At 41.5% G+C, this 144,179-nt stretch overlaps 3 protein-coding genes across 11 annotated transcripts in view; 1 reads left to right on the forward strand and 2 right to left on the reverse strand.

Moving 5' to 3' along the window:
* Window positions 1–2,354: 2,354 nt before the first annotated feature.
* On the forward strand, window positions 2,355–84,634 carry Clock (clock circadian regulator). 9 transcript variants are annotated; one of them, XM_075942961.1, is made up of 25 exons: window positions 2,355–2,493; window positions 3,622–3,700; window positions 24,523–24,629; window positions 27,490–27,574; window positions 32,100–32,203; window positions 35,423–35,512; window positions 38,106–38,165; window positions 38,406–38,554; window positions 41,247–41,338; window positions 46,938–47,027; window positions 51,770–51,890; window positions 54,695–54,808; window positions 54,940–55,058; window positions 57,411–57,493; window positions 57,892–57,998; window positions 58,704–58,851; window positions 59,738–59,813; window positions 64,635–64,776; window positions 65,647–65,747; window positions 66,250–66,339; window positions 70,235–70,387; window positions 71,770–71,973; window positions 72,605–72,807; window positions 77,050–77,305; window positions 79,963–84,634. In XM_075942961.1, the coding sequence occupies exons 6-25, from the start codon at window positions 35,466–35,468 to the stop codon at window positions 80,143–80,145; spliced, it is 2,538 nt and encodes an 845-aa protein (XP_075799076.1). In that variant the 5' UTR covers window positions 2,355–2,493; window positions 3,622–3,700; window positions 24,523–24,629; window positions 27,490–27,574; window positions 32,100–32,203; window positions 35,423–35,465; the 3' UTR covers window positions 80,146–84,634. The 9 variants fall into 9 exon arrangements, with proteins under 9 accessions (XP_075799076.1, XP_075799077.1, XP_075799084.1 ...); XM_075942962.1 differs by lacking the exon at window positions 32,100–32,203; XM_075942969.1 differs by lacking the exon at window positions 32,100–32,203 and having other exon boundaries at window positions 46,960–47,027.
* A 3,249-nt stretch (window positions 84,635–87,883) lies between these two features.
* On the reverse strand, window positions 87,884–116,235 carry Tmem165 (transmembrane protein 165). Its single transcript, XM_075942971.1, has 6 exons — window positions 115,804–116,235; window positions 103,002–103,227; window positions 93,573–93,748; window positions 93,000–93,179; window positions 89,438–89,543; window positions 87,884–88,678 (listed from the first exon to the last, which is right to left on the reverse strand). The coding sequence occupies exons 1-6, from the start codon at window positions 116,002–116,004 to the stop codon at window positions 88,602–88,604; spliced, it is 966 nt and encodes a 321-aa protein (XP_075799086.1). The 5' UTR covers window positions 116,005–116,235; the 3' UTR covers window positions 87,884–88,601.
* A 20,390-nt stretch (window positions 116,236–136,625) lies between these two features.
* The window catches only part of Srd5a3 (steroid 5 alpha-reductase 3), a 13,094-nt gene continuing 5,540 nt past the window's right edge, over window positions 136,626–144,179 (reverse strand). The window contains exons 2-6 of the mRNA XM_075943081.1: window positions 143,013–143,155; window positions 141,835–141,870; window positions 141,127–141,324; window positions 138,480–138,614; window positions 136,626–137,498 (exon numbers count right to left, since the gene is read on the reverse strand). Coding sequence (XP_075799196.1) covers window positions 137,239–137,498; window positions 138,480–138,614; window positions 141,127–141,324; window positions 141,835–141,870; window positions 143,013–143,155 — 772 coding nt within the window. The 3' untranslated portion in view covers window positions 136,626–137,238. The remainder of the gene's footprint in view (window positions 137,499–138,479; window positions 138,615–141,126; window positions 141,325–141,834; window positions 141,871–143,012; window positions 143,156–144,179) is intronic.

The raw sequence follows: 144,179 nt of genomic DNA on the forward strand, positions 1-144,179 counted from the left end.
GGGGTAAATCTCATGGGGCCTCAACCCTTGTGTACGCCACTAAGGAATGCTGAAATCGGGGAAACACAGTTCTCCCCAGAGATGAGCCCCTACACTGGTTATTCAATATCAAGTGCCCAGCCCTGAAATCATAGCCGTACAGGTAGCATCATACAAGCTAAGCAGGCTGTATTTATATATTTAGGAACACACACACACACACACACACACACACACACACACACACACACACAATTAGAGAAACAGAGGCCATGAGTTTGAGAGAGAGCAAGGTGGCGTACATGGGAAGGACTGGAGGGAGGAAAGGGAAGCGGGGAGATGGTGCAATTAAATTTCAATTTCAAAAACATTTAAACTGGCCAATACTTGACATGGAATTTACTAGCAGGTAGTGTTAATGCACAGCTGTCTCAACTGTCCTATGCGCTGAGACTATTATCCTCATTTTACAGATGAAGAAGAGCTTTATATGGAAACATTTTAAATGGCAGCAAGGCACAGGGGAGTTTACAGAACACCTAACACATGTGGTTAAAATTGGGAGCCTTGATTTAGTATTTATGAAAACTATGAGGCCAAAATTTTTGTTTGACGGAAACATAGAATGTTCAAGTTGGGGAGAAAAAGCTTTTCTCCCTCCCTTGGAGAGAATATGGAAGGAAAGTTGTAAAGTGAACCGTGGAAATATTCAAACAGTGGCAGAGGACTGAGGGGAAAATCAAGGGATTATCAACAGGTCTTGGTAAATAATTAAACCCAAAATGTGAGAGGGAGGAGCCAGAGGTGACTAGGAGGACAATGAAACCATTTCAAGGGCAAAGGTCATGTGAAGATATATGTACTAGAGAATATGGAATATAAAATGGGACTGTCTCTAGACTAAAAGGGAAGCATTGAGCCTAGGGAAAGCCCTCGGACTCTGGTCTGGCTGCAGCCTACTTCAACAGCACTCTGACCTTACTTCCTTTCACTACCGACGAGTAGTCAAGACACTAACTTGGACATGGCAGAAAATCTCATTGGTTTCAGCAATAAAACACACGCATTCGGGAATTTATTACTTCACTGAAATTTCCTGAGGAATCTAGCCCCCACTGATGGGCATCAAGCATCTAGGCTACATCTCCATCTTTGACTCTGCCTTTTTGTTTGTTTTTTCCTTCCCTTTTCATTAGTGACACAGGAAAAGGCTTCATTCTTCCAGATCCAAATCCACTGGAAACCAATCTTCTGGGTAATAACTGTCAGGCTGAAAGAGAACTCAGACAAGGTTTTCTCCTCTGCAGCGTGCTGCCTGGCCCGCAGGGACCGAGTGGAGAATGGGTAAGTTGTTTAGAGGAAACGAACCAGAGCAGCACATGGCCTTCAGAACAGCAGAAATGTGCAGGAAGGGTTTTTTCGATGGCGAAAGGAACAAAGCACCCATCAAGGGAAAATTCTCCGGACAGGCTCTGGCTATGCAGCCCAGATTTGCCAGAAATTTGAGGATTCTCCTACCTCAGCGTTCACACTGCTGGGAGAATTGGCAGCTAAATTCTCCCGGTTTGAAGTTCTTTTATTCTGAGCATACACCAAGAATTTAATTCTTACTGAGGTGGACATACCTTGAAGAGAGATTTGGAAACTAAAGAGTACAGATTTATTTATTGCCTTCTGTTTCATGCCCAAAATGATTTTTAAAAAAGAAATTAGTAAGAATTAGGGCTCGAAAGGCTTCTTTTCCAATAATTCGGGTGCAGTGGCCAAGAAATAAGTGTAATCTGGGGTCCTGGTTCATCTCTGGAGCCATCCTCAGATTTTATAGTGTTCTCTTGCCATTTTATAAAATGAGCAAACACATTCCGACCTTTTGCAGCCGAGGTCAATTGTGTCGCCCAAGTCCACGTCCGGGGAGCAGCTGGAAACCGAGTCCCCGCAGCCCACGCACCTCCAGGAGAGGAAGCCGACCTCTTACAAGTCGGGCTGGAGAATTTTCACTTGGCATCAGCTAAGCTCTTTGCTTTTCCAGGGACAGAGGTCCCTGTTGGGCCAGCGGCTCCCAGAGGCAGGGAGAGCCGCTCCCGGGGAACCGAGAGCCACCCAAACCGCTGCCGGCGGCCGCACCCTCCGTCAGGCCCCGCCTCCCGGCCCGCGCGGGACAAGGGACCCCGGGGCATCCCCGCTTCCCTCTGCGGCCGCAGAGCGAGCAGACGCCGGCCCGCAGGAGTCGGAGTTTCCTCGGACGCCCGGGATCCTCGGGAGCAGCGCGACGCCGCGCGGCTCGGGGCTGCCTAACGGGGAAAGTCGCATGCGCGCCCGGGCGCGCTGGGGTAGGCGGCCGCGAGGGGAGGGGCGAGTGCTGAGCCCGGCCGGCCGCGGAGCCCCGCGTCCACGACGCATGCGCCGGGAGGGAGCGCAATCACGGACTCGGCTGGCGGCTACCGGCTGGGGAGAGGAAAGCCCGGACGGTGAGAGCGCGAAGGAAATCTGGCCGCCGCCGCGCGCGCGCTCCCGGTAGGTGCGCCCCACAGGGTGGGCCCCGGGTCGCACGCGCGGCGGGCGGGCGGCCGGCCTCGGCGGCGCATGCGTGCTTCCGGAGCCGGTGGAGGAGGGGAAGGCCGGGAGGGGGAGGAGCGCGGCAGTAGCGGTGAATTTGGAGGGGTGGGCTGGGGGCGCGCACCGGCCGCCCCAGGTGCTGCTGGCTGCCGGGGCCGCGGCGGCTCCCGGTCGTTGCGGCCTGGCAGACGCCAGTCCCCACGGTCCGAGTCCGGGTTCGGGGGGGAGGAAGCCGGAGCCTCAGGCGGCCGCACGGTGAGGACGCGGGCGGGCGCGGGGGGCAGCGTGTGGGGCCGGGGGCGAGGGGGGCGGCGGCGGCAACCAGGCCGGGAGGCGGGAGCTGCGGCCGGGATCTGGGTGCTAGCCGAGCGCGGAGCTCCTCGGAGTCGCGCTCAGCTGGGCCGGCGGGAAGTGTCCGCGGGCTGCCGGGGTTACCTGCGGGGCAGGGGGGCGCGGCGGGTCCTGCGACCCGGGAGTGGGGGGGTGGGAGACGCCGGGGCGGCCGCGCGCTGGAGGCTGGGCGCGGTGACAGGCCGACTCGGCCGCCCAGAGGGCTCGCGCCCGGGACCCGCTAGGCCTTGTGACCCACTTTATTCCTGTCACCACTCGGGCACGTTTGGAGCGGCGCCCAATGGGGCGATGGGGCGGCCAGCTCCTCCGCCGAGCCCCCGCCCTCGCGGCGGACGGCGAGCGCCGCGTTCCGCGGTCCGAGCGGCCGCCGCTGCCGCCCGGGGCTGGTTCCGTTAGTGGTCGTGGTTCCGGGGCTTGGTCGGCGGGCTGCGCGGGGCCCCGGGCGCCCGACCCGCCGCTCTCCGCTGGCGGAGCTGACCATCCCTGCCGTGGTCCTGGCTCGAATCCTACGGAGCGCCACGAAGTTTATATTCCCGTGGGTGTTCTCAGCCGCCGTCCAAGTCCCGGGTAGTCAGTAGAATCTTGAAAGATGAAGAGCTTTGGCCTCCGACCTGGCAGATGACAGTCGATCGGGTGGTGGATTTTTGCTATTAGAATGCCGTACCCCCACCACCTGAAAGGCTTTCTTGACGCTTTTAAGAAGACGACAACAAACCCCGGTGTTTTCTTTTCCAGTGAAAGAACAGCACAAGAAGAAACTTTTAAAGGCATTGTTGATTTGACTACGGCACCGATCCCCGAAATCACAGGAAAGGTAATTTCGCTCGATTGCGTTGTTACAGCTTTAAGAGAGATGAGGGAAGAAAAGTTGTAGAACATCCATTTTCATAGCTGATCGAAAAGAAATTCTTAAGAGGCTATAACTTAATGAGTTGCTGTCTCTAAGTCATGTGCCCCGGAACAGTTCAAATCTGGTTTGTTTTAAAATCTTAGGGGAAAGAAACCTTATGTGCCAAGAGTTTACTGCCTAGAGTGACATTGGCTAGTTTGCAGGACTAGCCATGATCACCTATGAAAAAAGAACGAAGCAAAACTTAGGCATAAAGTTAAAAAAGCAAGAATTATAATGGTATGAACTGTGTGTTGTTTTCTGTGTTAAGGGAGCATGTAATAACTATAAGGTTTGTATTGCTCTTCTGTATAAGGAAATCCTAAAATAATACTAGAAAACCAATAATTTTGGGAAAGGGAGAAGTGGTCTAAAGAGGAAAGGGTGGAAGATGAAATGTTTTATGTGTTGTCTATATTTTTTGTTTTATGGATTCATAAACAAAAATTACTTAAAATACTTTATATGCTGTTGGCTTCCTATTTTGTAGGGAATTTTGATTATTTTCAATATTTTTCTTAATATTTGAAAGAATAACCTGAAGAAAAGATTAGGATGAATTTGCCGGCTCTTTCCACTTTAAGAAGGTGAAGTCACACGACTTAAACCACAAAGGTTGTTCTTTTTCCTTGCTGTCACTTAGTGGTAACTGCATCTGGCGTCACAGTTGGATCATGCTCCTTTGATAGGGTAGTGGCTCCCTTTCAGTTTTTCAGGAACTGTAGTTCATATATTTTTTTTCCTTTTGTCGATCCCTACCTCGGAAGTTTGAACACTGTATTTTCAATGCTAATAGACTAGATTGTTTAGCTTAATGTGCTGTTCTGATGGGCAGCCATTATTTCCTTTAAGGAGGTCAGACATGAAACCCAGTGAAGTGGGGGGGGGGATTATTTCGTATGGAAAATAAAATTCAGAAGCATACATAAGAAAGTAAGCATTTTTATGATTACAGGTTGTCTAAATATACATTGTACCCTTTTCAACAGGGTTAAGGTGGAAAGGGTCTTGTGAGAGTGGGTACAGTTTTAGGAGGGGAATACTCAGATGAAATGTTTTATGTGTTGTCTATAGTACAATAGTACTGGGTAGAAGCTAGTTGCTATAGAGATTTTCGTTTATAGTAGTAGTATTTTTATTTTGTAGGCTAGGATATCTGTGTTGCTTCTGTTTGTTGCTGGTCGTCACTCTAGTGCACATGATATTTGTCTTTCATTTGCACTTCACGGGTGTCCCCCTTTCCAGTCTTGTAAGCCAGTGAATCATGGAAGTGAGGCTGTCTGCCCTGGTTGTTGTTGTTGAGACAGGCTCTCAAGCCGTCCTGGAACTTACCCTGTGCTCTCAACTGGCCTTGAACTCATGATAATCCTCCTGCTTCAGCTTCTGAGAACTAGGATTACAGGTGTGTGCCGCCACACTGGGTATACCTTTGTACTTTTACCTCCTAACTTTCTCCAGAATTAACAATTGGATGTGTAGCTTTCTCCATCTTCTTCTGTGAATTATAAGTATGTTCATTTTATCCTTAAAAGCTGAATTATTGAGTTTTAGGTAGCTTTTTGTGGGGATGTTGGGGAGTCTTAGTATGAAGTCCAGATTTGTCTGGAGGTACAGAATCTCCTGCCTTATTGAGCCTTAACGTTGGGGTTATGCTTGGCCAGTTATTGAGTTCTTGAATGATTGTTCTGCCAATTTGTCTCAACTGTACCCCACTCCCCAGGATAGAAATGATTAGAATATGTCATAGAGTTTCAACATCTGATATAAACCTTAGGATATAACCCCTTACACTCCCCACTCCCCAATGTTTGAAGGGAGTTCAGACTGGTGTGAATTTGGCACAGAGACTTAAGTTTTAACATTTGCTATAGCACTCTTAGGGGCCCAATTATAGGATCTCAAGTTTGGGTCCTCGAGGGTGAATAGGTATCTCAGCCTCTATCTAGTTAAGAAAGGAGAGAAAAGCAAACCAGAAAGCTCAGACTCTTCACGCGAAGGAGTCAGCTGCAACCATACAGCAGGTGTCTCTGCGGTGGTGCTGTTTATCTGTGTACATGACTTAGTTTAGCTTTCCCTCTGGAGAGAGCCTTTTGCTGTTTTATTTGATCATTATAAACTAATTATATATTGATTTCAAGGTTGTTAGAAATATGAAACTAAGAACTATACTTGTCAGTGAACTGCTGTCCAGTATCGAACACGTCGGGCAGGTTTTGCTAATAATAAAAGAAAGTTTTTTCCTCTCTTACCCTTTCCCCAGAGCACAGCATTAAATGCTTCCTCTCCTAATTTTTACTTATGCTTCTATATCAGGTAAAGGATTTATTTGTTCTTAATTTTTTAATAAGACATTGTAGGGAACACATTATCTTTAAGTTTCACATTTCATAGCACAACCATCTTTGTGACTATTCCTTTAGAATATCTGCAGACGTTGCAGCATCTTTTTTGACGTAGATCCCTTGTAGACAGTACATCAACTGTATTTTCTCCCTTTCTGACCATTAAATTGTTGGTAGAGTTGAACGAATTATCAACTCAACACCGTTAAGTGTAAGAACAATTTAATCCTTACTAATTGGCTTAATTACATAATGGCATTTATAGATTTCTTTAAAACCATTTTTAATATCCCTGATATATGTAATTCCCATAAATTAAGTGGATAAAGAAGTTCTGTTTTCTCCATGCTTTACTCTGCAAATATTAAATTACCTAAACAATTTATCCTCACAGTTTTAATTCTGAGTTATCATGCTAGTTGTATAATTCACGAAGAAATACTTTGTTTTATTATTTTAAGTCTGTCCTGTCACTCTACAAAAAGAAATCATTTATAGAGTGTACATTTTATTGTTTTGATTTTTTAAAAAGTACTATTTTAAAATTTTATTTTATGTGTTTGGATGTTTTGTCTACATGTATGTCTGTGCACCATGTCAGTGTGGGCTCTCTTGGGAGCTAGAAGAGTGTCGGGTCCCCTGAGAACTGGAGTTAGAGATGCTTGTGAGCTGCCATGTGGGTGCTGGGAATTGACCCCCGCTCCTCTGGAAGAGCAGCCAGTGCTCTTAACCTGTGACCCATCTTTCCATACCCTCATGGATTTAAATTTTTTTAAATGCTCTGTATTTTAAATATTTAATTTTTTTGGTAAAATCTCTTTTATTTATATGGTGAGTGCTAGAATCAAAAGTGGACCCCTGTGTTCAGCAAATACTCTGCTTCTTAAAAGAGCTCATGTTTAATTGAATATCTTTTAATTTTTAATTTTCATTATAAGTAGTAGAAAATAAGACCTCAAATTGATTCCCTTTTTGTTTTTGTTGGTGTTCGGATTTGAGACAGAGTCTTGCTGTGTAGTCCAGGCTTGTCTTGTCCTCTGAATCAATCCTTCTGCTCTGACTTCTTTAGTACTGGGATATGCCATACTTAACTTGAAAGGTTTTTGTATTTAGGAAACGAGGCACAAATAAAGTTGTAATTGTAACCTAAGCCACGTGCCTAGCTAAGAGTTTATTATTTGTATTGAAATAGAACTTATGTTCAGTAGTTGACTTACTTTCTTAATTTTCAGCCTTTGGTTATAAATGCAGCACATCCCTGTATGGAAATTTGGAAAACATAGAAACCACAACAAAAAGCATAGTTTTAAGAATTTAAAATACTACTGAAAATCCTATCACCCAGAGGAGCCATTGTTATTTTTCTGTTACCTTTTCCTCCACTGTGCTTAAGCCTTGTGTGAGTTTATTATTCACACTCACAGACCCATGGCTGTATAGAGGGCACCGCCTACTCCAGTGTAAACGGCTGTGCGTCTTTAACAGCAGCTCGTCAGCGTGCTTTCGTGCCATTGTTTTCTGCAGTGTTACTGGTTTAATATGTTGATTCTCATCCATGTTTTCCATATAATTTACTTAACTACTTTTACTATTGGATATGCAAGTTTTTAATTTTTAAGTTAATAAGGAGAATTACACCTTGGAAATTTTCATAGGCTTCAGAATTAGAATACAAGTAAAATGATACTGAACTTGTGTTGATAACCAAATTCAACAGATTTTGTTGGAAAAATATGTCAGTCTATATAGTCGATTAATAATCATGATCAATAGTGAAGTGAATCAAAGATTTTTGTAGTATTTTCTTTCTAAATTTATGTTTTACTTTGAAATGTATTTTACGAGCAAAAATCAGTTGGGGATTTGGTTTTCTTTTTATTACTGAGGATGAATCTCATTGGCAGCCTCTAGTTTAACTGATTTCCTGTGCGTTTTCTGCTTTTAAAGGCCTTGTTTTTTCTCTGCTGCTCATTGTTTTCTTTGGGTGTACTTTGTTTTCTCTAATCTCTGAAGCTAGAAGCTGAGATCATTGGATTTTTCATTATAATCTTACTAGAAATTCTGACTGCTTAAATTGGTTACTTCCACATTTTTCTATTTTGGGGACCTTGGGATTCTTTTGTTTCCCAGGTTAGCCTCTAACCTCTGGGCTGAGGAGATCCTTTTAGTCACTCTTAGGAGTATCTGGGGCTGAAGGCAAACACAGCTGTGTGTGGCTTCTGGTATCTCTTTGATCTGGGATTATTGAGAAGTTTGTTTACAAGTATTAGGATCTTACAGAGATATTTCTGTTAATTTCAGTGAGATGTGATTGTTTTAAATTCATTGAAATTTGTTTTATAGCTCCAAATGTGAGCTTGGTAAATGTCTTACAGGTATTTGAAAAGAAGGTTGTTGGGTACAGTGTTCTATAAATACCAGTTATGTCATGTTGGTTTATTGTTTTATGTATACCTTACTACTTTTGAATGAATGTCCAGACCTGCTCTTTTCTGCCAGAGCACACATGCACATTACTTTTTTCATTGCTGTGATAAAATATCTCAATGAAACGACTTAAGGAAGGGCGTTTTCTTCAGTTCCACAGGCTGACTGGCCCCATGATTGAGGTTCTGAGGTGAGACAGAGCTTGATAGGAGAGGGTGTGATAGCACGGGTTCCTCAGCCAGGCCAGCAGAGGCATAGAGCTCTGAATGGAGCTCTAGGGACTTGGAAGTTTCTCATTTTCAGTAATGCCATCAAATTAGGAATCTGTCAGTGGGTTGATCCATTGATTAGGCCAGATCTCTACTGACCTGTTCTCTGTAGGGTTTTTTTGGGGGGGGGGTTGTTTGTTTTGTTTTGTTTTTTACTCTTTCGGGGCCCATCACCCAGCTTCTACTTAAATACATGGAGACTTATTCTTAGTTATGAATGTCTGGCCTTAGCTTGGCTTGTTTCTAGCCAGCTTCTGTAACTTAAATTAGCCTGTTTCTCTTCTTCTTTGTTTTGCTTCTGGGCTTTTTACCTTTCTTATATGACTTTCTTCCCTTCTTACTCCATGGCTGGTGTGTGATTGGGTGGCTGGCCTTTGGCATCCCCCTCTCCTTTTCTTGCTGCTCCTCTTCTCTCAAGCCTAGATTTCTCCTATTTGTTCTCTCTGCCTGGCAGTTCTGCTTGTTTCTTTCTCCTGCCTAGTTATTGGCCATTCAGCTCTTTATTAGACCAATCAGGTGTTTTAGACAGGCAGAGTAACACAACTTTACAGAGTTAAACAAATGCAACGAACTCAGGACCGCAAGGGGTGCACCCACACACTGAGACAATGGAGATGTTCTACTAGGAACTCACCAAGGCCAGCTGGCCTGGGTCTGGAAAAGCCTGGGATAAATCCGGACTTTCTGAACATAGCGGACAATGAGGACTACTGAGAACTCAAGAACAATGGCAATGGGTTTCTGATCCTACTGCACGTACTGGCTTTGTGGGAGCCTAGGCAGTTTGGATGCTCAACTTGCTAGACCTGGATGGAGGTGGGGGTTCCTTGGACTTCCCACAGGACAGGGAACCCTGATTGCTTTTCGGGCTGAGGGGGGGGACTTAGTTGGGGGAGGGGGAGGGAAATGGGAGGTGGTGGCGGGGAAGAGACAGAAATCTTTAATAAATAAAAAAAAAAGAATGCAACACATCTTTGCATCATTAAGCAAGCATTTCACAGCATAAACGAATGCAACGCATCTTATCACTAATATTCCACAACAGTTCTCCTCTTTGTAGTCAGATTCACCAACTTGGGACCATGCCTTCACCTTCCTGCCTTTTGGTAGGCGCATCTTATCTGGACCATAACAGAATGCTAACTTTTTCATCTAGGCCGGAAGGAAAGCACCTTAAACTAAGAGGAAGCTAAGAGACAAGATTTTGTTAAGTTGCCCTTGGATTCATGATTCTTCCACCTTGCTTCCTGAGAAGATGGATTGCAGGCCCAACATTTGTGCCCTGTGTAGTTTCATAATTCAGTTGAGTATCCTAGAGGAGATAGAAGCTAAGAACTCTGAATTCCCGCGTGCTGGCTGTTCTGTTACTCTAGCCCTTCACGAGCATCCAAGTGCTATCCTAGCTTCTCTGTTCTTCATCAACAGTATTCTGCACAGACCAAGTTGAAACTTAGTCTCTTCTCTGAGTCCAAATTAGAAAATGCTCTAGATCAGTGTAAGTCAGATAGAACGGAAACCTTTAAAAGCCTCCACCCGCCTCTTGTCCTCAAGCTGCTTTTGAATATGGTCTTTGTAATTCCATTGTTTTTTCTAGTTCTCAAAAAGAACGGTGGTCTATTGCAAGTTCTCTTTTGTACCTAGACACAAACATTTTCCTGTTAGTTTAAAAAATGCCTAGAAAGCTTGATTTGGGGAAATCATTTTATCTTACTGTTTATATATTAATGTTACTAGATTTTAATTTTAATACTTTTAAAAATCATTGTTTTAGAAGTGTAATTTATGTCTTAAAGTTCACTGATTTAAAACCTGTATATGTAAGTATGCAGGTTGAGTTGTAATAAATGTACACAAATAAATGTAGCCACTACCAGTACCAAGAAACAAAATTCTTTTCACCCTCGAAAGTTCCCTTTTCTCTGGCAGCCCCTGGTCTGTTTTCTGTTTGCATGTTTCCCTTTCCTGTGATATAGAAGTGGAGCTATGCAGTCTGTCTTCTGGGCCTACCTTTCATAGCACGCTCGCATGTCAACTAGTTTGCCTCTTTTTGTGCTGGGTATTGTCTTTCATGTAGGGTATGCATATAAATTGTTTTTCCAGTTATGAGTTGATAGACATATGGGGCTACTACTGTAAGAACTGGCAAACATTGGAGCACATATATTCTCATTTCACTTGGGTAAACACCTGAGAATGGTATTACCAGGATTCCTAATAATTATATGCCTCACTTTCTAAGATACTGAATTGTTTCCTAAAGTGGGTGTGCAGCTTTACTATCCTTGAACCAATCATTGGCAGGTTTTTTTTGGCAACCTACTCTCAGTAATGTCAGTCGGTTTGCATTTTGGCCATTTTAATATGTGTATATGATTAGGTATCTTGCATTTTTACAATAAATGATATTAAATACTTTCAGCTGTATATCATTGGTGTATTTTCTTTTGTGGAGTGTACGCCCAAATCTTTGTCTACTTAGACATTTGGGTTATTTGCTTGTTATTGAGATAGAAAGATCTACTTTGCCTTAATATAGTCTATTAGAGTATATTTTGTTTTGTCAGATATTAGATAGTCAAATTGTAGAAATTATCTCCCGACCTGTGACTTACTCCCCTTTTTATGTTATTGGCATTTCTGAAGAGAGTTCTGTGATGATACCTGATCATTCATTTTGTCTCTCTTTCACTTCCCCTCTTTCCCTTCTTTTTTTGTAGATCTTTCTGAGACAGGGTGTGCCTGTGTAGCCCTACCTGGCCTAGAACTTGCTAGGTAGGCCAGGCTGGCATCAAACTCACTGACATCTGCTTCCCTCTTTCTGCCCCGTGCTAGTATTGAAAGTGCACTACAATGCCTGGCAATTTCTTTTATTGTATGCTTTATGGTTTTTGGCGTCTTAGCTTAGAACTAGTATTTTTTTTTGTCTCATGTTTTATCACAGAAGTTTTAAAGGTTTGCTTTTATATTTAAGTCTGTCTGATTCAAATTGATTTTTATATATATTATGAGGAAAAGATTGATATTAAAAATAACTTTCCACGTAAATACACAGTTGTTACTTCAGAATTATAGTTAATAAATAGTATAGTTAATAAATAGTATTTCTCTGAAAATAATAAAGCATTAATGCTCAAAAAGCAAAGGGGAGTTTTTTGTTTTTGTTTTAATGGAATTGACCTTTTGTTTTTGTTTTGTTTTGTTTGTTTTTTTGTTTGTTTGTTTTTCAAGACAAGCTTTCTCTGTGTAACAGCCCTGGCTGTCCTGGAGCTCACTATGTAGACCAGGCTAGCCTCGAACTCACAGACATCTGCTTTGCCTCTATAAACGTGTGCACTACCACTGCCCAACTAAAGGAGAGTTTTTTAGGAATCTTAGTAGAGGATTTCATGGACTTCTATCAGATAATACTGTATCAGATGAACAAAAACCAAGTCTGTATATAGTAGCTGAATATATCAATTGTAATTGGATGGGTAATCTTAATTCTGCTTTAAAAAAAGAGATTGTTTTCCCACAAATGTTCTAAAAATAAGTATTATATTTGTGGGAAAATATAAAAATAGGCCATCATATTAGATAATAAAACTTGAGTGTATTCTAAAAGTAGTAGTAACTTGCAGCTGTCCATGTTAATGGAGTAGTTATTAGTCATGTGTGCTTAAATTTAAAGTAAAATTTAGCACTCAGTTTTTCTCTCTCATTAGCCACATTCATATTTTAACTGAACTTGGTTGCCTTTAAAAGATATGGAGAAAAAAATATATGTATACCTCCTCCTTTTAAAAATCTGTGTGTCTGTTGGTGGACACAGTCATATATCTAGTGAGCATAGAAACATAGGTTTCTCTTCAACATATTGCTGCAGTTCTTTTTGTTTTGTTTTGTTTTTGAGGCAGGGTTTCTCTGTGTAGCCCTGGCTGTCCTGGAACTCACCCTGTAGACCAGGCAGGCCTCACACTCAGAGAGATCTCTCTGCCTCTGCCTCTCAAATGCTGGGATTAAAGGCATGCGCCACCATCACCCGGCCTGACTGCAATCCTTTTATATACAGCTGTGGAATTGGTGGATTGTTGTTAATGTACTTGAGGAGTGTCCATACTGTTTTCTATACCAGGTCGCACTCATTTACATTCCTACCAGGAGTATGTAAGAGTTCATTTTTCCTCTTTGCCCCTGTCAGCACTTGTTGTCTTTAGTCCTTTTTTGGTATTAGTCATTCTTAATAGAATGAGGAAATACTTCATTGTGGTTTTGTTTTACATTTCCTAATGAGCAGTGATGCTAAGCATTTTTTTCCTATACCAGTTGGCCTTTTGTATGGTTTTGTTAGTTTTTTCTTCTCTCCCTCTCCTCGTGTGTGTGTGTTGAAGGTGCACGTGCTCATGTGTGCCCATGCTGAAACCAAAGGCTGGCACTGGGTGTCTTCCTTGGCTCTAACTCTCTGCCGTGCTTCTTTTTTCTGTTTTTATTGCCTTTTTTGGTCATATACTTAATTTTGATCATGTTTTCCCCTCCCCCAGTTTCTTCCAGATCCTCCTGAACTCTACCCACCCAACTTTGTTTATTTTTCCTCTTTCAAAAATAAAAACAAAATGAGAAATACAACAATCCCCCACAAAATAAACAAGCAAAAGACCAATAAGGAAAAAAAAAGGTCAAAACAAAGCAAAAATGAAACAAAAGGTCCACAATCAAGTTCCTTTTGTTTTGGCCAACTACTCCTGGTGGAGCCTTGCCCTGAAGTGTGATCGATAGACTCATTGTAGAAAACTGGTTTTCCCACCATAGGTGGATATCGATTGCAGATAGCTTCTTGGTTAGGGGAGGACCCTGTGTTGCCATTGCCCTCAGTGCTGGGCTCCATCTGTCTTGGCCCTGCTGCAGGTCCTGTGCGTGCTGCCACATCTCTAAGTTCATGGATCAGCTCTGCTGTGTCTGGAACACACTTCCCTTGGAGTCATCATCATCTCTGGCTCTTACTGTCTTACTGCCTTTTCTTTCCCTTAGATCACTGAGCCTTGAGGGGAGGTGCTTGATGAAGACCTTCCATTTAGGACTGCTCTCTCCAAAGTCTCTCACTCCACTCATAATTCATCATGGGTTTCTGTGTTAATTTCCAACTACAACAAGACACGTGTCTAATGTGAGTTGTTACTATCTTGCTATTCGAGGCACTTAGAACTCAGTAATTTGGTTAGTCTGGCAGCAGACCCCAGGTATCCTCTTGTTTCTGCCTCCCCAGCTTTGAAATTAGAATTATGTGCTACCATGCAATCCCTTCAGCTCAGTTTTTTTGTTTGTTTTGTTGTTTTATTTATTTATTTTTGGGTTTTGAGACTGCATTTCTTTGTGTATCTTTGGAGCCTGCCCTGAGACTTGCTTTGTGGATCAGGCTGGACACAAACTTACAGAGATCTTCCTGTCTCTCTGTTTTCTTAGTGCTGGAATTAAAAGGTATGGTCATCACTGCCCGGCCAATTTTGTCAGTGTTTGAGGCAAAGATTTACTGAGTTTCCCAAGCTGGTCTGGAATTCCTGATCTCCTATTTGGAATTTGAGGATGTCCTGCCTCGAAAAGTAGTCATTGTACAGATGGAAGATCTCTGTGGTTATCTTACATGGAGCACTGAATGGAGGAACAGAAGTTAAATCCTCGTCTACTGACCTTAGGATGGAGCACTGAATGGAGGAACAGAAGTTAAATCCTTGTCTACTGACCTTAGGATGCATCGCACTCTTGCTTTTTCAGCAAACACCTGATGCTTTGTGGTTGCTTGTGTCTCTCAGGATTAGTAGTACATGGTCTAAAAGTCTAGTAATAATTATTTGACATTTAGCCCAAATTATATCTACACTATGATTACCAGCATCGAAACAGTCACTTTAATGATTATGGTATAATATTTGATGAGCCCAGTGAAGTATGATTGGAACAGCCCTGCACTGAGGGCTTCCTTCGCCTGACTCTTACCACCCACCTGCTTGTGTGCTATAGGAGGGAGGCCGTTGTTTTTCTTTAGATCCTCTCTGCTCCTTACCATTTGTTAAAAGCTTTGAGATTCCTTTCTAAAGATGTTACTAAAATGCTTTTTGTAGTTATAAAAATAATTTAGAGTATTGTGCCAATCATAAGGGGCTTGGTTTTATTTACTGATCAGCTCAGTTCCTAAAATAGTACCTAGTCATAGGATATATTCAGTAATTATTTTTTGTATTTAAGTAATTATTTATATTATTTTTTCACTGATATTAATGAATTTAATTCCTTGTGGTTTTCTTATATCTTTGTCTGGTTTTGATAAGTAGTTTTGATTTTCTAGGATGAATTTTTAAATGTCTTTTCCTTTTCAGGGCTTTGAAGGAGGACTGGTAGATAATTCTTAGAAGTGATCTGACCCTGGGTCTTCTTTGTGTTGTAACCCACTTTTATTTCTTGATTTAGTAATTTCAAATTGTATCTGTTCATCTCCTACTAAAAAAAATCTAAGAGTTCAAGCTGGGTGGTGGTGGTGCACGCTTTTAATCCCAGCACTTGGGAGGCAGAGGCAAGCCAATCTCTGAGAGTCTGAGGTGAGCCTGATCTACAAGAGCTAGTTCCAGGACAGCCAGGGCTACACAGAGAAACCCTGTCTCAAAACAAACAACAACAAAGAAAGCTAAGGCTTCATCTCATACTGTCATTCTCTACTCTTATCATCACCATCTGCCATGGAACAATCTACTTGAATGATGCCTATGCAATAATAATGGAACAATTGCATTTCTTAGACAGTGTGTTTTAAGTTCTCTGTTTCATAGCAGGAGGATAGTGGATTTCTCTGCATTTTTCCATCTTGCCCCCTTTCCTTTTCCATCTCAGTTTTCTACCTTTTGTTTTTGACCACATTGATACTCTAAAAGCTGAATGCAGTATCCCTCACTTAACTTCCATTTCCATCCTCCAGCTCCTCCCCATCCTCTCCCATGTCCCTCTCCCAATATCATCTCCTTGTTTCATTAGAATTTCTAGTGCCTATAAAGGCTTTGTAAGAGAAAAAACTGTGTGCGAGTGTGTGTATACACATATACATTCATACATATACATTTATTTAAAATTTATATTGGTTGCTTTTGATAACTTTGTGACTTTAGAAAATAGACAAGTTAGTCAGTGACCAGTTTAAGAAGTCAGAGGTCTCCATGACAGTTTTACAGAAGACATTGTCTAGTTGGCTTCAGAAAGCTTGTGCTAGGAAGCGGGCCCCAGTCTGTTTATTGTTGTAACAGAATTGGAAAGGAGAGTAAATGTGTGTCTTTCTGTGTCTGTTAGGGCCCTAATGAGGAAAGAGTATGACCTAAGAATTTGGAGCCCTGCAGTTCCTGATGAAGTCTTTGTCCAACCCTAGAGAAGCATTTCCTTTGCTTTAACAGAATATAACATCCTCCCCCCACACCACAGGCCATCGCCTAAATACTGCCATGGTCCCAGGCAAAGACGAGATCTGTTTAATGACGTCCCTTCTCAAGATCAGTTTCCATTTGCTTCTTGTTGCCTTCTGCCCGACAACTATCATCAGCAACTTTGCACAGCCTGAGAGATTTGCAATTTCTCTTCTGGCAAGACCTATTGTACATGCAAAATGGTTTATAAGGCTTAAATAATAAATATAAGGAGAAACCAGAGAAACAGGTGTGGGAATGTTTTGAAAAATGTTGACCTGAACAAAAACTTGGGAAGAAGGAAAGTTACTGATATGAGAGGTTACTATTGATAATCGGTGATTTGCAAATATTTTTCACAGTATGTAAACTTTTTCTGCATAGTCTTAATAGAGTCTTTTGTGGAACAAAACTTTACATATTGATGAAGTCTAATTTATCAGTTTTTTTTTGTTTGTTTGTGGATCATGTATTTGAAGTTAAGCTGAAAAATTGCACCAAGTTCTAGGTCCCTATGATTTTTCCCTTTTATTTAGTTCAGTTGTCTGCATTTGAATGCATGATATACCTGGGGGCTGGTGAGATGGTTTAGTGGCTAAGAGCTCTTCCAGAGGACTAGAGTTCAATTCCTAGTACTTCTTTGAGTGACTTGTAACCATCTCCAGCTTAGCGTGCTTTTCCTGGTGCATGGACATGACTTACCACCCCCCCCCACATAAATAAATATAACTTTAAATGTATATAAAGTTTGAAGATCAGGTCAGGGGTTTCTTGATGAGGTTTCCTTGATTTGCCTATGGTTTTATGGTTTCTATACTGTGATGGTCCTTCAAGTTTTTAATCCATTTGAAGCTGCCCTACACTGAAATCTAGATATTGATGAGGTCTGGCATGTTCATTGTCATATTTCCAATTTCTGAAAAATAGGAGTGCCCCTACAGTTGTTCAGTATTTTAAAAATAGTAATATTGGAGTCAGTGTTATATTTGGAATTTGGTTAGCAGCTGCCTTGTTTGTAGAGTTATTTTTTGTGTCGGTGTAAAACTCAGAAGCTGATTCTGTCAGTTGTTAGGAGAGAGGCCTTTGGAAACTTCTGCAGTCCTTCTAGATCAGTCTTTGAACTCGATGGATTTCACTCAGTAACCTCCAGCCTTTTCTTTGAGCTCAGAGGTGTGGCTCTGTGGGTTTTGTTGTTGTTCTGTTTTTGTCATGTGGTGGATTTCATTATCCGGGTAAACATAGACCAAGGAAGTAGAAATGTAATTGGAGCATAGTCTGCTTCTTTTCTTTGTAGTTTTTATTTAAAAATAGTGAGGTTTTCATTTTTTATAAGGAATATGTATTAGTTAGCTTCCAATTGCCATAACAAAAGAACTGAAAACAAATTTTAAATGAGGAAAGTTATTTTGGTTCCATTTCAGAGGTTTTAGTTCATCATCTGCTTGTTCTGTTGCTGCGGGTCTGTGGGGAGGCAGAGCTTCATGGCAGCAGCAGCGTGTGGAGAGGTTGCTTACCTCATATAGATATGAAAACTGGGAAGAAAGCCTGCTTTTCCAAGGCACACTCCTAGTAACCCGTTTCTTCTAAGCAGCTGCCATCTCCTTATAGCTCATTCAGCTGTGGATTAATTCATTGGTAAGGTTAGCATCCTTATGGCGCAGTTCCTGGGAGTAGCACCACTCCCTGGGACTAAGCCTCTAACACATGAGCCCCAGGAACCATTTTATATCCATGTGATAACAGAATGAAAAATAACTGAAATCCAAATGTGCTCTTTTTTAAAATCAATCTCTGAGATTTTCCCAATTCCCTCTGAAAAATAAGAGCTGTAATTTTCCATTTCCTGTGATGGAGGTTATCTGCAAAAGTCTGAATAGTAGAATAAGAATTATTTGTTAGGTTTTAGACGGAGTAATGATTACCATGTTTTAGTGTTGCCTTAATATTTTACATGTAAATGCAATATCATTTGTCCACTTTCTGTTTCTCTGTTATGCGATAAGCTCCCTGCTACAGCTCTGGTTCACATCAGAGGTCTACCTACTGCCACATTCAGTGTGCTAGCTGCTTACTTCTCTGTGACTCATAAGCTAAGACTGTTTGCTTTTAAAAAAATCTCTTAAGTATAATGTGTGACATATAAAAAGGTGAAATTCAGATTTCAGTGTTGATTTTACTCAGATGGAGCCTCTCTTGTTTTCTGTGGACTGTGTAACTACTTTTAAACTATAGTGACTGTACAGTGGTGGCAACAGGGACTTTAGGACCCTTCTTCAAGACCGTCCTTTGCAGAATACGTTAGCTGACCCCTTACTTCTCTGACAAAACACTTAATAAAAGCAACTCAAGGAAGGAAGGGAGACTTTATTGTGCTTCATAGTTTGAGGGGTACAACGGGGAAGGCAAGGCAGTGGGTCTCTGAGGAAGCTGTCACATTGTGTCTGCAGTCAAGAATCAGAGAGACCAGCATGAATGCTGATGCTCAGCTCACTTTCCCGTTGTCTCTTTTATTCAGTCTAGGACTCACCCCGTGGGACAGCAACATCTACCTTTAGTGTGAGTCTTTGCTTTAGGTGAACCTCTGTGGAAACACCCTTATAGGCACACTCCCAGCTGTGTCTCCTCGTCTCTTCTAAATCCAGTCAAGTTAACAGTGAGGATTAATTACACCCTTGCTCTGTGTTGTAGGAGTATTTGTAGGTCAATTGCTAAGGTTTATAAAGTATAGGAGTAGGGTAAGGTTGACAACTGGAGGTAAGAGTCGGTACCAGCTCTTAGTGACTGACTTAGGCTCTTTTCTATCCTGGGGAGAGTAACCATATTAGGTAGACTAACTTGTGTTTCTTTTTTAAAGTAGGGAATAAATTAAGAGAATATATTCATTAATGAGTGGATATATATATATATATATATATAAAATTAATATAGAAATTTTAAGTTTTTACCATGTTTTAAAGTCGTCTCTATTTTACATGTAAATGCCTGTATGTGTCGTTTACACATTTTCTATTTTTCCATAATGTGTGGTGATAGCTTGTTCATTTTACTTATTAAGTAAAAGAATTGATATCATTTGAAAACCACATAATGACAGTTATTAAAACTAGTACATTAAAGATGAAGGTGCACTGCCCCCTGGATGACTTAAGAGAATGATTTTGAGGAACTAACTGAAGTTAGATACAGGCAGTCCTATACTACTAGAAGAAAGACCAGGATTTTAGTATTTACCTCTGTTGTTCCTCTGGAACACTTGATAGCATCTGGGCATATCCATCTTTCTGAATCCAGTTCCCTTTTTTTTTCAATCTCCAATCGTAACTTTTATTAAATGAAATTAACTCATCACAGAATTGTAAAGCCAGTCATTTTACTACACACCCTTGGGGCATTTAGAAAAAAAATTTCTGGCTGTAGGTGTTTGGGGGTTTGCTACAATTATTCATTGTGCGAGTTTTGCCCTCCATTGATTGATCTCCCACAGCTAGCAATAACTTGGCACATGGTTGACTATTTAAGTATTAGTTGAGTGGAAGAAAAAAGACTGGTTGAGGTTCCATGTCTCTCAGATAGGCACTATCACAGTAATGCCAGCTTCTTCAAAGGTTTGCTTTTGGGGATTTGACGAGTTTTTGTTAACTAGAGTAGCATTTTGATGGAAATAGAAATTTTCTTCAGATCTGTTATTTATAGAATGCTATCAATTCATTGACTAGATTTATTGGTATACTTAATTACATAATATTTTATGAATGCTTTAAATGGCAAGGTGAACTGCTATTTTAAGAATTAATAGCCTCTAAGAAACAGAGGAACTAATTCATTGTAAAGCCTTAGTGCGCGTGCATGTGTGTGTGCACACAAACACAAACACACTCATTTGGAAAATTCATGTAAGTTTTCTGAACTTCCCCTAACTCTGCAACAAATCTCATTTTATAATGGAACTTGTCTACACAGTTTCTTCAACAGTTCAACTTACAGAGTCTTAGTTCACAACATGTAAAGATAGTGTACAGGAGTATTAATGAAGGAGAATTGTTCCAGATTTTGAAAATGATTGGTAAGTGAAAGTAAAAAAAGAGAGCAAACATTTATCCGTCTCCTTCTATACAGATTATGTCCCAGGATTATACAGTTGTAAGATATCTTTAGAGGAATCGCAGCTATCAGAAATGCTACAAAATGACAGGCCTCGTGGATTAATCATCAGTGACTCTGAAGATACTATGGAAAGACTGGTTGTGAAACGTGGGAAATGCATTGGCTAAAGCAGAATCCATAAACCTTTTTAACTGGTGAGAGTCAGGCACTCTGGCTAGGAGACAAAAGTCAACCCTGACAAGTAGGAGTTGGGCTGGGAAGGAAGTCGGCACTGAACAGCTGTGTACGGATGAGTGGAGGGGATACACTACAAATCGGTAGTGAGGACTGTGGGAAAGGCGCTCTCCTCATTTTCTTTCCCCTCCTACCCTGAAACAGGGTTATGGTTTCATTGCCATGGTAGCATATACATTCATCATAAAGGTGAAGGAAAGTGTCTCTGGCCTGAAGAAGTGGGAAAGCTCCTTGGAAGCTGGACCATGATTTGGAAATCCTAAGAAAAGACAACTCTGTGTGTGTGTGTCCAAATCCACAAGGGCCCCAACCACATTCAAGCTACTTGAGTTCAGAACAGAATCCAAAAATCAGAGCCCAGAGAAATGCCCCATAAGATAAACCACAGCTCAGGTTCTGCATACAGATAGTAACCCCTTGCAGTTAAGCCAAAAGCTTTGAGGATTGAACTTTCATGGGGACCGCTGCCCCCGTGTAATGCTACTTAGAACCTGTGGTCTAAACTTAAAGTCATGTTCCCAAGAGAGCCTTACTAGAGCCTACAGTCCCGTGGCCAATATTTGGAGTATCTAGAATGCACTGCAAATTCTTGCCTTAAAAAAGGAAATTTTTAGTCTTTTTAATGGCAAGTAATGGCTTCCTCTGAACCTGTGGAGTGACAAGGCTCAAACTGCACAAAGATCTCTGCAGCCGCTAAGGAGCAATTACGTGAGGAGCACGCAGATGTGTCCACACACACTACTCCAGGAGCAGAGAGCAGCGAGCACAACATGAACCTACATTTCTTAAGGAAACCATGAGAGGAGCCAGAAAATAGAATTATAAGAAAGTCCTTAAACAAGCATTGAGTTAAAACTAAGCACTTGATGTGAATGAAAAAATAGGGTATAGGATTTGCTTCTAATATTGAAAATTTTTCCTGAAAATCAGAACATGAATCAAGTCAAATTTCAGAATTGAAAAATTAATATGTGAAGTATAAATTCACTGTGTGGGCTCAGCTCAATGGAGAGTGACTGGAAAGCGAGAACTTGAGATGCATAGTAGAGATCTGCAGGCTGTATCTTCTCCATGTAGGTTCATGTTGTGCTCGCTGCTCTCTGCTCCTGGAGTAGTGTGTGTGGACACATCTGCGTGCTCCTCACGTAATTGCTCCTTAGCGGCTGCAGAGATCTTTGTGCAGTTTGAGCCTTGTCACTCCACAGGTTCAGAGGAAGCCATTACTTGCCATTAAAAAGACTAAAGACAAATATGTAGAGTAATTATTGGAGTGAAGAGAAAATATTATGGCTCTTATTTTCTAAATAATCTGCAGTTTGGATGCTCACCTTACTAAACCTGGATGGAGGTGGGCGGTCCTTGGACTTCCCACAGGTCAGGGAACCCTGATTGTTCTTCCAGAGGATGAGGGAGAGGGACTTGATCGGGGAGGGAAATGGGAGGCGGTGGCGGGGAGGATGCAGAAATCCTTAATAAATAAATAAATTTAAAAAAATAAACTGCTTATCTGCTTAACTGAAAAAAAAGACTAAAGACAAATATGTAGAGTAATTATTGGAGTGAAGAGAAAATATTATGGCTCTTATTTTCTAAATAATCTGTGGTTCAGAATGTTTACTTAAACTAGTCAGATGGCTGTGAATTTGCTTGGCCTACTTGGTTGTACAAAAGTGATTTGGCACTTAACACAAGTTTTAATAAATCAGGGTAACTGTCATTTTAGTGAAGTGATTATGCTGAAAAATATTCAGAGGACTTTTCAAGCCTTGAAAAAGGGTTTATTTACTGTGGGTGATGTTTTAAGTATAGCCTCGTTGATGGGATGGATATAAACATGGATATGTTGGAGTTAACTGCTGTGGCAGAAGGATAGATGGTGTGTTGTTTTCACTGGCGACATGGAGTTGTATATGTGTGTGTTTCTTATCAGAGTTCCATAAGAGCATGTTCATGCAAGGGTGTAATGTACCTTGAACAAGCATGTGTGTGCCTGTGTGTCTAAGCCTTGTGCTTTAGTAGTAGTGCTGCACAGATCGGATTTCCTAGCAGACCTCCTGAAGATTTGTGCACTGATGAAAGACTGGCCTTCTTTTAGGTTGGTACAGTTTTTTCTCTTTCATCTTTGGTGACCCATTTAAGAAGTCCACAAACATTTGGCTTTTTAAGTTAATGGACTCTTACAAAATTTGTGGATTAGTTAAATTTGGGTATCTGTTTCACACTTAAATCACATCATATCTTTTTAATGTGCATTTAGAAATTAATGTCATTTTTAAAAAAAATATGACATAACAGTGAAGTAGTTTTTTTAGAAGAGAAAAATAGGTTCTCCTATTTATTTGGACACTATACAAACAGGAGACTTAGGTAAAATTTGTAGAGATGTATTTGTTGAATTGTTGAAATGGCCATATGTTTTATTAAGCGAACTTACTACAGGAAGTATCTGTGGTACCGCCACAAGGCTTGATTCATAAACCTGGTTTGGGGTGTGGTTTTAAAGAATATTGCTTGAGTTTTGTATCATACCAGCTAAACTTTAGCTCTACTTTTGATTAATGTTTGTATCAGGAAACAAAATTTGTGGTATCAACAAAATTCTAAGGTAGGTCATGAATCAACACGTTATTAGATTATAAACAAGTTATAGTTTTAATTTATAAATTATAGAAAATTTATAATTTTAGTTTTTACCTTAAGGTTTTGAGTTGTCCTTTGATAATGATAATTAGCAATAATTAAATCAAGCTAAAAGAATTTCCCTCCTTTGAGTGATGTAAATACATAGGAAAATAATTTTTTGCTCATGTGTTTGTTTTTTGGAATAAATAACATGTATTTTATCTTCCTTCTTACATGTAGGTCGAGCTATAGTATTAGACACCAAATTCATAAAAAGATAAAAAGAATACTTCAGCTTTCTAATTAGAAAAAGAATGTGTTTTCATGAAGGGTATTTTAGAATATACAAAAGAAAATGTGAAGACCATTGTCCATAAAGCATCTCAGAAGCCTTCATGTGCTGTAGCTTTGATTTTGTTTTGGTCCCACTCTAAGTACAATTGGACATACAATTTTTTCTAGCTTTACTGTTGTATGAAGGCCGCTTGTTTGTTCTTGGCTGACCAGAACCAAAATAATCGCACAGAACTATATTAATTAAATCACTGCTTGGCCTATTAGCTTATGCATATTTCTAGCTCACTCTTACTTCTTAAATTAACCCATTTCTATTATTTTATATTTTACCCAGAGGTTCATGGCTAACAGCAAGGTTCCACCTTACAGCTTGCGTCTTTCTCCTCTGGTGGTTTCATGGCATCTCCCGACTCAGCCTTCTTCCTCCCAGCATTCAGTTTTCCTCACCTACCTCTGTTCTGCCCCGCTATAGGCCCAAAGCAGCTTCTTTATTCATTAACCAATAAAAACAACACATAGAAAGACCTCCCGCAGCACTTTAGTTTAAGTAATATTTTGGTGATTATAAAACTTATGGTGCTTCTGGTTGTCTGTTTCCCAAAGTGAAATTATCGGGTCAAAGGATCTGTATATTCTCAGATTTTTTATGTACCTGGGTCCCTCCTCCCCCTTTAAAAGTCAGGGTCTGGTGTAACCCAGGCTAGCCTTGAACTTAGTATGTAGCTGAGGGAGGATGCCTTTTATTACTTTTAACCCTCCTGCCTTCACTTCCTGAGTGAGTGTTAGAGTTACAAACATGCACTATCATGCTTGGCTTATTTGGTGTGTTATCAAACTAGGGCTCCATGCTTCATAGGCAAGTGCTAGCAACTGAGCCACGGGTTTTCTTTTAAGAAGAGCAAATTCCTGGCTGAGGCTGTAACTCAGTTACTAGAGTGCTTAGTGAGTAAGCAAGTAAGCATGGCAGCCAGAACTTGAGGCAGCCGGTCCCATTGAAAGCTCTTTGCTCAACTACCTGTTTCTTTTGCATGCAGTCCAGGACCCCAGCCCAGGGGATGCTGCTGCTCACATCATAGTGGGTCTTGGCACCTCAGTCACCCAAATCTCGAGAATCCCTCACAGGAACATCCGGACTTCCTGGGTGAGTCTATATCCTGTGAAAAAAATAATTCGCGCTATCCATCATGGACATAGGACTTTCTCTGTACTTCTGTTTCTCCTTTGGATTTTTGTTAAGAAGGTCGTGCTGTCTTTGTGGAATCACTTTGTAATATCACTGAAGTTCTTTGGGAGAGTTTGAGGAGAAAAGGTGTTAACTCAGTCATGGTTTGATAGAACCAGTGAAGCCAGTTTGGTTTTTCTTTGTGAGTAGTTTTTGGTTATCGGGTCAGTATGTTTATCTGTTTAGATTCCTTTCATCTTTAAACCTTGATAGGTAGTATGTGTGTAGGAGTTTATCCAGTTTTTTGTCTGGTTTGTACTGGTTGTGGTAATGTCTTACAGTACTGTGTCTGTGGCTTCAGTTCAATTGTCTCCTATTTCTGATTTGCTCTATCTGAATCTACTTCATAGAATGGACATAAATTCATTTGATTTTTTTTTAAGGCTTAGCTTTGTTGATTTTGGAGGTGGGTCTTATTTCTGGTTGATGTTTATTTCCTTCCTTCAGCAGACTTGGTTATTTTTCTTTCTGGTTCTTTGAGGTTTCTTAATTTTCCTTTTTCAGAGCTTGATGTTGGACCCAAGACTGTGAGTGCATCAGGCAAGTGCCCTTCAGAGAGCTGCACTCTGGGTGTGGTAGTTTTTATTGTGGGTATTTAAGTACTGCTCTAAAATGTAAAAATTCCTTTACGTTTTGATGTGCTTTTGTTTCTCTCAAAGTACTTGATCACTTCCTTCTTGATTTGGTCTTCAGCTCTTTGGTTATCTAGTAATGTATTGTTAAATTTGCACATTAGCAAAATTCTGTTTTTATTCTATTGTGGTTGGAAAGCATACTTTAGACTTAAACTTGTTAAAGCTTGTTTTATGATCTATCATGTGACTTGTTCTATAGACTTTTCAGTGTATTTGAGAAGAGTGTACATTCTGTGACTGTGAATTTGAAATATTTTTTGTGTGTTCGGTCTGTAATGTAAGTTTGCTTTTATTTTTCATATCAGGATGAACTGTCCATCATTAAAACCTTTAGTTTTGTTTCTCTTCACCCTGCTTTTTTTATTTGGATGCTTTCTTGGTGGGAGTGTACGTCGTAATTGCTGTAGCTTTTGAGTGAAGTGATACTTTCCTGTCATATATAGTATTTATCTTTGTAAGTATGCCCCTGTGTGCCTGTTTTTGTTTGTCACTTCCCTATGTGGAATATTTCTCTCTGTCCTTTCAGTTCTAGCCCATATATACTTTTAAATCTAAAGTGAGGCTTAAGATATTACATGGTTGGATCTTGGCTATTTTGAATTCATTCAGCTATTCTCTGTGTCTCACTTTAGGACAGTTACTCTTACACTCTTAGGTTAGTGTAATCCCTTGTTTTACAGTTCGCTAGTGCTCTTCTTGCTGGTTTCATCTGCATTTATTTTGTTCTCTTTATGTTATTGTGCTTGCACTGTTTTCACATTTCTTTCTGTGTATCCATAGAAATATCTGTTATTGTCATGGATAGTAAATAAAATGTGACAGTCTCTTTAAGCTGAAAACTTGAGTTAGGCGCAGAAATTCAAGTCATTTACTCTTCCTCCTGTTTTACGTTACTGATATCACATCTTACATTTATTTATTTATATTATATGCCCATTAGGATTTTTGTGTAGTTTTTAAAAATATCTATAGTTCAATTTCTGTAGAGAATTAAAAGTGATTTATCTTACTTATAGATTTTTTTCTGTCTTCTCTTCTTTTATTTTATTAAAAAGAGATTTATTTCATATAATATATTTTGAATCTGATTTTCCTCCTCTTAGATTCCCCATACCTTCCTATTGGAATCCACACCCTTTCTGCTCACAGGCATCTAAATAATAATAATAATAACAACAACAACAACAACAACAATAATAGCAAAAACAAACAGAAGAAATTAATAGCCCAAGGGAAAAAAGTACAGCATACACATGAAGATGCAGAGACACATTTTTGTTCACACAAGAATTCCCTAAAAACACAAAACCAGAAGCCAGAACACACACACACATAAAACCTTGTCAAAACCTTATGGGACAGAGACCCTTCAAAATGCTATTGAATTCCTTCTGTATTGGCCATCTCCTGCTAGGCATGGGACTTGGCTTTATGTCCCCAGACTCGGTTGGAGAGAACTGTCATTTTCGAATGGTTATCAACTGAACCATAGCTTCTGGGTTTGGGGTGGGGGCTTCTGTACACTTCTCCTCTCCGCTCTGGCACCCCATCTGTTGAAGACTTGTGCAGACCCTGTGCCTGTTGCCGTGGCCTCCGTGAGGTTATATGTCCATCAGCCACTGTGTTTAAAAGGCCTTGTTTCCTTGGTGTTATTCATCTACTCTGCCTCGGACACTCTTTCCACCTCTTCCTCAGGGTTCCGTGAGCCCTGAGGGGAGGGGTTTCATGGAGACATTTCGTTTAGGACTGAGAATTCCAAAGTCTTTCGTTTTCTCTTCACATTGTCTGCCTATGGGTCTCTGTATTTCTTTTCATCTGCTGCAGCAGGAAACTTCTCTGATGATGGCTAAGCAAGACACTGATCTCTGAGTATATGAGTGTATATGAGTAGAACATTGATAAAAGTCATTTTGTGGATATATTCCTTTAGAAAAAGAGTAGTATTTGGTTTTCCCCTAGGCTCCTGGCCTTATTTGTAGTTTTAAAACTATTTTTTATGGAATCAGTTTATAGAATTTCAATTTTATTGTTCATTTTTATAACGAAGTTCTAAATCTTCTATGTTTAAGAATTAGTTAAAATGTTTTTGTGTTAAAACTGTATATAAGTTGAATAGAGTTAACGTTTCTTTCTTGTTTAAATAGGGTTCTGATTGTCAGTCATACAGAGGAAGGCCTTGAGCACGTGGATTTTGGAGAATCCGTTCTAAAAGTGTAAAAAGTGCAAAAGGTAAAGGCATCTTATAGTGTTCTATTGTATTGATTTTTCCCTGAAAAAAATGTGTAAAAGGACTTAGAAATTACTTGGCATGCTCATTTGAGGAAAGCATTATTTAAAAAATTTTGCTTTTGTGCTAAGTCCAACTCATTTGGCAGACAGTAGTTACTGTTTATGTATTACTTTAATTAATGATTATGTGATGGTTAATAAGACTGCAGCTATCTCTGTCTCATGAAGATTGCATTTTAAAGGAAGACAAGCAGTACACAAACCATTAGTGGTACCAAAAGAATTAAAATGGACAGTAGATTGGGGTGGCTTTAGTAGAGTTAGCCAGAGACAGCTGTGTTGAAAATGTGTTGTGAGTGAAATGGCGGGTGCTGAGCCATGTGTTGCTCTGAAAGAAAAAAGAAATTACATTGGCAGGAGGAAAAGAATGACCGGGTGTTTAAAGAACAGAGTGTAAATGTGGCTGGTGTGTGCCCTAGGTACTGCAGAGCAGACATGAAGATCAGCCTGCAAAAAAGGAAATGAGGAGTAAAGCAGATGGCGAGAAAGCAGTCAGGTGTTCCGAGAACTCTGTTCTATTCTGGACACCCCGGAAACCTATAGAAGAGTGTGGTGCTGGGGAGATGGCTCACTGGGCAGAGTGCTGGCTGTGCAAGCATGAGGGCTAGCCTGAGCTCACAACCCTAGCTCTCACATAAAAACAGACAAACAAACAAACAAACAAAAAACTGTTGTGGCATTGTATACCTGTAAGCCCAGCACTTGTAGGTGGAAACAGGTGATTCTCCAGAACTCCCTGGCCAGATTAGCTAAATTGGTGAACTTCAGGTTCAGTCAGTCTCTGTTTCAAAATGTTAGCTAGAGAACAATAGAAGAAAACATGGTGTCAAACTCTGGTTTACACATGTACATGCCTTGCACTTACATGTGCATATACATAACATAACTACATAGTATACACCCACACAAACTACAGCTATGTCAAAAAGACATTGTGATACCAGATGTGGTAGCACATGCCTATTTTGGAGACAGGGAAAGGATCCAAAATTTGAGGCCAGCCTGGGTCCTGTGATAATTTGCCATTGGGCAGCGGGACGGGGGGTGGGGGTGGGGGTGGGGGGAGCGTCTATATTTAAGGCTTCGAAGTTGAAAATAATAGAGTAAGAAAATGTATTTAGGAATTATTGCCATAAAGAAGTGCTTGAGTGTTTTGCATTCAGTTACCTATGAAATGTATTCAGCCATGGTACGCACTGATAGTTATCATAGGAAGTGTATTCAGCTCTAGTTCACACTGATAGTTATCATAGGAAGTGTATTCAGCCCTAGTTCACACTGATAGTTATCATAGGAAGTGTATTCAGCTCTAGTTCACACTGATAGTTATCATAGGAAGTGTATTCAGCCCTAGTTCACACTGATAGTTATCATGGGAAGTGTATTCAGCCCTGGTTCACACTGATAGTTATCATAGGAAGTGTATTCAGCCCCAGTTCACACTGATAGTTATCATAGGAAATGTATTCAGCCCTAGTACATGCTGATAGTTACCATAGGAGAAGCGATGTCATTAAAATGAATACAAAAGCTGAAAATGTTCTGCAGTAGAGAAGAAGAAATGATTAAGTCAGTATAGAAATGATGGCTACATCACATCCACCAAGGGATTGTCTAGAGAATCAAGGAAGCAGCCTCTGCATTTAGCAATACAGTGTTTGTAAATACAGATAAGCGATCCAGTGGATGCTCCAGGAGTCCAACAGTAAGAGTGACAAGAAAGAGTGAGGACATCAAGACTGCAATGGCAAACAGCTCAGCTGAATTTCACGCCTTGAAATCTCCTTAAAGCCAGTGTGTTAGCTCTCTTGTCCCTGTGGTGCACTGCCCAGCGTAAGCTACTGTAAGACAGACTTCTTGATTATTATTTTGGATTCTGGGTTCAGTAAACCATGGTTATTTGCTTTTGGGTTTCTGGGCTCATTGTGAAGTTGACAATTGAGAGTAATTAATTGCACATTGCAGGAACATGAAACAGAAGAGAAGGCAGGACACAGGAAGAGGTCAGAGCAAGACAGCCTAGGATCTGGCTGCCATTGACCTACTTCTGCTCACAAAGCCTCACCTCCTGCCTTTTATGACCTGTCAATAATACCTTTGTATCATGAGTCAGTCAGAGCATCAATCTGCTCATTATGTTAGAACCCTTAGGATATATTTGACTCTAGATACCCTGGAGACACACCCAGAGATTTACTTCATTAATCCCTTAGATTAGTGGCTCTAAACCTGTGATCACAACCCTTTTGGTGGTCTAATGACTCTTTGACAGGGTACCTAAGACCATCGAAAAATGCCGATATTTACATTATGTTTTATAACTATCAAAATTACAGTTACAAAGTAGCAAAAAAAAAATTATTGTTGAGGGTCACTATGAGGAACTATACTACAAGTTGCAGAATCAGGAAGGTTGAGATCCACTGTCTTAGATGTTTCTTAATCCAGTAAAGTTGACCAAGATTAACCAGTCACAGCTAAATACAGAAAAATAGTTTTGCAATTGATAGACATTCACAAGGACAGAGAGAATGGGAGAGAAAAAAAAATGGACCTCGAGAAGCTAAAGGAAGTGTGGTAAGTTTCTTAAACTAGAAATGGAGATCTGAGGAACTTCTTGTCACCAGAGAGCCTCTGAAATCGCCATGAATTTCAAAGCTCTCTTTTATTTCTGGAAATAAAAGTGATGGTGGTATTAAACAGTAATTAATTGCACATATACTGGAGAGATTTCTTTCTTCTGACTCTGAAATGTGTGTAGTTGCTCCTGATATTCCCAGAAGTCTGATTATTCTTTAGTAAGTGTAAAATAAGTAAGAGCTAAATAAAATAAAATAAATAAAAGCAATGTGTGAAGAGTAAAGAGAAAAGTTAAAAATTGAATAAACTGATCAAGCTGTCTTTTATCCTTCATATTCAAATAATATTTCAAAAAAATCAAGGAATCAGAAAAAGTAAATAGGGAATGATGTAAGAAACCTGGCTTGAATGACATAAATTATAGCCTACCGAATGACTGTTACAGCTAGAAAAATAAGTAGAAAATGGGGTACATTACCATTAACTTTTAGAACAGAGGGTTGTTTTCAGGGTGAAAGAAGTCAGTCACATAAGAAAGGATTAATAATCAGAGCAGCATTGGACTTGTGATATCATTTCTCTTTTAACAAGCAAAAATTAAATTAAGTAAATAAAAAATGGTGACATCATGTGTTGGTCAGCGTTCGGTCACCTTGACAAAACACCCAAAATAAACACATTTTTAAAAGGAGGAAGGGTTAGCTTGGCTCATTGTTTCAGGGGGTTCAGTCTCCAGCCACTTGATGTCATTGCTTGTGGTGAGCCTGGACATCATGTGGTAAAGCTGCTCACTTTGTGGTACCCAGAAAAGATACTAGGGTACTGATAACTTCATTCCTTCAACATTTTACCTTCTGACATAGCTAGGAACTAAACGTTCATCATGTGTCATTTGAGATCAAACCATGTCACCTAGGGTGAGAAAAGAGCTTCACTAGAGACCTAGGGAATCATCAGGATGATACTGAATACTGATCCCAAGATGACAGACATTGTAAGAATAGATTAGCAAGTTCTGGGGGAAACAGTTGGGAAATGGCGAGAAGTATATTTAGATAGTCATGAGTTTGTAGTAAATCAGCAACAAGTATGTGTAAAACCAGATAAGCGGTAAAGGGAAAAAGCCATTACACACTTTTCCTCCTGCTGTGATAAAACACTGTGACCAAGGCAACTTGTGAAAGAAAGCATTTTATTGGGTTTACAGTTCATGGTGGCTGCAGGAATAGCTTAGAACTCACATCTCAAACCACAAACGGGAGTAGGGAATGGCAGGAAGCTTTTAAGACACAAAGCCTGACCCTATGATAACCCCCAAGGCCACATCCTTCCCAAATAGTTGTACCAACTAGGGACCAAGTACTCAAATACATGAGCCAGTGGTAAACAATCTCTTTCAGACCTCTGGAGCAACTAACTACAGGGAAAACTACTCAGAGAGGAACTTAATGTGTACTGAAAGGCCGAGGCTTAGCTGTGAACCGCATTTACAGTTGTAAAAATGTGAACTTAGCAGTTGGGAGGGGTGTATGTTTTTAATGTCAAAAAGAAAAAAAAGTGAAAAAGATTGCTCAACAATTGTCTCAGTTGGGTTATCCATTGATAGGATTAAAATCGTGACCTACAGAAACTTGGAGAGGAAAGGATTTATTTCAGTATCACACTCCGTTACTGAGGGAAGTCAAGGTAGGAACCTGGAGTTAACTTTGAAGCAGAGGCGGTAGAGGAGTGCTGTTTCCTGGCTTGTTCCTTGTGACTTGCTCAGACTGCTTTCTTACACCTGTATCTAGCTATCCCACATCAGTCTCTAATTAAGAAAAACCCCCATAGGCTTATAAGGCCAGTCTTATAGTATCATTTTCTCAATTATAGTTCCTTTCTGTAGCTTCTGTGTAGTTGACAAAAAAAAAAAAAGAAGAAGAAGAAGAAAAAGCTAAAACCAGCCAAAAAAGTGATTAAGATCTTTACCTGCTCTTCCAGAGGATTCAGGTTTGTTCAATACCTAACTTTGATGGGTGGCTTACAACCACCTGCAACTATAGACCCAGGGGAGTTTATGCCCTGTTTTAGCCTCTGAGGGCACTTCACTAGTGTGGTGCACTTATGTCCATATATACAAGCAGGCAAAACACCCATACATAGAAAAGTAAATGAATTAAAATTTTAAAAAATACTCCTGCTCCCTAAAAACAATGCTTTTCAGTAGAATTAAGTAGAAGATGTCTAAAAATCTAGACACTTTTGAGAGCCAAAGAAGCTAATTTAAATACATTGGGACAATTATGACTATCTAGGCACTCTATCTGAAAATGAAAGAATCAAAATTAACCAAAGATGTTCGCAGTAGTAGGTTTATTACTGAAAGAAAGTGGAAACTGGGTCAGAACAAAGGGCTTCTGATTTTATAGTAAGTTTCTTACAACCACTCAACTGTATAAAGTTCATCCCCATGTGTGCATGTGGGGAAAAAACTAAATTGTAAAATAAAAGAATGACCCGGACATTGAGATCACAGTTGTTTTCCTGGGGGAAAAATAAGTGGCAAAAGCTGAAGAAGGTCAGTGCATCAAGAGGAGTGAGGTTTTATCTTATTGTCTCCTAAAGCTCAGAAGTACGGTGCTAATATTGATCAATGGCAGCAGTTGGAAAGGAAAGCCTGTGGTGGGGACAGCAGATGGGATTCAGAAAGACAGTAGTGTAATGCCAGTAATAATACACTGCACAGTTTATTTTTAAAACAGAATCCTTTTTATGTGAAGGATTCTATTCCAAAGATGGACTGCCAGACACTGAGATCGTCTCTAATTCTGTGCACTGCTCTCTGCTGAAGTAGGAGTTGCTTCTGTGTTTACCCCATTTAAATTGTTCATAGTTTTTTTCGTTTAATGCTGCCTGCCCGTTCCCTGGTAGGCTTGCATTTAAAGCTGGTTTTAAAGTAGCATTTACACACCGGTACTTGTGCTCTCAGTACCCTGTCATCACGAAATAGTAACATGATACATGTTCACCTGCTAAATCTGTGATTTAGAGTTCAAGGAGCTTATGGAAAGGAACATTTAATTCCTAACTTAACTTGATCTTTTTGCATTTTGGTGAACTGTGCATTTAAGTAATTGCAACTGATCCTTTTAAAGACACATTGCCTATCATTCTGGACTATTAATGTCAATACTTTATAAAAATAAATAAATGTTATTTTATATGAGTAGACTGTGTACTTGGAATTTCTCTTGAACTTGTGTAGGGAAATGATATGATGTCTAAAATGCAACCTTTCTGATGAGCAAGTATGACTCTAGCTTGTCATTAAAAGCCTGGGTTATTGGGTGGGTTTTGTATTTGTGTGTGTGTTTCTTTGTTACCACAGTATTCTGTTGCTTTGACACTCTTCAAAAAGATGTGTTCTGGAGGTAATTTAGTCCTACTTATTTTATTCCCTTCATTTTTCTCATAAATAAAATATATCTGTCAGTTGGCTGGAAAAGTAGATAAAGATGTGAGCTGCCCTGAGAGTGAGTATAGTCTTGAGTGCGTAGCTGTGAGTAAGCATAAGCTGAGCAAATCTTTTGAAAATTATTGTTGAGGGTAACAGAGAATAGCTTAATAGTAGGTTGGTCTTCTAAGCCATTTTGCTTCATTCATTTTGTACATAGTCAGCAGTGTTCTTCCTGATAGGTTTGTCATAAACCCCCACCCTGTTGTTTGTCCCGTATTCTCCTTTTTAACAGTTAAGCATGCTAATGGCTTACTAAATGAATGACATATAAGACAGAGATTTGGCCCCTTAGTTTTGAAACTATATTTTATATGTGTTTTCCGCTGTCCTTTTTATTTTAGTAATAGAACCAGCATGTGTTATTACCTTTGCCCTTTCTTGGGATCTAGAAGGTGGACATGGGTAACCCTGAATATTGTGTAGCTGTGTTCCCTCCTTGTGTGTTAGGAACTTGGAGTCACAGTTGATCACCTCTGGTTATTATCCTGTAAGAATTCAGTCCTCTCAGTCTCATTTTGTTACCTGACCACAGAGACAGTGCAGTGTCATTTTCAAGGGCTGTCTCCTCTTTCGGAGCGACATCAGAAAATAGTGATAGAATGTTTTAGACTCTCCTGTTAACTAACATACCTTTAAATACCTCTGGTTTAGATAGAATTACATGTTAATTTATATTATTTTATAAATTCTAAATAAAGGAAACAACAATATAAATTTCTTAAACCTCAAAACTTAGGATGTTAATAAATCAGATCATTTGTTAATCAATATTTAACTCATGGCTTGAGATAAAACTGCTTTATAAAGGAATTTTAGGCTGTGACTCAGTTTGGAAGCAGTGCATTTTAAGATTTAATTACTTAAAGGTATGAAACACTTTAAGATACTTATTTTCTCTGCTGGATTTGCCTTCTCAACTTTTTTGCAGCCCCTTTAGGTGCTAGTGATTAAGACTCTAAACTGTACATGCTTGTGAAGAAAATAAGCTCTAGATTTTTCCTGTTCGGTGTTGTAGCTCATGCCTGTGCGGTGTCAGACCATCACTGCTCTTTAGAGCCCTCTCAGCCGTCACATCTTTGTGTCCTGTGGTCACAGCAGTCAGTGAGGATCCTGGTGGAAATGTGGGTTCTCAAATGATGAGGATGCTTCCTGCCTCGGCACCATATTTTCAGTAACAAGTCTTGACACATGACAAGACTTGTTATCTCGGGCTTCCCTCTGTAATTCTCACAGATACTCTTGATTGGTTCTTGTCTGGGTGATTCCACTGGACAATAAAGGCTTCACAGTGCATTTTATCATAGTTGCTTAGATATCTGTCTTCTTGCTCATTATAGATTTTTGCCTGTAGAGCTTAGCCTCTCATCCTTATAGGTACAAGGCCTATCATGCTGTTTAACAGAAAATAGAATCTCAACAAATATTTATTAGATAGTATTATTGCAGCCAGTTTATAATTATACAAAGTATACATTGAATATTAAAATGACATTTCTATTATTTTAGAGAAATACATTAAATATGAGTTTGGATCTTTTCCATATTCCTTTTAGAAGAAAAAAAGTCTAACATATTCTCCATCCAAAGATAATTTGCTCAAAAATAATGCACTAGCTTCATTTTGAAGTCTGCACAGTAACTTACAGTAGTCTCGAGATTTCTTTGTAGAAGTGCTTTAGAAAATTCATAACCATTTCTTTTTTTCTCCCAAGGAGAAATACAAATGTCTACCACAAGACGAAAACGCAATGTGTTATGTTGTTTACCGTAAGCTGTAGTAAGATGAGCTCAATTGTTGACAGGTATGTTTTTAAAATTCACTACTAGAGTAATGTTCTTAAGTGTTAGTGCTTAAACATAATTGCCATTATATTCAATTTCTACATAGAACAAATAAGAAATAGTGAGAAAGGTATGTTAGTAGTTTTAAAAGCCAAAGTGGATTGCTTAGGACTTAAGTTACAAATGAGTCCTTATTCTTAATTTTGGGAATTTTGGTCAACTGAAAGAAACAATAATGCTTGTAGATGATTCCCTGGCCCCTTTTAGACTCTAGGATTGAGTCTATCCCTGCAAGCATCTTAGCACTTGTGACTAGGATTATTAGTTTATTAGTTTGTTTTTAATCTTTATATATAAGTCTTTGGGAAAAGATAAACTTGTTTATTTCTTTAACTGTAAAACTGCTGGTTAGTTTTTTTGATTGTTTTTGTTTATTTGTTTGTTTGTGTTTTTTGTTTTTGGTGCTGGAAATGTCAGCCAAGGCCTGCTGTGTACTAGTCAAGGAGCTTTACCACTGAGCTACCTCTCCAGCCTTGTTTCTAAGACTCTTTGTTATGTTGTTGTTTTCATTCTAACACCTCTTAACATTTGATGCGTCTTAAAATTCACTTCTCAGACTTATTTTCTTTCTTCTTTCTTTCCTTTCCCCTACATCCCCTTCTTTCTCCTTCCCCCTTTTTCATTTCCTTCTTTCCCTCCCACCGTCCCTCCCTCACTTCTTCCCTTCTTTCCACATAAAGATGAATCTTAAAAATGTCTAGAATCTTTTATATTATTTCATTGAATTGCTTAGATCCTCAAGGTTCTGAAGATATAGGTCAGGGATTAGCTAGCTTTTTAAATTATGGTTACATAATTCACTGTATGACGATTCCAGTTCTTTAAGGATTTTGCAGATAGATTTGTACGTAGAGTAGTTGTTGATATCTGAAGGCAGCTTTTCTTTTTTTCTGACTAAACAAAGATATATCTTGTATTAGAGCATAAGACTTAAAGGCAAGGAATGTCCTTAAGAGGTTTGCCTTCACTGTGGCCCTAGTTTTGGATTAAGGCCTTGTCTCCTTCTTGAAAAGACACACCAGTCATCTAAAAGGACTGGAAATGACTGGGTGATCAATTCCTTTTCTATACTTTATGATGTTTGGGATGACACTTCTGTGTTCAGAGATAATGCAGTGATTATTAATATGGATTCCTTATATCTGAATATTATAATATTTATAGACTCTCTCGTCAGAAAAAGTATATCCATGTAGGGTTCTTAAAATAAGTTCCCAAGCATAAATGGACTACTTCAGGTCTATTCATGAGCCACCATAAAACACAATTTACAACTAATCTCAAAATGAGGCTAATAGACGCCTCAAAGGCGTCTTCAGAAGTCACAGCTGGATTTGACTGAATGGTGTGACTGGTGAGTTCATGTAGAAGCTCACAGTCATCAGAAACTTGGATATCACTCCTTAGTTTTAAGAGTCAGCTTCTAGTGCTCTTGATGTAATTTGTTAGACTTTCCCCCAGGTCTCAGCTGTCCTCATCTTGTCACTTAATTCTTCACTTAATGTTCCCAATTTTACAAGTTCTTCCTAACCACTCAGACTAAAGCAACCACCCAGGGTTGCTTAGTTGTTTTTCTATTGCCACAACAAAACACTGTGACAAAAGCAGCTTATAAACATTTAATTTGGGACTGCAGAGAGTTGTCTAGACCATGACTGTCGTAGTAGGGAACATGACAGTGGGTGAGCATGCATATCACTGGAGCAGTAGCTGAGGCTTGCCAGTTGAAATAATGTCCATGGGAGGGGGGGGAGCAAAAGGAAGACAGAAAGAATGAAAGTGAGCTAAGGAGGAATAGCATGGGCTTTTGAAACTCCAGAGCCCACCTTGCCAGGGACATACATCCTCCAAAAAGGCCACACGTCCTAATCTTTACCAAATGAGGACCAAGCATTCAAGTACATGAGCTTTTGGGGATCAGTCTCATTCAAAACCACCCTCCTTTAGAAATAAGGCCTGTTGTTTCCATGTGTTTCTTTGTAGCAGAAGATGAAAAAGAGGAGAGCAACTGTTAGTTCTGTTTGCTGTTCCGTTACAGTTTACTATTTACTATTCTGTGTACTGTTTACTATTCTAGTACACAACCTGGTACCTGCGTGCTAATCAGTATCTGTTCAGTGGGTCAAATATGCTAAGTTCATGAGCTAATAGTTATTAGGATGTTTATGAGTAGTGGTGTTTTTAAAAGTAACTATCTGAAAAGGTTTTTAAGTTATGGTATTATAGTTAATATATTCCAGATGGGTTTAATACAAGGACATTTCATACTGGCATTTGATAGGTTTCCAGTAGATATTAAAATTTTGAAATATGATATTTAAACTAGCTAAGTTCTTATTTAGCCTGATATATACACATAGCTGAGTATAACTTTTTAAAATTCACATGCAGAAAACTAAAAGTATAATTAAATGTAATTAAACTTTTATTAAAAAATAATTTCGTGGTTCCTGAGCTTGTATTTATTTGATCTCTTCACCTAGGAATCAGGTCAGTCTGAGTGGATTCACCTCTCCCTCTTACTAAGTCTTTTCATTTTGTTTTCTCTTGTAGAGATGACAGTAGTATTTTTGATGGATTGGTGGAAGAAGATGACAAGGACAAAGCAAAAAGGTAGTTAGCTGTGAAATAGAAAATAGTAAATAATATATAATACTTACATGTGTTAGATATATTAGCAAAGTAAAAAAGCTTAAACTATCAGTATGCAGTTTAGAAATTGAACTATTTCCTGACTTTTTGAAAAGTAAGTTTGAATATATTATGTCATGTCCAAATTGGACACTGCATTAAACTATTTGTGTAATTAAATAGATTATTTAAAAACTACATATTTAATTTCTTTTTTCATAGAGTATCTAGAAACAAATCTGAAAAGAAACGTAGAGATCAATTCAATGTTCTCATTAAAGAGCTTGGATCTATGCTTCCTGGTAATGCTAGAAAGATGGACAAGTCCACTGTTTTGCAGAAGAGCATTGACTTTTTACGCAAACATAAAGGTAAAATACTGTAAATTGGATATGGTTTCTATAGCAGACTCTCTTAGAAAATATGAGTTATATGATGCTTAAGGTAAAGAAGAAAAGATTCCTAGTATGTTCTTTAATTCAGCAAGCATTTAGTTGTTTTTGTATTCTAGGTCCTTATGAAGTTAGGATGACTTTCTTGGCTCTCAACTTAAGCAAGGGGAGACAAATGTGTAAACACTAACTAAAATACAGATGAGTAATTATTATGAACTATAAGCTTGAGAAGCACATGATTGTCATGATTTTTTTAAATAAAGAATGTTTTAAGGTATACAAATAAGTATTTTTTGTTTTTTAGCTAAATCTTTTAGGTTAGGCAAGTGAATGCTTTACACAAAGGGAGTACTGTGTACAAAAGTGGAAGAGCAGAGAGGTTTGATTGTAACTGAGCGTGTTTGTGTTGGAAGGCTGGAGATGTGTCAGAGTCAGGTCACGTCAGGTCATTGCAGGCCATTTTTAAAGGTCATTTCAGTGTATGTCTAGAAAGCAAACATTACACCTAAAAATATTTGTTACTAGAAGAAAATCATCCTCACTAAATCAGTCATGGAAAAAGAAACTTTAAAGTATTTGATATTTAGGTAGTGGAGATATGAAACTGAAGCTAGAGAGGATATTTGAGAGACGCTAACTGCTGCCTTTTTCATTTTCTTTACCACCTCTGTAACTCATGGCTAGGCTCGTTTGTGCGCCACTACTCTCTGGAATATTTTCATTTACTGACATTGCCCACCCATCCCCAGTACAGCAGAAGTTTTTTCTTCTTTACTCTCCATAAAGTTAGAACTGGTGATCTTGATCTGCCCGCTACTGACTTCATGGCTTCCATACTCTGATGCTGCTTCCCCTTCCTGTCTGGCCCTCTTTCCTCTTCCCTTTTCTGCTCTCTAAATGGGATGTTTCTCAAGGCTTATCCTTGTGATCTTATTTTCTCAACCCTCTTTCCTGGGATGACTCATTGTATAACTGTAGCTGCTGTGCATCTGTAAGCACTAACGAATCTTTGTTTTCAGATGCAGAATTTTCATCCTTGTATTTCTAGTTAACTTATAGATGCCACTTTCCATGTGTCTAAACTCAGTTCCTCTAAAATGGAATTCGTTTTCATTTTGTCAAGTCAGTTTCTCCTAAATTGGCTTTTTCCATTTTTATACCATTTGATTAGGTTCCCAGGGCTCAAACATGAAAATACTTTGGGAATGTTTTCATTTGTCTTAGCATCATATCACATGTGCCATATTCTCTCCTGATCTTTGTAAATGTGTCAGTCACTTAGATTGAACCTTTGTAAATGGTGTCCTTGCTGACTTCATCTCCCTTTGTATAATGGCACACTCAGAAACCAGTGCCTTAAACATTGTAGAGCTCAGTAAATGATTGTTGAATGAAATAAACTGAAATGCGTACATTTCCACCCTCTGAAAATAGAACATTAATTTTGGCATTATCTAGGTTTTGCCCCCAAAATTGAATGTATAATTCTCACAAAAATGAAATTTTGGTAAATTTCAGGGACATTTTCAAAGTATTTATCTAACATAGACCTGTATTAACTAACCCTTAATAAATTAGTGTATATCGTTATGTATATAATTGACAACAATTTAAAGTGCTTGACTGTATTTCACAGAATTAGTAGCTGTACTTTTAGTTCCCTGTCATAGTTCAGTATAGTCATTTGTAATCACCAAATTTGTTATATAAGTATGATATATTTAAATACCCGGTAACAAAATATTAAAATAATATAATCCATACTTTTCACTATAAAGTAAGGTAGAGTACAGCCTACCACATTGATCTTTAATTTGTGTGATTATTGTAGTATATCTATATCTAAAATGGAAAAAAAAATGTTGAGGCATGGAGGTGTTTGCCTATAATCCTAGCATTTGGAAGCCAAGACAGGAGGGTCGTAAGTTTGAAGCCAGCCTGAAATATATAGTAAGACTGTGTTTTAAAAAGAAAAGAAAACATACTTGTTAACAGCAAATAGTTCAGACTTCACTATTTATGATAACATTTTTATGACCGAATCTGTTTGTGAAATGAAGGAATCACGTGGTAAATATGTGTGCTGTGCCAGAGGCCCCAGTGACTTGGGCAAACTCCACATAGTTAGGAGCATTAAAATGACACTGAGCAAGTCACTCTGCAAGTGTTGTTACTTTCTGTGAAATTCTGGCCTCAAATCCTCATTTAGTCTCCTAAGATTAAAAAAAGATTAGAAAAAAATCTTTTTGCCTGGGAAAACAGACTGGCTGACCCCATTGGCAACTTTGCTTTGAGCTGACTTCTTATCTCTACTTGAGATATTACCGTTTGAATGGCAAGGAAGCCAAGGTAAAAAATTTCCTCAAATGTTTGGAATAATCTTGTTGTAATCTGCTTGTTTCTATTTGCTAATTATGTCAAGTCAGAAACAGATTTAGGCCTGTCACCCACAGAGCATATCAAAACTATACCCTCACCCGCCCAATAAAATCTCCAAAGAAATTGATACTAAATGGTCCATCCAGACCAAGTTCTAGAAGATAACATTTCACATTTTGAAACCCTAGCCTCCTGTGCTTATCGTTGAGTAGGAAGAGAAGGCGACTTGTAGGTTTTTGTGCTCTCCCAGTGGTTAGAGTTTGCTGCTAATGTGTCGATCTGTTTACAGAAATCACTGCACAGTCAGATGCTAGTGAAATTCGACAGGACTGGAAACCTACATTCCTTAGTAATGAAGAGTTTACACAATTAATGTTAGAGGTATGTCCAGATTTAATTTTTGAAAGTTTTATTTCTCTAAATTTTTAACAGTGATTAATTTTAGTATAGTTTTAGCAGTATGAATATTGAAAAGTTTTAATTCAGTGTAAATGTAATAAGCTCTGTTTGTGTATAATTACAGTTGATCAGTGTATTGACCAAGTATTTTAAGTAGATAATGCCATGTGGGAGAATAATACCAAATTTTCTTATTTTCATTATTTGAAATTTTGAGGTGCTTTCATACAGTTCAGAAATCTGTAGCTACTGAGTCTTCAGCCTGAGATGCCCACCCCATCCTAACAGCATAGCGTGTGTTATCACATCAAACACTGTTGCCAGTTGTGTATATTTTACTCCAGCTGTGCTGTCACAGCTTGGACTCTGTAGTCCTGGAGGCAGGCAGTCCAGTGAGAAGACCCAGTGGGCTTGGTGTATGTGAGAGCACTTGAGTCTAGTTTGTGGGTGGTCTTCTTGCTGTGCCATGGCATGAAGATATGCTGTATAGGAACTCTCAAGGACTCTCTTATGGGGACACTAACTTTATTTTGGAGGCTTTATCTTTATCACCTCCTAGCTGCCTCCTCCCAATGAAACATAATGGGAAATTAGGTTTCAACATAAATTTTGTAGGACACAGCATTTAGTCCTACTAGACATCTGTGTAAAATGACCACAAATTGTAATAAAAATGATGTATTTTTCAAATGAAAATATGTTAAAAGGTAATCATTCTGTAAATAGAAATGTTTAAAAGGAAGTGAGAAGATGTTCTTCTGTTATAGAATTGCTTTTAAAAATAATTTAAAACAACAGCTTTTGCTTGTATATAGACCATAACACCTCCTGTCAGAATGTAATGCACATGAATTTTATAATATTCATACCCAAAAGCTTTACTCTTCTACTCTTTTATCTTTTCCTACATAGAGTAATGAAATTATCATTTATACAATAAGCTGGTCAGAATTTAATACCAAGTTTCATGAAAGCTTAAAATAGCAAATAGGTGGTTTGCTTTGTAGTTAACAGTGATAAGAAAACTCAAGAGGGTATGGTAGAGTAATTGGGGTGGTCAGGGGTATTGTGGCTAGCCTGGGCAGCATGTACAGAAATCATAGATGTACAAAATGAAATTATTAGGTAATTTCATGTATCATGTGTATGTTTATAATGCTTATGTTGCAAATGGTTTTCTGTACTACTAGAGTCTGAAGTAAGGCAGAACATTTTTAGTAAGGGGCTTTGTGTTTCTTTGATTATACTTCAGGGTGTAACAATTAGTGAACTCTATTTGTGTGCTTACCAGAAATTATTAAAATTTGTTAAAGTATAAGTATAGCATAAGCATTTAAACTTATACTTTAAAACTGAGGAGTACTTTCCTCCTGTTAACTCCACCAGTTCCCAGACCCGCTTTAAGAAGGTGTTTGAAGCGGGAACAGGGCCTCTCCAACTCTTTTACTAGCTCCTAAGACACTACTTCTCATTCTGAGTCGCCTTGTCCAGCCTTAATACATAGGAAGGTGCTCAGTCTTCCTGCAACTTGCTATGCCATGTTTTATTGATACTCAGAGGAGACCTGCCTGTTCCTGAATGGAGATGGAAGAGGAGAAGATTGGGGGAAGGGGGGAGAAGGGTGGGGGAGGCTATGGCTGGAAAAGTGAATATTAAAAAAAAGTGTTTGAGATAAGGAAATTCAGAAGCAAAGTTGTCAGGAAATGTGCTCATGTCACATAGGTAGTCAAATGCTTCTGGGATGTGTAAGGATGCTGTGCCTTCAGCCACAATTATGCGCAGTAGTTTTAAAACTCATTAATTAGTGTTGAGGTACAGCTCAAGGAACAGTCTTACTTTTACTTGTTTTTTCCTCTTAAAAGAAGTTTGACATTGTACAAAAGTGTCTGTCTGTCTATCTATCTATGTTTGTGGAAGGATCCACACAAGCTAGTCTATAACAAGAAAGAAAATGACTTATTTTATAATCCTAGTGCAATTTGTCATTCAATAAGATTTTCTGTGTTTGTTATAAACTGCTTACTTTTATTGGCATAAAAGTTTTCTATAACTCAAAAATTATTTATTTTGTTAATCTTAATGCACCTGCTTTACTAACAGGCTAAATACATTCAGAGTTTTTTTTTCTTTATAATAGGAAGCTTTTATATTAGTTACTAAGGTGCATGTACTACATACCAGATAACTATCAAAGGAAATAATAAGCCAAAAATTCTAGTGATGATATGACATTATAAAAACAGAGAAAATATATTAAGAACTTGAAAATGTAAGTTAATTCTTTATATCCTCAGAGTTTAGATTCACATAACTGAACAACGTTGTATTTACTTTGAATATGTAAAAAAAATACTTGTAATTTTTTATTATATCTATCCCTATCCATCTGTCTGTCTATCTGTCTGTCTGTGGTTCCAGTCTTGCCCCAGCACACATGTGGAGGACAGAGGACAACTTGTGGGGGTTGGTTCTCTCTTTTCACCGGGTGGATTATGGAGATCAAACTCAAGTTGCCAGACCTAGTAGCAAGCACTTTTACCCACTTAACTATTTTAGTAGCCCAAATATTTTCAAGTTTTTTTATGTATTAAGTGTATGTTTAAAAAGTAAAAGACTAAGGTGAAGGGTGTGTATATAGGTGTGTATCTTATATCCTTAATCCAGGTGTTTGCACATATGTGATTTTGCATGCTTCAAGTCGGCAGTTTTCTGATTGAATATGAAAATTTTAATCATAACTTAGAATTGGATTTGTTGATAGAATAGTCTGGTTTGGATAAAGTTTATCTGACTGGCAAGACTGTGATGTAGTTGTGTTACATTTAAGTAATCATGTTGATTACATTAGAGCTGAGTAGGCCCTTTCTGTTTTCAGCTGAATTTCAGATTTATGCTTTATCTTAAAATGTTAGCATTGTGGTTCAGAAGCTTATTTAGTCTATCTACTTAACATGTTGGCGCTGCTGGTACAGGAGTTTAGACCATCTACTTAACATATTAGTGTTGCGGGTATAGGAGTTTTAGATAATTTAGCTGAGCTTGTTCATTATTGACCATGCCCAGAGAAGTTGAAGCTTGCTTACCTTCCAAAAGCTAATTCGTGTCATAACTAGAACCTAGGTCTTAATACTTACTTATGTTGCCTCTCTTAATTCTTTGAATACAACTGTGCCTCCCTAAGCACCCCCCCCCCCATCTATTGCCTGAGGAGTAATTTACTGAAAGACCTCGGAGTAGGCATCTTAGGACAAAGTCATCTTGTTAAAGTCATCTCTGATTGTATACTGTTTTCCCCTTGGCAGCTCATAGTCTTCCTTGTAGTTTACAAAACAAGGGCTCACAATATGTGTCAGCCTTGTCTTTGCTGAAGATCTATAGGGAACTTCTGTACCCTTCCCTAGGACTGACATTCTTATCTTCCACAAACTAAATAATCACTGTTAGCAAGAAGATATCTTGATGAAAGTAATGTTCTAAATAATGAATAGTTCTCCTTTGTTCATACAGTAAGAGGACAGGGATAAATCACAGCTTCCCGTCATGATGTGGGGATGCTCTTTGCCTTATTCTTCCACATTTCTCCAATTACCCTTCTCAAGGAAATTTTATCCTCTACTCAGAAGATTTTCATGACTTGGCACTGTTGAAACTTTTCTTTGCAAGTGGAAAGAGCAGGTTTCAGCTCTCGGAGTGGGAATAAATGATTGAGCATTTTCATTTCAGTTCATTGTCTTCAGAGAGAAGCCCTGAAATTCCTAGCAGTCAGTGTCTTCCCAGCGTGAACAGATCATCACAGTGAAAGATAACTTCCTTTCAACACGGACAGTCTTTTCACATGAGAAAGCATAGGTTTTTTTTCTTTACACCAATTTGACTCTATTCACAGTAGCAATCAAATAATTACTGATAAATCGTAATGGGGTAACACTTCAAGACTTGCTTTTTAATTTCAAGATTTCAAACCCCTCATTATCTAAAAATATATTTGTTTGAGTTATTCTGGAAAGTAAGAAACGATTCAAAGTGCCTTTTTCTGGACCATATCTCTCCTCTAGTAGGAGAGAGGGGAAGGATACCTTTTTTTGTATCTTCAACAGTTAGAGACTGGGAATATAGCTTCATGGTAGGGCATATGCCTAGCATTCATGAGGCCCTGCACCCATTTGCTAGCACTGCAAACAGCAATAATAATTGGGCGTGTGGCTTACTTGAGTTCAAGGCCAGTATGAGTATTGGAAGCTGTCTCAAGACACCCTGCTCCCAACCCCCAGCGCACACACACCAAAATAAAAATTAAAGCCCAACTCGTACTGATTTCCTTTGCTCCTAGTCCCATCCTTTATGGCTATTCTACTTTTCACTGTACCAAGTGTGTTCATCTGTGCCCAGACATAAGGATGACTGAAACACAGTTTTTACCAGAGTTGCTGACCCTTTGAGGGAGCTATTTAACTAAATAACTTGCAACTTCTCCACTAGTGATCTTTCTCTCCTTTAACTTAACAAATGTACTGGTTACTCTTTGCTTTATTCTTTTGGTACATGAGCCCTTTAAAATAATTGTTCTTCCTCCCTTATTTTCTTGCCAGTTTTATGAGTGAGTTATAATAGCTCTTGTCGGCTTGTTCTAAGTTTGTTTTAAGTGACTTGCCTTCCTGTTGATGTTGCTCTTTGAAAATAACTAAACTTGTTCCTTGGCCTATCTGCTATCACTGCACCATCCCTCTTTCTTCCCAAGCTCTTTCCACACTGTATTCTGTCTTTACTGTTTGTCTGGCTCTTTGCTCTCCATATTCATATTTCAGTGATTCTTCCAAGCTTTGTCTTTGGCCCATTTCTTTATTGAAGGTCTCACCACTTCATTTAGCACTACTGTTCCTGTGGTTGTCAAATGAAAGCACACTGAGTCTCGTATTTTCTCTGACATCTCTGGTGAAGATGTTTGTATTTCTTAGCCCTTGGTTAATCTTTCTCTTTTCATATTGCTCCTGATTTCATTCAGTGTCGTTAATTTCTTGATTATCCCAAGGCATCTTTTCTTGACTCAGACTACTAGAATTGAAACACAGCTACCGCCTTCCCCATACAAAACCTTCTGTTGGCTTCCTTTATGTATAGAGTAAAGATACCTTTACCAAGAATTTGGGCTTTAGATGATTGTGCCTCAGATTAGTTTGGGGAGGCTTAATTTCTTTTCCCTTCATTCTGTTCCTTCTGTTCTAGTCCTTCACTTAAGTGCACACCTGTCTGTGTGTACTTTATGAGATGTGACCATCTCCAGATAAGCTGTACTGTACTAAACAGTGTATCATACAGTGTATGTCTGCAGCTGGAAAGGCAGAACATGGGTTATCTCATCTTTAGAAACCGACTTTCAATAGATAGCCAAAATGATATTTTTCCCTCAGAAAGATCTAAAGATGACCAAAAATTAATATCCTAAAGTACTGAAAGCAAATTAGCTGTCATTTTGACTGTATGCTAAACATTTCTACAATAACTCCTTTGTCATTTTTCTTGTTTCTATTCAGTAAAATGTTTTTTTTCTTTTCCCTTAACTGACCATTATGTTTAATTTCAGGCTCTTGATGGTTTTTTTTTAGCGATCATGACAGATGGAAGTATAATATATGTATCTGAGAGTGTAACTTCATTACTTGAACATTTACCAGTAAGTATAAAAACCCTATAATCTCTTTATTATTTAGTGTCTACATAAAATATTAGAATGCTCTAGGAAGTAGACCTTGAGAGTGATATTTGAACAGTGGTTTCTCTGCTACTTAATACCTTGTAAAGAGAAGGGACTCTACCCATAAAAATGTCAGATTGTATAAGGGCAACTTTCTACTGAAAGGCAGTAAGCATTGTACTCATTTTTTAAAGTTCTTATTGCAGCATATGTATGTCTGTGTCTGTGTGTGTGTATGTCATTTGCATACCCCGCGAGGCAAAAGGTGCAGAGTGAAGGTAGTTGTGAGCTGCCTGGTGTGGGTGATGGGAATTGAACTCAGGTCGGGATTATGGGTGAGCAGTAAGTGCTCTCAACTGCTGAGCCCTCTGTCCCTGTTGCTAGTTTCTATATTTGGCTTGACTTCACTGGTCTTCTTCTGCAAATAAAGCCCAAATCTAAAACGTGATTGGACAGTAAACATATAAGTCAACTGGCACGGACAGAACGAAGATCAGATCAAGTGGATATTCTTAATGACCCCTTTAAAAAAGTGATTTGCTCTTAAATGCTGAGCCAAAATGTTTAGAATTTGCTAGCTTAACAAAACATTACTCTCCACCGGCAGATGGGCTAAGGATGTTGTCAGATAATACCTGAAGTCCATAATTGAGATTTCTCTGGCTAGCCCATGTCTGATGTTTCATCCAAGTTTTTAAAATTAAAATACATACTGATGTATTTTTTTTAATGTCTTGGTTTACAAATTTCTTTGTTCTGTTACCATAAAGCTCCATGAAATGATTCCATGTTGGAACAACAGAACTTGGGATAAACTAAATCTACATTCCAGGGCCATGGTCACTTAAATTTGGCTTCAGAATAAGTTACCATTTTTCTTTTTTGATGGGGGTGGAGATTTATTTGCACAGTAAGAAAGCTTGGCAGGCTGGGGAAAGAGTGCTGGGAGCCTGGGATGTGGTTCAGTGGTAGATCACTTGCCTAGCGTGCACATAGCCCTGTGTTTCCCTCCCTGGCTCTTCAAAAACAGCAGCCAGTAGAACAGACGACCACAAAGCACAAGGAATGAATGAATCCTTTGTAGGATTAAGATAGGATTAATTGAAAATGAGAATAGTTACGTGCTTTTAACCATATATAATTGTATTATTTTTTTTCAGTTTTGCATTTACAGGAAAAATGTTTTTTCTTAGTTATAATCAAAGCATTATTTGCATTTGTTCACACTTTTTCATATCTGCTTTTTGGCATTATCTTTGGGTTTCATGCAGAATTAAAGGCCTTCTCTTTTTGTTAACTGTGCAACCTACCACTTAAAATTAGCTGTTATGCTGTTATTTATAAAATAAATAAAAATGGTTTATTTATTTTACAATTAGGGTAGTTGTATGATGCTAAAGCCAGCAATTTTTATCTCTTTATTCCTAAGAATACTGGCTGGTTTTTCAGAGCCACTCAGCAATTACTTATTGAGTAAATAAAAATGAATTAAGTAGTTGGCCATCTAAATGATTCCTTCTAAAATGTTTCCTAGGGCCCTGAGAAATGGCCAATTAGTTAAGAGCGCTTGCTGTACTTCCAGAGGCCCCGGGGTTTAGTTCCAAAAACTCATATCAGGCAGTTCACAGTTCTAGTAGATCTGGCAGAGCACACACGTGGTGCTCATACGTATACTTAAACATCACATATATCCATTAAATAAAACTTTAAAAAATACTTTCCTAATGGAGAAGAGGATATCAGATTCCATGAAATAGGATTATAGACAGTTGTGAGCTATCATGTGGGTCCTGGGAATTGAACCTGGGTTCTCTGAAAGAATAACCAGGGCTCTTAACCCCTGAGGTGTTTGATCCACTGCTGGTGGGTCTTTGGTGTGGGATAGTTTAATTACACTTTAAATGGACAGCCTGACAGATCTGGCTGATACAAAGTATTTAATCTTTATAATAACCCCTCAATACAAACCTCGCTTTGCCACTCTCTCCTGTATTTTTTCTTAAAAGTTACATATTTTAGAACTATTTTTAGATTTACAGAGAAAGACAGCAGGAATTTCTTTCTCTTGAAAATAGTTGAGGGGATGAAAGAATCCAGAGAACTAGCATTTTCTTTTCTTCATATGAGTTGTACTTGGTAACCAAGTGGATATAACGTATATATCCACTGAGTGGATACATTGTGGGTCGCTTTTTTTTAATATCAAAATGTGGCAACTGTAAGTGTTGTATTTGAAACCTGAATAGTGGTTAATGGAGAGTTTGGCACTGTGTAGGAAGAGGGAGGAGAAGCAGCAGGGAAGCATGCTGTGTCCTTGGCTTTTCCTTTGTAGGCTTGTAGATAGAAAATAAGGGATGCAATGAAATGGTGTCAGGAGAGTTGCTGGTTAAGAAAAAACAGAAAATGTTATTCTTAAAATTAACATTTTAGTTCTTATTTCAAATTTATTTTTTATCAAGACTACTTTGTGCATTCTGATCAGTGCTTAAATTTCTACTTTGTCAGTGAAAGATTGTTTCCTAGCGTTTGTTATTCATGCCTGAAGTTTCCATCATTCTTTTAGCATTAATGGCTTTTTAGTCTTCTAAAAGAATTCCTCATTAAAATGCAAGTGCGTTTTTGGTGTGGTTATCCCTTAAGCTATTATCAAATGGCTCAGTGATGCCAAATTATTGTTTTGTACTAATAACTAGTATGTAAGGCACATATACCTTTATTGGCAAAGGAAAAGATAAAGGTGTAAAAGATAAGACCTTTTTGTTCATCATGGGGCAACAAGACATAGACATTAAGAGAACTACCTACCCCCTTTGGGGTATAATATGAGCCATAAGTTCTAATGGAATTTGTTTGCTGTTGAGGTTTCGGGTATGCTGTTTTGAAGGAAGTGACTTTTAAAATTTTTTAAATTTTTATTTAAAATACAGATACATCATTTCTGCCTTCCTTTTCCTCCCTTTAACCCCTTCCATGTCCCCACTTACTCCATTTCAACTTGATGACTTATTTTTCTTTATTATTGTTACACACATGCACATATACATACATATAAACATGGATGAATCTTGGTGTTGCTTATGTATATATGATTTTGGGTTGACTGTTCGGTATTGAATACCAATTATTAGGGTCATTCCTGTGAAGGACTAATTTTCACTCTCTCAGTAGTCATTAGTCACGTAGAGTTCTTTATGTAGAGACTCTATGAGATTCTCCCATCCGTATTAGCATATCTGCTGGTGTTGTCATTGTACGTATCTTGTTTAGGCAGCCATAGTTGTTGAGGTGTCATAGATACAGCTTTCTTGTCATTTCTAGGAGACAGGGTCTCACAGCAGATTTCCTAGTCTCCTGGCTCTTAACTTTTCCTGTTCCTTCTTCTGAGGTGTTCTCTGATAGGTGCAGGGGTTGTGTCGTAGATGTGTCCGTTGAGATTAGGCACACCACAATGAGTTGATCTCAGCATGTGGCCAGTTTTTTTCTTCAATGGTCTCTGTCTTCTGCTGCAAAGAGACACTTTTTTGATGAAGGCTGAGAGCTATACTTAATCTGTGTGTATAAGGATAAGTTTAAGAACGCAGTTAATAATTACGGTAAGTCTAGTAGTAGCTTCTCCTGTAAGATCTGTGACCTCACTAGCTAGGAGTACTTGGCTAGGTTTTTAGTACCAGGCATCGCTTTTTTAAAGGAAGTAATTTGAATTAGTGTTTGAAAAAATGCAAGATAGAGATGTGGAGTTTACCTAAGCTGTAGATAAGACTTTGATCCCTAGAGAAAAGCCAGAAGAAATCGTGTGAGTATATGGGGAGTAGTAAACCATCCCTCCCTTCCTCCTATGATTTGGTTTTTCTTACTGTTTTCTTGTAAGCAGTGGAGCTGTTCAGGTACAGTCTTTAAGGTATATAAATACAAACCAAATAGGAGTGCAGCTGCCTTCCCCCCACAGCTCCCTCTACCTCCCTTGCCTCCCACAGGGCCTGAGCTCTCACTGCTCGATTCTAGAGTTAGAGCAGGGTGGACAGTGGGGCTCCAATAGGATGGGCGGGATTCAGTAGAAGGTAAAGTCGCTGAGGTGTCACTGTCGTTGGCTCTTCATCTTTGAGTCTACAGTATCACCTGTCACAGATTTCCTAACATTTGTGAGACTCCTGCTGATTACTGGATAATGATTAAAATCACGTATTAGCATGCAAGAAGAATTAAAATGCTTTACATGCTAGCTGTTCATTTTAGGCAAGGCTTTTGGTAGTGTGATATAGAATAAATGCCTGGAAAAGATGAAATAAGATTAAAGGGCGTGTTGGACTATTGCAATGATAGTAGTGCCAGATCTCCTTATTCAGCTTGTCACTGTCATCACCGCTGTTTAACAGGTGTTTGAATAAATTACAAGACTATGTCTGAGAGCCAATAATTTTCTTAACTTTCTCTGCCCCATTGTATTTTACAATGTTCAATTTTGTTAAAACTCAAGTTTTCGAATAGTGTTTCTGACTTTTTAAATCCCTTTTGTTGTGGATCTGATGACTCTGGTATGTTACCCTTCTCTAGCTTCTCAGTCTCAGTTTTTAATATAGAGTTTGTAGATTGACATTAATGGTTTTCATGGATAATTGAATATTAATCATATGTACCCCTGTTATTTAATATCTATTATACATGTTAGAGATAAGTGCCTCTCAAAGAACCATTATATAATTTTAAATTTTCTTATTTTTCAGTCTGATCTTGTGGATCAAAGTATATTTAATTTTATCCCAGAGGGAGAACATTCAGAGGTTTATAAGATACTCTCTACTCACCTGCTGGAAAGTGATTCATTAACCCCTGAATACTTAAAATGTAAGTAGGCCCTCCTAAGCAGAGACTCAAAGCTTATATTTGGCACCATTATCCTTTATTTCTGTAAGTTTATGAAAAACACGATTTGTTTAACTAAATTAGAATAGCACTGTTTCTTGAACTCTATTAAATGCTTTTAAAATATTGGTGAATATACACAACTAAAAGAATTGTGTTCATTTTAAGATACCAGATCTATTATTCCATTGTATATTGAAGTCTCATCTTTTTTGTTATAAAAATTGATCACAATTATGCAACAAACTGTAATATATATAAAGATGGAAATCAGTTACATGTTTTTAATTTTTAAATGAAATCTTAAAGTATTTATTAAATAATCTTTGCTGGATGTGTTTAATATAATTTCTTAAAGTGCCAAATATAGTGAAAAAATAGTCCCTGCCATCAAGTAGCACAAAATATTTTGGTGTAGTGAGACATTTCTGTAGATTGCCTGGGGAAGCAGTTGACTGGAACTTTTGCTGTCTTCATTCTTGGTGTTCTGGTTACCTTCACACAGCGTTCCCATGTAGTAGACTCTGATACGGGGCACGTTTATCTGGGCTCATGCTTTAGAGGTGTCTAACATTCTGGGGAGGATGTGGTGGGGCACAGCTATTCACAGCATGACAGCTGGGAAGCAGGAAGGAAGAAGGGCATAAGGACATGCCTGCCACAGCCTACTCCTCCAGACTTCCCTCCTCCGCAGTCTCTAGATTCTCTCACAGTAGCATTGCCAGCTGTGAGCCCTTTGTGCTGACAGTTCGTGTACAACCTGTAATAGTTACCCTGAGTAAAATCAAGAATGTGGGTCTGGGCATGTAACAGTGTGAAGTACTTGCCTATAATGCACATGACCCTGAGCTTGTTTGCAGTGTGTGTGTGTGTGTGTGTGTAAATTAGTACATTATTGTATTTGTGTGGCCATTAGCTATTAGAGACCTTCCTTAATACCTTTTTATTAGCTTTAAAATGTATCTTATCTGGTAATAGTGACTTAAATCAACTTAAAAAGTTCTTTGTATTTGTATCTTCAGATTCTGTAATATTAAGAACTAACCTGTGTATACTTGCGTACATGCTTACATCCATGTTAAGAATAGATTGTCTTTCAGAAGGAGTTATAAAAAATAGAAGTAGAAATTTACTTGGAGCCTATATGTAATTGTTTATAATGAGATTTGTATTACGCTAGTCATTAGACCATTTTAATATGGATACTTAAAAGAAACATTTGAGCTGGACTTAATAGAGAAATCAACTATATGGCTTTAAACAGTATTTGAAGTCACAGAACAAAAGACATTACTGAGGCAAATGCATAGAAAAGGGGGAGAGATAGAAAGTTGGCCCTCTGAGTTGTCAGCAGAAGGACAGGGAGAAGGAGCCAGTTTTAGAGACTCTTGGAGGAGAGGACTGCACATAAAAAGCTTCTGCCAAGATAGACCTCCTGGAGATCAGAGAAGTCTTAACTAAGAGTTAAAATGCAAGCTATGTTGCTTAGAAAATGTAGTAGCCTCTTTTTCTATAATGTCTATGAGTTGGTACAGATAATATGATGTTTGTAAAGATGAAGCAGAATTATAAAACACCTGGATTTTCATCCTGTGGAGTTTAATTTGTACTCTTTTTACAATAAAGAACTAGTGAAGGCCTTTTGGGTGGTTTGTAGTTGCAGGGGGGGGGGGGGGATCAAGATTGAGACTTCTGCAAAGAACCATTCTAGGGTCAAAAAGGGGAAGTGTATAATTAGCAATAGATGTATGGATGGAGGAAAAAGCATGATTGATAAGTTGGCAGATCCCAGTATAACTACATCTGGGAAAATTTTGAAAAGATAATTGGAATTTACCTGTTGAGTTAGGTGATAAAGCCAGATGCAGAAGAGTCTAAGTGTGATGCAGTGAGCGAAGGAATGGGGTATTACATATTCATGATACGAGACTGTCTTACGTAAAGGGTAGAGTTGATCAGAAAGATACAGGAGGGTAAGGAGCCTCCCAAGATCAATTGGTGAATATAGAAAGGTTATTAAAGGTCAAGCTCAAAATGTCTTTGTGAAAGTGTCTAGTGTCAGACAGCTAGCAAATACAGTAGTATTGGGAGGGGAGTCCATGCTGTGGGGATGAGGAAGAACAAGTTGTCAGATTAGCTGGAAAGAATGAGAAAAACCGCTTGAGGTTGACAATAAAAACGTCAGTATTGTTTGGGAGAGCCATCACTCTAGAGGCGTAAGGAAGTTGGAGAAATGGATACATGAAAGCCAGAGTACATTTTAATGAGTTCTCTGGTACTATAAGTAGATTAGCATGAAAAATACTTTGTTGAAAAGATTGAAGACCTGATCAGATTTAAAATTGTAGGAAGTAAGGAGCCAAAGAAAAATTTGCAGTTGCTAAAGGGATGAATATCAAATGGCAAGGCTTTGGTCCTAAAGGAGGCAAGAAAGACTCTTGGAGGTAGAGATGGGAACAGTAAGCCTGTAATTTTAACACTTGGGAGCCTGAAGCAAGGGACAAATTCTAGGCCAGACTGGGCTAGTGGGTAAAACCCTGCCAAAAAGCAACAGCAGCAGAATAGAAAGTATTGGATTTAAATAAAGGGGGAGCATTAGTTTTAAATGGAGAACAAAATATTTTTGTGAAATTAGAAGTAGGGGTGGGATGGGAGAGCGGATGGCGTGCGCGCTGCAGTCCTCTCCTGCAGGCACTTTACTGTGATGCACTGAAGACAACGTGTAGCGCTGCTTCTGTTGAAAAAATGAGTGTGAACTTACCCAACTTTTTAATAATTTGTTTCAGCAAAAAATCAGTTAGAATTCTGTTGTCATATGCTTCGAGGAACAATAGATCCAAAGGAGCCATCTACCTATGAATATGTGAGATTTATAGGAAATTTTAAGTCTCTAAACAGTGGTAAGTTAAAATGCTTCTCTTATAATGCATTTTAACTGACTTTATTTTTCTAAGCTCTTAGATGCTTAAGTGTCAGTAACAAGTATATTTTACTGGATTAACCCATGATACATGTATCCTTGCTTTTTTAGTATCAACTTCAGCACACAATGGTTTTGAAGGAACTATACAACGCACACATAGGCCTTCTTATGAAGACAGAGTTTGTTTCGTAGCTACTGTCAGATTAGCTACACCTCAGTTCATCAAGGTATGCTTCTAATTTTAATTGCTCTAGTGCCAGTTCATGGTATGAGAATTGTTCTTAGGAGATTTTTTTTTTGTCTTCAGAAGGTTGAAACTTAGGCCAGCATCGAAGTAGTAATGGCTGGTGAATTATTAAATATGCGTGAACTTCTTCTTTTAACACAGTGAAGGACACAAGTACTCATTCAATAATATGTAACCTTTTTTAGTGTATTCTTTGCAAGCATCCCATGGCAGTATATTATTATTGGCCTGCTTTTGTGCAGAATTTAGTGTATATAGTTCACTATCACCTTAAATAAAAAAGTTGAAAAATAAAAATAAAATAAAATAAATCTAGTTTTTAAAAGAATGTGGCACTGGGCGATGGAGGCACATGCTTTTTATCCCAGCACTTGAGAGGCAGAAGTAGGCAGATCTCTGAGATTGAGGCCAGCCTGGTCTATAGAGTGAGTTCTAAGACAACCAGGGCTGTTAACAGGAAAACCTTCTCTCTGGAAAAACAAAAAAAAGAAGAAGAAGAAAAAGAAATAGAAAAAAGATATGGCTTTACTAGACATAATTTGATATTTGAATTTTTATTAATTTTTTAAAAATGTATATGGGTGTTTTTTACACATATGTTTGTGTACCATGTGCATGCTTGGTACCCAGGGAGGCCAGAAGAAGGCCAGAAAAAGGATGCCCTAGAACTGGAGTTACATACACTTGTGAGTTACCACATGAATGCTGAAAATTGAACCAAAGCCCTTTGGGAGAACTGGAGAGTTCTTAACGGCTGAGCCATCTCTCCAGCCCCTGCTCTTTGAATTTTAAATTGTGTGCTTTTATTTCTTGCATTCTATAAGCAGATGATTAGTAGAGAAGGAGAAAAGTGGATTTCTTTAGCCCTTAGAGACTGGAAAGAAGACAATGTGACATTACAGTTGGGTGACATCATAGTGTAAGAAAGAACAGTTAGCTGATAGGAGATTTTAAACTAATCTTGCTGTACCCGTTTTGTCTTAGGAAATTGGAGGGCAGTTGCATGCTTTGTCTCATTTCAGTTTTACACTGTGAGATAGATGCTGTCATAATTTATATTTAAGGAAACTAAAGCTTAAGAAAGTTGCTTGCCAAATATCTAGTAAGTGGAACTTGATTGGAATTATTTTTCTTTCAAAGCCCTATCTCCTAACGGTTAGAGAAGATTGTGTAAGGATGGAGAGAAAGAACATTGCTTTGTACAACAAAATCTAGGTTTCATGGATATGAGGGAAGAACAGTCAGAACTTATTTTAGAAAAGTAATCAGAGGCCAGGCCTGAAATTTGTTTTCTCTGTGGTTTTTCTCCTTGGAGAGATTCAAGCATGAGAAACCATAGAAGAGTTTTAAGTGGGAAGTTATATAATCATGTTTGAGAATTGCTAAGGTAATGATAATGGCTGACCATTAGGGAGGGAGGGTAAGGATCTAAACTTAGTCACTTCGTAAGTGATGTAGAATGGATTTTAAAATTCCTAGAAGGAGCCGGGCAGTGGTGGCGCACGCCTTTAATCCCAGCACTCGGGAGGCAGAGTCAGGCGGATCTCTGTGAGTTCGAGACCAGCCTGGTCTACAAGAGCTAGTTCCAGGACAGGCTCCAAAGCCACAGAGAAACCCTGTCTCGAAAAAACCACAAAAAAAAAAAAATTCCTAGAAGGTGAGATTAGAAGTCTTTAGAGCTGGAGAGATGGCTTAGTGGTTAACACTTTACAAAGAACTGCCATTTGGTTCTCAGCAGCCATACATGCTAACTCCAGCTGGTGACCACGCCCTCATCTGGTCTTCCCCAGGCACATGTTGACACACACAAAGACACATATCTATACACATAAATAAAAACAAATCTTTATTAAAAAACATTTAATAATGGCTACTTATTATCATGAAAGAGTGTGCTGATTTCTAGACTCTGTTGTACAGAAATAAGACCATCAATGAGAGGGGAATTGTGTAAGTATATATGAGAGTAAGGCATGTCCAGACACTGAGAAATGGGAAGGGTAAATCAAAATAAAGGTCTGGATTTAGTAGTAGACTCTTAGGTATGTGAGCGAGAATGAGCTGGACTGTAACTGCTGACCTGAGGCTGGCAGTTGCTGCTGTAATATTGTTGTTGCTTGAGATGGCTGTAAGAATCGTTGGGGATCAAACTTAGGACTTTGCAAACCCTAGACAGGCGCTCTGTATCTCCAGCCTGTGTTTAGTACTAAAAACTAAATGTGTTAAAGTTTGTTTAGATGAAACTTATTTAATGATTCATGTCTAACGATATTTAATATTTCTAAGGATACAGACAATTTCTTTTAAAGTATACTTGTTAATTCGTTTGTAGGAAATGTGTACTGTTGAAGAGCCCAATGAAGAGTTTACATCTAGACACAGTTTAGAATGGAAGTTTCTATTTCTGGATCACAGGTAATGTCACCTTTAAATGTCACAAAAGAAAAAGAAAAGACCGTAATTATGTAATTCTGGTTATTAATGGACTACAGGGACAAATGTTCTAAACAGAATTTTGAAATTCATTATTCATTCTGGAAAAATGTAAATGCACTTCTCAAATTTATGGCTGTGATGTCTCTTGTAGAAAAGTTGTAATACTGATTATTTATTTGTTGTTTGTTTGTTTGAGTTTTTTGAGGCACGGTTTCCCAGCAGCTATGGAATGAGTCCTGGAATTTGCTCAGTAGATGAGGCTGGCCTTGAACTCACAGAGATCCACCTGCCTCTACCTCCCAAGTGCTGGGATTAAAAGGTGTACACCACCACCACCTGGCAATACTGATTGTTTTTATTGTCATTAAATAATTTAGGGCACCACCAATAATAGGCTATTTGCCATTTGAAGTTTTGGGAACATCAGGCTATGATTACTATCATGTGGATGACCTAGAAAATCTGGCAAAATGTCATGAGCACTGTAAGTAAATCTTAATGTTTCTCTGTTAAGAACTATTTTAAAGCACACAGATAGATACTCTGTTCTATTAATGAGACTGAGGAAAGATTTAGAACTGTTTTTTTTTCTAAACATATACAAAAGAAAATCTGATAGTACATTAGAGAAGTACATAGTTTCCCAAATCAGTTTAACCACAAAACCCAGTTTTTACCTAACTTGAATTAAAGTACTTTAGAACCTAACATTTGAACTAGTTTGGGAAGTTCCACTTAACAATGATTGCAAACATTGGCATTATTCTGAGTTTTGGTTAATAAGAGCTTTATAATTAGATGCCTCAGGTATCATAGGTGTTAGTGTCTGTGAGAAAGTACAGTTGGTATGATTATGAGCTGTTGTTTCCCTACATGTTGTATATCTGGGCATGAACAAGTTAATAGTTTGAGTCTTTCAGTATATGGGATTTGTTATGAATGAAGAAATGTATAAGATCAGCAATGATTGACCATAAAGTTGGAAACTGGGGGATCTGGTTATTTGGGAGACCTTAAGCTAGTTTTTAAAAAACATCCTTATAGTTGATACATTTTTCTGAAAGTTATCCAGAAAATAATTCTATCTGTATAGAGTTAAAATGTAAATAAAAGCCTTTGTTTAAGAAATTTAGATTCTTATAGCTAAGTATATATCAAAGAAAAAATACGTGTTTCTTTTCTTTTTCAGTAATGCAGTATGGGAAAGGCAAATCCTGTTATTATAGATTCCTGACCAAAGGGCAGCAGTGGATTTGGCTTCAGACTCATTATTATATCACTTACCATCAGTGGAACTCAAGGCCAGAATTCATTGTGTGTACTCACACTGTAGTAAGGTAATAATTCTCTAAAATATGTGTAGGGTGTGCTGAGAGCCAAATATAATTTTATGTGTAGTTTGTTAATGAATGATAGTGATCTTTCCCCAGTTTTAATACTTAATATTTTTTAATAGTAAACTATTTAATAGTTAGAAATCTAATACTGGCAGTACATAAGTATGTAAGAACTGACTTGAGTATTGTGCTGTAGCAGAAGCTGTACCAACATTCAAGCTGTGTAGTAGTATGAGCGGCGGGCTGCGTCCCCGGCACCCGGCCGCCCACACTGCTAGCTTTACCCAAAATAATTACACGGAAACTGTGTTCTTTTAAACACCGCTTGGCCCATTTCTATCTAGCCTCTTCTAGGCTAGCTCTTGCACCTGGACTAGCCCATTTCTAATAATCTGCTGTAGCCCACGAGCTGGCTTACCAGGAATGATTTTAACCTGCGTCTGCCTGGAGTGGGAGAATCATGGCGACTCACTGACTCAGCTTCTTTCTCCCAGCCTTCTGTTCTGTTTACTCCACCCACCGATGTTTTAACCTATGAGGACCAAGCAGTTTCTTTATTGCTTAACCAATGAAATCAACAGATTGATATATGACACTCCCACATCAAAGCTGCAGTGCATGTCGTGAAAAGCATAAACCAGAGTAATGTCCTTCCTTCATTTAGTTCCTCTCAATTTACATGCTTAGTTCCTACAGGTCCTTCGTAGCATACCTAAGGCATATGTACACTATACATATGTGTTAGGTTTGCTTAGCACATAGGAACTCATACAAAAGTACTGTGATCCAGAGAGAGATATAACTAACTAGCACCAATTATTTTTTCATCTCTACAGTAATTTAAATAAATGGACAAACATTAAAATTTGATTCTTTCCATTTATAGTTATGCAGAAGTCAGGGCTGAAAGACGACGAGAACTTGGCATTGAAGAGTCTCTTCCTGAGACAGCTGCTGACAAAGTATGTTTCTTACAGCCTCTTTTTTAAATATTTCATTTCCTAATAATTTGTGAGAGAGATTTGGTTATCTTTATAATATTTATTTTTCACCTTTTAAAAAATACCATTTGCTTCTAAAAAGAAATTGAAGATCTTGCCATTTAAAACTTAATTAGGTGAGAGACATACCCAAAATAATATTAAAACTATCATTATAATTGACTTTGATGTGCTTGACTGTATTCCTTTTATAATTATAGACTATGATTTACTCCTTAGATGGCCTTTTCTGAGGTGATAACATACACTGTGAGAATACTGAGTAGTTTTAAGAGGGGCCCTTCCCTAAAGACACGTGACTGGGAAATTATAGTTAGAATTGGAACTCTGGTTTCTTTTTGTATATCATGTGGAAACCAAGCATATCACCTGTCTGATTTGATGGAGAGAGAAGTAGAGAGCCAAGAGTAGTATTCTGGAATATGTGTGGGAATATAGCTCTCTTACGTAAGTGCAGAGAGTGTTTCATCAGGGACAGATAGGTTTTCTTTTCTTTTTTTTAATTTTTTTTTTTATTGAGAAAAGGAGAAAAAAAAACAAGTTTCCACCTCCTCCCAGCCTCCCATTTCCCTCCCCCTCCTCCCATCCTTCTCCCCCTCCTCTCCCCTTCTCCCCCTCCCCCCACTCCTTTCCCCCTCTCTCTCCAGTCCAAAGAGCAGTCAGGGTTCCCTGCCCTGTGGTAAGTCCTAGGTCCTCCCCGCTCCATCCATATCTAGGAAGGTGAACATCCAAACTGGCTAGGCTCCCACAAAGCCAGCACATTAAGTAGGATCAAAACCCCGTGCCATTGTCCTTGGCGTCTCATCAGCCCTCATTGTCCGCCATGTTCAGAGAGTCCAGTTTTATCCCATGCTTTTTCAGTCACCGTCCAGCTGGCCTTGGTGAGCTCCCAATAGATCAGCTCCACTGTCTCAGTGGGTAGGTGTACCCCTCGTGGTCCCGACTTCTTTGCTCATGTTCTCCCTCCTTCTGCTCCTCATTGGGACCTTGGGAGCTCAGTCCAGTGCTCCAGTGTGGGTCTCTGTCTCTATCTCCATCCATCACCAGATGAAGGTTCTATGATGATATGCAAGATCAGCTATGACTTGCAGGTCACATCTGGTCTTCTGACTGATTTCACAACATCTATAAACTATAAATGCATTTTATATACTAAATACTTGAAAAAATCCAAATAATAATAATGTTTTAATAATAAGGCTCCATGAAACAAGTATCAGATTCAAATTGCAGTGTTTATAAAGAACAGAATGACACCCGGTTGCTTATAGTTTGTCTGTCGATATATTTGTGCTGCAGTAGTTGAGTAGTGGTGACAGAGACTGTATGGCTGCGAGAAGCTGAGAGATTCACTCTCTGGGACAGTCAGTGTTACGGAGAGAGATGTCTGCTTCCTGGTTTATAGTAGCACACTGAGACGTGGTAGATTACTTGAGGATCACATTTCCTCATCACGTTCTGCTCATGATTAGTGGTTGTTAGAATAGTGGGGAGCTTATGGCAAGGTTCTCAGTGAAATAAGAATTAGCTTAAGGAGAGGCGTTTGGGATGTCACAAGGTTGGTTGGAAAGGGATGTACGAAAGGGAATGTTGTTGTATGGAGGTTTACCGTCTGGATTGCAAGCAGATAAGAACCTTAAGGAGAGGAGTTTGGGGTGTCACAGGTTGGAAAGGGACGTAGGAAAGGGAATGTTGTTGTACGGAGGTTTACCGTCTGGATTGCAGGCAGATAAGAACCCTCGCAAGTTTCTTGATTATTAATTTGAAGTAAGAACAGTCAGTGTGCTTTGTTTCTTTGGCAATATTGTGCTGTGTAGGATAAGCAAAAGTGGTTTAACTATTGGGATTTTGTCAAGGAAATGATGATAAGAGGAAATAGGAGCTAGGGTATTGAGCATATGTACACGGTTGTTAGAATATCAAACATAAATTTAAGATTCTTAAGGGAAAGAGGACAAAATGAAAGTGATATATAGAAGTGTAGAGTCAATGTAGCTTTGGCTTAAACCACAGGATTATTGGAATTAGGATACTTAGGGATGAGTAGGTAATGTGGCAAGTTTTGGTCAAAAATGAGGATACTTGAATGGCTTTGAGGTATGACCAAGAATTAGTGACTGAAGACTCATGGAGATTTTGAATGGGTGACACCAAGGACAAGAGCTTGCGGTGTTGGGTTTGAGTAGAAGTGATTCGGGATTACTAGTTCTGGGGAGCGCTGAGCCAGAAGTTAGAATGCCATTCAGGTGTATGTGTGAAGTCAGCACGGGAACGATACATGACCTCAAGAAACCGTGTGACATAGCGTGTGAGCTTAAGGAGGACGTTTCTTCATCCTGTGTAGTTAAGATCTGAGAGTCCTAAAATAGAAACTCCCATTTTTGATGGGAATGACACGGACATTGGTCAGGTCTGATTTTTAGAACTAATGTGTGAAATCAATAATCAGAGCTGAGGTGGAAAATGCAGAGCTATTTGTTATTATGCACTGTGAAGGTGGGTGGAAGGTTTCAGAGGCTAGGAAGCAGTGAGAAATGGACTCAGATACAGGCTGGGAAGAGCTGCAAGTTGACGAAGGAGGAGACAAGGCATTGAGTGACATGGCCTCCACCCCAGAATGAATAACTTTGAGAGCAAATATTTTGCAATTATATGTAGCCTTAAAATAGGATGTACACTTGTTTCTTGTTCACTGATGCATGATTGTACTCTGAGTATGGGATGGGGAGAAAGCACCAGTATATGTGTTCTGTCATAGAAGGTTCTGCTTTTGGTGGTGGGTAAGCCTGCCCAAGGCAAGGCTGTCAGTTGAGAGGGGAGACAAAGAATAAGTAACAGTGGGAAAGGTTTGGGATAACTCAAGAATAGAAAAATGAGCCCTTTAGTACACTTGGCAGTTCTGCTGACTAGACTTGAGCATACACTTGAAGTTAGTTACTTTTGATAGTTCCTTTTAAAATGTGGTAAAATGGCAATTTTATTGACTTTAAGGACACACTTCAACATTGTAACATTCCTGCAGGTGTACAGCTGTCATCAGCATCCATATCTAGAACCTTTTCATCCTCTTAAACATTAGCTGTGTTTGTTAAACAGCTTTTCACCCCTTCCCTCCAGCTCTTTTCATCTGTGGCTTTCTTTTTTAAATTTGACTACTCTGAGTACCTCATGTAAGTAGAATCATGCAGTGTTTGTTCCATTGTGACTGGCTAATTTTACTTGGTGGAATGTTCTCAGGGTTCATTATATCAGATTCCCCTTTGTTTTGCAGGATGGGTAATATTCTATTATGTGTGTGTGTCCTCTTATTAATCTCTGGAATCCTGGGTTGCCTTCACCTTTTATTTGTAATAATATGTGAACATAGGTAGGCATACAGACAGCTACGATAGTCCCTACTTCTTGGGTGTATACCAAGTAGTATACTGGATTATATGGTAGGTAACTCTCCATTAGAATTTGAGAGAACCTGCCATACTGTTTTCCATAGAGGCCATGCCATTTTTCTGGTCCCTTTACCAAGCTATAAGAGTTCAAGATTCTTTTCATCTTTATCATACTGATTGATTTCTGAGAAGCTTTTGTGTTTGGTGGGAGTTTGTTGTTATTTTTTTGTTGTTTTATTTACAACACAAAAAACTTTGTAACATTGACAGCCAGGAACTCTATATAAACCAGGTTGACTTTGAACTCGCAGAAGAGATCTGTCACCCAAGTGTCTGACTTGGGTCTTCTGGTCCTAGCATGAGCTAGCGTGACCGGTTTTGATTTGGATTCCCCTGGTTAGTAAGTTTGAGCAGTTCATCAGGTGATTGTTTCCTCCTTGGAAAAGTATTTATTTTCATTCTCTCTTTTTTGTTTTCTTATTTATCTATTCATTCATTTATCTATTTTGGATTTTTGTTTTGTTTTTGAGGTAGGGTTTCATACAGCCCAGATAGCCTTGGGCTGGCTATGCAGCCAGGGATGACCTTGAATTCCTGATGATTCTGCCTCTGCATCCCAAGTGTTTTGATTACAGGTTTGTACCACCTGTGTCCAACTTGTCCTCTTTTTGTTTGGGGGTTTTGTTTGTTTCTTGACAGGACATCTTGCTGTGTTGTCCAGGCTGAGCTCAAATGATGCTCTTACTAGCCTTTGCAAATACTGTGTTGAAAGGTACATACTCGCAGGTACAGTTGCTCACTCCTGTAATCTTAGTTTTTGGGAAACTGAGGCAGGAGAATTGCTACAGGTTCCTGGCCAGTAGTGTGAGACTTTTCTCAACAACAAACAGGAGTGCATCTTGTCACAAATGATGTGTTTTGTGTCCATTTTTATAACCGAGTTCTGTATTCTAGATATTTAGTCCTGATCAGATAATGATATATAAATATCTCCTTATTCTTGTAGATTATTTTAATTCTGTTGTCACCGGTGTTTTCTGATGCAGAAGTGTTTTTAATTTTGTGACCATTTCTTTATGCTTTCTTCAAGTATTTTATGTTTAGTTTGTAATGTTTATGTCTTTGATGAATTTTGAGCTAATTTTTGAACATAAAACAAGAGTAAAACCTGAATCTTGTTATTTTTTTTTCTAAATAGAGAATGAAATCAAATTTTACAATATTAAAATAAGACTTTTTTCCTGACATGCATACATACACACAGTTTTTAAACCTTGTAAAGCAAGGCTTCCGTTCCTTGTGTTTGCACACAGTCCCTCCAGCCTCTTGTCCAGCTGTGCTGAGACCTCTGCACTGAGCAATGTGAAAACATTTATTCTTTTTCTCATCTCCTTAGAGCCAAGATTCAGGGTCTGACAACCGTATCAATACAGTCAGTCTCAAGGAAGCACTGGAAAGGTTTGATCACAGCCCAACCCCGTCTGCCTCTTCCAGAAGCTCACGAAAGTCATCTCACACAGCAGTCTCAGACCCTTCCTGTAAGTGCCTTGACCTGTGGACAAACGTGTGTTTCAAAGAGCTCTTCTAAATTATTTGTGTTGCTGATATCAGCATTTTTGTCCAGAGTTTTCCAAATTCTAGTTTTTTTTTTCAGTTTTGAAGTATAGAGTTACCTTTCTAGTAAGAAGCAAATTATTTATCTTTAGAAAAGATTTAAGGTCATCAGATGATGATATATAGATGGTAATATTCTGCTTACCTTTTAAATGATTCCGTTATAAGAAAAAATACTACCTTTCATTGTAAACCAGGTGCTTATCAGCCACATGTGAATGGTGGAAACAGAACCCTGGTCCTCTGCAATAATAAGGACTGTTAACCATTGAGTGTTCTTTAATTTATGGAGACTTGGGTAATTGCCTTTCAATTGTAGTTGATCCTCTGTATCTACAGAGGATCTCCATTGTCTGTATGAGCATGTGCAGGCTTCTTTCTTTGCCATTGTTCTCTAGTCCTATTACAGCTGTTTTATCAAGTGTGCATTGTAGTAGGTATTAGTAATCCAAAGTTGATTTGAATTATACAGAAGAATGTGCCTCGCTGATAAATACTATGCTATCTGCTAGAAGACACCTTAGTGTGCATGGATTTTTATACCTGCAGGGAGCCCTGAAGCCTAGCTTTTGAGGGAATTGAGGAGAACGGGAGGAACTGTTTTCAAAGTATTTTGTCACCCGTTTTCTTTGTCCTTAAAAAAGAAGTAATTAAAATTACTCTTATAAACATGGATTTATCTATCTAATATCAGAAAGCTAACTTAGTCATTTCTATTCATGAAGCATATTTTGAGAATAACCATTCAGATCTGTTTGTAAGCACCAATTCTCTTCTTTTTTAACTAACTTCAGCAACACCGACAAAGATCCCCACTGATACTAGCACTCCTCCCAGACAGCATTTGCCAGCTCACGAAAAGACTACACAGCGGAGGCCGTCCTTCAGCAGTCAGGTATGCGTGTTAGCTGGCATCGCAGCCTTCAGCAGTCGGGTATGCCTGTTAGCCAGCCCTAACAGCCTTCAGCAGTCAGGTATGCGTGTTAGCTGGCATCACAGCCTTCAGCAGATTCCCTGTTGCAGTAACAGATGACTAAGATACCCTTTCTGTAAGAATCACAATTTTCTGCAGACCTATGACATTCAAAATCTTTCCCATTTTACAGATAAAATGCTAGATAATTATTTTTTTAATTGTGAAAAGTGCTAATTGAGAGCTATGAAGTTCCAGTTGCCTTCAGTTCAGTCCACCCAACTTCCAATTGAGTGTACATCCAAGGGCCTGTGCTGGGTACCATGGGAAAGAAAAGATAAAAAGAGTAGAAAGGGCGACGTACTTTGTACTCAACAAAATACAAGGTTGTGAATGATAAACACAGTGTGTTGGTGTTTATGGTGGAAGTCCTCCTAGATGAGTATGAGCATCACTTCATTGTCATTTTTTATTTTGCTTCTAGTCCATAAACTCCCAGTCTGTTGGTCCATCATTAACACAGCCAGTGATGTCTCAAGCTGCAAATTTACCAATTCCACAAGGCATGTCACAGGTATTTTTGTTTGTTTTAGTTGAGCATTTACAAACGATAATTGCATTTAAGCAAATATGATTTTATTCATATGTATATATAAATACATATACTTATAAAGGCAGTAAATCTTAATTGGAAATATTTAGAATATATAGTGACATTTTAGTTACCTACAATGATTTGGGTACCCCTGGACCCTTACTAGACAGAATCACAGGTGCATATATCTTTTAAGATTCTTGATGGTCTTATACAACAAAGAGTTTTCTTGCTTGCTGTGTTATAACATCTTACATATAACAACAGCTTATAGGTATGATCATTTTAAACATGAAATATACTAGTTCATTTTGTTCTTCCTATGACTATTGGAAGATTTGAGTAATTTACATATTAATTCATTTGTTTGCACATGGGGCATTGAGTTCTATGTATGTATTGAGTTACATATATCAGGGATGCTGACAGTATTTGTAATATCTATATTAATAAGCCTCTTGATCTAGAATATATGATATATAATTAAAATATCATGTTATGCAGTCTACATACAAGACTTGGATCCTTAATACAGCTTAATCAAGTGTGAGATGCCAAGGGTGGTGGTACATGCCTGTCCTAACAATGTGGGAGGTGGGAGCCAGAAAATCAGGTGTTCAGGGTTTTCCATTGCTATATAGTGAGTTCACAACCAGCCGCCAAAAGCAAAACCAAAATAACAACACAAGTGAAGGAGAGCTGTTCAGAAATGTGAGATGGCCTGAGTCCAAGGAGAAGTGAGTACTGAAGTCAGCAAAAGAGGAGTTCCCAGCGCACTGCTGCCTTCCTAACTGGAGTTGGAGCTCCTTTAAAGTTTCAGAAATACTACTGACTTACAGTGGTAAATATAGTAGGAAATCTTCAGTTTATTTGACACTAAAAGCTGCTTACTAGCAGCACTACCCTGTAAGAGCTCTATAACAGTACTGTATTATTAAATATCAAATTGAATCTTCAAATTTTATTTATTTTGAAGTATTGACAGAACTTTTATGTAATATGCAGACATAGTTTCAATATTATTTGTTGTTTAATTTTATTATGAGTAAAATATTATCAACATCTTTATAGAGGTATTTTTATGAATATATAAGTAATATATACTATATCAAAAATGGTGCTAAGCATTCAGTCCTCCTGTTTTCATTGACTAAGTAAAGCTCAGTACTTTGCTTTTTTGTTCTGTGGATTTATTTCCTGTTATCCTCTATATTCTGTGCTTGTTTCTATTTTTTAGTTTGTGTATGGTAGAAATGCTTTAAATTATGACAACATGACATTTACCTGTAGGAAAAAGTAATTTTAGTTACAATAAAATACATGTGTATGACATAAAAATAAATATAAAATATTTAACTAACATTTTTAAAAGGCATGAGAAAGTTGAGGTACTAAAGTTGTAATTTTTCTCAAGCCTAGTAGAATCTAATACATGATATCAGTTTGTTGTTGTCATCTTCAAAGGTCAAAGTTTCATTCTTTAAAAGCTATTATTCAGAAGCCAAGCATGATGGTGCAATACCTGGTAGGCAGACGTAGGAGAATTACCAAAAGTTTGAAGCGAACCTGATGTATGAAAAGAGTTCCAATCCAGCCAGAGCTACATAGTGAGGCCATTTCAAGAAAATAAAAAAAAGTAATATTCAGCATCTTTAGCACAAGCGTAAAAAGAACTCATTAATTTAGGACAACGTTTTTGAAGATAGAATATGGAAGGGTGGGGTGGGCATTTCCTGCTTTTAGGTGCAGTTCACTGCAGGAAACTATGAAGTTAGATTTCCCATAAAGTGAAATGCTCTATTATTACATAGTACAAAGCTGTTCGTGGAAATAAATGAGTAATGAGTCATCGCATGTGCCTAAATTATAGGAACAGCTTATTAATTGGATACAAAACCCTTGAATGTAGAATGACTTTCTTCATTCATGTGTACATTCATTCATAATTTCTTAGAATTCCTTAGTCTTTTAAAAAACTGTGTTTTAAACTGGTCTAAGGATAGTATCACTGAAAAGTAGTTTTTTCAAAACAGTATGAGAATAAAATTATTGGTTATTTGTCAGATGTAAATAAGCGATTTTTGTATATGTGGAGAGGAAGGAAGATACTGGGAACTGAACTCGGGGTCTTGAACATCCTAGGGAAATGCTCTGTATTTGAGCCCTCAAGCCCTTTCTTTTTACTTTTTATTTTGAGACCCAGCCTTAAAATGTTGCCCAGGCTAAACTTGAACTCACTCAGCGTCTCATTTGTGATCCTCCTGCCTAGCTTTGGGTAATTCTGCCAATGTACACGCAGAGGGCCCTCTAGAGATGACAGTTTGCTTTGGGTTCATTCTCCTCTGGTAAAATGTAGACATGAAGGGAGTAGCTAAAGAACTTGTTTTGCTAAGTTGTTGAGGCACAGATGAGTTCAGGTTGTCTTTTCGCTTTCTTTTCTTTTTTTTTTTATTGAGAAAAGGAAAAAAAAACAAGTTTCCGCCTCCTCCCAGCCTCCCATTTCCCTCCTCCTCCTCCCACCCTTCTCCCCCTCCTCCCACCCTTCTCCCCCTTCCCCCACTCCTCTCCCCCTCCCTCTCCAGTCCAAAGAGCAGTCAGGGTTCCCTGCCCTGTGGTAAGTCCTAGGTCCTCCCCCCTCCGTCCATATCTAGGAAGGTGAACATCCAAACTGGCTAGGCTCCCACAAAGCCAGCACATTAAATAGGATCAAAACCCCGCGCCATTGTCCTTGGCTTCTCATCAGCCCTCATTGTTTGCCATGTTCAGAGAGTCCAGTTTTATCCCATGCTTTTTCAGTCCCAGTCCAGCTGGCCTTGGTGCGCTCCCAATAGATCAGCTCCACTGTCTCAGTGGGTAGGTGCACCCCTCGTGGTCCCGACTTCTTTGCTCATGTTCTCCCTCCTTCTGCTCCTCATTGGGACCTTGGGAGCTCAGTCCAGTTGTCGCTTTCTTTTTTTAAGAGTCGGGCTCACTTTTTAGCCCTGACTGATCTAAAACCATTCTGTGTAGAACAGGCTGGCCTCAACCTCACAGAGATCCACCTGCCTCTGCCTCCCAAGTGCTAAGATTAAAGGTATATGCCAGCATACCTAGAAGCACTCACATCTTCTAGCTGCAGATTGTTCTGTAATTAGTCAAGATCTAGTCAGAAGTCAAAAGCATACCACCAGAATTCAAGCAGAGGTAATATAAAGATGTATTAGCTAGTCACTGGGAGAAGAATCTCTAAAAAATGCTAAGAATCGGAAGGTAAGCCAGATAAGCCCGACAGCCTGAGTTCTGCCCCTGAGACCTGCGTGGTAGAGGAGAGAACGACTCCTCCAGGTTGTCCTCTGACCTACACACACATTTTGTGACATGTGCCCCTCCCCATGTAGTAATTGTAACTTTAAAAAAATGATGTGAGAACCACCACTCTCATAAATCAAGGGGAGCACAGCCAAAAACGGACGTACTGACGCAGCCTCCTGAGCAGCTCTTATTCTGCACTAGATGGGTTTCTTGTGGCTGGAGCCACTGAGTAGAGAAGTGCACTGAGCTGTCATGGAAGGAGGCCATCTGTTGGGAAAGTGAGGCTTTCTGGGTGAGCCAGGGGCGTTACAGGGGGAGGAGCAGCTACCACTGGCACATGGTGACAGAAGAGAAGGGCCCCACCAGCACCAGGAAGATAAGCACTTCTGCAGCAGCTTCCTAGGGGTCTGCAGGCAAAGACACTGATTTTGAAGTCTAGCTCCAGTGTCACAAGGAGAATAAAGATGGCTGTTTGGGAATGACAATTCTGGTCTCTTGGCACTGCTTGCTTTTCACAGTGCACAGGTATTAGGACCAGGGAATTCTAAGATGTGTTATGCTTTCTTTACATGTTCTGCTGCAGTTTCAGTTTTCAGCCCAGTTAGGAGCCATGCAGCATTTAAAAGACCAGCTGGAGCAGCGGACACGGATGATAGAGGCAAATATTCATCGGCAACAAGAAGAGCTAAGGAAAATCCAAGAACAGCTTCAAATGGTCCATGGACAAGGGCTTCAGGTAAATTATTCTGAGCACAGAGAATCTCATTCACAGTTTGGGTTCCTAAAAATTGCCTCCTCCCACTTAAATGAAAAGTTGGATGCAAGAGGTGGATTTTTCCCAGTTCAGTACACATTTGTAGTAGGGGGCTGCTTAGACCCGAAATAATCACCCAGAAGCTATATTATTTACAACATTGTTTGCCCAATAGCTTAAGTGTATTGCTAGCTAGCATTTAGAATGAACACATTCATCTGTGTATTGCCTCATGGCTGGCTTACCAGCAAGGTTCTGGCTCGTCTGTTCCCAGTAGCTACATGGTATCTCCTCACTCTGACTCCGCCTAATATATATATATATATATATCTTTCAGCCTTATGTTCTGTTAAGCCATTGGCCAAAAGTAGCCTCTTTATTCATTAATCAATAAAAGCAATACATATATAGAAGGACTTCACACACCACACATTAGCTATCTGCTCAATTCTAGAACCTCCAAAGATACTCATTCTAAGGGCATTGCTATCAGCATCGTTGCTTTTTACACTAACAAACTTCAATTTTAGTAAGTTCAAATCCATAATTAAAAAAGTTTTACTTTGTAGAACCTTTGAGGTAGAGAGTTTATATGTTTTAGTAAAATGCCAATAGATAGGATTCCTATTACTTGAATAAGACATTATGCTTACTACTTGACTAACAGGGATGTGTAGGGAACTAGGGCTTTGCTGAAGGGAAACTAGGTAAACACTCTTCTGTGTACTGTCACGAACTTTGAGTGATGGATGGTGCAAAGCTGCCAGCAGCAGCCCTTTGACAAGCACTGAATAGCACGGTTGATTTTGTGGCTGAGAGAGAATGAATGTGTATCTTCATAGTTCATTGTTATTATTGCTAATTGCTCTTGCAAAATGTGCTAATTACTTGTTACTTGACTGTTAAACTTCATTTTGCTTGGCTTCTTTCAGTGTTCTCCTTGGTCTTTTTGTTTGTTTGTTTTTTATTTAAAAACTGTAATGCTTATTTAGTCTGGGAATGTAGTTTATTGGTAGAGTGTTTACCTAAAATTCTTGAGGCCCTGGTTTGATTCCCAGCACCCTCACAAAAAAATGTAATTAAAAAGTGTGTGTGTGTGTGTGTGTGTGTGAGAGAGAGAGAGAGAGAGAGAGAGAGAGAAAGAGAGAGAGAGAGGGAGAGAGAGAGAGAGAGAGAGAGAGAGAGAGAATGTGAGCATGTATGTACTACAGAATATATGTGGAGGTCAGAAGATAACTTTGGGGACTCTATTTTTTCCTTCCACCATGGGATCCAAACACCAAACTCAGACTACCAGGCTTGTGCAGCAAGCTGAGTCTTCCTGCCAAAGAAAGTTCACTGAAATGTAATCTTTATTTTCAAAGATGTTTTTGCAACAATCAAACTCTGGATTGAATTTTGGTTCCGTTCAACTTGCCTCTGGAAATTCTAATATCCAGCAACTTACACCTATAAATATGCAAGGCCAAGTCGTTTCTGGTAGCCAGATTCCAAGTGGAATGAATACTGGACATATGACCACAAACCAGCATGTGATACAACAGAATCTACACAGTACGTCAGCTCAGGTAACGGACCAGAATGTCTGCCTAAAGCTCTGTGTTGCATCAGCTGCTAAATTTTAATAAAAATTAGAACATACAATATTGACAACGATCACTAAAGTATTTTGTAGAAAATGTTACTGTTAAATATTTTGATATTTAAGAATTTTATGTTTTATGGACCTAGTTTAATAATTATACCAGATTCTTAAAACATGCAAACTTCCTGTATGTAAAAGTCTTTGATTTGCAAGAGCTTCTTGAATAGCAAGCATACTGAATAGAATGTTGTGGAACTGGAAATAGTTTAATCATTCTGTAGAATTATGGTAATTAATTATTGTTCATTTGTTACTATATTTGAAAAACATACTATGTGACTGTCACTGACTTGCTTTGAGCCATTAACAGACGTCTCCCGTGCATGTTTTTTACTTCCTGTTAAGATCATACTTCTTTTAAAGTATTAGCTTACTTTCCATCAAAGAATCCGGACTAAGTCAACTATTCCAAATCTGCCTTTTTTGTATTTCTCTCAGAATAATATATTTTGCTAGTCCATATCTTTCTGTCAGCCATTGTCAAATGGTGAATAGTAAAAGCATGCCGTCCTATAACTGTTAGATAATCTCTGTAAAATCTTCATTTCCAACAGAGTCAACAGAGTGTAATGAGTGGACATAGTCAGCAGACGTCTCTTCCAAGCCAGACGCCCAGCACTCTCACAGCCCCACTGTACAATACAATGGTGATCTCCCAGCCTGCGGCCGGGAGCATGGTCCAGATCCCATCCAGTATGCCCCAGAACAGTACGCAGAGTGCTACGGTAACCACGTTCACTCAGGACAGACAGATAAGGTGGTTGTCATACTTCAGTTATTATTTTCAGAGTTGTAAATTTATTGAATAAAAACAACTTGTGTGCTCAGTGCTTAAGAACACTTGCTTCTCTTCCAGAAAGACAAGTTCAGTTCCCAGCACTCCCCTTCTGCAGCCACAGCTCCTTAACTCCAGCTGCAGGGTTCTCATGACCTCTTCTGGCCTTCTGCATGCCTTCATGCATTCGGCAGACACAGGAAAAGAAAACCATAGAGACAAGAATATAAAAATATCTACATGGGCTAGTGATACAAGTCAGGAGTAGAGAAGTTGCCTGTGTGAACAGGACCCTCAGTTCAATCCTCAATATTTCACTTTTCTCCAAAACCATTAATTTCATTTTTTACCATGAAATTTTAGTTTATTGCTTACTATACCCATTTTTTAATTTTGAAGTAAATACTGTATCACTTATATTAAAGATTTAACAGAATAACATCAAAATTTATTTTTCATCCCGAGCTGGGCTGTCAGATACAGAAGCCCATTTTGTAGTCACTGTCACACAAAGCTTCAGTGGGCTCTGTCCCCATACCGCTGGGGTCGTAGTGAAGCATTAAGAGAGCAGCACTGGGGTCCCAAGCTGAATGAGCTGGCTTGTATTTTGGGGAGCCCGGGAAGAGGGAACATATTTCAATAGATATTTCCTTTCCACAGGAAATGAGACATTAATGAAAATAAGAGAATAACCAGCTCGCATATACTTGGTGTGATAAATATTTGGCAGACTTTATAGGGGAACAGATGAATTTTATGGTTGAAGTAAACAAATGAAAAGTGTGGTCAGAACTTGTTGGCCTTTGTCATAAAGAAACATGGCTTTAAAGGACTGGGGTTCAATCATTTGCACTGCAGAAATAACGCTTTTTTGGTTGTGTGGATGGTATTAGCAATAAAGCACACATCTGTAGACTTCCTGCTTTTGTGCTGTGGCTCTCTCATGTCTGCCCCAGTCGGCTACTCCCTTGTCATCAGTGCTAGCAGTGAACTTCAGCAAACGGGAAAGGCCAACAGAAGGAATACTGTCACCAGAGAATGCAAGAGACGAGAAACTAGTCAATTCTGACCATGAGTAATATTGTGTATTGATAAATTTCACTTTGATTTATCCTTTAAAATGTCACTTTTCCTTACATTTATAAAATAAAAACCTTGAGTATAATTTTCCTATAAATGTAAAATATTTTAAAGGTGATTTTATAGTAGTTGTAATTTTCTCATGAATTGTTTGCCATTGAACTCTGCTTACCATATATTTAACTCCTAAGTATCTTGCCATTTTATAAAAAGTAAACTTTTACAGATTTAAAAGTTTTAATTGATAAAATATAGACAACAAAACTTCTGTAGTAACATTTATTTATTTATTTTGGAGTTTTTTATTTTAAAAAAACTATCCTTTTTTCCTTATACATACCAATCCAAGTTCCCATTCCCTCCTCTCCTCCCATTCCGTCCACTTACCCTCACCCCACCGCCCCCCATCCACTTCACAGAGAGGGTAAGGCACATTGCTTTGGGATAGGTCAAGGCCCTCCCTATTATATCTAGGCTGAGCAAGGTATCCATCCAAAGAGAATGGGTTCCCAAAAAGCCAGTACATGCAGTAGGGATAAATCCTGGTGCCACTATCAGTGGCCCCACAGTCAGCCCCAGCCATGTGACTGTCACTTACATTCAGAGGGACTAACTAGTTTGACCTATGCTGGTTCCTTCCCTGTCTGGCTGGAGTTGGTGAGCTCCCATTAGCTCAGGTAAACTGTCTCAGTGGGTGACCCCATCATGGTCTTGACCTCTTCGCTCATATTCTCATTCCTCCTACTCTTAAACTGGACGTTGGGAGCTCAGTCCAGTGCTCTGATGCGGGTCTCTGCTTCTGTTTCCATCAGTTGCTGGATGAAGGTTCTATGGTGATATTTAAGATAGTCATCAATCTGACTACAGGGCAAGGCCTGTTTGGGCACCTTCTCCTCTGTTGCTTAGAGTATTAGCTGGGGTCATTCTTGTGGACTCCTGGGAATTTCTCTAGAGCAAGGTAGCCCCATAATGGCTCCCTCAATCAAGATATCTCTTTCCTTGCTCTCATCTTTGTCCTTCCTTCATCTCAACTATCCTGGTCCCTCAAGTTCTTCTCTCCCCCTCCCCTTCCACCCTCCTTTTTCCCCACCCCCACCCCCATGCTCCCAGTTTCGTCAGGCGATCTTGCCTATTTCAACTTTCCAGGTGGTTCTATGTATGTTTTTCTTAGGGTTCACTTTGTTACTTAGCTTCTCTAGGATCGTGAACTATAGGCACAACATCCTTTGTTTGTAGCTAGTATAAGTGAGTACATACCATATCCATCTTTTTAGGTCTGGATTACCTCACCATCCATTCACATGCATTTTGGGTTTGTTGTTATTGTTTTGAGACAGGATTTCTCTGTGTAACTCTGACTGCCCTGGATCTCCCTTTATAGACTAGGCTCACCCTGAGATCTGCCTCCCTCTGCCTCCCAGGTGCTGTGATTACAGGCATGCAGCACTGCTACCTGGCTATGTGTTAACCATTTTAAAGTGTGCTGACCTGTGGCCTTAAGTATATCCACACGTGGTTCCAGCTATCACCCTCAACCATCTTCAGAACATTTTTTATCTTTCCAAATTGAAACTCATTAAACAACTCCTTAACCTTTCTGCCTGTTGCTTTTGGCAACCACCATTCTGTTTTCTGATTATATAAATTTGACTGCCTAAAGATACTTTGTGTAAATTAATTACCCAGTAATTTATCTTTTTGTAACTTGTATTTCACCGAACAGAATATTCTCAGGGCTCATCTGTGTTTTCAGATATCAGATTCATTTTAAGGCCAAGTGTTCTTCTGTATGTTGTACACAGGTAGCATTTTCCTTACCGTTCTGCCAGTGGATCCTTGGGTTGCTTCCATACCTCAGCTGCTGTCAGTTACAGCTGTGCACAAAGCATCCTCGTGAGCTTCCTGCCTTTTGCATTCTCTGACTTAGTGCTCAGAAATGGACTTCTTTTAATTCTTTGAAGAACTGTTACAGGGTTGTCCTGTTTAGGGTTAGTTGGTTTTGTTTTTGTCAACGTGACACAAGCTAGCGTTAGTAGGAAGAAGAATCTCAATTAAGAAAACAGAATAGCTCTATCCTGTTGTCTGTAGGCAATTTCTTGAAGAATGATTAATGTGGAGGGGCCCTGCCTATGGGGCAGTGCAGTTCCCTGCAGATGGTTCTGGGCTGTATGAGGAAGCCCGTAAAGGGTGCTTCTCTGTTCTCTTAACTTCAGTTCCTCCCTCCATTGTTCCTGCCTTGGCTTCCCTCAGTGGCCTGTGACTTGGGATTTTGTAAGCCAGATAAAGCCTTTCCTCCTCATGTTGCTTTTTGGTCCTGGTGTTTTATCATAGCAATAGAAAGCAAATTAAGACAACAGTTTTCCTAGTCTGTTAATTTTTCTATAATAGTGAACTGACTGGCACACAATGGCTTTCCATCGCTATTTTATTTTCATTTCTCTAATGATTAGGTCTAGTGAGGACTTTTTTTATGTGTCTCTTGGCTATTCGTATTTTTTGGAAAAAACGTTTAACTTTTGTCCAGTTTTTAAATGTGTTGAGTGTTGTTTGATTGCAAGAGTTCTTTATATGTCTGGCTAAGCTTGATGTCATCCAATTAATTTTTTATTTAATGTTACCTACCTGTGCTTTTGGCATTGATAGTGATATTGTTGCCAAGCCCAACATCATGAAACTTGTGTGCCTTTTTTCTTAAGAGTTTTGTAGTTTATATCTTATGTTTAGATCTTTTATTCATTTTGAACTAATTTTTATATATGGCATGGCAGGTCCTTCATTATCTTGAATATGAGTATTTTTTAAAGTTGTTTTGCTGTGTCTGTTTTTGTTGTTATAATGTTTTATATTACAAACTGTGTGTGTGTGTGTATTGTTTGTTTGACTGATATCCCCCATACACCAAGAAAGAGCCCTTTAAAATTGTTTTTGGTGCTGGAGATCGACCCCAACATGCTATACAAGCAAGCACTCTGCCACTAAACTATATCCCTAGTCTCCAAAGAGAATCTCTGAAAATAGAAACTAGGAACATATGCTTTTATAAAATAAATGAATCATTTCATTGGGTATTATCTAAGATAAATATTTAGCTGACTTGAGTTATGCTTGGTCCTTTTGATGCCATTTCTTTGTTTTCTCTCACAGATTTTCTCAAGGTCAGCAACTTGTGACCAAATTAGTGACTGCTCCTGTAGCTTGTGGGGCTGTCATGGTACCAAGTACCATGCTTATGGGTCAGGTGGTGACTGCTTATCCAACCTTTGCCACACAACAGCAACAGCAGCAGCAGCAACAACAGCAGCAGCAGCAACAGCAGCAGAGCTCCCAAGAGCAGCAGCTTCCTGCAGTTCAGCAACCATCTCAGGCCCAGCTGACCCAGCCACCACAGCAGTTTTTACAGGTAAGTCTCACCATGGGGAAGTCGCCTTGAGCTGATTGCCTATTTTATAACCAAACAAGATGATAAATGAACAGCTTTGTAAAAGACCTGGAAAATCTGTAAAGGCTTTTTGTAGGATTTAAATATCTATAAAAATAGAAAGCTTGTCCTAATAGGCTATTTTATCTTTTCTTCTTCAGTCTTGGAAGGCTTTTAAAACCTTGGCTAGCCAAACTTCTAGTTATCTGGACTTCTGGCCAGAGTAAGTGGCCTACTTCCTGACCATATCAAATCACTTATTAAGCCCATTTTCTCTCTCAGGCTAGTATTTTAAGAATTTAATAAAAAAGCCCCATTTTCTTAATACCTTCAAACTACTCTTCACTGAGCAGGTACATCAAGAAGAATCCCTTTTTTAGCCTAGGAGTTACCTTAATCATCAGATAAAATTTTATTAGATTGTGATTTTGTTGTGTTTGTTGTGCCTGGCCTGGAACTCATGCAGATCTTCCTGCTTCTGCATTCTGGGATTACAGGTATGCACTACCATGCCAGATTATTAAAATTTTCTTGTAGGTGCAGTATAGTTTGTCACTAGAACTTAGGCTCTATAGTTAGGATGCCCTCAAATTGAGTAATTGCTATACCACATACACATGACCTTTGCGATAGCACTTAAACTTGTTAAACCTCATTAATGCATTGGGTGTAATAGTTTATACTTCATAACACTGTAAGGTATATAGCTAGCTGTCATTGATTATTGATGACCATGATACTGGCAAATGTGGTAAGACATTCATATTAATGACAAAACCCACCCAGATGCCATGTGGATAAACCTATCCATAGGTCCAGAAGAAAGTCCCCGTGGGTTAGGATCCTCAGCTAAGAACCAACAGAACTGGTTTCTAGACTCTAGTGTTGGGGAATCTGGTGTTTTTTCTACAAGAGGCCATCTGGGCTAGGTGGAATTCTTATTTTGGTAACATGGAATACTGAAACAGCCTTATTGCTTAAATATTTCTGAGTCACCCCCCACAGGACTTAAGTCTGAACTACTAAAATTAATAACTGGGTTAGCTATTGTTATAAATAATAAAACAAGTCTTAGGCTATTATTTAGATAATATATAAATACACACACATATATAATATACAATATTACATATAAAATCTCCAGTGAGATTTAAACAAAGCTTTAAAAAATGTGATTTGCCTTAAGGTCTAGTATTTTGAATCTATCAAAGAAGACAGGCCTTTAAAAAGGAGTGTTTGGGACCAGGGAGACAGCTCAGTAAGTGAAGGTACTATCTTCTGAGCCTGATGTTCAGTCTCAGATTTCTACATAGTGAAAGGAGAGAACTGACTCCCACAACTGTCCCATGACCCCCACATGTGAACCCTAATAGTTGCACACACAAACAGAATAAATGTTTATAAGATGAACATCCTCTTCTTCCTTGTCCCCACCGCAAACATAAGAACTTTGATAAATACATAATTTGGCTTTTCTAATGGACCTCTGTTTGAAAATGTACTTGGATTGTAGTCAGGGAAGTAAATACCATAAATCCATTTGACTTACCAAGACTTTTCTGGTAGCAAATCAAGAAGAAAAATTGTAAGTAAGGTCCTTGTCAAGTTTCGTCATCTCACGGTTTAAGTCTGTCCTTAGACTTGAGTACATAGGTTTTCTTCATACACATTTGCAAATGTTACTAGTTTCAGTTCAAGGATGTCTCAGTAAGTGTGTGCTGTCTTCCAGAAGTTGTTCACTTGAAAATTCTCCCACTGTCTCAGCTAATCCCTTTTTGTGAGCCAGGAGTCAAAACGTGACTAAAGAAACATTCTGACATGTGGATTAGTGATGGTAGGCCAGTCCCTGTTTGGGGGAGGGGGCCACATAGGACTTCAGCCTCCAGCTGTGCCCTCCTTTTTTCTATAATGTTTGTACAAACTCAGCATCATAGATACTTGTACTGAGGGTGGGAGTAGAACATCTGCAGGTGGACCAGCTCAATTTAACCAAATCTACTTACGGCCTATGCTTTTCTGACTACTCCGGTTGGGGGAGGGACGCTAGTGTGTGCAGGTGCAAATGTGTGGAGGCCAGCAGTCAGCCCTCAGGTCTTGCTCCTTAGTCTACCTTGTCTTTCTGAAACGGCCTTATAGGAACCTGGGGCTCCCTTACTAGGCTAGGTTGGCTGACCAGTGAGCCTCAGGGATCGTCCTGTCTCCACCTCACCCATACTGGGATTACAAGCACTTATGGGCAGAGCGATTTTTTTTTTAACTCTGGTCTTGTTCTTAACCAGCAGGCAGACCTATGTGCAGATGGCACTGTCTGTATGACCAGGGAGTATCCGTGTCTTATACAGACATAGCTGTGCTCCAGTTTTTCTGCCTAAATTCGGGCCTGGAGGAAATAAAATAAAAATATGCAGTTTGTCTCAAGACAGTAGTATTTTATACTATTAAATTCTCAGCACAAATTCTTTGAATTAAATTTTATTATGCTTTCAGAAAGAAGGTAAGGCTTCTGTTTGCCAAAACCAGTTTTTAGATTAGTGAACAAAATGAGAATTTAAAGTTCTTGTCCCTGTGGACAGTGGACAACGTGAATGGACAGTGTGAAGATATAAAATCATGTGCATAATCCTCCTTTTGTTTTGTAGACACCTAGGTTGCTCCATGGAAATCCTTCTGCTCAGCTCATCCTCTCTGCTGCCTTTCCTCTACAACAGAGCACCTTCCCTCCGTCGCATCACCAGCAACACCAGCCTCAGCAGCAGCAGCAGCAGCTTAGTCGGCACAGGACTGACAGTCTGAGTGACCCTCCCAAGGTCCAGCCACAGTAGCACACACACTTCCTCTCTGACACTAGAGAGGAAGGGGATGGCCAGAAAGTCACTCAGATGACATACGGTTAGAAGTTTGGCAGTTCTGTGAGGGTAGTCTTGAGTGTTCCAGTTCCTGGATTAGTTGGTAGGGAGATGCTGCCCAGTGCTACAGACGTACATTAAATACCAGCCAGTGGGGGATTGTAGGGACACAGCCAATCGGACAGTTTCTTTGCCCGGATATTTTTTTGATGGAGAAAGAGTATATTGCCAAATGTTAACAAGCTCAACTATCCTGACCTTTACTGAATCAGAAAAGCACTGACAGTGTTGGTAGCTTTAGTGGTTCTGTGCCTGGTATCAAATGTTACAGAGGACACACCACTGCCAGGGGTTTGCTTAGATCTATGAAGATAGTCCAGTAGTAAGTAGTCCCCACCCCAAACTCTCCTCCCTGCTCAGATAATGATGGATCAGTGATTCCTTTCAGAATGTTGTGCAGGTTTGAATTCTCTGTATAGATGCTCTATAGATGTGTCTGTGTCTGGATGGAGAACAAACCTTCTTTGCGCAGCATGAAAGCATTATCTGTCCCTTACAGGTATGAGTACATTTCATTAGATTTTGACACCATGTACAAACTGATAACAGCCTCCTTTTCATTTTGTTTACAACATAATAGTGTTCTAGTCACTTTTCCAGGGCACAAGTCTTTTTGTTCGTGCTTTGGCTGTGGTGTCACAGTTTGTTCAGTGAGATATAATGTGCTGCTGGGAATGGATTTTTTTTCAGGTTAAATTATTGCTACATTTCCATTTATTCAGAAATATCCCTATTTCATTATTTTAATTATGTTTGAAAATAGAATTGCACTGTTTTATTTTGGATGGTTGGTTGAGAGTTTGATCATGTATTTTGATATGTTTCATAGTTGGAATATTTATGTAAATGGTTTTCAACAAGCCTGAAAGTGATTTCAAGAATGTTTCAGTTATAAGAGTCAAATTTGCACACAGAACATTTTAGGCACTTTTTAACATTCTCAGTGGTGGGAATTTTAACTTTTAGGATTTGTTGGAATCTTTTTATTATCCTTAAAAATTTCAATGCTTCTTTTAGTCAAAATGATTCAGGGTTATTTGAGGGGGAAAAACCCATAGTGCCTTGATTTTAATTCAGGTGATAACTCACCGTCTTGAACTCATTGTCTGGTTTCAGTAGCAGTTTTGAAACCTTAGTACATTTTTAGCAGCATGTGGGTCTCAGTGTCATTCTCAAGTTCCCATGAAAACTGCTACGTCTCATGGGCCACCTGAATAGGATCACGGTTGTTAATGTGATCCCAAATTTATTTCCAAATTGTTTCTTCCTTTAAGGCTAAATAGTCCTTTAAGAATTACTGGTAAACACTTGCTCAGAGGAAGGGTAGGAATTGCCTTTAACCTTTGTCAAACCACGACTGTAACTCACATGCTTTCTAGACATGAATTAAGATTTCATCTGGCAATATCATACTCTACAGGTAATAAACTCCAACGAAGTTACATAGATTTTAAAAAGCATTTTTTTTTAGATTTTATGGTACTAATAATGAAATTTTCAATTATAGAACAAAAGAGAAATAGAAAATAGAATATAAAACATTACTGGGAAAAGGGAAGACAAGTGTGGCAAATTAGAATTGACCTTAGAAGAAAGTGTGTACCGGGTGAGGCTGCTAAGCAGAGGTTCTCAGCAGTGAAAATAACCTAACGCAGAATTCCTAGATAAGGGCTCTGGGGAACACGGAGTCAGTTATCTGTCCTCAGCTTTGTTGTCATCCTTAAGTATGTTATGTCTTTGTTTTCCTGTTTACCTGGCTGCAGTTAAGTTAGAAAGTTAGTGGTGAAAAAGAACACAACCAAAGAAAATTGGTACCTACCCTTCTGCAAAGAATCGTGGCTAGATACCAGTCAGTAACCGACATATCAGTCTTCTAGTTGACGCTCACACGGACACCCGAAGAGCGGGGAGAACACATGTATGTATATGTAAGCTTATACACACGTGATGAAATTAATGAGAAATAGAGCACCCACACTGCTTTTCTCCCCTTCCAAATTGCCTTCTTGATCTTATGCCATTCCATGTCATCTGAGTTGTGCCTCATTTACTTTTAGGCAATACCTAGTGATAAGGATTTAGCTAACAGGAGATACAATGTACTAATTATGTAATTCTTGTTGTTCTCCACAGTTTATCTTCCTGCTTCAAAGCAGTTGATAAAGGAGCACCAAGCCACTAACTTAGGTGTCCATGTGGAGCGCAGTGCTGGGCAACACTTGTCAGCACCAACTGCCTCTCAGCTCCTTAATTCTTGCTTTCCCTGATGGCAAACTGTCCCTGTCTGTATCCTACATATAGACTTCAGCATTCTGATGAAGGTTGATCTGTTCCCTGCTCTTCATTTCTATAGCCAAAGTTATTGACTGAAACCTAAATCTAAAATCTAAATTATGAAAAGATACCAAATAGAAACACTTCTCAGCTTCTTATAAAGTTTAATGTCCCCTACTCTATTTCATGGGGATTCATTTTTCTTTAAAATTTGGATTCTGGGCAGCACTTTTTAGTTAAGAAATTGTCCGGGTGCGGGTCAGATAGGTTCTCGTTGCCCTGCAGGTACCTTGCTCTGGGCTGCTTCTGCATGGAGTGTTGCTGACGGTATGGGATGAGAACAGTACAGCACAAAGCTGCTCTTGAGGCTGGCGTTAGCCCAGAGCCTAGACATTGGGAAGTACTCCTCTTTTCTTCCTTAGAGTAGTAACTATGGAGGGGCTGCATACAACTGAGCACTACAGGCCCTTCCCCAAGCTCTAGAGTGCTGAGCTCTGCTGTCGCATAGACATGGCTTAGGAATGTACTAATAAAAGAACGCCTGTGTTTTTGAATAGTTTGTGATAGAAAACTGTGCAAACTAGTGTGTGTTTGAGTTGTGTGCTGTAGTTGGCTGTTGCCTTAAAGCAGTCTCTTGAAGTTAGTTGGGAGCACTGAAGCAGTCCAGCTGTATAAAGGGCATCGTGTGGAGGGAGATGAGCCCTTGCTCAAGCCTTAGAAAGGGACCCTTAAAGTAGTAGTCTACAAAGGTAGATTCTTTTCACTTGGATATTACTGTGTGCTTAAAATGTTTCCACTACATTAAGGATTTTTTTAAAAAGTGGAACGCAGATAGCATTTTTAGTATTTTTTCTGTATGGTGATTAGTTTGTTGGTAAGCATTTGTGTAAAAAGCGTTCAAGCTTATCACCTTTCCAGTACCTGTGGTCCTGTTCTTAGTACCACAGAGTCCACATGGAAGGTATAAACACTGGATATTAATATTGCTGAGGGCATATAGCCAGGAGTAAGCTGACTGGAACTCTTCAGTGGTGGAGAAGAAACAGCACAAAGGCACTTGCCATTTTCATAGTGATTAGAGAAAGAAATCTTTTACGTTTGTCTGGATTGAGTGAACACTCTTCTAAGAGGAGCTTCTGAAGTAAATGCAAAGGAAAAGAGTTGACTATTTTTATAGCATATTTAATATATTTGTATATAACTATGAGTATAGTAGGAACCCTCCACCTGCCTCCCACTTTTCTAATCCCCCCCTTTGCCATAGCCCTAGTACAGCCTCATCCGCATGGGTAATGTGCCTATTGTCAGCCTACCTACCAAAAGATAGTGCTGCTGCTTTCTGAGACAGGTGAGACCAGACTCTCATGCCTGGGGATCCTTTATGGGAGGAATAGCACACACTTAGATCAACATACCACAGTCTAAAAGCATCATTTTGAAAGGTAATAAAGCACTTTATTGCAATTATTCATTTAGATAAAGTTTGTATCTTAGGCATTAACCATTTTTAAAGGATCCCCTAATCATCACTTAGGTGAAATTATAAATGACACATTTCTGAGAAATGTTTAGATCCAGTGAACCGTAGCAGGTTTATGGGAGTGATTTCAAGGTAGCCAAATAAACTCTGACTTTTGTTTTGAATGTGGTGGAGTCAGGAGATTGTAGATGCATAGTTCATTTAAACACTATTGTAAACCTATCTTGCCTATTGTGTGGACACCAAAAGAGACCAATGAGCCTGTTTGTTTTCAGAGGTCTAGGAAAATATGCATCTGTCTTGAGTAGATACACAGAACTAATCTATCAACGGTTGGTAGTAATATTTTAGGATACGGTAATTTCAAGAATTATTGAGTGTTTTAAATGTGCCCTGAAATGTTGGCATGTCATTTCAGCGTTCCCACTTGAGTTGCTCTTGTAATATTTTTGCACAAAAAAGACTGAGAACGACTGCTTTGGTTGAAGAAAACTATAATTTGGTCTTATTTTAATGTCTCCTGTGGAAACACTGGAGGTAAATTTTGTTGGTAGACTTACTAATTCAGGATATTTCAAACAGTGTTGAATAGCTCACCAGAAATTACGCAAAAGTATATATTTAAAAATTAAAATTCTTTTTTCCACGTGACTGTTTGCATATTTTTTCTGTTGTCATAACACTACATTCCTTGTTTTCCCGAAATAATAATACTTTGAAAGATGAGTATTTAACAATACTTTCTAAGTTGCTGGGTTTTCCCAGGAAAATGTTCTAGAGAAATAGGTTGTATTTGTATATAGTTTGTGGAGACTATTGAGACCCCATCAACACCACCAGCAAACACTGAGGTGCTGAACTAAGCGACAATCACCATAGGAAGTAGTTATAGGAGGTCTTAGAAGTGGTTGGAAGGAACTTGTTCCGAACGCAGTTCTCTGGGTTTCTTAAATAAAATGGCTATGTATTTATTTATATTTGTTTATCTACATTTGGTCTCCTGTATTTAATTTATGGTCAGTTTTGTTTTGCATCATTATCTTGCTCTTGGGTCTTATTTGGGGCAGCAGTTGTTACCCTGCCCCCAGTGACTCTCCACTGACAGAAAACTGAAACCCATTGTACATCAGGATGGCAGTGGTGGGTCAGCCTGGACATCCCTGCACTTCCTCCTGCTCTGAACTCATTTAAGAAAAAATTTTCAAAGGTAACTCCTTTCAGCTCTGCTTTATTACATTACTCCAACCTTTCTCTAGTGTCACTTGTTGCCTTCAGTGTTTCATGGGCACTTTGTATATGGGTACTTCCCCGACACAGTCAAAGGCCAGTATGACCGAAGCAAGGGCACATGTTACACGCTGCCTTTGTTTTTACCCATCTGGGTAAATGCTAGCAAAATAGTACCTTTTAATGGCTGGCATCATTATTTCCATATATTGAGTCCATACAAATAGTTACACAATGTATGCATACTGAAAACTCTTTAAAAAGTTAAAGATTATCTTTAAATTTCCATAGCCAGCACTGACTAGTAAAGCGGTGCTTGAACATGGGAGGCCTCGCTCCGTGAGGATCCTTCCTGTTCACCTGACCTGTGGGATATAGTCCTCCCATAGTACTCTCATTGTGGCTTTGGAGTCCCACAGGTAGGGTCGAACTCACAGGGACCCCTTGGAGAACAGTAGTTAAAATACAATCAGACAAACTGAGTTTAATTCTCTAAAAGATGTTTAACTCTGAGGAGAGTAAGTTGAAAATACACCATTTTTAGATACATGCTTTTAAATCAGAGAAAACTGTGACATTGCTTTAAGAAATGACATTCAAATTGTTTGTGTTTGAGTACTGGTTCAAGTTTATTGCTGACAACGGTTTTAAGAATACGACAAACCTAAAAAATAGGAAAAGCTGTTATCTTGAAGTTGACACCTTCAAGCAAAAACATTACCCTCAAAAAGTTCCTGATTAAACACTGGATGTATCAGCCAAAACAACTGGAATTTTGAAACCATTCTAAAGTTATTTTGAAATCTATTTTATTGTGGCTTCAGTTGGGGAAAGCTCTAGTATAGCACTTTTACATTCACCCTGTGTAAGGAGTGAAGCCCAAAGACAAGTTCAATTAGTGCTGTATTAAAACCAGTTAGTGCAAAAAATATATATATATATGTTTTATCTTTGTAAACTTTGTTAAATCAGTTAGTGGTTGTATAAACATGCACCAGATTCTTTGCTGTTCTCTGTGGTTCTTGCTGTGCTGTTCTTGACATTGCTGTCCTTACTGCTTGGTTCTGGGTTTAAATGAAAACAGTAGACATAGCTCATCATTTCCGGCTCTCGAGGGAGAGATACACATGGCTGCTGACCTCCAGATAAGAACACCCCCCCTCCAAGTAAACAGTTCATTGAGATAAATTCAGTTATTAGAAAAGACTGGCATTCTTTCAGGTATTACCCTTTTGCCAAAACCCTGAACTCCACAAACGATGGGTAATGAATGGTTTCAATGGTGCTATATTAGGTTCCCTGGTTTTCATAAGCTACATTTGGAAAACAGTATTGACTAAAATATGGACTCCTGTTACCAGCTGAATATTGCCATTTTAGTTGAGTTTGATACAATTGGTTATCCTTGGTTATCAAAGTTCCTTCTTAAGAGGTAAAACTGTGTTGCCAGCATGCCTTCACTCAGGCCTCTTGCTGTATGAGCACAGGCTCTACCTACATCTCCATGTACTATCAGAACGCTCTTTTCCATAGACGCCTGTAATGTATTCAGAATCAAAAATTACAGCAAAAGAGCCAAGCAGTAGCAATGGACTTTCTGTTTTTGTTTTAATGTCAAAATAATTAGATCCAAACTTTGTTTCCTTCAGTTTTAAAAATAAAGAATACCTCAGTGCTGCTTCTCAGTATGAATTACCTGCTTTCTGTAGACATAACATGTAAGAGTCACATTTGATTTACAGAAAGACTATTAAATGTTTTTAAATCTGTCAGTGACATTTTCCTTTCTTTATTCAACAGTGGGGCCTAATTGTGCTAGCAGTGTTTGCCTTGTAGCTTACATTTTAATTACCACTTAGAGAAACAATGTCCTTCTGGTACAAGACTGCTTTCTCAGCAGTTATGCTCAGTGCTCACCCTCACCCAGTCCTGGGGCTCCACTGCTGGCTGCTCTCCACAGCTGCACGGGTCTACTCATGTAGAAGTCCTGGGGCTCCCCAGCTGCACGGGTCTACTCATGTAGAAGTCCTGGGCTCCACTGCTGGCTGCTTTCCACAGCTGCACGGGTCTACTCATAGAAGGTGCAGTGTGGGACAGGATGAGGGTTTCTCTAAAGTGTTTGCTATAATTCATGGAAGCTGTTTTTCTGTCCTTTAGTGCTACAGTTTTTATGGAATCAGAAAACTCCTTAAAAGCTTGCAGAAAAGAATTCATCAGTATTTGCTGTTTAACAATATTTAGAAGAAGAGCTAACAACTAAAAAGTAACTTTCAACAATTTTCATTAAAGTGTTAGGTGACTTAGCTGGTTCTTCACAATAGCCTCAAATTACATTGTTGACATCTGTCATCGCTCAGTAAATCCATTGTTCTATCATGTTCCACACAGGGTTACCTGAACATTTCCATAAAGGAACCAGCCTTCACACTTACAGATACTATTAATGGCAGTGCTCCCACGTTATACTAGAGTACACGTTGGAAGCACAGTATCGTCAGAACACACTCTTGAGTGACTACTGAGATTGCTGTGATCAAGGGATGACTTCAGACTCTGAAATAAACTGCATAGTAGTTCTTGGAAATAACAGAATGTAAATAAAATAAATAGGAAATACTACTACTACTTTGGTAAGTTATAAAGTATTTTGTATAACACACAAGGAAAACCAAATACTAGTCATACCACTTTTATTTACATTGTATCTGTTACATTGTTTATTCAGTATAGAAAAAATAGGAATACATTCATAGTATTCGCTTTTAACTTGGTAAGTCCATGTTGTCAAATATTGACTATTTTTATATTGGGTATCTTACCCAATTAAAAAAAAAATAGGGAGAATGGACCTAGCCAACAACTCTTACAGCATGTTACTAATACAACAGTAAACCTTATTTCTCTCTTTAATCCTAATTCCCAAAAGACAAAACTACTGATTACTATACTGGCTCAGGAATATGGTTTTAAAAGTAGAAATATTTCATTTTTCCCCCAAGGAAATGTTTAAGATATACATACATACATACATATATATATATATATATATATATATATATATATATAAACATCCCAGTGTCCAAGGAGAAATTGTATTTATAAAAGGGTCATGCTGCAAAAAACCTCAAGTGGACACATGTAGCAGAACAGACCTAAGGGCTGAGGTGTTAACATAATTAGGCTGGAGAAAAAACCCACACTTAGAAGTCAGACTTCTAAATTCTTTACAACTAGAATCAATGATTATCTCTTTTGGACATAATACTTCATTAAATGGGTCAAACTTACAAATTAATACTACAAAATACAGTGTTTTCCATTACTTTTAGTTGTAATGTACACTATGTACAGAAAGTTGCATATCTTAAGCTGAGCACACATGAAGAGCTTTTTAAAAACCAGAGTCTGGACTTATAAATAGTGCAGAAAATGCAAACGCCAGGAAAACGATGCCTCCTATGATTGTCACTGGAAAAGAGAGAGAGGTGAGTGAGGCGGCATGTCTTCCACCGTGACACTGCTAACAAACCGTTTGTTCTCCACTCTCACACGACTAAACTGTCAGTGGCCCAGCATTCCTGATTCTCATTCTTACCTGACAAGCAGAACTTTCTTTGCACACTACTTAGAGCAAGAATTAAGTGAAAGTGTTGGCAAGCAGCAGTTGTATAAATCAGGGCAGTAGGATGGCTTAGCATATAAAGGTGCTGTTGCCAAGCCTGACAGATGATGCCCACAAGCCTCAGACCCCAAACCGCCTTCAAAGGCTGAAAATGGTGGAGCTGGGCGGTGGTGGCACACGCTTTTAATCCTAGCACTCGGGAGCAGAGGCAGGCCGACCTCTGAGTTCAAGGCCAGCCTGGACTACAAGAGCTAGTTCCAGGACAGCTAGGGCTGTTAGAGGGGAACCCTATCTTGAAAAACAACAACAAAAGGTTGAAAATGGTCAAGTCTCACACAGGACCTGCCTATCATAAACATACTTCAGGCCAGTGGGTTTTTCACTGGCTTAGAAGCTGAGTTTGGCCATGTTTTGGTAAATTTGTAATTTAACTAACTTGTATACATGAGAAAAGTCAGTTTGCAGAAGCAGGTAATGTACACACAGGTCTGAGTGATGAGCATGAAGACCAGGTGTCTCTAGAGAGATGAGCAAAGCTAGCATCCATTTCTGTTATGTCTGATTTTCAAGCATTAGAACACGTTTGCATTTTAAAGAGACCTTACCTGTTCTAACAGATATTTTTTGTGCTATCATCCTTCCTCCAATTACTGCCAATCCAGTGCATAAACAGTGTCCCACTGTTCCACCCACTGCTACACCATAGGGATCCTGGAAGCAGATGGAGCTAGTGTTAATTTAAGTTGGAGATGCTGTTTGAGAAACATCAGTATTAAGTAGAACTGAAAATGGATCATGAACCACATAGCATCATAAACACTTAGAAAAGTCCAGATATGCTCTAACTTTATGAAACAGAAAATAGCTGCTTCAAGGAATGTGGACAATACAAGGCTAGATCTGAATACTGAAATCCTGTATGGTACAATATTGCTGTGTTGCTGAGAGCAGAAGTCCTGCCTTTGTGGATTTAGCTCAAAGTAAGGAATAAATACCAGAATGAGCTAGAAGGTATCAAATTGGGGGAGCAGTGAAAGCCCCCAGAAAAGACAGCCCAGGAGAATAGGTAAGAACCCCATGTATCTCTCGGGGAAGAGGAACAATAGAGCACTGGAGTAAAGTTTCTACAAACAGTGAGGAGGCCCTGAGGAATATGACAGGAAGGCTGAGAGCCAGGGATGGAGTGTAGGTTGGCACCTGACTTCTGTTTCAGAGGCCAAGGTTCAGTCCCTAGCTACAAGGGATCCCTATGAACACTTCCCTGTCTTGAGATACTGACTGGTTTTAACACAAGTGGGTTTCTGCTTTCAAAGGAGAAGCAGTGATGCCTGGACTGGGGCAGGAGACGAAGACGAGAAAAGCAGGTGAGTGGAAACGCACATGGATGCCACGAAGGCATCAGGTGTGACAAACTAGTAACTGAATAGACATGGTAACACTGGTGTGGTAAGACTGGAGGACAGTTCAGCGGTTAGTAATATTCGTTGCTCTTCTTGAGGACCAGAATTCTTTCTCATCATGTCGGGTGGCAGGCACACTACTGCCTGTAACTCGGTTTCCAGGGAATTCAGTGCCCTCTTCTGGCTTCTACAAGCACCCACATACACGTTGTCATACACAGGCTCACAGTACATTAAATATGTTTTTAAAGGAGCAGAGGAATGAATTATGGGAGCTGGCAAGTGAAAAGTAGGGTGTATTCAGCTGAAAGCTAGGCACAGCACACTTGTAATCTCAACTCAAGGGAGGCTCCGGTAAGAGGACTGCCTGAGGTTCAAGGTCAGCTAAAGCAATTGTCCTTTATAAAAAAGGCCAAATTTGATAATAACGTCACCTGAGGGAGCACAGAAAAACTCATAGGAAAAAAGTATGGACAAGTTGACCATGATGTAATTAACAGGATGAAAACTACCCAGTAGTTGGCCTCAACAGGTGAACATCTGTGATGTCCAATAAACTGGGAAAGGCAACTTAAGGATGGTGAGTTTATTTGGGTTCACAGCTCAAGAGAACAGTTCATCATGGTAGACGGTAAGAAAGCAAGAACTTGAGGCAGTGGTCACTAGTATCCACAATTAAGAAGCAGTGATGAATGCTTGTGTCCAACTCACTTCCTCATTCCTAAACCAGGGAATGGTGCCTCCACCCCCAAGTAGGATCTTTCACCCTAATCTAGTCAGCATAATTCTCAGGTGACTCTAAGATCTCAAGTTGATAACAGATTAACCATCCCACCCTGTGAGGTGAGCAGTTGGGTGGTAGTAGAGTGGTCCTCTTAACCAACCATAACCATGCTCCCGAACTCTGGAAAGAGAGTGAGATATGCGACAGAAGGACCCTACAGACAGTGGAGGGAGTAATGCAAAAATGCTCCAAAAACTCAGCTAGGAGAAAGGTGAGAAGGTGGGCGCCATGAAGGCATCAGGTGGGGTCCAAGATCGCACTGTGGTTGCTGGGGGTGAAGAAAGCTGAGCAACCGGTCAGCAGCCAGCTGCTGGGAGTGAGAAGGTAGCATGTATAGTCAGGACTCAGACAGCCTGACATGGACCAGAGAACGCACTACCACCAAACTGCTACCCCAGACAACTGCCTCATTCCATGTGAAAATAAAATGGTACTTAAAAAAAAAAATCAGTGGGTTAAATAAAGTCATTTTAACAAAGACTGAAAAAATGCTCCTTTAAAAGCCAAACCACATGATTCACACAGAGACGGAGAGTAGTGCTGACATGGAGTGCTGTGTTGGGAGCTGCTAGACACCCTATGTATCCCACGCAGTGGTAACTGCAGGTACCAGCTGACCCGCAGAGCTTCCACCACAGCTCATTTTCAAGGCCCAATTCTGACATCCAAGAGGAGACAGGACATAGCCATTAAGGAGCATTTTAAAAGGTTGTTTTATGAGAATCAAATAATAAGAGATCCTTTTTCCCATCTCTAAATAAAGCATTCTTAGGCTTCTTTCCGTGTAATCTCAGTCCTGGCCTGGAAATGCTTTCTATTTTAAGCTGGAGGACTATGGTAAGGAACATTTTTGTTTTTTTGAGACAGGTTTGTGTTACAGCTCTGGCTGTCCTGGAATTCTCTTTGTAGAACCGGCTGGCCCTGAACCACCAAGATTCCTGCCTTTGCCTCCTGAGTGCTAGGATTAAAGGTGTATGCCCCCTAGGAATGTGATCTTTCAGAGAGACATTCCCAGGATTTAAATGTTTCAGTGTAAAATAATATAACTGATACAACTTAAGATCAAGAGCATGCAGCTCCCCAGGACATCAGCATCTGTGAACACAAACTGGCATCTCATATAAGATGACATCAAACATCCTCCCTCCTCCCAGTAGCAAACTGATAGGTCTTTAAAATATGTGTGCCCAAGGGCACCCGCAGAAGACAGGCTGACTTCTGGTCCTGACTCGAGTCACCCCACCTCGCGAGTGAAAGGGTTGGAAGGTGTCTTCTAACTGCACTGCAGTCATCGGCTTCTAGAGCTGAGGGGACAGAAATGCTCTGCAGACAGTCTGCAGCGTCCCAAGATGAGCACTGCGAGCATTCTGATGTCCTAGATCCTATGTGTTCCTTCCTCTCAATTTCAGAAGTAACCCTCCTTGGGTCAGTGTAAACTCACAGGCAAATGTGCTTCAGAAAACTTCTGAGTCATTAAAGTGATGTTGAAAAATGATTAATCAAAGAGCTGCTCAAAAATGTATGAACAAGTAAGCGAGTTCCCTCTGTTACATCAATTTTTGCTATTAAAAATTTTGTTGTTTTAAGACAGTCTCAGTATGTAGCCCAGGCTGACCTGAATTCAAGATCATCTTTGCCAGACTCCCCAGTGCTGGGATTACAAGCAAGTGATATACTAATTTATATTCCCAATGAGCATATAGAGAAGACACGAAGGGAGAGCCAGGCAACAAAGACAACTGCCACAGCTTTATTTTGGCAAAACACAGGGGACGGACCCAGCAAGATAAAAAGAAAAGAACAATTAAATTTGAGTTCAAGAAGTACAGACATGGAGAAAGTTTGGAAGGCTAATTCCAGGTCATAAAATGAACAGATGTGTCCAACTTTCAGCATGGGTAGTCAGCCTGTGGCCTGCTTGCCTACTAGTGTTGAACAATGTGAACTGTGGTCTTGATACAGAAGCAATCAAACACTACTCACCTCTCTAGCTGCCAGAACAATGGTAGTGAGTTGAGAGCGATCTCCCCATTCTGCCAAGAATGTTAAAGTGAGAGCTTGAACAAAAATGGGTGAAATAAAATGCAACCACTTCTTCTGAGGTATTGTTGTGCTTGTACCAGTTTCAACATCTGGTCCATTTAAGAGTTTGGTTCGTTGGAACTGAAACAAATAAAAATTACCATTAACCCTAGTAATTATATCCAAATAACATAAAGTCACTCAACCCTTTCAATGCATTTAATTGCACGGACATTCACTAAAGAAAATATACTCTGCATCCTGACTCCCCTTAGCCACCAACCTCACATAGTATCAGCTTTCCCACTCCAACAAAACCAAACAGTATGCAGATGCATAAGAAACACGTAGAACTAACAGTTCCCAGAACCCAGACACTGGCCATCAGCCTAAAGCATTTTCCTCCCTGCCACATTCACAGTAACCCAAAAGCACATCAAAGCCAAGTTCTAGGAGTGGAAACTAATCAAGTTCACCCACACATAAAGCAGGGCTGTGTCCGAGTGCCTTTGGCATGTACCAGTGACAACTTACTTCTTCATCCTTCTTCTTTAACTCTGCCTGAACTTCTTCCAGCTCCTCCTGACCCTCATCTGGGCTCATCTTCAAACCTTCCCGAAGCATTCTAATGCCAAAAATGGCAAAGAGTGCAGTTGAAACATAGTAGGTGTACACCCTGGGGATGACTGTTGTGGCATAGCCGAACAAAACTGTAAGGAGATGCCAACAGTGTTAGGTGTCTTCCACAGCAGGTAAACTCAAAGAAATTGTAACGTACTTTGTTGAAGGAGAGCTGGTTCACATTAGACACATCCGCTATGTAATACTTCCGCTTCTTTCTTTCCAGAACTGAGTTTTGAGAATGTCAAAGCTCACTGGCTTTCCATGACGCCCACATCTGCCACAGGGACCTTTAAGATGCTGACCTCCTCTCCAGTCATGCTCAACTAGAGGCTGGCTTCCCACTTACATTTGTGCTGGGCACAGTACTTGAGCCAGGTGGACTGATGTCCTTTAAGAAGTTCAAGATTTTATAAACTGGAAGCCACATACCACTCTATAAATAGGTGCCTCTTTGTCACAGATCTTTAAAAGATCAAGAATCATGACAATTCTTTTTTTTTGTTTTGTTTTGTTTTTCGAGACAGGATTTCTCTGTAGCTTTGGAGCCTGTCCTGGAGCTAGCTCTTGTAGCCCAGGCTGGTCTCGAACTCACAGAGATCCGCCTGCCTCTGCCTCCCAAGTGCTGGGATTAAAGGCGTGCGCCACCATCACCCGGCATGACAATTCTCTTATAGTACAATTCACACTGTTTCTTTTTAACTATGTAAATTTAGCATATCTTATGAAATACTAAAAATTCCTTATAGGTATGTGTAGAAGTACCAATATGACATATTTTCTATCCTTTGCCTACTGAAAGGGCAAAGAAACAGACGTTTTGGTAACAAAGCATTCTTGGTGAATGTCCGAGAAGAGGCTGACCCAAGCACAAGATGCACCTGGTATTCCTACAAGGTAAGGAAGGGCAAGAAGCTGCCCCAGGACAAAGACAGCAGCTAGATAGGCTCCCACAGGCCAGCCTGGACAATGTGGTCAATGAACACCTGGAGAAGGTGCATGAGCATAAGAGTGGGAGGAAGGAGCGCAAGGCCGAGCTCACTCGTGGAGAACAGAAGCCAGAGTTAAGCTACCATTCTGAAAGCATTAAGGGAAAACATGCGAGAATTATACATCTCTGGGGAAACGTCGGTAAAGAACAAGTTATAAATTGTTACAGTGTGTCCCCACAGGCTGGATATTAGCTCCAAGAGAATACTAAGAAAAAAAATCCTGAACTGGACAAGTCAAACTACAATGTCACTGAGGAAAAAAATGGATGCCGTGTGCTTCCATGAGATACTCTTCTGAGGACACAGGGACACTCATGGGCTTCTGGCTAAGAAGATGAACTTGAGTTTAACCATGTGCAAACATCCCCCATGAAAGAGGAAAAACCACAGGGTGTGGGCTTCCCCCACCACACACCCTGTGTCCCCAACAGCAATTGGGAGAGAGGGGCCTGCACCTTGCCTATGCAAAACAGTAATGTGAAGAGGACCTGAATCTGAGGGCAGCACTGGCCCTGCTCCTTGCTGCACGCTGCACTGGTGAGCTAGCCACGACAGTCCAGATCGTACGGACAGTGACCATGAGGGAAAGCTGGCAGACTGGCCAGGCTGACCAACCCAGCTCTCAACCCAGATCCAGAACCAGGGCTATGTGTTGGCTCACCCCAACATCCACCTCATCTGTGAACCATTGGAACATATGGAGGGGACGAACCTACAGACCCAAAACAGCAGGGTCTCCATGACACAGGACAACAGAATGTCCAAGAGGAGCCCCAGTGAGAGCCCAGCAGTGTAGCGGAGCCCCAGTGAGAGCCCAGCAGTGTAGCGGAGCCCCAGTGAGAGCCCAGCAGTGTAGCGGAGCCCCAGTGAGAGCCCAGCAGTGTAGCGGAGCCCCAGTGAGAACCCAGCAGTGTAGAGGAGCCCAGTGAGAACCCAGCAGTGTAGAGGAGCCCAGTGAGAGCCCAGCAGTGTAGCGGAGCCCCAGTGAGAGCCCAGCAGTGTAGAGGAGCCCAGTGAGAACCCAGCAGTGTAGAGGAGCCCAGTGAGAACCCAGCAGTGTAGAGGAGCCCAGTGAGAGCCCAGCAGTGTAGCGGAGCCCCAGTGAGAGCCCAGCAGTGTAGAGCCCCAGTGAGAGCCCAGCAGTGTAGCGGAGCCAGACCAATGACTCACAGCAATGAACACTTGCGAGTAAAGATGAGTGAACTAAAGGGTAAACTGCAGGACTCTGCGGGCCTTCTTTTTTTTCCTTTCAAATTTGGTTTTATTTTGCGGGGAGATTGCAAGGGCAGAGAGTGGATGCAACAGGACAGGGAGATAAGTGGGATCGGAATGCATGATGTGAAGTCCACAAAAAAAATTCAATAAAAGTTAAAAAAAAAAAGTACTATGTGAGTGTGTCTAAGTACATTCTATTTGCCTAAAGATACAGAAAGTATATAAACATGCCCAGGTTATTTACACAGATTGGCCACAAATGCTAAAGCAACAGGGTAAGATGCTAACAGTCAGTGCACCTGAGCAAGAGCACTACACCAGTGTTCACTGCACCCTCTCATCTGTGCAGCTTTACATATAAAATTACTTAAAATGGGTAAAGCATTTACTGTGCAAGCATGAGGACCTGAGTTCAAATCCCCAGAACCCACATAGAGCCAGACACAGCAGCATACATCTGTCATCTCCGTGCTCACATGGGGCAACGGGAAATGGGAGTCAGAAGCAGGAAAGGCTCCAGGAGCTCATGGGCCAGCTAAACTCGTATACACAGCTGTGAACATGAGACCTGTCTCAAGGCAGAAGGCGAGGACCAAAATCACTCTAGACTGTTCCCTTACCTCCATACATGTACTGTGCAGATATCCACACTCAACAAGCACACGCATACAAGACAGAATAGGAAAATAAAACTACTTCCATAAAAAACATTAAGTGCTGAAATAAAATGTACAAGACCCTTTGAAATCTTCCAAACTTAATTCTTCTTTTCTCCCCAGATACAACATTCTCAAATCCAGTGCGGGCCTAGAGACCCACATCCGTCCAAGGCCTATACCGAGAAGCACATACACAGCACTACGGGGTGCTTTAGCTCCTGCCCTGTAGTCAAGTTAACAGCGGTTTCAGAACAACTGTGTTAGCACACCAGAGGTCTGAAGATGAAGGCTTTCAGTTATGAGAGGAGAGTCCGATGAGGAAGTGACACAGGAAGACACTTCCCACAGACTTCCAACTCTTTACATGTCTCCTCCACAGCACACAGGAAACAAATAGCATTTAAGATGCCACTGGGTAGATCTCTTTGGTTATTTATCTATGTATTTGTTTGATGAGTGTTTGGCCTGCATGCACGGCTGGCACCTGAGGTGGTCAGCAGAGGGTACTGACGACGCCCTGGAACTGTAGTCAGGGTGGCAGTGAGGAGGCTCTGGGTGCTGGGAGCCAAGCCTGAGTCTCTGCAAGGGCGGCCAGAGCTCTCAGCTGCTCGACTTTCTCTCCAGCCTCAGGTTTTATTACTTTAATTTTTTATATGGTTAATATTTTTGGGGTGTGTGTGTGTGTGTATATGAGTATGAAGGTATGTGCACAGAGAGGCCACAGGAAGACATGGGGGCTCTCTCACTGGCCCTGAGGCTCAACAGTTTTACTGTCTCTACTCCACAAAGCTTGGGTTACAGGCACAGGCAGGCAGACGTACCTGGCGTTTTATGTTAGGGATTAAACTCAGGTCCTCCTGCTTACACAGCAGTGCTCTCACCCACTGAGCCATCTCTCCAGGACTGCACTGCGCACATTTTACAATACCGTAATTGCTTTGCTGTATACAATATACCAGAAATAACAGCTTTGCAACTCCTGAAATTTAAGTTTGGAAAAATTAATCTATTTTAGGTAACATCAGATGAAGTACAAAAAAAGATGCTTAGGTCCCCATAGAGAGCAGAGCCACCGGGCAGCCGCACAGACGGGAGGACCCGATAGAGACAGCGGAGCCACCGGGCAGCCCCACAGACGGGAGGACCCGATAGAGAGAGCAGAGCCACCGGGCAGCCCCCATAGGCAGCAGGAGGTAGGAGAGGCTTAGGGAAGATACCCAGCAGAGGGAAAGGATTAAGCACACATAAGAGCTGGAGAATGGATGGAACTGCATTCTGCAGCATAGAACGGTGCATAAAGACACAGAAATGACGCTGCTAGCATTGTCAATATACAACTGACGGCACTCAGAACATCCCAAGTGTGGCCACCAAGTTCAACTCTACTTCCTACAATTAATATTACTTCATATAGAATATATGAGATCATATTCACCACTAACTCCTCCCAGGTCCACTTCCACCCTCTCTATACCCCCGACTTCGTGTCCTCTTTCTTTCTCTTTTTTGTTTTTTTAAGTTAAAGAACTAACCAAGATCATATACTCCTGGGTATGAAGCCCTCCACTGGAGAATGGTTGACCTACCATGGCCACAATCAAAAAGAAAACTGCCTCTGCCTCCCTAAGAAGCCATCAGCTGTCCATAGTTTCAGAGTCTAGGGTGGGGCTCCTGAACTCCTTCCCGGTTTACTCAAGCTACAGTGCAGACAGGCCTGTCTTGTGCCAAGAGTGACAGCTGCTATGAGTCCATGTGTATAGTGCTCCGTCCAGTGTGCAGTGCTCCATCAAGTCTAGTGTGCAGTGCTCCGTCATGTCCAGTGTGCAGTGCTCCATCAAGTCTAGTGTGCAGTGCTCCGTCATGTCCAGTGTGCAGTGCTCCGTCATGTCCAGTGTGTAGTGCTCCGTCATGTCCATGTGTGCAGTGCTCCGTCATGTCCATGTGTACAGTGCTCCGTCATGTCCATGTGTACAGTGCTGCGTCATGTCCAGTGTACAGTGATCCGTCATGTCCAGTGTGCAGTGCTCCGTCATGTCTATGTGTGCAGTGCTCTGTCATGTCCATGTGTAGTGCTCCGTCATGTCCAGTGTGTAGTGCTCCGTCATGTCCAGTGTGTAGTGCTCCGTCATGTCCATGTGTAGTGCTCCGTCATGTCCATGTGTAGTGCTCCGTCATGTCCAGTGTGTAGTGCTCCGTCATGTCCAGTGTGTAGTGCTCCGTCATGTCCATGTGTAGTGCTCCGTCATGTCCATGTGTAGTGCTCCGTCATGTCCAGTGTGTAGTGCTCCGTCATGTCCATGTGTGCAGTGCTCCGTCATGTCCAGTGTGCAGTGCTCCGTCATGTCCATGTGTACAGTGATCCGTCATGTCCAGTGTACAGTGCTCCGTCAGGTCCATGCGTGCAGTGCTCCGTCATGTCCAGTGTGCAGTGCTCCGTCATGTCCATGTGTACAGTGATCCGTCATGTCCAGTGTACAGTGCTCCGTCATGTCCAGTGTACAGTGCTCCGTCATGTCCATGTGTACAGTGCTCCGTCATGTCCAGTGTACAGTGCTCCGTCATGTCCAGTGTGTACAGTGCTCCGTCATGTCCAGTGTGCAGTGCTCCGTCATGTCCATGTGTACAGTGCTCCGTCATGTCCATGTGTACAGTGCTCCGTCATGTCCATGTGTACAGTGCTCCGTCATGTCCAGTGTACAGTGCTCCGTCATGTCCAGTGTTCAGTGATCCGTCATGTCCATGTGTACAGTGCTCCGTCATGTCCAGTGTGTAGTGCTCCGTCATGTCCAGTGTGCAGTGCTCCGTCATGTCCAGTGTACAGTGCTCCGTCATGTCCATGTGTACAGTGCTCCGTCATGTCCATGTGTACAGACTCCGTCATGTCCAGTGTACAGTGCTCCGTCATGTCCAGTGTACAGTGCTCCGTCATGTCCATGTGTGCAGTGCTCCGTCATGTCCATGTGTACAGTGCTCCGTCATGTCCAGTGTACAGTGCTCCGTCATGTCCAGAGTGCAGTGCTCCGTCATGTCCAGTGTACAGTGCTCCGTCATGTCCAGTGTACAGTGCTCCGTCATGTCCAGTGTACAGTGCTCCGTCATGTCCATGTGTACAGTGCTCCGTCATGTCCAGTGTACAGTGCTCCGTCATGTCCAGTGTGCAGTGCTCCGTCATGTCCAGTGTACAGTGCTCTGTCATGTCCAGTGTGCAATGCTCCGTCATGTCCAGAGTGCAGTGATCCGTCATGTCCACTCTAGTCTTCCCTGACCTCAGGCTCTTACATCCTTTAGCCCCCAACCCCCTCTTCTGTGATACGTTACTTCTGAAGAAAAAAACCTATTGCTGCTATAAAATACTAATACCTATACTAATTTTCAAATTGTAAACAGAATTCAAATTATTCTAAATATCTAAAATACTATGTTTATAAAAACACAAGTTTTAATTAAGAATCAAGGCATCAGAGAATCAGAAATAAACCTTGCTCTACATTTTTTCTTAAAGTATTATTTTTTTAAAAAAGAAAACAAACTATCCTTTTTCATTTTATGTACCAATCCCAGTTCCCTTTTCTTCCCCTCCACCCATTCCCTCCACCTTATGTCCCACCCCAGTTCCCATCCACTCCTCAGAGAGACTAAGGCACATTGCTTTGGGGCAGGTCCAAGACCCTCCCCATTATATCCAGGCTGAACAATTTATTCATCCAAAGAGAATGGGTTCCCAAAAAGCCAGTACAAGCAGTAAGGATAAATCCTGGTGCCACTGTCAGTGGCCCCTCAGTCTGCCCCAGCCATGCAACTGTCAACCACATTAAGAGGGTCTAGTTTGATCCTATGCTAGTTCCTTCCCTGTCCAGCTGGAGTTGGTGAGCTCCCGTTAGCTCAGGTAGACTGTTTCAGTGGGTGTCACCATTATGGTCTTGACCTCCTTGCTCATATTCTCACTTCTCTCACTCTTCAACTGGACTCCGCTGCGGGTCTCTGCCTCTATTTCCATCTGTTGCTGGATGAAAGTTCTATGGTGACATTTAAGATATTCATCAATATGACTACAGGGCAAGGCCAGTTCAGGCACCCTCTTCTCTACTGCTTAGGGTCTTAGCTCAATGCATGCGCACAGGAGACCACGCCCTAAATATAACACCAGTAGCACAGACTCTGAGAGCAACAATAAATAAATAGGACCTCAGGAAACTGAGAAGTTTCTGTAAAGCAAAGGACACAGTCAGTAAGACAAAAAGGCAGCCTACTGAATTGGAAAAGATCTTCACCAACCCCACATCAGATAAAGGACTGATCTCCAAAATATATAAAGAACTTAAGAAATTAGACATCAAATTCCAAATAATCCAATATAAAAAACGGGATATAGAACTAAACAGAGAATTCTTAACAGAAGAATCTCAAATGGCTGGAAGACACTTAAAAATATTCAATATCCTTTGCCATAATGAAAATGCAAATAAAATGACTCTGAGATACTATCTTACATCTGTCAGAATGGCTAAGATCAAAAATACCAATAATAGCTTATGCTGGAGAGGATGTGGAGTAAGAGGAACACGCCTCCATTGCTGGTGGGAATGCAAACTTGTACAACCACTCTGGAAATAAGTATGGCGGTTTCTCAGAAGATTGAGAAATCAACCTATCTCAGGACCCAGCAATACCACTCTTGGGCATATACCCAAAGGATGCTCAATCATACTGTAAGGATATTTGTTCAACTATGTTCATAGCAGTATTACTTGTAATAGCAGAACCTAGAAACAACCTAGATGCCCCTCAACTGAAGAATGGATAACGAAAATATGGTACATTTACACAATGGAATACTACTACTCAGCAGTAAAAAACAATGAAATACTGAAACTTGCAGAAAAATATATGGAACTAGAAAAAATCTTCCTGAATGAAGTAACCCAGACCCAGAAAGAGGAACATGGTATGTACTCACTCGTAAGTGGATACTAGCTGTAAAGCAAAGAATACTGAGCCTATAGTCCATGACCCTAGAGAAGCTAAGTACAAGGTGAACCCTAAGAAAAACACGCATCAATCCACCTGGAAAGAGGAAATAGACAAGATCACCTGACAAAATTGGAAGCACAGGGGTGGGAGAAGGGAGGGCAGAAGGGGAAGAGAAAGGGAGAAAAGGTGAAGTGGAAGGAGAAGGAGAACTTGAGGGAATGGGATAGTCGAGATGGAGGAAGGGCAGAGATGAGAGCAAGGAAAGAAATATTTTGATTGAGGGAGCCATTATGGGGCTAGCAAGAAACCTGGCTCTAGAGAAATTCCCAGGAATCCACAAGGACGGCCCTTGCTCTACATTTTAAGAAATTAGTTCCATAATAGTAAGAGGCAAATGGCAAAGCCCTCCAGATAAACTATCTTATCACTATAGAACAGAAACCACTAGGTGGGTAGAAACTATTTTCTGTACTTCACAGAGAGGAAGCTAAAATCCAGGGGTCAGTTAACTTAATTCACTAGGGTATGCCATGGAAGTCAGTCTCAAACCAAGCTGTGGCTCAAAGGGAAATACCATCGTCTAACACACTGTGGTGGCCTGAGGTAGCTCTCACATAGCAACTAAATACAGCTCGGCTGAGTGATAAATTGACTTTCTTGTGGTCTAACATCTTAGAGCCTATAAAGCAGTAAACTGAACCGTAACATAAGCAAGAAGGTTAAAGAATGCTTCATTTCCCATAAGCGGGGTAAGAAAAAGATTAATAAAAACAAATGAAGACTGCTTCTCAGTGCTACCACCCAGTGTGCCTCAGGAAGTAAGCACACAGTTTTCTGTGGCCTCTTGAACCCCACTTTTAAAACTACAAGTATAAATGAACTTATCTGGACAGAAGGAAAAAAAAAACCTGAACTCGAATACAATTAAAAAATTAAGAATTAAGGCTAGAGTGGTTAACAGTGCTTGTTGCTCTTGCAGACCCAGGTTCGGCTCCTCACACCCACACGATGGCTCACTACCATCGGATACCCTCTTTCTCAAGTCTGCAGGGACCAGACACACTCATGGTGCAAAACACATGCAGACAAAACACTCATACACACAGAATAAGTCAATTTAAAAAATAAATAAAGATTGCCAGGCTGCGGTGGCACACCTTTAATCGCAGCACGTGAGAGGCAGAGACAGGCGGATCTCTCTGAACTCAAGGCCAACCTGAGCTACAGAGCAAGCTCCAGGACAGTTAGAGCTGTTACAGAGAAAACTGTAAAATAAATGAATGAATACATAAAAATTAAGGGCAAAAGCCACCAGTGAATAAATGACAGGAGTATGTATCTGAATAGCTAAAACTTCCATTTAAGAAGTAAAATCTGGGTTTTAATAATGTATATCCTGAAACCATTTGCTCATTTGTTGTTTACTAAAGTCTGGGGATAAGCACATTTCAATGTAACTGGGTGATTCAAGACACATATCATGTTCCCTAGGAAAGCACCCTTACCCGACAAGCATGTCATCAAGGCCAAGGCAAGCATGGCACCAGCCAGCACAGTCAGCCGGTTATAACGCATCGCCATGATGGCTGCTATGAAAAATGTCTTGTCGCCGAGTTCAGACACTATGATGACTGATATGGCAGCGACAAATGCATGGATAAATCCCAGATTCGTCTGGGTAGCTGCATCTTCTCTGTTGGCGTGAACTGGGGCGGCTGGTGTAAGTCCTTTCTGAAAATTAAAGAAAGAAAAAACAAACAAGAAAATGTTTAAGTCATTTAACTGTCATTCTCTTAAATGAGAAGAATTATTTTTTGTCATAGCCATTGCACTAATTTATTGCTTTAAAATTCTGAATGTCATTAGTGATAGCAGTAGCCCATAATTCAGCTCTCTATACAGATCAATTTAGAAGAGTACATTATGTCTTGACACCGTAATTACCTTATTTTCTAAGTATGTGTTAGAGCCAATTCACTGCTGTCTCGTTCAAGTTCTCACTAGTAATTCAGGTGAAGACTCAGGTGTTTATCAAACATTCTCTGACATGAGGCTGACAAGACCTATCACTAACACTGTAAAGGCCTACACGGGATACAGGAAGCTCTCAAAGGCTACAGTCAGAGCTGGCTGCAGCTAAGACGAGGTTTAATATAGCTGGATGTGTAGATGGTCCTGTGATGAACTCTAAAAATATCCTGGAAGGTTATCTGATAAAAAAAAAAAAAAACAGAGCAGTCTTGGTGGATAACAACCTAACAGTATGACAAACTTCATTGGCCTTCCCCAAAGTTGGCTAGAAAGTTCCAAAGCCCTGCCCTTTAAGGAGGCACTGACCTCTGTCTGAAGGTCATCAGAAATGGAGAGATTCGAAACCCAGGGCCTAGCAAGCAAGAAGAGGCAAACTCTGCCTGTTCAGTTTGTTTGCTTGCTTTTAATATTTATTTATTTATTTATTTATTTATTTATTTATTTATTTATTATGTATACAATATTCTGTCTGTGTGTATGCCTGAAGGCCAGAAGAGGGCACCGGACCTCATTACAGATGGTTGTGAGCCACCACGTGGTTGCTGGAAATTGAACTCAGGACCTTTGGAAGAGCAGGCAATGCTCTTAACCTCTGAGCCATCTTTCCAGCCCCTGTTCTGTTTTAAGAGATCATAAAAAAGGAAAAAAGGAAGGGAGGGTGAAGAGAGAACCTGTAAAGGATGGTTACAGAGCATGGGTTTTATGCAGCCACAGATGTGAAATCTAATACGGTTAGTTCCTGGCTCGCTACTGAGACGCTAAGGTAATCAGATGAATACCAGGAAGGACAGTGTGTCTCGGTTTCAGTAACTGGGAAAGTTTTCATGTGGCTCTAGCTATGCTATATGTAACATTTTCCACTGTTATTGTGTACACTATTCCTCAATGAATGACATAAACTTGACTTCAGCTGCTACAGGGAACATTAGACTGTAAGAGTGGCGCAGACTAGGGGAGACCTCTGAGCCAAAACAAGGGAACCCTCTGTGGTCCCCGCAGCCAGCAAGCACCGCGGTACAGGTTCTCTCCTTCAGCACCTAGTTCTAGTTACACTCCTTTAAAATAAGCTTATACCTGGCCCAATAAATAGTCTGTGAGCGTGAAGCTTTCCAGGAGACATAGGCACTTCAACTAGGACGTCCCAAACACATAACTTTCCTGCTGGAACCCCACCCTTCTTCCCCACACTACCCTCCTTATGAGACAGAGTCTGGAAGTCACCATCTTGCTGCGTCATCATCCTCCTAAGTCCTGGGGTTAATTACAAGCACCAACCACCACATAGCTAGATTTTTTTTATATGAAAAGACTTCACAAAACTTCAGGATCTTAAGTCCAAAAAAAATTTCAGGAGTACTATACAGCACTTAAGATCATTGGCTCTAAAGCTCAAAAAAGAGAAAATTTTGCATTTTAAATCAAATAACAGTAGAGATAAACGCTTCATATTTTCATGGCTTTCTAAGACTTAAGTCCTTGGCCAGGTTATTTAGTCTGTTCTCCTATGAAATAAAGAATCAAGTTTGCCTAGAGAATACACTAAAGGGGGAGCTGGCTGGAGAGATGGCTCAATACTCTGCGAGAGGACTCAAGTTTGGTCCTCAACGTCTACACAAGGCATCTCAAATCAACTCAAGGGATCAGACACCCTCTTCCGGCTTCCACAGGCACGAATGGGGCATACATTCACTCTCTCATAATACTTTTAAGGGGGCTGGAGAGATGGCTCAGTGGTTAAGAGCATTGCCTGTTCTTCCAAAGGTCCTGAGTTCAATTCCCAGCAACCACATGGTAGCTCACAACCATCTGTAATGAGGTCTGGTGCCCTCTTCTGGCCTGCAGGCATACACACAAACAGAATATTGTATACATAATAAGTAAATAAATAAATATTAAAAAAAATACTTTTAAGGGCGAGTCCGGCATATGGCTTAGTGAGTAAAGGTCCTTATGGCCAACCTGACTACCTAAGCTTAACGCCCAAGACTCAGGGTGGAAGGAGAGAACCAACTCCTCCAAGCTACCTTCTGACTTCTATGCATATGTGCATGTCCACACACACACAGATGTATGTAGGTACACACATACATAGATGCATAAAAATAATAAAAAATTAAAATGAAACAAAGTAAAACAAACAATCCTCCATATTCTCAAAACTTTTCTACACAGAAGACTAAAGAAGACTAAAAGTTTATTAAGTCAGTCCTGGATGGCCAAAACTGAAGGATCAGGATGCTGTGAAGACAACAGGATTTTTAAGAATCATGTATTGCAGATGTCCCATTTGGCGCGGGGCCACCCAGTCACTTATTCTCTGTCCAGTTCAGTCTCTGCAATGGTCTCTGTCCTACGGAAAGGGCTCTTTGCTGAGGGTCAAGCTGCACTGGCCTGTGCATGGCAGGTTAGTATTCAGAACTGCAGACAACAGCACTAAGTCAGAGAGGGTAGAGGGAGAGGTAGAATTATGCAAATGCAATAGACTCCTATGTGAAAATCTCCATTTCTTAAAACATGAACTATTAATTGAATCAGAAAATGATGCATTAACATCTACTGGCTGGTGTGGCCGGCCTTCACTGAGTTAGTAGTGTCTAGGTCCACAGCTCTAGAGCGGACTGTTCACACCCAAAGCATTACCCACATGACCTGACTCAGTCATCTGCCCACTAAGGCAGCCATGGTTCAGAACTGTAGTTTCAGGGAGGTCCTCAGGAGGATGGCGCCTGGCACACAACAAGCCCTCAGGACCACACCACAGGACCAGCTCACCAACCTTCCCAGGACCAACTACTCCACGTCCCTTCACTACTCAGCCACTGGTGCTATGCTTCTGTTTATGTTGCTGGTTCAGTTGAAAAGAGGTAGAGGTAGTGTTTCTATTCAGCTGGCCAGAATGGGCCGAGTCTTGGGCAACTGAGAAGAGAAAGAGTGAAGGGGAAGGGAAGAGGCAGTGGCGGGGGTTTCTCTGCAGTAGCTGTGACCCACCTCCATTTTTTTATCTTACGCTCTGTTCTTAGTTTTAAAATAAACTTAAAAGAAATCAGTATCACTGTCAAGAGTGTTTCAGGCCTAGAATGTAAACCCTACCTGTATCTATTTAATACTCCTAAGCTAACCACACCAGTTCCCAATATAAACCTTTCTCCCAAAGAACTCAGAATAGCAGTGCTAAGTGCAAAACACCACAAGTTAAAAAATTAGCTTCATAATGTACTTTTATATTTTCTGGTTTAAATTACCCATTATACATTATACAAAGTAAAAGCAGGTAAAATTATTTGAGAGATCAATTTAACTCAATGCACCCAATCACCACTAACTTATAAGCAATATTTTTAAATTGCCATGAAGTATTCTAACATTTTTTCATACTACTTTTAAAGTAGTATCCAAGTAGTATCTTCCTCATGGATCGGTCATGGGCAGTGTAGCCTGAGCACTTTCGGGGCTTCTGCTAACCACAGTCTCCGTCACTCAGACTTCCTTTCCCAGTGCTCTTCATTTTGCCCCATTCGTCCGGGCTCCTCAAACCCAGCGAAGAAAATGTCTTGAGCAAGCTTTATCAGGCCTCTAGCCCTTTGCACTCCAGGCCCCTGAAATCTAGCCATATTCATACAGTGACAATATACCACAGAAGGGGTGAGAGCCACAAAGGTGAGGCCGGGAACCCTGGGAAGCTGACATTTTTGTAGTGGAAACATATTACTAATGAAATGAAAGAGACAAAGTAACTAAGTGTCCAATCAACAGGAACCTATGAGCGCTACATAAAATATACTGGCTGGCAAGATGGATCAGCAGTAAGGGCACTGACTTCCAAACCTACCAACCTGAGTTCCATCCCTACGACCCTCAAGAAGGAGAACTTCTTCAACAAGTTGTCCTTTGACCTCCACAAGTGTGATGTGGTCCACACACATTCACATAAACAAACACAGATAGTTGTAATTTAAGAAATTCAAGATTATGAACAAGAATGTTCTATAAATACTAATGTTGAAAAAACTATTAAGATACTTCAGATGAAATCTGTATTACATATGAAGGTAACACATACAGGGAGAAAGGGAATTATGTACATGATGGTAAAAGCACCCCAGATCGCAAGAAACAGTGGGCATTTCCAGAGCCGGAAATCAGAACCAGAATGGCTGAGCCACTTTTCCTTAAAGAGCCAAGTATTTCACAGCTTTGTGGGCTGGATAGTTTTGTGGGAATTACTCAACTCTGCTGCTATAACTCCAGAGCAGCTGTAAAATACTTTAAGAAATGAAACAGCAGGGCTGTTCCAACAGAACTTCACTCAGAAAAACCAGCCGGTCAGTGGGAATCCAGTCTGTGGAGCCACAGAGTATGAGAAGGCAAAGCGACCCCTCGCCCCACACAGCCTTCCGTACCTCTGTTTCTGCCATCATGACCCAGGTTTGCATCACTTCAAAGACCTTTTTGAAAAATGTATTTTTAACTGTGTGTGTATCCGTGTGTGTGCGAGCAGATGCACACGTGTGAGGACAGGCACCCACAGAATCTAGACAAGGCAGCTGGATCCCTTGGAACTGAAGTCACAAGCGGCTTTGAAGCACCCTTCACGGGTGCTGAGAACCAAACCTGAGTCCTCACAAGGGCAGTACCTTCTCTCAACAGCTGAGTCCCGCCTCCAGCCCCTCCCAAGAACTGTCCCCTGACCTGCTACTCCAGCAGGGCATCAGTTCCTTGTGAGCTGTGGCAGGCCTCGTGCAGATCCCACCAGAAAGGACATACTCTGCACTTATTCACCCAAAGGGCAGGGAGCTCGCAGCTGGATAACCTATCTACAGAGAACTAACTTGTCAGGTCAGTCTTCACAACTGTCAAATCCTTGTGAAACATCTCTTTAAAGCAGAACTTGGGGTATGGGGAGGGCTTAGAAAACCTACTTTGGGGTAGGGGTAGAAGAAGGAAAGAAAGCAAACAGAAATAAAAAGGCTGCTGTTTACTGTGTAGCAACTACTAGGGACTAAGTAGGTCCCTAAGTTACTAAGAAGAACTCAGATTATTTTCACATCATTTCATTTGATAAGCAAAAAAAATCATAAAAGCGGTGATCACAATTTAACCTGGGCACAAAAGACTTAACCCATTTTTCTACAATCATATTGCCATGATGGTGTTAGACTTAAAATTTTAAGAGAGTAGCTCGCCATGTCAAATGAGAGCAGGAAAAGATCTCTGGACTTAATTTGCTAGGTTACAAGTGGGCTTCAAAATGATGGGGTGGAGGCTGGAAAGAAGGCTCAGCAGGTGAGTACACTAGCTGCTCTGAGTACTTTTTATATATTACTTATATATTATATTCTTTATGTAAGTCTCAAAAGGATATATAGGCATGGCGGGAACCATGATCAAAGATTAGCTGACAGCCAACTGTCCAGTAGAAGTGGTCTCTTAAACAGCAGAACAGAAACCAATGGGGCCAGGCAGTGCTAGTAAAGGTCCCTCATTATTTCTTCTTCCTTCCTCAGAATAGGAGGAGCTGGCTATGGAAGTGGGGCTGAAGAACAATGGAAAGGGGGAGAATAAGAGAATCAAGGAAGAAAGCACTAGAGGTCAGAGGAGCGCAGAAGGTGGGCAGGGCTGGGATGTGGCTGAATGGTAGAGCAGTTCCCAACAGACACAAGACCCTGAGTTCAATTCACAACACTGCGAAAGGATGAGTTTGATGCCAACATGAAAAGGGCAGAAAGAGCGCAGAAGCCAACACGGAGATGACTGGGCACAGCTGGAAGGCAGCGCAGTTCCAATTCTGGCACTTCATTCCTCTGCCACACATCCCACCACAGGACACCAAATACTGGGGGTTTCCTCATAGTATTTCTGATACACCATTAGGCCAGGTTTGGGTTTGTTTTGGGTTTTGGGTTTTTTGTTTTTTTTTCCAACACAGGGTTTCTCTGTATAGCTTTGGAGCATGTCCTGGGAACTCGTTCTGTAGACCAGGCTGGCCTCAAATTCACAGATCCGCCAGACTCTGCCTCCCAAGTGCTGGAATTAAAGATGTGTGCCACCGCCATGGGGCTCTATGCCAGTATTTTAATATGTGAAACACAAATTGCATCTTGAAACACAGGACCAGCATCCTACACTTAAACATAACAAAAATCTTTGCTGAGAGCTGGGGAGAGGGATCGGTTCATACTCGTCACAAAAAACTATGGGGACTTGAGTTTAGATCTCAGAACCCACTCAGAGCCAGGGGCTGCAGCACAGGCCTAGAACCTCAGTGTTCCTCCAAGATGGGAAGCAAAAAGAGGATAATCCCACAAGTTTGCAGAACATCTAGCATGCCAAACACAGCATAAAACAAGAGCCCCTGGCGGTCTCAAACAGGGCGGAACTCCAGGACGAACACCAGTGGTCCCGTCACCTCCGTAAACAGGGCAGAACTCCAGGACGAACACCAGTGGTCCCGTCACCTCCATAAACAGGGCGGAACTCCAGGATGAACACCAGTGGTCCCATCACCTCCATAAACAGGGCGGAACTCCAGGATGAACACCAGTGGTCCCGTCACCTCCATAAACAGGGCGGAACTCCAGGATGAACACCAGTGGTCCCGTCACCTCCATAAACACACCACGGCACACCTATGCTCACACCCTCATATGACACACACTCAAAGAACTCTGCATGTAATGCCTCATTTAAGAAACTGATCGTGGGCTGGAGAGATAGCTCAGAGGTTAAGAGCATTGCCTGCTCTTCCAAAGGTCCTGAGTTCAATTCCCGGCAACCATATGGTGGCTCACAACCATCTGTAATGGGGTCTGGTGCCCTCTTCTGGCCTTCAGGCATACACACAGACAGAATATTGTATAGATAATAAATAAATATTTTAAAATAAACAAATAAATAAAAAGAAACTGATCATTTGGGGCCATCTCCCTCGAAACTCCTGCGCCATGAGAGCAAAGTGGAGGAAGAAGCGAATGTGCAGGCTGAAGAGCCAGAGACGGCAGATGAGGCAGAGGCGCAAGTAAACTAGCTTGTTCACCCAGGAAAGCTGAAGGAGCCCAAGTAAGGGACGCTGAAGGCTGGGACGCTGGTACTAGTTGTTGGACTGTGTGCTACGGTCAGTATGAGTCTCAGTGGCCCTGGAACCTCGCCATCTGCTCACAGAGACCACCTAGAGACCTGATTGCCTTCATGACAACCAAAACATTCCTACTGGCCCTTTGCCCTGGACCTATGGCGTTCTGGACGTCCTTTGCCCTGGACCTATGGCATTCTGGACGTCCTTTGCCCTGGACCTATGGCGTTCTGGACTAGTTCCGTTCTCACTTGTGGCCAAGTGTAACTCGTGTACAATAAACCATCTTTCTAGCTGTCTTAGATGAATAATCAAAAAAATAAAAATAAAATAAAGGAAGGAAGGAAGGAAGAAAAGAAACTGGTTACTGGAGAACCAGCCTCTCTATATAGGCTAGGCTGCACTCAACTTGAAACCTCTTATTGTAGCTTCCCCAGTGCTGAGATTATAGGTATGCATCACCATAACATTATCCTCACGAGAAAATGACAACAAAGAGAGAGAGAACTGTATTCTAACCAATTCTAACCGTAGAATTTAATGAACACAAACATGACTTACTAAATTCTCCTTTTATTCATGATGAAACCAGGAAGATGCTTGCATGGAAACAAGCTTGCAGCTAAAAACTGATTCCACCCCTTCAGATGTTGTGTGTGCGTATAATAAAAAAAGATATATAAAAGGTTATTAAATAAGATAATCTCAATCCACGTGAGATAATGGAATCTGGGACAACACTTCGGACTAGCTCAGCCTCAACACTACTGACAGAGTCAGAACAGGTTTTTCTAGGAAATATCACTGTGTGCAAATGACAAAAAGCCAAAAGCTACGTAACCTAAAACAATGGCCCTGCAGACAAAGCCAGCACTAAAAGATCCCAATTAGAGATTGGGTAGGAGCAGCATCTTGCTATGCAGCTGGATCTGTAACAGAGCAATATGTACCAACAGAGCCAAACTCCACCCAGGGGTTATAGAGGTGTGTGACACCATGGCCAGATGAAGGCATTTTATTACAAGTTTTCATTGCAATGTCTAAGTCTTTCTGGATGATTTCATTAGATGATCTAAATATTCTTTTATTTTTACTAATGTTACATTTGACTCCTATTAAGAGTATATATTTTAAATTTATTTTTTATTAACATTTAGCAACTTGTTTACGGACATTGATTGCCATTCTACTATGTATTTATATATTTGAAGCATATTACACACTTAGTATTACTGATTTTTCTTAAAAGAGTTCTTTTGCTGACATAACACCAAATAAATGGAGTACCAAAGCACTATTTCAGGCAGAGGGCACTATAGGAAACAGTCGTCACAGCCTAAAGTGTCAGTCACAGCCATGCAGAGGCTGATCTGGGCGTCTGACAATATGGAGGAAGAATGCCGTTTAATGAAAATGGGGAAAACAAACGATTCTGTGGAGGTTTTCTCATAGCAAATATGTAACAGAACAGCAAGAAGTCGTGTGAAAACATGAACCTGGGCAGGACGGGTAACAAGATTTTTGTAGGTCTACCAACAGCGCTACACAGCCAGAACAGTTTCTTCAACTTCAGAATATTTATCGTCTATACTCTGCCCAGGAAAGAAATAGAAAAAAATAAGAGCAAACTTAGGTCACTATCTGGAGCACAAAAACTGTGATTTGTTCATGACTGTATGATCAAAGAGAACCCCTCTGATCCTCCTCGACCTCCTGAGGGCTGGGACAACTGTACATCACCACCTGGCTTCTTCCTAACCAGGTTCTAAAGACAAACAACACTCAACACAGAGCCCCGTCTGAAAGTTCTGCCAGCTCACTTCTCCCAGTAAGATACAGCCACTTGTTTGTGCTGTCTCTTCCACCCAAACACCTGCCAATGAAGACAAGATTTTCCCAGTCCACTCTCAACTTGAGGCAGTGGCCTCAAAGGTTAAATTTAAATATCTCATCCTTTTAAAACTACTACTGCATATAGTTGCAAAGTCAGCTGAAACCCAGATACTAAACAGATATGAATCCTGGCTTATATGGTTGTTAAACTGTACTTTGGTCATTTATGTCACACAGAAGCAAGTGATACTTTTATTAAACAGTTAAGAAACATGAAAGAGGAAAATTTTCAATGTATTCTAGTACTGTAAGAAATATTTGAGCTACAGCAAAAAGTTATACAAAAATATAATTAAAATGAGACAGTTTTGCTACTAAGTGTAAATCATCAATTCCTAATGGAAAAGAACACCAATACTTATGAAAATATTAAGACAAAACCCAGAGTGTCTGCACTGTCCCTCCAACCATTAGCTGTAAAGTCAGACATCCATAAGACCACTTAAGTGAGGCCAACAGACTGTGACCTTAACACAGTAAGATTATCTCCAGCACCCTCAAAGGGCTGCAGAAACTAACTATAACTGTGCCTGCCACCATTTCTGCCTTAAAAATTGTTAATGACCACAGCGACCATGAAATGCCTAGAAAGTTATACATTCATAAATTGCACTCTTGCATTTGGTTATTTCACTCCGGGGGGGTGGGGGGCGCTGTTTTAAAGTAGGCTTCTGATGCTCAAGTATGTGGCAGCAGGCTCAATGATGAACACAAAGAAGAAAGTTCATGACTCAGCGTTTTGGAGCTGGTTCAGAAGATGTGTAGAGTAGGGACAGACCAGCCAGACCATGAATGCAGTCATCTGAATGGCAGCGATGCTGCTGATCTACGGTTGGAGGAGGCAGTGCAGGTAGAAGACAGGACAGGGAAAACCCGCTCCACCAAATGCCTCTATGCCAAAGAACTAGAGCCCCTGGCTTCTGAGAGCCAGTGACTCCCACTTCTACATGGGCCATCTGATCTGTACTGCAATCAGAGGCAATTTATTACTCTTGATTTCAAACACTCCTGACCCCACACACACACTGAGCATGCGGGCATATGTGTGTGACTGTGCGCATACGCGCTTGCACTTTAAACTTTACAAGGGTCCCAGCATTAACATCTATATAATCTACTGCAATTCAATTTCTAAGTTAAAACCAGTCCATTAATGAACAAAATCACAGCAGAGGATGAAGCTGAGTTTCCTTAACTTCACCTAGTAAACCCTTAGCAAGTAAAAGCCTGGATGTATACTGTTAAGATAGTTTTTCCTGCTCGAGTTCATTTTACACATCTTCCATAAAGGTATTTAAAACCCGAAAGGAACTAAAATGTAAAATCTTAGATCTTCCTCTTAGAAAACTACTTAGCCAACAACTAATAAAATACAAAAATAAAAAAAAAACAAGGTCTTAGGAAAGAGACCAAGAGGAATAAGATAACAACACTCTCTAGACATTAACATGCTGCAAGGGCAGACAACATGTATACAAGTTTTAAAAAACCAAGTCAGAACTGCAAGTATTAAAAATAGATAAAATAGTAAAGCCCCTCAAAGGGAGGGAGGCAAGGGGGTATAAGTCATCAAGATCAAAGGCTTACAGCAATATACAATCCAGCAACCACTAAAATGCATTAGAATTAAACAAAAGGCTAAGAACTGCTAAGAGCACCTGGGAGATGAGAAGCAGGATCTGGCTTCTAACTCTGCTAAGAGCACCCGGGAGATGAGAAGCAGGATCTGGCTTCAAACTCTGCTAAGAGTACCCGGGAGATGAGAAGCAGGATCTGGCTTCTAACTCTTCTAAGAGTACCCGGGAGATGAGAAGCAGGATCTGGCTTCTAACTCTGGCTGGGATAATGGACATTAAACCACCCAAACCTAGGCCGCCCCATCCACAACCAGGAAATGTCACCTGCTCTACCTGCTTAACAGCCACATATGGCTGAAATCAGCTCCCCAAATCTTAACGTCACACCAATGAAATCGCCTAACAGGTGGCTATTGATTTAACTTCTTCCTGAGCACTTCCAGTAAGGAGAATCTTTCCTTATTTCTCAAAACCGATTACTACACTCTGGGCAGGTGATTCTTAGAAAGTACTTGCTGTGTAAAGGCAAACTCAGAATCGCAGACATTCCCACCTCCCGGTAACTGCATAGAAAACAAATCCGGGAAAGGCCAGTGTAATATGAACCGTGGGGAAATGAAAACACCCATTACTCAGAGAATGATCTCTTCCGAAGAGCAGCTTGGGAAAGGCTCCAGAGGTTTCTGTTGGCTCTTGAAGATGGGTAGGGTTCTGATCCGCAGGCTTCAAGCTCTAATTCTGTTGTAAGGCCTTTGTTTAAGAGGGACTGGCAAGAGAGCACATGCCAGGTCTCAGATCTGGAAGCGGCGGTTTCAGAAAAGAGGGAGGGTGTGGTGGGTCCCTAAAAGACCTAGAAGTTGGCTGGAACTGGGTGATGAAGAAATGTGAATATCCAACCTGTCATATGACTGAGGTCAGAACAGAGCCATTCTCTTAAGAGTTTTGAGTTCAGTGAATTAGGGGGCATAGACTGGGGCAGGAAACTGAATGCCAAAGTGGACCCTACTGACAGACTACAAACTCCAGAATGTATGAGTCAAAACTGGAAATAAGAGAGCCCAAGACAGAGAAGAGTGTCTTAGAAAGGAGAAATTCTACGAACATAGATTAAAAGGTTAATCTATATCTATGTGGTGAACGTAAATGTAGTTTTTAGAATCCCCCACCCTACCATCAGCCACTGGTCTCTGCGTTCAAGGGCCACTTCCCTCAAGCCAAAGCACGGTTTTTAAAAAGGGAGGCCAGCAATGCATGATCTCTAGACCCATATTTGGCAAAGAACCAAGCTGAGCTTGGGTGAGCATCTCCGACTGGACTGCTTCCATAATGTGGAAGATCATGTGTGATGATGACCCTTTGACAAGCTAAAGTCTCCCAGCTGCTCTGTGCTAAAAACTTTCTACTCCGGATGAGTATTTCCAGTCTTTCCAGTACGGCACATCTGATCAGCACAACGCTGACTCCGGAGCAAGCACGTCGATCCCGGGGATCTTGGGGACCACTGGGGACCCCCGGCTGGGCTCTCCCTTTCCCTTCACCCAAGCAGTCAAGCGAGGCCAGGCCGCGCCTGGGAAAAACAGTCGAACATCCCCCCCCCCCCCCCAGCGAAGCTAGCAGGGGCCGGATCCCCTCCCCCAGTCGCCTCGGAAAGAGGGCGGCGCCGCCAGCGGCGGAGCCTGGTACCCAGCGGCCGGCTCCTGGCTCGCCCGCCCCGTACCCTCCAGCCGCGGCCCTCACCTCGGCCCGGGCCGGCTCGAGGCCCTGCACTGCCGCGGGCTGCGGCTGCAGCTGCTGGGCGGGCGCCGGCGGCTCCTGATTTCGGTGGCTCAGGTCTTCGTCGGGGCCGGCGCGGACCCCGACCGGGGCCCAGAGCAGCGGAAGCAGCAGGAGCACGAGCAGCCGTCGCGTCGGCGCCCGGCAGCTCCCTCGGGCCGCCATCCCGCCCGCCCAGCCGGCACGGCGCTGCGGCAGGAGGAAGTGCGGGCTAAGGGAAGCGTCGAGCCTGGCGTGCCGGGAGGTGCGTCCGTCAGCTCCCGCCGCCGCTCAGCGGGGCAGCCTGCACCACGCGGGACGCGGCGACCGGGACGGACTAGCTGCGGGCGCTCCGCGGCTGCCGGGCAGGAGAACCCACACACTCCTCCAACTGCCTCCGCGGCCCAACTCCTCCGGCCCCGCCCCCTGGCCAGGAAGGCCTCCCATTGGCCCGACGTCAGCCTCGGCGTCGTGACGTTTCCGGCAGGTTGAGGTGCGGCTCGCGCGCCCCTCCCATTGGACGCGGCGCGCCGGGCAGGTAGCTGGCCTTGGATGATTGACGCTCCCGGCATCTTTCCGGGGCCCCACCAGCGACCCCTTGGGATCTTGGCCAGGCAGTGACCAGGCTGCAAGGCTCCTGCCAGCACTTCCTCAAGAGCATTAAGCAATTAGAGCCAAAGCCACCGCTACTTCCACTTCTGTTGAATGTCAAGTGACACCCAGCCCCGCTACTTACGTGGCACTTCCCTGGCAGGGACTGCCACACCTTAAAGTGGCCCTGTCATTTACCCTCACTAAGTCCCAGTGTCACCTGCATAGAATATTTTTCGGGGGTCCACATTTTTGAAGGCTCTGAAGTGGGATTCAGAAGTAAAAGATGAAAACGTCCAAGCTTTAAGACCTTGTTGAATAGCAGCAGGCAAAAACGGTCTTTAACTACGCTGGCCCAGAATGCCTTACTCTTTGAGATGTCCTAAAAAGGCTCGGCTTTTGAAAAGTTGGGTGTTGTTTAAGGACTTTTGTAGGATGGAGGCTCTGGGGTAGGCAAGACTACAAGACGGGAAGGAATGGCTAGTTAGGCTCTAGAATACGACTTCAGTTTTAAAAAGAAAAGCTGAGCAGGCGGATCTCTGTGAGTTCGAGACCAGCCTGGTCTACAAGAGCTAGTTCCAGGACAGGCTCCAAAACCACAGAGAAACCCTGTCTCGAAAAACCAAAAAAAAAAAAGAAAGAAAGAAAAAGAAAAAGAAAAGAAAAGCTGAACACACACCTCCTGCCAGGTCCTATTTTAAGTCCGACTCCTAGTTCTACAAGCCATTCCTGTAACCTGTCCTTAGCCTTCTACTGCTCCTTACAGAATACAGCACTTGGCCCTTCAAGCCCTAGCATATGTATATGTGCCTGGTGTGCTAAGGTAACCAGGATGCCCTCCTACATGTAGTTTGGGGTGCAGCTGTTGTACCTCCCGGTCCATTCTGGGAGTGCAAATGTTCTGAGCCCTCACAAAGTAATGTAACAGATCAGAAATGCAGACTCCTTCAGCCACCTCCTTTTCCTACAAAGATTTGCCTTGCTCAAAAGGGTCAAGTGGGAAGGAAGAAGCATCCCGGTACATAGAGGGCTAAGTGCCGCAAGCTCTTTCTTCCTGCTAGGGGCTGGGTTTATTTTTCTGGAGTTAGCCGCCCCCAATCTATGACTGCCTCAGAGGAAGAGCTTCTGGCTAAATACTAGTTAGCTCACATAGAGAAAGCAAATAAGACCCTGGGCTAAAACTGCAGGGTGTTGAGCAGCGGGCTCCAAAGCTCCAGTGGCTCTGGAGTAAGGCGGGGATGTTCAACAAAGGCTGTCAGGGAAGGGGCACGGGACTTTGTTCCCAGAGGGGAGCTGGTATCGCATTGTTACAGTGGCGGGTCTGAGGAGTGTGGGGTTTTCCCAGCCCCTCGGTGTTGCCCAGCTCCCCAGCCTCACTGGGGCACTGCCAGGTAAGCTCCAGGGGTTAGATTCCAAAGCGAGTAGCTCTTTGTGTTCCACACAGCTGTACCTCCTGGCCTATGCATTGCTCCAGATTGAGGCAAGACATAGCTTTAACCCCTGGAAGACTCAGAACTATTATCCTAGGCTTTAATAGTGACTCTCTCTGAAAAACAAACAAAAAAATCAAAACAAAACCAAAAATAAAAGAAGCTATTTTTTTTTAAGTGCTGCTGAGTGAATCCAGGCTTTGTGCTTACTAGGCAAATTGCTCTACCACTAAGCTACTTCCCCACACTGTTGGCATCCCTCCCTGAAGAAGAACTGAAGCCGTTTACTTGACCCCCAGCAGGCATTTACAGCGAAGAATACTGCTGCATGGGCAGCAGCGTGTGCAGTGTGTGAGCTGGGCGTGACACCCAGGACCAAGTGGGAGCTAAGCAGAGACTAGCACTGGGCCGCTCCTCTCAGCCTGGAAGACAGTCTTTATTTCTGTATTGGGTTTGTTTCTCATTAGTGTAACAAACACCAGAGACAATTTATAAAGAGGAATGGTGTATGTCTGCTCATGGTTGTGGAAATGTCAGACCATGATCAGTTGATCCTGTTGTCTGGGGACCTGTAGTGGAACAACACAAGATGGTGGGGCATGTGGTATAGGAAGGTGGCTCACCTCATGGCTAGGGGACAGAAGGCCAGGTCTCTTCAATCTCTTCTACCTCTTTTTAAAAGTATTCTTGTTTGTTTTTGGAAACCTGTACAATGTATCTTATCAATCTCTCCCTCTGCTCTTCCACCCCCTCTAGGTTCCCTCCAACACATACACCTCTGAACTTCATTTTCTTTCTTTTTTGCTTCTTAAAAATAATCCACTGGGTCCAGTTAGTGTTGCCTAGATGCACATATGAAGCCATCCGCTGAGGCCTGGGGATCATCCCAGGAGCCACATATAGATGACAAACCTCTAGCCAACATCACGCTATTAGAAAAAAGGCATTCCCATGAAAATCAGAACAAGACGAGATTGTCCACTCTCTCCACCCCTAGTCAATAGAGTGCTTGAAGTCTTAGGGCAATAAGGCAAGAGAAAGAAACCAAAGGAATACAAATGACAGGGCACATGGGGGGGGGGTGTTGGAGAGGTGGTGTTTCTATTTGATTCTATATATATATATATATATATATATATATATATATATATATATATGAGATCTTACAGCCTTCACCATCAAAACCTGTAGGAGCCGATGAATACATTCTACAAAGTGGCAGGATACAAACTGCACAAAGATCACTAGGCTTTAAATATACCGATTACATGCAAAAATAGAAATCAGGGTAACAATGCCACTGACTGCACACGCACATACACACCCACAGCAAGCCTAACCAAGGAAATGAAAGACTTCTTCAATGAAAGTGTTAAGGCACTGAAGAGATCAATTAAGGAGTTCTCTAGATGACAGAAAGACCCTTCTCGTACCATGCTCGGGGTCACCAGAGACCTCTCTGCAGGCTCCAGGTCTTAAAGTTCTTAGCGCTTCTCAACAGCACTCAGCTGGGGACCAAGCCTTTGGCATATGGACCTTTGGGCAACACTCAAGATCAAAGGTATTAGCATAGCTGTTAACAGGCCTTCGAGGCTTCCATCTGCTGAGATTAACCCTATCTGCATAGCCCCGCCCCCCCCCCCCCCCACACACACACGCACCTTACCTAAGAAGGGGAATAGGCACTTATTGGCACTCTGCTGGTAGCACATCTTTATCAAATGTTTATTCTAAGTCAAGCAGGACAGTCCTGGGTCATCTCACAAGATGGGTACTAACCCCCTTTTAATGTCTTCACAAATGACAAGGAATTATCCCTCAACTGCTAACCAGTGACAGAGTTTATGAGGATTCAGCCATCATACCAGTCAGCGGGTCAAGAGTACATGTTTCATTTCCTGCCAAGAGAACGACCTCTCTCCACCCGGGGTTTTACAGGAAGAACTATTTCCTCACCTCCTAATCTGCATATCTGGTGATGGAGAATAAATTGGGACAGGAGAATTGGGCATACTGAACTCCTCCCACTGTGCTGTTCCTCATGGGAGTTTTCCCCTCAGCCTGCGGAGAGAAAGATGGTCTCCGCTGCTCTACCAGACCTGGGTCAGGCCCAAGGCCATCATCTATTGAATGATAAAGCTCTTGGATCTGGATGCCCATATTAGCCCAGCCCATCGGGCCACCACATCTAAAAGAATAAAGGGGGAAAAAGTGTAGCTGGTTCCATTACAGTAAAGATCTGTGGCAACAAGATGGACAAGTTAAATTTAATACCCAGAATTCATATGGTAAAAGGATAAAGCCAACACACACACACACACACAGTAGGCATTCCCTCCAAACAGGCCTCCTATCTGTCTAGCTCTCTGCTTTCATTCTGAAGTTTCTGGAAGGAAAAGGAGCACTTCCCCAGCAACTCAGAAACAGCCCCCAAATAATTTAAAAGCCATTTTGTTCACTTTATTCTTGAAAGGCTTCATGGGATAAAAACTAGTTAGAGAAGACTCCAACAGACAAAAGTGATAAAGGCAGAGGGGGGGGCAGAAACTGGAAATGTCACTGAGTCAGCTAAAGATCATCCAAAATTAAAAAGAGAACATGACAAATTGAAGTGTAAGTGGATGACAAAGAGCAGCTTGCAACATTCTTGGCCTCAGCTCTTCCAAGCATACCTAGTCTGAGAAGTAAAGGCTGGCACTCAGGCTAAGCACTAAGACCCTGGAAACATGGTGATCACAAGTCTGGTAGGTATGTCCAGCTGGCCCAAGGAAACCTCACACAAGGCTGGGTATAACTTGAAGGGTTTCATGCATTAAATGCAATTTCAGAAGTAATTTATAGAATTTCCTGGCTTTCTATCCAAGAAACCTGGTTGCGCATTCAGAAAGAATGCTAAATAATGTCCACCCTCACTTACATACCTGTTTGCTCATCCTCTTTCTTGGGATAGTTAACAGAAATTTCAAAGTGGGAGCCAAGAGAGTCTTCTGCTTGCCTGTCCAAATCTGTTCTTCCTTCAGGCTTCCGTATGAGTGACGGGGACCAGCTTCCATGCCATTGGGTACCTGTCATGTCCTCACACCCCACATCTAATCTGCTAGCAATTTTGGCTGTCTCTAAAACAGATAGTAAGTCTCTTCATTTTCCAAAGCAGGTGTCATTTCTCAGGGGACTGTTAAATATCTTGTTGGTTGACCTCCTTGCTTCTGGTGTGTGTGTGCGTGCGTGCGTGCATGTGTGTGTGTGTGTGGTTATTTATATTTGTTTTGAGATAGGCTGGCTTCAAACTCCTGATCCTTCTGCTTTAATTCCCAGGCAGGGGAGATTACACTCAGCTCTTGCAAGTCTACAGTCTAACCAGGAACCAGAAGGAGTTTTTAAAATGAAATAGGTAATTTCATTCACTTGCTTAGAATTCTCTAATGAGAACTAGGGACTTGGGTCAGCTAGTAAATGTGATGGTTCCACAGCCTGAGTTTGGATCCCCAGAATCGACATAGCACGTGTGTGTACTCTCAGCTCTCCTGAGCGAGATGGGAGGCAAAGGCAGGAGAGGCTCTCAGAAGCGCACAGGCCATCCAGCCTGGAGTCACAGTAGCAAGCAACAACAAAAATCTGTCTCTACCAAGGTGAAAGGTGAGGGCTGACGGCCGAGGATGTCCTGTGACCTCTGCGTGTCCACCGAAGCAAGTTCACACCTTCACACACAGACATAGCCACAGATGAAGAAATAGAACTTCTCTAATGACATCTAAATACACTCAGGATAAAGACCAAAGTGCCTGCCTCCGGAGGATGGATTACGTAACTCCTGCCTCCTTGTGTGATCTCATCTTCACCTTTCTCCACCACGTGGACCATGCCCAGTCAAACTTGCTTCCGCCTCAGGACCTTTGACCTTGCTGTGTCTATTTATAGAACACACTTTTGTCTTACCTCTAGGAACTGAAAGGAAGGAAATAGACTTGGGAGGCCATTTAGCTCCATCGGATGCATCTGATTTCATTATTCTGTGCTGATTAATTGATATGACCTCAACTTGAGTTCATATCGATTGATATCATATATCATATCAATTGATAACTCAAGTTGATCAAACACGCCACATGTTCAGGGGAGAATTCAGAGATTCAAATTCTTATGTAAAATTTCCATTCTTTTAAAGCTAGCAATTGTATCAAACTAGAACTATATCTACATTATCTACATTAGCATCGATTAGAAGGGTTTCCTTCAGTAACAGTGGTTTAGATCCAGTCCGGGAGACCCATGGAGATCAGGGATCAAGGTTCCTTCCACTTTGTACTGTCATTCATGGGGTGTGGCTCTCAGCTTCATGACTCAGTATGTCCTCTAGACTCTAGCTCCTACATCTCAGACTGCAGGATGCATGTCTGGCTGTTACAATGGGGACACAAGGGAGCCATCAGGTACATTTTGTGAAGTTTCCATAATGTTCATCTGCTTATATCTTATTGGGCAGATTTTAAAATATGGCTACCGATAGCTGCAAGGGAAGCTGGGAAATGTAGTCTTTCTATCAGGAGCTTTCAGTACCAAAACTAAGGGGAGTCAGCCCACTGGGGTCAGAAATTAATAGTTTATGTCAAAATAACAGTGTCAGTTCGGGTTCTCCACAACAGTAGACCTAGAACAAATCTGAACCTTTAAGGCTGGAAACTAAAAGAGGACTTTTCTATATAAAAGCAGAATTCATTCTTCCAAAAGGCCTCAGGTTTTGCTTTCAAGACATTCAACCTATTTGATGCAACCATCCCTTTGAACCCATCCATTAAAAACTGTACATACATCTATAAGATATTTTAAGAGCAATCTAGATTAGTGCTTTAAAAAAAACAAAAAAAGTTAATACATAAATTCAAGAGCACAATAGCCCCAAATTTTTTTATTGGTTGATTTTTAAAGAGATTTCTTTAATTGTTTTAAGCATATATCTGTATGCCTGAGTGTCTGTGCACCATGTGCATGCAGTGCCCACAGAAGCCAGAAGATGGCATCAACTCCCTTAGAAAGGAAGCGATAGAGGTAGTTGTGATTTGCCTAATATGTGCTGGGAACCAAATTCAGATCCTTTGCAAGAGCAGTAAGTACCCTTAACCATGGATTTCTACGGCCCCAACTCAAAATTTAAAAAACACTGTGCAAAACAGGGCCTGTCTGTTGGCTGCATTTGACTTGCATCCTGCCTGTTGGTCATCTTTTCCTACATAGTTGAGCAAACAGGTTGGGCCCTGATAGGCTCACAGTGAAAACCCTGTAACTTGAGACCCTACATAAAACTGGGGTCTCAACCACCATGAGAAGCTCTGTAGCAAAGGCACAAAGTCCCACACGCTTTCTGTGCCTGCAGTCAAAGAGAGAGCCCTGGTTCCATCTGGGTTTTGTTAGTTTAAATTTTGGTGTCTAACCATTCTGCCAACGGAAAACTATCTTAAAAACGAAACACTTTTCTCCATCACCTCCTAAATTCTTTCCTTTGTAAAAACAAAACTTCTGCTGCTATCTAATGATTTAGAGAGTTGGTGGAAGGAAGGAGGAAATAATTAACTGGGGTCCTCAAAAAGTCCATGGCCTTTTCAACCTGTAATCACCAGCCATGCGTGCACACTGTCTCACTGCACAGAGGAATGTGACTTCCACGTAGTTCTCAGTTGTCTTTCAGAGTTGACCTTGAAACACCCTGAAAAGTGTCGGCAAGGCCAGAGGTGTTTTGTCACAGATCTGCAAGCAGGCTTTATTAATATCAAATATGCTTTCTCGTTTTTGTATGTGTTGTCGTTGTCTTCCCTAATTTTAGAGACTCGTGTATGAAATCTTCTGTTGTAATACTGCACACGCTTGCATGTTGTCTGAGTCAGTCTGGACTGTTTGAGTAATGAAAGACTAAAACGGGCCCGGGAGAGGTACCAACACAAAAGCTACATCACTTAGGAATCTGTAATTTTACTGAAAACTGAGAAGATAAAATACGTTCAGTTGTCTTGTCCAATAGCTTTGGGGAAGTAGAAATTCCTGTCATAAATTGGTTTATATAATAACCATCAGACAATAAATAAATAGATAAAAAACCAGGTATAATTCAATACATCTGTGCTAGCTCTATAGGAAGCAAATTTGTTCATCTGCTTGAAGTTCTTTTTCTCTGCTATCTCGTTTTCAAAAAGCAAGTCATGTTGTTGTGATTTTGAGTGCGTTGAGAGTCATTTTTTAAATTTTGATTTGTGTGTGTACATATGCATTCATATATGTTTGTGCACATGTATGTTCTGATGCCACGGAGCCAGAAGAGGGTGTCAGATCCCCTGGAGCTGAAGTTAAGGATGCTGGTGAGATTGGGGTCGGAGCACAGGTCCTCTGGAAGAGCAGTAAGCGCTCCTAACTGATGAGCCGTTTTCCTAAGTCCCGAGAGTCACTGTTTCTAAAGAAACACCAAAAAAAAAAAAAAGGTTGGCTCACATCACTGCAGTTATCTATCTGGTCTCTGGGAAAAGAAAATAACACTGCATCCTTGAACATCATAGAACATTGATGAGCAATTCATGTGAATTTGATCTTTGTCTGAATGGATTTTTATTCCGATAAACTCATGTTTTTTTTTTATGCAAAGACTATCTTTGACAAGCATGCTACTCACTGAAGATAGTGCCCTTAATCTTTTCTTTCCTGACGGCAACCTCAGCACAAATGTAAAAACGTATTGTTATGGAATATTAGTTGAAAATGTGTTACATTTGTTTATGCTGCGGAACATTAGTTTAATGATGCAGAGATGTGTTGCATTGCTGTGATTCTTTGCCTGTCTAAAACACCTGATTGGTCTAATAAAGAGCTAAATGGCCAATAGCTAGACAGGAGAAAGGAGAGGCAGGGCTGGTGGGCACAGAATTAATAGGAGGAGAAATCAAGAGAAGAGGGAAGAGTGAGAAGAGGTGAAGGAGAGGGGGAACACCAGGCTCAGCCACTAAGCCACACAGCCAGCACGGAGTAAGAAGGGAAGAAAGACATAAAGAATAAAACAAAGGTAAAAGGCTCAGAAGCAGAACATAGTTGAAGAGAAATGGGATAATTTAAATTTGAAAAGTTGGCTAGAAATAGGTCAAGCTAAGGCCAGGCATTCATAAGTAAAATAAGTAAAAATACGTCTCAGCGACTTCCTGAGAGCTGAGTGGCAGGCCCCCAAATAGTAAAAACAAAAGTCAACTAAATCATATTTTCTGATTCTAATTCTCTACTTTACCTACCCCGGCAGTACATTGCTTGTCTCTTAATATAGATTAAATCCCACTCCGTGGTTTTTTGTTTTTTTTTTTTTTTTTTGTTTTGTTTTTTTTTTTTTTTTGGTTTTTCGAGACAGGGTTTCTCTGTGTGTTTTGGAGCTTGTCCTGGAACTAACTCTTGTAGACCAGGCTGGTCTCGAACTCACAGAGATCCGCCTGCCTCTGCCTCCCGAGTGCTGGGATTAAAGGCGTGCGCCACCATCGCCCGGCCTCACTCCGTGGTTTTATACAGAACATTTTAAAAGTACATGTCTTTCTTGCTCTTTTCCTACACCCTGTAAACATTTATGAGTGGACAATGTCTCCCTTCATGACTTAATGAACCTTGTGACAGCCTTGGGGCTGGCTGCACAATTTGTTCAGCCCCGTGCAAAAGGCAATGAGGGCTCCCTGCTCAAACGGCAGGAAAGCTGTGCAGTAAAAGCTCTGCTATAAGAGGGGAAATAATGGTTCATGAGAAACCACAGACACTTAAAAGTTGCCAAAATAATATGTTGATGTTATCATTTTATATACTTAATGGCTTATCAATAATCTTTCCCCCCAACATAATATTTTATTAATTATTTGGGAATTTCATACAATGCCTCCTGGTCACACTCAATTCCCCTTCCTCCCAGGTCTATCCTCACTCCCTTGCACCTCCTCCCTCTCTCAAAAAAAAAAAACATACACCAAGTGTGTTGCCCTTGTCAAACTCCCAGCGGCCAGACCTTAAAGAAAGCTGAGTGCTTCCCCGGCAACCACCACCACCACCCCCTTGCCAGAAGCCATCAGCTGTGAAGAACTACACTTCAGCCTCTTTATCATAACTTTTTTTTTATTTTATTGAGCTGTATATTTTTCTCTGCTCCCTTCCCTTCCTCTCCCCTCCCCTTCAACCCTCTCCCATGCTCCCAGTTTACTCAGGAGATCTTGTCTTTTTCTACTTCCCATGTAGATTAGATCCATGTATGTCTGTCTTAAGGTGCTTATTGTTGTCTAGGTTTTCTGGGATTGTGGTTTGTAGGTTAGTTTTCTTTGCTTTATGTTCAAAAACCACTTATGAGTGAGTACATATGATATTTGTCTTTCTGGGTCTGGGTTACTTCACTCAACATGATGTTTTCTAGATCCATCCATTTGCCTGCAAATTTCAAGATGTCATTATTTTTTTTCTGCTGTGTAGTAGTACTCCATTGTGTAAATGTACCACATTTTCCTTATCCATTCTTCAGTCAAGGGGCATTTTGGTTGTTTCCAGGTTCTGGCTATGACAAACAATGCTACTATGAACATAGTTGAGCACATGCCCTTGTGGCACGTTTATCACAACTTTTAAGAAGTCTCTTCAAGCCTGGCGGTGGTGGCGCACGCCTTTAATCCCAGCACTCGGGAGGCAGAGGCAGGAAGATCTCTGGGAGTTCGAGGCCAGCCTGGTCTACAAGAGCTAGTTCCGGGATAGGCACCAAAGCTACAGAGAAACCCTGTCTCGAAAAAAAAAATCTTTTCAATAGCTTCCTGTCTGGGCTACTTCCCTTGGGGTAGAGTGTCTCAGAAACTTTCCACATCTCTCATTCTCAGTTATGAGCCTGCAGTCATTGATGGATACCACCGCAAAGGAAGCTTCCTTGCCCATAAGTAACTGGTAGCAGCATGGATCATGGACTTCCACATGACTTCTGGTAGCATCAAGGACCACAGATGCCGTCTGTGGCAGCAGCCGTGATCACGGCCGTCAACATGGTCATTTGCAGCAGCACTGACCAAGGACATCAACCTGGCGTCCAGGGGCCAGCATGGCTTCCAGCAGCAATCAAACCATACAGTTCTTTCGAGGAGGCTTAATCCAGAAAATGAACCATTTTTCATCTCGATATTTTGTTGCTCAGAGACAGGGTGACTGTGAGACGCAGCACTGACGCCGGATGCGGGTGCTCTCCTCCCAGCAGGGCGATCATTACAAGCCGTAGTCCGCTGTGGCCTTCCCCCATAACTATTGCTGCGGCGCCATCTCTAATCCTGCTTCTCTCTGCCACGGACGCTGGTCCCTTCTGTTAGTATTATTGCTAAATTATTATAGATAAATTATTACTTTTTATTTCACATCAGTAACATGTAGATTTTCCTCCACTGGAAGACACTGAACTGATCGAAATAGGTGCAAAACCCTTCAGAGCTGCTAGTCTCATCCGTGGGAGGAACATCATTAGTGCCTCCTGCTGCCACTCCTCAAAGGTGCCCTCGGGTAAACTTCCCAAATGTGGTAAGGATCAGCCTGGGTTTTCCTTCTCTTAAGACTATTGATAAGCTTCTGGTCCCCCCCCTCCCCCACACACACCTTTTTTCCACAAGAGAAGTTCTTTCCCAGATTCAAGATAAAAAAAAAATAGGCCGGGCGGTGGTGGCACACGCCTTTAATCCCAGCACTTGGGAGGCAGAGGCAGGCGGATCTCTGTGAGTTCGAGACCAGCCTGGTCTACAAGAGCTAGTTCCAGGATAGGCTCCAAAACCACAGAGAAACCCTGTCTCGAAAAACCAAAAAAAAAAAAAAAATAGTTTTTTTTTCTTACCAAGAATTCCTCAAGGTGATTTTGTAATGCTGTCTTAGAACACCCTGTGAAATACTAGGAAATTCAATTAGAGTATTCGCTGTGCAAAGGGAAGGGGCTAAGGGCAGAGTGAGGTGTCTAACACAGAAGATTAGCTTTGGAGTAGACAGGCTGGAGAGGTCCTACTTGGCCGAGTAGCAGCAGTCAGTAGCTCTGGGGATTGTACTTGTTTTACTTGTTTGGATTTTATGGTTAAGAAAATACACACTGTGGAGTCACGAAGATAGGCCTGGATACTGTAAGACAAGTTACATGAGTGTTTCCTCTGTAGACAGACATGTTCTCATGAGCCCGAATCACCTAGCAAGATCTCTATATGTGCAAATACTTTTAAAAAAATTTCTCCACCTTTTGTGCGCATGTGCGTGTGTGTGTGTGTGCGTGTGTGTGTGTGTGTGTGTGTGTGTTAGACAGAAAGAGGGTGCCCACATGTCCCGTGGAGCTCAGGCTAACCTTGCCTATCAGTTGCCCTCACCGTTGCTTTTGATAGGGTCCCTCGTTACATTGCAGGAGATGCAATCCATGGAGAGGAATGAATTTTTTTTTTTCAAATCTCCTGGAACAGACCAGAAACAAAACTTACCCACTTGACAATCTGAAGCTATTCTGAGTAGGGAAAATGTTGAACCACATTAAACCCTAACCGTGGATAGAAGAAACTCTGTCTTGTTCAATGGGCTTTGCCTGCCAGTGGGTGTGCCTGGAGAGCTGACCAGTGTGCTTCTGGGATTCTCATTAGCTCCCCCTTCCCTCTTGTCATAGGAGTGCCGGGACTAGAGACACCCTACCTCATCCTCCTGGACGTGGGTTCTGGGGGTTCCAGATTCAAATTCTCAAGCTTATAAGTGCTTTGCCTACTGACCCATCTCCCCTGCCCTCTGAATGCCATTCTGATCATAACGTCAGAATGTATTCTGTGAATGAGGAAGAGTATGCACAGCAAACAGAATGTTACATATTCCCTCTGACACACCCTCAGACACTTCTGCTTTTAAACGGTCCCATCCTAGGAGAGACATTACAGGGAACACAATCCAAGGAATAGAATAAAATTAATTTAAATCTTGTGTTCTCCTTGAACAAAACAGAAACACAACTTGACAATCTGATGTTGTTCTGAGTAGGGAAAAACACTAAGCCACGGTAAACCCTAACTGAGGGCCGAGGGAGCGCTGTCTTGTTCAATGTGCTTTGTAATTCTAGGACACTAAGAGAACGCGCCCGGAGGATGAAAGGGGAAACTCTGAAGGGCAATGCTGAGCGACGAACTTGAGAGAACAGGCTCACCAGAGATGCTGCCAACTAACATCACAAACACGGTGCTCACGGGGACTTTGGGAACTGTCCAGCAGATAAGTGAATTATTTAGAAAAACATCTTAGATTTCCTCCAGCTGCACATTTTTTTAGCATGATCTCCCAGGACATGTCTAGCAGAAGGTGTGGTAGTTTGCGTGAAAATGGGACCCATAGGTTCACAGGCAGTGGCTTTATTGGAGGTATGACTTTGTTGGGGTAGGTATGGCCTTGTTGGAGGAAGTGTGTCACTTTGAGGCTTCAAATGCTCAAGCCAGGTCCAGGGTCACTTTGAGGCTTCAAATGCTCAAGCCAGGTCCAGGGTCACTGAATTTTCCTGCTGCCTGCCAGTCTTGATGCAGAACTCTCAGTTACCTCTCCAGCACCATGGCTGCCTGCACTCCACCGTGCGTCCTGCCATGATAATGATGGGCTAAACTTCTGAACTATAAGTCACCCCCAAATAAACGTTTTCCTTTATAAGAGCTGACAAGGTCATGGTGCCCCTTTACAGCAACAGAAACCCTAACTAAGAAGTTGTTCTCTGATTTTACCCCAGAATTGCATCTCTTAGAGCGAGGGAAAAGACAATCCATTCCCATCCTGCTGCCTCTTCCTCACAATTACTTTGTGCTCTAAGTTTCCTGCATGTCTTCTTTTTAAAATAATTTATTAATTTATTGATAGCATTCGAGCACATGTTGGACACACATTACGTGGAGGCCAGAGGACCATGTGGGTCCTCAGGTCATCAGGCTTGGTAGCAAGAACCTTTACCCTCTGAGCCATCTTTTGGCTATGCTTCTTAATCTTGAAAGCAAAACCACATAAGGAAACCCTAACAGACTAGCAGTTCTCAACCTGTGGGTCCCAACCCCTCTGGGAGTCAAGTGACCGACCCTTTCATAGGAGTCGACACAAACCATCAGAAAACACAGATATTTACATTATAATTCACAACAGTAGCAAAACTACAACCACAAAAATAATTTTATGGTTGGGGGTCACCACAACATGAGGAACTGTGTTAAAGGGTCATAGCCCTTGGAAGGTTGAGAACCCCTGCTGTACACAATTTAAGGTGAAAAGGAGAAAGATGAACTGGAGGTAAAATTTGTCTGCAACAAGTAGGTAGGAGGGAGAGCTGGAAGAGCGGCTAATCCTGATGAAACAGAACCCAATCTTTACCGTCCTTTACCTGGGATTGTGGGCCAGAGTTGCACACACAACTATGTCCTCGTCACCCCAACTACAAGCTGCGTCCCTACCCACCTACTGGGTTCTGTGATTTCTTCAGTGTGGGTTGCTTTCAAGCCTCAAATATCTTATACAGTCTACTAAGCCAAAGAGTTATGATTAGAGTCAATTGACAGTAGGTCACTGGGCATCAGGTCTCGAGGTCAGGAGACAGGAAACCTCAAAGCACTGACCTGTTTTGGTTCAGTTTATGCGGGAACAAATACTAGCATTACAGTCTTCAAGTTGAAGACCAATGGCTGTTCACTTTGCCAAACAGATTCAAATGCTAACATTTTGGAGACATTTCTCTCAATCTCTCATGAGTTGAGAGTAACCTGGTAAAAAATGTGAGTGGGATGATAGGATTATTGGCTCCTAAACACTTCTTCTGCCTGGGTTGTTTACTCCCTTCTCAGAATGATTACAGTATCGTTAGCAGTCTACCTACCCAAAGAATGACTACTTTTTACATATCAGTATTAAACCACATTTAATCTTTTTAAATTAAATTTACATTTAAGGACACGGTGCTAAGGACTTCATTAAAAGAGCAATCCATTTTGACATACATTGCTCTGGAGTGTCTCAAGGTACTTGGTATCAGGCAAATATTTACGGTCTCTATTAAATGTGTATCCATCCAGCTTTCTTGGTAGATGAGAGTCAGTTTTGTCACTGTGACCAGACACCTGAGTAGACTAATGTAAAGAAGAAAGGATACGCATCTCTGCTCACACTGTCCAAACGTTCAGTCCATGGTTAGCTGGCTACATTGCTTGCAGGCCTATGGCGTTATGTAGCTGTTACCTCTAGGCTGGACATTATCATTGCTGTTCTACATCAGAGCAGTTGACAAGATTTTCCTATTAATGTCCCTCAGGGAGGGAGCTGGGAACTCACACAGCTCGTAAGGCCCCTCCTGGACAGCGTACTGAGTCCATTCCTTTCCTGTAAGAAGGTGATTTGGGGTGTGCTATGGTTTCAACGTGCATTGTCCCCTGGAGGCTTGTGTATTTAAACACTTGATCCTCAGCGGCTGCTGTCTTGGGAGACTGTAGAACCTTTAAGTGATGGAGCCTTACAGGAAGAAGTACATAATTGGGGCAGGCTTTGAGGTTCCCTGGCCTGCTAAGTGGTGAGCAAGTATTTGCCACAGAGTGTTTCTGCCATCACAGGACCACACGACATTGTCTTCCTCATCACGGCAGACTATCTCCTTTCAACTTGTGAGCCAAGAATCCTCCCTTACTTGCCAGGTATTTGGTCACCATGGTGAGCAAACATAGGAGAGCTAAGCTGATGCTTCCTTTGTCATATAACACCACAGAGCTTCGCCTTGGGCTGCACACTATAGGGAGAGCTGGGCAAAATGAGTCTGTAAAGCTGAGAGATTATTTGTCCAACCATGGCCCTGATGGCCAGGTGCAGCCTGTGAGGTGAGACAGCTTCTGGAAACTAACTGGGTTGTGAAGGGTTAAATGGGGTGATTACTTCATCTGTGCTGCTTGCCCAATATCGCTCTTTTGAAAGCCCCAAATGGGGCACGTGATGGGAGCTTTTCATGCTGTGCTGGACCCTGTTAAAGTTCTGTGAGTACCCCCTTAGCTGCCGAATTCCAAGACCAATTCACATTCCTTGGAATAGGAGGCCATGGATCTTCAGAGATACAGCTCAGCCTAAGTGAAAAGATTTCATTCTACAATGCTAGCCTCTAAGTGTCTTACAGATTTGGAAAGGCATTTGAAAGACCTGTAAAAACAGCAGCATTCAGTCTGCATGCACGGGGCACCCAAATGCTACAGGGTTATTGAATGGAAATCCCAGTGCCAGGTGCAGGTGCTTAACTACAGTTATTAGCAAGGGAGGCTTCTGAGAGCCCCCCATCCCTGCACACAACACGGCTATTGCCTCTGCTGTTTGCAAGCCCGAACTAGAGAGTAAGTCTCTAGTGCTGAAAATCTTGCCCACTCTGGCTGAAGGTTCTGGGTAAACTCAACTGGGACTGAAATGGAGACATCCTCACTAATGGGTGACTTTCCTAGCTACTAGGTTAGCTGCTGAGGGAAACAATGGTCCTGCTCAGCTGTGGACTGGTCCCATGTATTCATGCCACTAGCAGGCCCTACAAGATGTGACCCCTAGGAGCAATAGTGGCACAACTCTCTGGGCGTAACCAACTCACTTCCAGTTGGATTTAAGACCTACGACACAGAGGGAATCCAGGCTTGATACTATAAACCAGAATAAAAACTTGTGGCTCAGAAAGGCCATAGGCTCAATGGAGAGGTTGCTGTTATTGTTTTGTTATGTGTTGTGTCTGTGGCCTAAACATCTAGGTTTATGGTCATACATTAGCTCTGCTGTTGGCCTTGGTCAGGGTAGCAGTTGCTATGAAAACTCCGAGCTGGTCACATTGTCTAGAATACATGAGTTTTACTGTGGTAGAATGATTCAAAGCTCAGCTCTCAATGGGAGGACATAATTATACCACTCCTCTGGGGCTCAAGGCACATTGAGCATTAGAGGGAGGGGGAAAGAATGTCAGAGCAAGAAGCAAAGGTGTTCTGAAACTTTACACTGTGGGTTGCACAGGCTCGCTGCCATCTTGGATCAGAACAACTGTAAAAACCCACACGAGATGCTTAGCAGTTAGGCCTAGAAACATTCCCTCATAGAGGCCAGAGGGAGGTTTCCTAGACCCATGGGGCTCACAAATCCCCCACCTCCCCAAGGTAGGAGAGCTGCTTATGGGAGGCAGAGTCTTAGCAGAGCAGTCACTCACAAGCTGTCCGTGGTGCAGACACCATGAGCAGGACTTAGCAGGGGCCCAGCTGCAAGCTGTCAAAGGGACGTCCTGGTGGTGCAGCTGTCTTGGTTGTAAATACTAGCCCCTAACCAAATGGTTCACAAAACTAGCTTTAGACAGAAGTGTTTTAGTCTCTTGGTACCTGCTCTATCTGGGGTGATTAAATGTTTCTTTACCTCTTTCTAGAAGTCCCATGACAGCTAGCCAGAAACACATGGTAGGAGGACATGCCAGAGGAAAACTGCTCACTTTAGAGCAACCAGGAAGGAGAGAGAGAGAGAGAGAGAGAGAGAGAGAGAGAGAGAGAGAGAGAGAGAGAGAGAGAGTTGAGAAAGTGCCAAGGGACAAGATAGACCTGTCCCTAGAGAGCCACTAACTTGAACCAGGCCCCACCCATTAAAAGTTCATTCAGCTAGTAATTTAGTGTATTAACTTAGGAGTCATTCATCTCCTAAATAAATACATGCATGGCTGTTTGCCTGCATGTGTATCTATGCACCATATGTACACCTGGTGTCCACAAAGTTCAGAAGAGAATGTCATATGTCCCATTGGAGACACATCCAGGTGTGAGACACTGGACCATCTGGAAGAGCAGTGGTCTTACCTGCTGAGCCATCTTTCCAGTTTTCCAGTCATCACTTAAAGACCCATTAACTGCAACCAGCCCTCTAATACACAAACCTTTGTGTATTCTACCGGTATCAGACCGCAGTAATAACCACTCTTTGTATTAAAAATACAGTACAAAACACGAGATTGTGCAGATAATCCATGCTCGCTGTAAGAACATGTTAGGGTGCAGGATGAGTCATAGCCCCAAACAGAGGCTACTGTCAGCACGCTAGGGTAGCCAGTGCTGTTGAGATAACTCAGCCTTTTTTTCTGCCAGCTTGACAGTGTTGCAGTTACATCCCAGGGGGTGAAGAATTTCCACCTCGGTTGATTTCTGAGTCATCTCTGGGAAGAATTTACAAATCTGTATGATGCTCTCCCTTTTGGAATATTTTCGCAAACACAAAACACAGTGATGATTCTGCCCCTGAAGACAGCACATAGTTCTTACGTGTGTGTTGCATTGCTCAGGCCCCACTCACGCTACTTTCACAGTCACGCGCGTGCGCGCGTGCGCACGCGCACACACACACACACACACACACACACACACACACACACACACACACACATTCTTTTCTGAAAGAGCATTTCATGTAGCCCAAATTGGCCCTGAACTTGCTGTGTAGCCAAGGAGGACTGATATTCTGATCCTCCTGCCTCCACGTTCCAAGTCCTGGGATTACAGGCATTCACTCTCACACCTGGTTTTATGCAGTGCAGGGGATCAACCTCAGGGACTCATGTAAGCAAGGCAGGTGCTCTAGAAGCTGAGCTACATCCCAGGCCTGTTCTGAGTCCTGGAACACTTTGCTATTTCCTCTTTCCTCCCTCTGCACCTAGAAGTGACATGTTTGGGCGAGGAAGAAGAGGAAGAAATAAATACAGAATGGTGTGCAAGGGACAGCAAAGGACAGGAGGGGCAGGAACAGGAACCGGAACTATCTCACAGACCGACAGGCCACCAAAGGAGATGCTCCTTAGTTCACTCCAAAGTCCAAGCCCTCAGTTAACTTAGGTGCAAAATTTCTTCCTACAGCAAAGTACAACTTTGCTTTAAACTATTTATTTAAAATCCTGCGTGTCATTTGTATGGGTGTTAAGAACAAACTGCCACATGATTTCTGGACATCCTCTATTTGAAAGAGTTTTGTTCCTGAGCTCTGGTCCCGAAGACAGCAAATTCTAAGTAATAAATGATATACCGCATTTATTCGAACAGAGCAAACAATTGGTCTTGATTAAGTGGTGAGTTGATCGATGGCAGAGAAAACACATCGGGATTCACACAGGAGCTGCAGGGTAGACTTTGGTAAGCAAGTGTGCTAGACAGTAGTTGACTCCAAAAATTAAACCGTCTGGGTTAAGGGAAGTTCATTAAACACAAGATGTTAAAGGGATGTGAAACACCAGGATGTTCTAAGAGGAGCTGAACATTCCATCCTGTGGGAAGTTCATTAAATCCAGGAAAGAAAACAACTCTGTGGCTTCAGGAAGTGTCTGAAACTGAGCAGATTCAGGAAGTGTCTGAAACTGAGCAGATTTACTAGGCCCCTCCTCCTCAGGAATATATAACATGTAAGGGCTGCTGAGAAACACTCTGATGAGATACGCTGCCTGGAAGAAGCATGAGCGGCATGGGAAGGGACCCTCTCCACAGGTCCTGTGGAGCCGCCTGCAGGCTGTGCAGTGTGCTCCAGGGTCCCAGCTTCAGGGAGCTGTCACTTATGCTGGGATGGGCTTTGTTCCTGTAAGCTTCCCCTCACCCATACTGCTGCAAGTAACCTAACAAACCTGGTTAGTTCACCAAGGATCTTGGTGCTAACCTTATTTCTGTCAACCACAGATTCCCCACGCAGAGCTAGATGTGATGGCACGTGCCTTTAATCCCAGCCTTTGGGAGGCAGAGGTGTGTGGATCTTTGTGTTTGAGGTTAGCCTAGTCTAAGGAGCAAGTTACAAGACAGCCAGGACTACACAGAGAGATTCTGTCTCAAAAACAAAACAAAACAACCCAAAACAAAAAACACTTCTCCCTGGGACAAAACAAAACAACAAAAACCCCAAACAAAAAAACACTTCTCCCTGGGTACCACTGTCAGACAATAGATTAAAAGAGTTAGGGTGTAGCTCAGTGATAGGAGGGTGTGACAAGCATTTGTGAGGCCTCAGGCTCAACCCTATAGGAAGACAAGTACATAAGTAAGTTTTAAGAATCCATTAGATTAGAATGCTGTCAGTTAAACAGCCTCAGTTGGCAGACTGCAGGGATGTCTTACTCAGTAGAGTATATGACATCTGCGTTGACCGAGTAAGCTGGGGATGAAGGCCGAGCGTGCAGGAGGCATGAAGCACCGGGTTCAACCCACACTGCTAGACTGTATGCACCTGCAATTCCGGCACTTCGGAGACTGAGACACAGTGCAGGGTCATTCTCTGGTGCAGGACTTCAAGGCGACCTGGGATACCTGAGACCCTGACTCAACAAAGTAAACAAACCTCAACCATAAAAAACCAAGTACCTCAGCTAGTAAGCAGTATGCCCAAGTTTCTTCCCTCAGTGTTGGGAGCAGAATGCAGAGCCTCATATACTCCAGGCAAGCACTCCAGGCAAGCACTCAACTACCCAACTCCATCCCAGCCCAGAATATGTTCCACTGTAGGGATGTGAAGGGCTTCCTGTTGCCAGGGCACTGGTATTCTTTCTCATGCTTCCATCTCCTTTCATCCCATGCCTCTACTTCCCTTTAATCCAGCTGGATATTTCCCTTAACAGAAAGAAGCATCTGCATAGGTGTGACGCCATTCCTCGTACCTTTAGGCTTGGCTCTACTAGTTGAAACGGACCCAGGCATCAGGGAACACTGAGTCATGGCAGAGTGAGGCTGCTGCTTTCAGTTCTCCCGGTTCAGGGCATGTCTGTACGCATAAGTATAAAAATAGTTTATTTCCCGAGTTTTATTCAGTACAAACGTCAAAAACAGGATTAAATCAAAGAGGTTCCCAAACTTATTATCAGGCTGGTTTTCAGGGCAGGCAAAGCACTGGTCAGGTAACTGGAGATACTGGTGATAAAATTCAGAATGTTAACTAATAACAACAAACTCCTTTCTCCCTGCACCCACTAGGGTGGTATCACACATTCCTATGATTTTTAGAGGTTTCTGTTGTTACTGACATGTAACATTTATTAAAAACCTAGGATATCCCATGACACTCAGTGATCATTTTAATTCCTGTACAAAAGAGAGAGGGGTAGGGGGTAGGGGGTGGGGGGGGGAGGCTCAAGCATGCATGCATGCAAAACTGTTTATACTCCTGGTTAGTGTCACCGTAAATCAGCTCAGAGATGCCCATTTACTGCAGTCGGCTGCCTCTGCAAAGCTTGGCAGGAATGTCTTCTCCGGGAGCACTGCTCTCCCAGTTAATGCTCCGCAGCACTGCAGTAGAACAGGGAATGGCAAACATTCCCGCAGCAAGTGTACTTCCCTTTGTCTCAGTGTCTCTAGGAACGGAATCTGTCGCCTGGCTCGCATTCTCCACCACAAAGGCTGCCTTAAAACAAAAATGGAAGGAACGCTTTCCTATGCTTCGGGTAGGAGACAAAAGTGCTCTTGTAGAAGTTGTGGTTGAAGAATGCAGACAGGGCCTGGCTGAAGAAGACGTACGTCACCACCAGCCACCAGGTTAAGTTGTGGAACCCAAAGGTGACTGCCATGGAGATGTAGATCATCAGCTCTGCAAGGTAGTTGGCTGAAGACACATAATCGAACCAGTCTCCGAAGGGGATCCTGTGCTGGCAGTGAACGATCACACCTGAAACAGAAAGGTGGCGGCGGTTAACCACTCCGCCTCCTAAACCATTGACAGGACCTCCAGCAAGTATCACCCCCACCCCCACCCCCGTAGGAAAACAACCATCCCCGCACATTTCCACCGTCACCAACCACAGAGTCAGGCGTGGTTCAGCATGGCTTTAATCCCAGCACTTGCGAGGCACTGGCAGGTAGATCTCTGTGAGTTCGAGGCCAGCCAGTGCTGCACAGTGAGACTATGTCTCAGGAAAAGAGAAGGCCTGCTGGGCATGGTGGAGCACACCTTTAATCCCAGAACTCGGGAGGTAGAGGCTGGTGGACCTCTGTGAGTTCGAGGCCAGCCTGGCCTACAAAGGGAGTTCCAGGACAGCGAGGGATATACTAGTGGCCCCATCTTAAAACAACAAAAACAACAATAAACACAAAACAAAACAACAGAAAAAAAACAAAACAAAAAAATCTGAAAGTCTCTGTTCAGGTTTCCCATCAGTTCTCACAGCACACAAGGGCTCAGATGCCAGAGTCAGGGTGCATGAGTTCAAATCCTGCCTCTCCCACTTGATATCTGTGTAACTTCACACAAATTGCTCAGTCTCACTGTGCCTCAGTTTCCTCGTCTATAAAACAAGAATCCTACAAACTGCACACATGAGGAGTCAGTCCAGCCTAACTCGGAAGTTCAGTTTCTTTCCTTCTGCTGGATCACGTTACCCCTTACTAATGTGAGCTTTCCACACGCTGATCAGTCACATGTGCGATGCTGTCCCCAGAGGTGGGTACAGGACAGAATTACAGACTGTCAGATCCGGAAGGGAGATCTGCCACTCCATTTAACCAATGGGAGGATCACAACTCAGGAAGGTGTCTTGTCAAAAAATGAGAATTTGATATCGACAGGGACATGAAAGGAAGGAATGACGGGCAGAGAAAGCCACCCCCGGGGGGCTAGAGCCCATCTGGGAGGCGCCGGGAGAGATCTCACCTTTTTTGTTCCTCCTGAGGTTGCTGAGAATGACGTGGCACTTGTACTGATGGGCGGATGACCAGAAGAACATCAGCATCCCAAGGATGTGGAACCACCGGGCTTGTGTTAGCAGATTCTTCCCCAGGACATAGACTATGGAAACAGGAACCACCCTATCAGCCAATGCTAACTCCAGAATCCCAGAGCTCCGAGAATTACGTCATCATGTTATCTTGTATTATAGTATCATAATATTGCCTCTGGACAGTGAGAGCTGCTTCTCAGTCTCCACAGCTCTGGTGATTACAGGCAGAGACTGAGCAACATCTTCTCTTGAACATTCTTCAAATGCTTCTGGCAAGAACAGCTCATCCCTGAGTGACTTACTGTGTGGTGAGATGCTTTATGCTTCTATGACTGAGTCTTATTTTAAGCTTTCTTGCTTACATTCTCCCATCAAGAAAAAAATTCTCTAAAGAAACATCTCCCTGAGCTTTCACCCAGAACCCTGTGAGAGAGAACCCGAATACAGAAAGCTGAGCTAACCCAGGCACAGTGGTTACATACCTGCTATCCTAGGACTTGGAAAGCTGAGGCAAGAGGATCAGGAGTTCAAGGCCAGCTAAGGCTGACTTGGAAAACACAATAACCACCCCTACAAATACGAGAGAAAGACAGAGAGACAGAGAGAGAGGGGGATGAGAACATGTATGCACTGCATTGCCTAGTTCTGTCTAGTAGAAAGACCTAAGGTAAAGGGTGAGTGGTCTCTCATAAAGAGAAGAAACATAAACGCTAAGAAAACTTAAACACTTAAAAATGATGTCCTTTCTGGATTAGAGCGAGCCTAGTCTGAGAGACTGTTCCCAAAGCAGAAGAGCTGGTAGCACAACCTTCATTTTGGTGTAGCAGCAAGAAGGGAAGGCAGGCCGCTGAAGGATTCCTAGAGCCACCAGAATGGGACAGTCTTGTCTTAGCTCAAGAAGCAGAACTTGTCCACTGAAAACTGGCAAAAGCCCGGGACTCTGGAGCTAAGGCAAAGCCCTAAGAAGCTGACTCGGGCAAGAGCACCAAGGATCACGCTACTCTATACAGAAACCCACAGTGGGAGTGAGTTGAGAATAACTAATGGCTAACCAGAATCCGCCAAATTCACCTGTGGCGATTTCAGTTCTAACCCGGTTCTTCTGGACTGCAGACACGCCTTTCACTTGCATAAGGGCCCTGATCACTGACAGAGTATCTGAGCTTAAAGAAATTCCGTTAAGTGGACATTGGCCTAGCGCACACGCAAACCTACAGTATTTCTATCAGGTCCTACAAACACCAAATGCAGCGTTTCCCACTATGGTGGTGAATTTCGATTTGTGTTTTTGAGATAGGGTTTGGCTGTGTAGACCTGGGTAGCTTGGAATTTAGTATATGGACAAAGCTGGCTTTGAACTTGAAATGATCCTCTTGTCTTCGTGCCATAAATGCTGGGATTAGAGGCGTGAGTTACCGCGCCTGGATAAAATACATAAACCCACTGCTGGGCAAGTGTTCTTAACAAAGAGGAGGAGTAACTAATCCAGTCATGATGCCCCAGGGGCTCCAGGGGACCCTGTGAGGGGTGATTGGGTGAAATGAAGCAGTGGCACAGAGGAATGCTTGGAAGGCTATTTTTGTGTGTGTCTTAGCTGTCTTTTTGTAAACATTTTTATAGAGTAAAAAGTAGAAGCAGACAGAGAGAAAGCTGGTGGGCAACCAAGGAGTTCTGGAAAGTTCCCCTGGGTGAAAAGCCGCAGTAACTGGCTGAGCATCTGAATGCCGTAGTGGAAGATGCTGGAGGAAAACCTGACTTGATTAATGGTTAACATGGTGGTTTGAGTGAGAAATGCCCTGCACAGGCTCAGGGACTTGTCTCTAGTTGGTGGCACTGTCTGTGGAGCTTTGGGGGTGGAGCCTGGCTGGAGGGAGCGCACCCCGAGACGTGAGACTCGAGACTAGATACCCTCTTCCTGCTCCCAAACATGAAGAGAAGGGTCGCAGGAGATCTGGGCTGAAAGCCCACTGCTTCAATGTCAAGTTAACCTCAGCACTGAAACAGCCATTCTAATCACCCCAAAGGATCAGAGTTCTATACTGTCCACACAGATTGCTTTTATGAAACTATGCTATGCAGCTTCCAAATAAGACAGCAAACTACCTCACTTCCTTCTTCACACAGAGCTCTTCCTGCTAGAGAACACTCGGACACTTTGAGGCCATTTCCAGTGACTGCCAGACTGGGCTGTCCTCTTCCCTCAGGCTGTCCCAGCTGAAAAGGCTTTGTTATGCGGGCAGTCCTCCCAAGAACTCAGGGCAAGAGAAAGGTTTGTTTTCCTTCTTCAGATGAGAATTACTGGCCTAAAGTGCTTCCCTCATCTCACAGTTCTGTGATTTAATCCCGCATAACTTCTTTCTCCCCCATACACCCCCAGATAGCTGGGCTCTGGCGAGGTCACTTCCTCCCATGCCCCCTTCTCCTCCTCTTTTGGACGTCTCATGCCTCCTGTGCTTTCTACAGGTCTCAAGAATACTCTGTACCTTACCATTGTCACTCAAGGCTTGGCTGCTTATGTCATGGCTGACATGTCTACCCTCTGACGTGACGACACTTGAACGCACTGCAAGGGCCACTCACCATTCTTGTCATCCATGGGCATTTGGCTCAGCACGGTTAGGCCGACTAGGACATAGTAGACAAGCCCGAAACAGTACTGCACGACGTGAATCACCGCATTGGAGAAGACGCTGACGTAGAAACACTCGAAGAGTCTCCGCAGGCTGTGGACCCAGAGGAACACCAGCACCAGGAAGGCAGACAGAGCCAGCTCACCCACTGCAGAGCAGAAGGCAACACGGTCAGGGGCTCCTCCAGCATTAAGCCAAGCGTTCTGCCTACCCACTTGAAACAGAGCCTCACACAGGCTCGGAGTCAGAGGGCTGGAGAAGCCATTCAAACTAATGTCTTCCTCTTTCAAGCTGTGAGGACACAAGCTGAATAACGGCCATGTGGTCAGCTAGTGCCTGGATGGTGGGAAGAGGGGACAGGACGCTTCTCTGATTCTACTTTATCATTTAAGAGCCTTCAGGCTACATGGACAACATGAGGAAGGGTCTGTGTGCTCAGGACTCGGGATCCGTGGGTCTCTAGTTCCTGTACCAACTGCTAGATGAAAATGGTCAGGGAGAGGTTCCTGGTGATGTTGGTACTGTCCTATCTGGTGGGATCCCGGGGCCACACCCACCCACAAAGGCAGAGACAGAGACGGGGATCCAACAGGTGGGTGTTTCTTTTTAGACGTAAAAAGCAGAGGACGGGAGCTGGGCTGGGCGGTGAAGCACTTGCCTAGCATCTGGGAGGTTCTGGACTCCAGCTCCAGTGCTGCCGAAAGAGAAAGGAAAGGAGAAATTACGCTTTCCGAGAGACCATGGGTCCCAGGATCCACCTTCCTGCAGGCCCGTCACTGCGTGCACCAAGGAGTGTGAAGAAAGCTCGTTTTTAAACATCATGAAATCTAGTCTGCTGTAACATGGACACAATCACAGGAACACAGCTTGGTGAAATTTTACTAATTCCCACTTATTACTAGCACGCAGGCTGAGAACCAAGGCTTGACTAGCACCCCCTAGTGTTCCTTTCTAAGCATGACCCTGTGTCGGGCTGTCCCAAAGTTGAGGACTCTGTTATTCCTTCTACCAGCACAGATCTGTTTTGCTCTTTTTGTATTGTGAGTAAATTAAAACCCAGTTTTTAAGCTCTTTATGAACAGGATAAAACAAATAAAACTTCTCAAATCTAACCTTCTGTTTACATGACCATGGTAAGCAACAAAGCGATGCCCAGGTATCAGAACTCCCTCCCCGCCCCCTCCCCCACCGAGCCTGGAGCTGCTGCTATGGCCGGTTAAATGCTATTTTGTAATGATCCGGCCAACAGCTGTTCACAGTTTCATTGTTTAACTGAAGACTGGCAATATAACAAGCCATTTTTGTTTAATTTTAATTAACTACTTACTCGTGCGTGTGCGTACATGCGTGTAACTACATGCGTGTGTGTGCTGTGAAGATGTCAGAGGACAACCCGTAGGAGTCTGTCTCCTCCTTCTCAAATGTGGTTCTTGCAGATGGACACTGGACCATCAGGCCTGGCGGCAAACACCTTTATCCACTGATCCACCTTACCAGACCTTTTTCAATGTTTACCAAAAGGTAATTTTTAAAAATCAAATTTCTGTGAGCCCCAAGGCATGATTCTGGCTGCAGCCGTATAAATATGATAAATGTTTCAATGCAAACTCAGGGATTCCCAAAGCTTCCCCAGCATGTGTGAGGCCCTCTTTGTAAGCTTATCAGCATACTGACAATATCAGAGGGAGAGCAGCCAGCCCTGCATTCAACACAGGCTTTCGAGGCTGCGGACCAGTCATGCAAACCCTGTCTGCCCTCCACTTTCCAGGCCCTGCAGAGGGGCCTGATTGGTGAACTGCAGCCAGGAACCAGGAACAGGCTAGAGAGCCAAATTACCTCGGAATGGCGTGGCCCCAAGAGTTCTGAGCAAAGCACGTAGCCAGTTTGGAAAAGGTGCTCCCAGGAAGAGAGATTGAGAAAGGGACCAGAGCAGGAAGCCATTCCACAACACCGAGATGATGTAGAAGTGGGAAAAATACCTGCAACAGGAGGAAGAGTTAGGTAACCGCCAGCCAGGACCTCGCAAGTCAGAGGATCCCGAGCTCCTCTGCCACCCCGCCCCCAAACACACATCCGTTTCCCAAAATAGAGTTTTGGTTTAAACAGAACCTGAATCCTGCAGGTAGGAATGTTTCAAAATGTACTTTCAAATCATGAGACTTGTTAAACTGGACTGGAGAAGGATCCGTTAACGGTCTCATCTCTGGGTAACAAGAGTGGCCCCCAAGTTCTCAGAAGGAGCCGCAGCTCCCTACAAGGAAGATCTAGACCATGCCAATACCAGTGAGATCCGTGGAAGTCTTTTAGAACCCAAACAGGATTGCAGTAAGGGCCAGCCATACAGCTGCAGCGCAAGTGTCCTGCAACCAGACGCAGAGCTGGAAGAACACTTCCAACGTGGATGTTGGGAACTGAACTAGACCCAAGGTCTACACAACTCAACACACTTCTATATTGTTAGAGTGGGCTCAGAGCAGAAGCTGTGGAGCACACATTAGGCTTTACCCTTTTAATATCTAATATAGTTTGTGCACTTATCTGCCACCAAAACCGAAAAAATTTGTGGGGGAATTTGAACTAGAAAAACATATCTGCTTTTTTAATTTGTGTCCAGCACGTACATCCAGTCCTTCCTCACCCTGTGTATTTAGCCTTTTTCTTCTCTTTTCATGTTATAATGTACCCACATGTATATGTGTTTGCACATATACATCTCATTGGCTAATGAGATGACATGGAGTTTTTTTTTTCTTCCTCCCTCCGTTATGTGACCTCATTTAATATTATACATTCCAAGTCTAAACCTTCTACATGAATTTAAAAATTTTGCAGGAAAATGGATGGACCTAAAATGTTTACTATTAAGTGGGGTCACCTTGCACACTTTCCAAGCAAAGGAAAAGGCTGCAAAGGCAGTGAGAGGGGTGTGTGTTGGGTGTGCTGCATCTGTGGCTCCCTTGTGGCTGTGTGGCAGGATCTGGAGAAGAGGGCAGGGGACACAGG

This window comes from Microtus pennsylvanicus, chromosome 12 (genome assembly GCF_037038515.1).
Source record: "Microtus pennsylvanicus isolate mMicPen1 chromosome 12, mMicPen1.hap1, whole genome shotgun sequence".
Classification (NCBI taxonomy): domain Eukaryota; kingdom Metazoa; phylum Chordata; class Mammalia; order Rodentia; family Cricetidae; genus Microtus; species Microtus pennsylvanicus.

What these genes read in the sequence shown, in the direction of transcription:
- Tmem165 (XM_075942971.1), bottom strand. Translation starts at nt 116,004, where the DNA reads ATGGCGGCCCGAGGGAGCTGCCGGGCGCCGACGCGACGGCTGCTCGTG. An exon ending in TAAAGAAGAAGGATGAAGAA is followed by an intron (nt 93,180 to 93,572) that starts GTAAGTTGTCAC and finishes TATTTGTTTCAG; the next exon opens with TTCCAACGAACCAAACTCTT. An exon ending in AAAAATATCTGTTAGAACAG is followed by an intron (nt 88,679 to 89,437) that starts GTAAGGTCTCTT and finishes TCTCTTTTCCAG; the next exon opens with TGACAATCATAGGAGGCATC.
- Clock (XM_075942961.1), top strand. Translation starts at nt 35,466, where the DNA reads ATGTTGTTTACCGTAAGCTGTAGTAAGATGAGCTCAATTGTTGACAG. An exon ending in TGTACTCACACTGTAGTAAG is followed by an intron (nt 58,852 to 59,737) that starts GTAATAATTCTC and finishes TTCCATTTATAG; the next exon opens with TTATGCAGAAGTCAGGGCTG. An exon ending in CTGAGACAGCTGCTGACAAA is followed by an intron (nt 59,814 to 64,634) that starts GTATGTTTCTTA and finishes TCATCTCCTTAG; the next exon opens with AGCCAAGATTCAGGGTCTGA.